Source organism: Pelodiscus sinensis, chromosome 1, assembly GCF_052426305.1.
Source record: "Pelodiscus sinensis isolate ZL-2025 chromosome 1, ASM5242630v1, whole genome shotgun sequence".
Lineage (NCBI taxonomy): Eukaryota > Metazoa > Chordata > Testudines > Trionychidae > Pelodiscus > Pelodiscus sinensis.
Window position 1 is genome coordinate 351,453,613 of NC_143052.1, and position 142,995 is coordinate 351,596,607.

At 46.2% G+C, this 142,995-nt stretch overlaps 10 protein-coding genes and 1 pseudogene across 10 annotated transcripts; 8 read left to right on the forward strand and 3 right to left on the reverse strand.

Moving 5' to 3' along the window:
• Positions 1–10,920: 10,920 nt before the first annotated feature.
• LOC112545260 (olfactory receptor 52N4-like) lies at positions 10,921–11,895 on the forward strand. Its single transcript, XM_025183016.3, has one exon. The coding sequence runs from the start codon at positions 10,957–10,959 to the stop codon at positions 11,893–11,895; it is 939 nt and encodes a 312-aa protein (XP_025038801.2). The 5' UTR covers positions 10,921–10,956.
• A 10,605-nt stretch (positions 11,896–22,500) lies between these two features.
• LOC112545252 (olfactory receptor 52D1-like) lies at positions 22,501–23,439 on the forward strand. Its single transcript, XM_025182978.3, has one exon. The coding sequence runs from the start codon at positions 22,501–22,503 to the stop codon at positions 23,437–23,439; it is 939 nt and encodes a 312-aa protein (XP_025038763.3).
• A 7,814-nt stretch (positions 23,440–31,253) lies between these two features.
• LOC149526028 (olfactory receptor 52P1-like) lies at positions 31,254–32,162 on the forward strand (annotated as a pseudogene).
• Positions 32,163–38,141: 5,979 nt separating this feature from the next.
• Positions 38,142–39,098, reverse strand: LOC102445448 (olfactory receptor 52P1-like). Its single transcript, XM_006110240.3, has one exon. The coding sequence runs from the start codon at positions 39,096–39,098 to the stop codon at positions 38,142–38,144; it is 957 nt and encodes a 318-aa protein (XP_006110302.3).
• A 19,597-nt stretch (positions 39,099–58,695) lies between these two features.
• On the forward strand, positions 58,696–59,652 carry LOC142827300 (olfactory receptor 52N4-like). The gene has a single exon (XM_075922027.2). It carries the CDS (start codon positions 58,696–58,698, stop codon positions 59,650–59,652), a length of 957 nt encoding a protein of 318 aa, XP_075778142.2.
• A 6,156-nt stretch (positions 59,653–65,808) lies between these two features.
• Positions 65,809–71,738, forward strand: LOC112545214 (olfactory receptor 52P1-like). Its single transcript, XM_025182886.3, has 2 exons — positions 65,809–66,351; positions 69,709–71,738. Exon 2 carries the CDS (start codon positions 69,753–69,755, stop codon positions 70,689–70,691), a length of 939 nt encoding a protein of 312 aa, XP_025038671.2. The 5' UTR covers positions 65,809–66,351; positions 69,709–69,752; the 3' UTR covers positions 70,692–71,738.
• Positions 71,739–79,579: 7,841 nt separating this feature from the next.
• LOC112545202 (olfactory receptor 52D1-like) lies at positions 79,580–80,933 on the forward strand. Its single transcript, XM_025182853.3, has one exon. The coding sequence runs from the start codon at positions 79,580–79,582 to the stop codon at positions 80,516–80,518; it is 939 nt and encodes a 312-aa protein (XP_025038638.3). The 3' UTR covers positions 80,519–80,933.
• A 6,915-nt stretch (positions 80,934–87,848) lies between these two features.
• On the reverse strand, positions 87,849–88,793 carry LOC102444702 (olfactory receptor 52P1-like). The gene has a single exon (XM_006110237.3). The coding sequence runs from the start codon at positions 88,785–88,787 to the stop codon at positions 87,849–87,851; it is 939 nt and encodes a 312-aa protein (XP_006110299.2). The 5' UTR covers positions 88,788–88,793.
• An 18,753-nt stretch (positions 88,794–107,546) lies between these two features.
• LOC102445685 (olfactory receptor 52N4-like) lies at positions 107,547–108,518 on the forward strand. Its single transcript, XM_006110241.3, has one exon. The coding sequence runs from the start codon at positions 107,547–107,549 to the stop codon at positions 108,516–108,518; it is 972 nt and encodes a 323-aa protein (XP_006110303.3).
• A 6,842-nt stretch (positions 108,519–115,360) lies between these two features.
• LOC149526029 (olfactory receptor 52P1-like) lies at positions 115,361–115,783 on the reverse strand. The gene has a single exon (XM_089780488.1). The coding sequence runs from the start codon at positions 115,781–115,783 to the stop codon at positions 115,361–115,363; it is 423 nt and encodes a 140-aa protein (XP_089636614.1).
• A 19,131-nt stretch (positions 115,784–134,914) lies between these two features.
• On the forward strand, positions 134,915–135,949 carry LOC102444246 (olfactory receptor 52D1-like). Its single transcript, XM_075922056.2, has one exon. The coding sequence runs from the start codon at positions 134,930–134,932 to the stop codon at positions 135,866–135,868; it is 939 nt and encodes a 312-aa protein (XP_075778171.1). The 5' UTR covers positions 134,915–134,929; the 3' UTR covers positions 135,869–135,949.
• The last annotated feature ends 7,046 nt before the right edge of the window (positions 135,950–142,995 follow it).

A 142,995-nucleotide genomic window follows, 5' to 3' on the forward strand; every position in this document is an offset into this window, starting at 1 on the left:
GGGATTGAGATTCCACAACTTCCTCAGGTAATTTATTGCAGTGCTTAATCACTCCGACAGGAAATATTTCCTAATGTCCAATCAAAACATCCCTTACTGCAATGTAAGCCCATTTCTTCTTGTCGTATCGTCTGAAGAGAAGGGGAATACGTTTTCTCCCTCCTTCTTGTAACAACCTTTTAGGTACCCGAAAGCTATTATCATGTGCCCTTTCAGTCTTCTCTTTTCCCAACTATCTATCTAAGGCTACATCTACACTGCAGGGTTTTTGTGCAAAAACAGCTGTTTTTTTGCAAAAACTCGTGGAGCATCCACACTACAAGTGCGTTTTTGTGCAAGAAAAAGTACAGTAGATCGTCAGAAGGCAGGGCTTTTTGTGCAAGAGTTAGTCCTCTTTCTGTGAGAAATAAGCCTTTTTGTGCAAGAGCACCTATCAGAAAAAGCACTGTGAATGGCACTCAGAGCTTTCTTGCACAAGAGAGTCCATGGCAGTGTGAACTCTCTCTTGCACAAAAGCACATCTCTTGTGCAAAAGCACATGGCAGTGTGGACACACTCCTGCGCAAGAACGTTTTGCAGAAGATCTCTTCCACAAAAAGTTCTTGTGCAACAAGCCTGCAGTGTAGACATAGCTTTAGAGTACGTCTGTCTATCTGTCTGACTGTCTGTTCAAGAATTCCTCCTAAACAGTAAGGCTACATCTACACGGAAGGCTTCTTGCGCAAGAACTGTTTTGTGCAGGAGTTCTTGCACAAAAGGCCTTGCACAAGAGTGCATCCACACTGCCATGTGCTTTTGCACAAGAGATGTGCTTTTGTGCAAGAGCGTCCATGGCATTGTTGATGCTCTCTTGTACAAGAAAGCTCTGATGGCCGTTTTAGCCACAGGGGTTTCTTGCGCAAGAAACCCTGTTGTCCATCTATGCTGCCTTCTTGTGCAATAGCTCTTGCCCAAGAGGGCTTATTCCTCATGGGGAGAGGAATAACTCTTGCACAAGAAGCCCTCTGTCCTAATGCTTTACTGTAAATTTACTTGCACAGGAACGCGCGTGCAGTGTAGACACTCCGCAAGTTTTTGCACAAGAACGGCCATTCTAGCTCAAGAAGCCTGCAGTGTAGACGTAGCCTAAATATTAGGGCCACCAAATTTGGTACACAGCTTCCTCTTACCCTAACTTAAAGCAAGGTCTGGCCTGGTTGTGCCAGGAAAATGGGAAGTGCTGGGAATGTGACTGTTTTCCAGAACATGGAAAGGGAGGGAGCCGCTGTTTGTAGGAATGTGATACTGCAGGGTGACCACTGTGGTGCAGTAGCAACCTGCCCCAAACCTTCCCCCCTACCCCCCGGTCCTGGGCTACAACATAGGGGTGGGGGAGGAAAGCCCTGCTGGCTGGGAGTGGTGGGGAGAAAGGCCCCTGTTGGCTGGCAGGGCTGGGGGTCTAGCAGGAGGGTTGGGGAAGAGAGAAGGCCCCTGCCAGATAGTGGAGCTAAGAGGAGAGAGAAGGCCCCTTCCAGCCAGGGAGACTGTGGGGAGAGAAAAGGCCTCTATAAGTGGAGCGGGACTGGAGGAGGGAAGCCCCCTAAGCAGAGGAACTAGAGGGGGTAGAGAAGGCCCCTGCAGACCACAGAGAAAAGGCATCCTGGCCATGGGGGAGAAACAACCTCACCCTAAGCCCTTCCTCACCCTGGGTATGTCTACACTACAAAGTTAATTCGAACTAACAGCCGTTAGTGCCAGCCACCTGCTGCCACCCAGCCCTCCCCCTCTTCCCAAGACCAGGCTGGCGGCTCCCAGGAGGCGGGCGCCCACTTAGTCTAGTGCGGAGATCGTGGACCTCACCAATGTTTGGGGGGAGGCCTCCAACGTCCGTGATCTCCACACTAGGCACAGTCAACCGGATTTACGGCTTGCTGGCAGCATTTACTATCATTGGCTCAGACCTGATGCTCATTGCCCTGTCCTACAGTCTGATCCTCAGGGCCGTCCTCAGAATCTCCTCCAAGAAAGCCCACCAGAAAGCCCTCAACACCTGCACTGCCCACCTCTGTGTGATGCTGAGGTCTTATCCTCCCTCTTCTTCTCCACTCTGACATACTGATTTGGTCAGAGCATCGCTCCCCACATTCATATCATCTTGGCCAACATCTATCTCCTTGTGCCTCCTATGCTTTTACTAATGAATTTCTCCAACGTCCGTGATCTCCACACTAGGCACAGTCAACCGGATTTACGGCTTGCTGGCAGCATTTACTATCATTGGCTCAGACCTGATGCTCATTGCCCTGTCCTACAGTCTGATCCTCAGGGCCGTCCTCAGAATCTCCTCCAAGAAAGCCCACCAGAAAGCCATCAACACCTGCACTGCCCACCTCTGTGTGATGCTGAGGTCTTATCCTCCCTCTTCTTCTCCACTCTGACATACTGATTTGGTCAGAGCATCGCTCCCCACATTCATATCATCTTGGCCAACATCTATCTCCTTGTGCCTCCTATGCTTTTACTAATGAATTTCCATGAGGTAATGCAGAAGCCAAGACATTCCCCACTTAAACGAGGGATGTGGGAGAAACTGATGGGTTGGATTTTAGTAACATGCACAGGGATGTGTAAATTGTGAATGCTTCATATACACGTCAAAAGAGGCAATGGGTAACGTTAGGGTGCACAATTTCTACATAAGGTGAGTGCAACATCATTGATTGAGAAGACTTTCCAGAGACTGTTATTTCCTAACAAATGAAAACTTGGTCAAGCAGTTGACTACACAACTGATCAATCATAGAATCATAGAATCATAGAATAATAGGACTGGAAGGGACCTCGAGAGGTCATCGAGTCCAGCCCCCCGCCCTCAAGGCAGGACCAAGCTCCACCTACACCATCCCTGACAGATGTCTATCTAACCTGTTCTTAAATATCTCCAGAGAGGGAGATTCCACCACCTCCCTTGGCAATTTATTCCAATATTTGACCACCCTGACAGTTAGGAATTTTTTCCTAATGTCCAATCTAAACCTCCCCTGCTGCACTTTAAGCCCATTACTCCTTGTCCTGTCCTCAGAAACCAAGAGGAACAAATTTTCGCCTTCCTCCTTGTGACACCCTTTTAGATATTTGAAAACCGCTATCATGTCCCCCCTTAATCTTCTTTTTTCCAAACTAAACAAGCCCAGTTCATGAAGCCTGGCTTCATAGGTCATGTTCTCTAGACCTTTAATCATTCTTGTCGCTCTTCTCTGTACCCTTTCCAATTTCTCCACATCTTTCTTGAAATGTGGCGCCCAGAACTGGACACAGTACTCCAGCTGAGGCCTAACTAGTGCAGAGTAGAGCGGCAGAATGACTTCACGAGTTTTGCTTACAACACACCTGTTGATACAACCTAGAATCATATTTGCTTTTTTTGCAACAGCATCACACTGTTGACTCATATTCAACTTGTGGTCCACTATGACCCCTAGATCCCTTTCCGCCATGCTCCTTCCTAGACAGTCGCTTCCCATCTTGTATGTATGGAACTGATTGTTCCTTCCTAAGTGGAGCACTTTGCATTTCTCTTTATTAAACCTCATCCTGTTTACCTCTGACCATTTCTCTAACTTGCTAAGGTCATTTTGAATTATGTCCCTATCCTCCAAAGAAGTCGCAACCCCACCCAGTTTGGTATCATCTGCAAACTTAATAAGAGTACTCTCTATCCCAATATCTACATCATTGATGAAGATATTGAATAGTACGGGTCCCAAAACAGACCCTTGAGGAACTCCAATAACCAGTATGAATCACTCCTCCCTCTGAGATGTGCTATGTCGACACAATGAAGGCACCCTCTAGCATAAGTCCCCTGAGCAAAAATGCTGATGAATTTTAGTTTGCCTTCCTCACCATGCTTCAAAGAACTCTCCCAGAAATGGTACATGCTTTTTCAAAACTGTTAGGAGTTAAGAGAAGCCAAATGTTCACCAAATAAATTATCAGGGAAATGGGGTGGACAAAGAAAGTCTGAAGAGAAGTGCCTGTGAAAGGCAAAAAGGCAGGGAAGTAACTTATGTTGTGACAGACCATGGAGGAGAATGAACCTGCTACCTGCAGCTCCGGGGAGATGAGCTGAGGGAAGGCAAAATCTCCCCCTCGGCAACTGCCCATAGGTTCTTCCCAGAAGGAAAAAAGGGCCTAGGGGAGGAGGGGGGGGGGCAGAAAGGGGAGGGCAACCTGAAAGGGAAGCATTCCTGATTCCTATGAATGATCCCCTTTATTTGCTTACTTCATCGGGGAGAGCCCTTGCCCTGAGCTGGCCCTGGGAGGCTGGGCCATACCACAGGAAGAGGTAGTTGACACATGTGCAGAAAGAAACCCACTACATGCTGCCTGCAGAAGGTGCCATGGGGTGAGCAACACCCTTCGTACTGCCATACTCCTGTACGTACTGCCATACCCTTCTGTGGTAATCCTGGTCATCTATGGCAGAGGAAATGTCAGTATATGGCCTGGGACCAGGCTTCTTCTTGCCCCCTTGCAGTGGCTGCTAGAGGGTTGGGGGGACCCAGGCCCACCAACTCCTCTGGGTCCCAGCCCAGGGACCCTATAAGTAGCAGGTATCTGCTACAAGTCTCCGTTGTCTGCTCCTTCCTTGTTCCCTGGGCTAGTTCCCCAGGATGCTGCTCTGTCTGGTCATCTCAGGGTTTGTGGCTGGGTTCTCAATAGACCCTGGCCAGGGTGCTATTAACTCTTCTAGTTGGCTTATGGCTAGTCTTCGGTCACTAGGCCTGGGCCTTACCCAGGCCTAAAGTCCAGTTTGCTCTCAGTGCTGTCCACGGTGCTGCTGTTCTCCCAGTCAGTCCATCAGTCCATCTGGGTTGAGCTCCTGTGAGGAACTGCCAGGCCCTAGCCCAACAGTTTCTTTTATACTGCTCTGCTGGGCCCTGATTGGCTGCCACGGAGGCAGCCACTCTGTTCTGCCTGGAGGACCTCTCTTCTGCTCCTCTGGCTGGGTTGGGGTATGGTAAGGCCTCCAGGCTCCTGTGAGGGGTGTTGGGGCTTAGTCCACCCCATCACAGAGACCATGTGACAATGCCAGGTAAGTGGGCCCAGAGCATCCATCTTACATAGGTGGTGGGTATAATAAGCCTGGGGAGGTTCAAGCTCTCCTGTAATGCAGTCATCAATCTGCTGCCTTTAAGAGAATTGCCACCTGGGCTTTGCTCCTCCTTGGGTGCACCCTCCCATTCCCCTCACCCTCACGGCTTTACCCATGAGCCATCTCTTCCTGTCCCTACTCTACTCCTAAACCGAGGCCTCTGGGTGCTTTGGAGACAACTCTTTTCCTTATTTGAAAAAATGCCAAAGTTGAGAATGCTGTTTGGGTGGAGCAGAGTGTGTATGTTTCCGAAGCTGTCTTTTTCCAGTCTCTTACCCCATTTTTGATGAATGCAGTCCACTGGAGAAACATCTGCAATGAAAGCAGAAAACCACACGTGCTTGCTCAGTATACTGTAAAAATGAAAATGTCTTGTAGTGCTCCAGTGTAAATGGGAAAGACTGAGGGTATAGCTATACTTGCCCCCTAGTTCGGACTAGGGAGGCAAATGAAGCATACCAAAGTTGCTAATGAAGTGCAGGATTTAAATATTCCACGCTTGATTAGCATATTCGTGGCCGGTTGCCATTTTAAAATGCCAGTTGCCCAATTTAACTTACTGCATGTAGACGCGGTAGTCCAATCCAAAACCCTTCCCTCGAATGAACAGTTACTCCTCATTGCATGAGGAGTCTACACTGCAGGACTTTTGTGCAAGAAGCTTTTTGCGGAAGAGATCTTCACACCTCAAAAGCGCATCGCAAAAGCAATGCGATGTGCTTTTGTGCAAGAGAGCGTCCACACTTCATGGGCGCTCTTGTGCAAGAAAATTCTGATTGCCATTCATAGATTGCTTTTTCCAATAGGCTCTTTTTGGCAAGAATCCCCTGTGGAGTGGCCACACCTGCCTTTTTGTGCAAGAGTTGTAGCTCAAAAAGGAGTTATTCCTCATGGGGAGAGAAATAAGTCTACCGGCAAAAGCCCTCTGTCCTGTTGATTTACTGTAAATTTTTTTGCGCAAAAATGCACTTCAGGTGTGGACGCTCTGCTGTTTTTGCACAAAAACGGCCATTTTTGTGTAAAAATCTGGTAGTATAGACATAGCCACAGTATTGAGATGGGTTGCTTCCCTGTTGCACCGAGTGGACCAACTATTACAACAGTTGGAAGTTTTTGTGCAAAAACCAGCGGCGCGTCCACACCTCAAGCGCATTTTTGCACAAGAAAATCTACAGTCAATCGACAGAACAGAGGGCTTTTTTAAGTATAGGTAAAACTCCTTCTACGAGGCATAACTCCTTAACATGTGTGTGGATGCTCAACAGGGGTTTCTTGTGCAAAAAGAGCTTATCACAAAAAGCACAGGTGCTCTGATGGCCATTCTGTGGCCATTAGAACTTTCTTGTGCAGTGTCCATGCAGTGTGGATGCTCTCTTGCACAAAAGCACATCGCATTTGCAATGAGCTTTGAGGTGTGGATGAGATTTTGTGCAAGAAGGTTTTGTGGAAGATCTCTTCTGGAAAAAGCTTCTTACACAAAAAGCCTGCAGTGTAGACAAAGCCTTGATGTCAGAATGCTGGAAGAAGAAAGCTTTTCCCATGACCTTTGGATTGCATGATTTCTGGATTGTATCCTCTGGCCTCCACAGAGAGGAAGTGCCATTTTAGGGGTTAATAAAGTGGATATGTCAACTGCAGGGCAGTATACACATCAACAATCAATTGAAAATGATTTTGGTTTCTGTATCCCGTAACAGCATTCCCACACATAATGCAAATGTTAATACGTTGCACACTGAAGAAAAAGTCTGTTAGACTAAATCATCTACAAGACTCTTTGCCATGAAAATCCAAATCCCTGTTATCAGTAAATAAATTTTTCACTCCTGGGGGATGTTCTCGAGCTGAAATTCTCCAGGGTCTACCTTCTGTACTTACCACCGCTCATGGAACCCAGGGAATTGTCCATGAATCTTGGCTAAACTGAGAATCTGTAGGGACCGTTCAGGGAAATTATAAAGGTTGGTGTCCAGCAAGCTAAGTGTCAGACATAGGTGACTCATACACTAAATCTCAGGGCTCTGCCTTCCTGTCTCAGAAAGGAAATTTTCTCTCTCTGCTGAGTGGCATTGTGGTGAGTTGCCACTTTCTGCATAACATTTAAAGATAAGGGCAAAGGAAGATTTCCAGAGTTCAAGTCAAGAGACCTTTGGGCATGCATTCACCAGCCCAGTAGCTTGAATTGTTCGGTATTGTATTCTTGTTATTTGCTAGATAGTCTGCTTTGATTTGTCTGCTGTCCTTGTAATCACCTACAATCTTTTATTGTTAATCATTCGTTTTTATGTTGTAATCCAAACTGAGTATGCCTTTAAGTGAAGTGGTTGGGAGAAAAAGCTCGGTGATCACAGTGTGCATTTTGCACAGTGTGCATTTTGCTCCCCACATTGAGGGAGGAACAAACTGATTAGTGGTTGGACCAGGGCAAGTTGGAACAGCTCTTGGGTTAGGGAGCCAGTGGTTATTTTAGCTGCAGCCTTTCTCCGTGGTTGGTTCATGCAGCAGCGGCTCAGAAAGCCCCATGTCACTGCAGGCTGAGTGCATCCCTGTCTGTGTGAACGCTCATGTAGGTGTAGGACTGGGAGTGGGCTTGCAGCTGTCTCCTTCATGCTCCCTAGTCATCCGTGGCTCCCAGAACCTCTGATGCCCCTAACTTCCCCACTGCTCTTTCTCTGCAGGGAGTGACGTGCCATCCCCAACTCCTGCTCTTTTTGGTGAGGGTTAATCAGTGACTGTGTGTCATCATGAGAAATCTTACCCACACGTTAAAAATGCCAGGGCACCTGAGTGCCTTCTCTTGTTACACTCACCTACACGGTTGTGGTGCTTCATGGAATGCTACACAGGGAGAGCTCACAAGCCGAGTGGGTCACACATTCTGTGATGAAAGCAGGCAACTGTGGGACTTGTGAGGACCTAGGAAAATACAGCAGTTACATACAGGAACCACTGACTGAAAGAGAGGACCACCGGGACATAGGTATTTCTTAGCTTGCTCTGGGACCATTTGTTAGCCTCCTCTGTTAATCGTTAATGGCTAGGGCTGTATGAGGTTTTATGGGTTCATGTCATTATTTTGCTCCCTTAAAACATTCGTTCATATCAAACTTCATGAGATCAAGCAGCCTCATGAAACGCACACTTAATGTAGACTTCCCAAGCGCCGTAGTCTCATGAGGTCATGAGGTGCCTTCCATAATCTCAGGCAACAAGTTTTCATGCAAAATGCCTCCAGCTGACTTTTGTAGTTATGCACCTAGATTGCCAAAACTGTAAGGGATGATTTTGATCATCTGCTCTGAATTCTTGTACAGCCCATGCCTGAGAATCCCCCAAACCCTTCCCGGAGAAGATCTTTTACAGATACATTCAACCTCCATGTAGAAATTCTCCATGTTGAAGAATCTGCCATGAGAATTGGCAATGCAATGTGTTCCAAAGGTTGTTATAACTTTTTTTAAAAGTGCACCTCAATTCCAGTCAGAATTTATCTTCAATTTCCAGCCATTTGATCATGTTACGTCTCTGTATGCTAAGCTGAAAAGCTTAATATTAAATATTGTTCCCCATGGCGATTCTTACAGAAAATTATCAATAACCTCTTTGTTGAATTAAACACATTGAACAGTCTTCGTTGAATTAAATACATTGAGCTCTTTGAGCCTATCATTATAAGGCGGGTTTTGGAGCCTTTACTAATTCTTCTGACTCTTCTATGAACCTTCTTCAGTGTTTAAAAAGTTTGTGGATGCCAGAACTGAGCATTGGATTCCAGCCACAGCTGAATCTGTGCCAAACAGAGGTAAAATGACTTCTCTGCCTTTCCTTGAGATTCCCCTGGTTATTATTCCAGGATCACATTGGCTCTTTTGGCTGCATTGTGAGCATTTTTGAGCTGGTTATTTCTTCATGCCCCCAAATCTTTCAGAGTCATTACACTTCCTACAATAGTCCTGCATCATGTAAGCATCACCTACATTCTTTGTTCTTAGATGTGCGTATCTATATAGTGATATTACAACAAATTGTTTGCTTTGACCCAATTTAACAACCAGTCCAGATGGCTCTGAATCAGTGACCATTGTTTACCATCCCCTAATTTTTCTGTCATCTGCAAACTTCAGACAGGAGAAGGTTTTCTTGCTGGCATGTTTCTCTGTATAAATTTCTCATATAACACCTGTAAGTTGTGTCTCAGACTTAGGCTATGTCTACATTACAATGATCTATTGGTAAAAGGTATGCAAATTGAACTCCGCAATTTGCATACCCTTTTCCAATAGTTTTTTCTGAAGAGACTTTTCTGAAATTTGGCCCATCTACACTGGGTCAAATTTCAGAAAAGTCTCCTCTTTGGGAAGAGCCCTTCTTCCTCGTGGGAGGAGGAAGACAGAGCTTCTGAAAGAACACATCTGCTCTTCTGCAAAAAAAAAAGCAGAAGAGCAGATGCATTACCTGCACACAGCGGAGTTTTTCTGGGACACCTCCGTTATCCCGGAACAACCCTGTAGTGTAGACATAACCAAAGATGGGTGCCTGCAAGAAAGTGTCTCACCAAAAGAAACAGGGGAAGTAACAGAGGTGTAGGCCTATAGCCCCAAATACCAAGAGCCTTGTGCCTTTCAAGCCCATTCTGTTGAGAAAACTCATAACCCAGCACAATATCTGTTTCCATGGGGGAAACTTGTAGACATTGCGGTAAGAGACAGGGCACATTCTTGACCTCCTGTCTACCAGTAAGATTTTCACAGACTTTAATCCCCTCCTATTAACTCTCTTCATGAGATAAAACTCACATTCTTTTTCATCTCTCTATACATAATAGTTTCCCTGGGCCCTTGATCATTTTCATGGCCCTTTCCCAACCTCCACTAATTTTGAAATATCGTGTGCAAGGTGAGTGCCCAATATTACAGAGAGGAATACAGAAGAATGTGAAATATCAACTGACTGATTTCCTATTACAAATATATTCTGTATAATTTCCCAGTCCACTCCTCCTGGATACCAATATTTTGCTTGTTTTCTGTTCAGAATCTGGGGTTTCACTGAACTAGGACTATGTCTAGACTGCAAGCCTCTTTCGAAAGAGGCTCTTTCGAAAGATATTTTCGAAAGAGCCTCTTTCAAAAGAGAGCATCTAGACTGCACGTTGAACTTTCGAAAAAGCGGCTTGCTTTTTCGAAAGAAAGCATCCAGTGAGTCTGGATGCTCTCTTTCGAAGAAGCTCTATTTACATTGAAGAACGCCTTCTTTCGAAAGAGGAACTTTCGAAAGAAGGCGTTCTTCCTCGTGAAATGAGGTTTACCGCCATCGAAAGAAAAGCCGCGTTCTTTCGATTTAATTTCGAAAGAACGCGGCGTGAGTCTGGACGCAGGGGAAGTTTTTTCGGAAAAAGGCTACTTTTCCCGAAAAAACCCCTGAGTCTGGACACAGCCTAGGTGTCATGACATCCAGTCCCTGTCTTGTGTTCATAGAGTTCTTCGAACCTTATGAGTTGTTTCAAGAGCTCAAAGTTTTCCCTTCAAAAGGCAGACTTTGAAATAGTTGACAAGGAAATGTATCTGTTAATACACTGACCATTCACCTGGCTTGGTCAGTTCCCTTTGAGGAGGTCTCTGGAACTTGACTATGACCTAAATAATCCGGTGCCATCTATAAATATCGCACCTCACTGCTCACTTTCATTTCAGATTGTTCATAACAATAAAATATTTACCATAATATTTGGAATAAACCGTGGAAAGCTGTTTCTTTTCTTTTCTCATTTCGCAGGCACCTTGAACATTTCTGAGCCCAACTGATGATTTGATCCTCTCATGGCAGCTTTCAACCTCACCCCCTCTGGCTCTTCAACATTCATTCTAACAGGCATTATTGGCCTGGAAACTGCCCACATTTGGATTTCCATCCCATTCTTTGTGTGCTACATTATTGGACTAATGGGAAATGTCATGCTTCTGTTAGCTGTAGGCAAAGAGGAGACCTTGCACAAGCCGATGTACCTGCTGCTCTGTATGCTGGCGCTCACCGACATCGTCACTTCCTCGTCCATCGTGCCGAGGGCCCTGTGTATATTTTGGTTCAATTTGAAAGGCATTTCTGTGGATGGCTGCCTCACCCAGATGTTCTTTCTTCATGCCGTGTCTGTGATGCAGTCAGCCATTCTTGTGACAATGGCCTTTGATCGCTACGTTGCCATATGTATCCCTCTGAGATACACCACCATCCTCAGCAACTCCCGAATAGCTAAGCTAGGGATTGTAGGTTTGGTAAGAGCGATTCTCTTCATTCTGCCCCTACCCCTGCTCCTGAACAGGCTGCCGTTCTGTGACAACCACATTATCCCCCACATATATTGCGACCACATGGCTGTGGCGAAGCTGTCCTGTGGGGACATCACATTCAACAGGACGTACGGCTTAGTGATAGCATTTGTAGTTATTGGGTTAGATCTGATGCTTGTCGTCCTGTCCTACGGTCTGATCATCAGGGCCATCCTCAGACTCTCCTCTAGAAATGCCTACCAGAAAGCCGTCAACACCTGCACAACTCACTTGTGTGTGATGCTGATGTCCTGTGTTCTCTTGCTCTTCTCCTCAATGACACATCGGTTTGGTCAGAATACAGCTCCGCACATCCACATCATCCTGGCCACCCTCTACTTCCTTGTTCCCCCCATGTTCAACCCAATAATTTATGGGGTCAAAACCAAAGAGCTTCGTGACAAAGTGGGCAAATACATGTGTAGAGGGTGATTATGGGGGTCCAGTTACTTTAAACCAGTATGAGAAGATGGCTAACGGGTATCTAATTGTTAAGCAAGGGTGCTGTGACCAAGCCAATGATAATCCTAACAGGGCATTTCAAGGAGGAGGGAGAAAAATTATTCTTTGTAACCTCTGATGATAGGACTAGAAGCAATGGGCTTAAATTGTAACAAGGGAGGTTTAGGTTGGACATTAGGAAAACACTTCCTAACTGTCAGAAAGGTTAAACACTGGAATAAATTGCCGAGAAAGGTTGTGAAATCTCCATCATTGGAGATACTTAAGAACAAGTTAGATAAACATCTATCAGTAATAATCTAGATGGTGCTTGGTCCTTCCATGAGCGCAGGGGACTGGACTTGATGACCTCTTAAGGTCCTGTCCAGTTCTAGCATTCTATGATTCCATGATTCTATGCATGGAGACACTATGAATTAATAAAATAGAACACCACATAGTTCAGGATTAATTAGAAAGCAGACTTTCAGATTTAAGGTCAAAATCTATCTGGCAATTTCTGGTAATCAGAGTGAAAGGAGGAGACAGACAAGTAAATAAATTGAGAATGAAAAAAGACAAGTGGATGAAAACTGTGAGTCTATATGCCTCGGATATTAGAATTTCATCGAATGTTATAAAAGTGATGGTCCAGTAGGAGTCATTTTGATCTACCTACGTGTTTGGAGAAGTTATCAAAGATTGACTAATACAGTATACCCTGGAGCAGTCCTCTGAAGCCATACTGAGATGCTATTCATACTACCCTTTTGCACTGGTGGGTGAGAAATTAGTCACTATGAATCTGCTATCAATTACTTATTCCTGTGTGTGCTTAAATTTAAAACACTGCAGTGTTAAACAAGATTATGCTTACTCAGATTTAGTCCTTGACCAGACAGAATTGCTGTTTTCCTACTGATTATTCCTGACACTGCCTTGATTGCAATAGTTAAGTAATCATTAATGGGGGGCCTGAAAAAGCCAGTAAGACACTGTTGTGTTAAACTACAGGGTGTCCACGCTATACATCCAAGGAACATTAAAAAATGTGGATGTATAGCAAAAGGACATAAGTGGGGAATTTTTTCCCCCACGGATGACTTCTGTTTGTGCAAATTGATCTTCTTTTTTTTGTGTGCAACGCAAGAGCACGGAACGAGAGGGCTTAAAACAGAACAGTTCCCACAAGCATCAACACTGCTTGTGCGGAACCAAAGTATACTGCAGTGACTTATAGCAGGGATGCCTGAACAACATCACCTTGAAGATCAATAATTTAATTCTTTGAACTGTTGACTTGGCAGTCATTTTCAGATGAAACTTTCAAAATACACACTATCTATTCCCGTTGTCAAAGACATCCGATGTGATCAAAGAGATTTCATAATTTAGTTTATAAAACAAATGAAAACAGAGATTACCACAAAATGTCCAGGGGATGGAATCACATTCAGTACTAAGTCCTTCACAACCTAGATTGGCTAATATCTCATTTTTGCCATTGTTTTCTGGAGTCCTCAGACTGTTGAAGCATAAGTGGAGAGTTTTGCTTATGTTTTGCTTCACTGGCCTCTTACTTAGAGAAACCAAGGAGAGCATTTTTGCGTTGAAAGTCTCAAACACACAGATGCTGCAGGGGACAAAGATTTTAGTGAATTTGAATTGTTTGTATGTTCTCTATGAGGTCAAACTCCTGGGCTACGTCTAAACTACATCCCTTTTTCGGAAAAGGGATGTAAATTAGACGTATCGTCATTGCTAATGAAGCGGCGATTTAAATGTCCCGCAATTTAAATCTCAGCTGCTTCATTAGCATAAAAATGGCTGCCGCTTTTTTTCGGCACGGAGCTTTATCGGAGAAAATCGCCAGTCTAGATGCTGATCTTTCAAAAAATAAAGCCCTTTCTGAAAGATCTCTTATCCCTCATGAAACAGGGTGTCCACGCCATGCATCCAAGGAACATTAAAAAACATGGGGACATATAGTAAAAGGACATAAAGTGGGGAATTTATGAAATAAGGGATAAGGGATCTTTCGGAAAAGGCTTTATTTTTCGAAAGATCAGCGTCTAGACTGGCGCTTTTCTCCGACAAAGCTCCGTACCGAAAAAAAGCAGCAGCCATTTTTATGCTAATGAAGCGCGGGAGATTTAAATCCCCGCTTCATTAGCAATTGCGATATGTCTAATTTACATCCCTTTTCCAAAAAAGGGACGTAGTCTAGACGTAGCTTTGGAGAAGAAATGGAGATTCAGATGAGAACATAGGAATGGCCCTACTGGGTCAGACAAATGATCCATCTAGTCCAGTATCCTCTCTTCAGATAGGGCCAATGCCAGGTGCTTCAGACTGAAAGACCAGAACAGGGCTATAACTGAGGGATCCATCTCCTATCATCCCGTCCCTTCATCAGGTATTCAAAGGCTAGGCACAACCAGAATATGAGGCTGCATCCCTGAACATCTTGGTGAACAGCCATTGATCTAATTATCCTCTATGAGCGTATGTAGTTCTTCTTGAACACCATTATACTTTGGGCCTTCAAACATCCCTGAAAATGTGATCCCCAGGTTGACTATTTTTCCTTTATCTAAACCAGTGAGTGAAGTGTCGGGGGGAATCTCAGCTGTGGCATAAGGAAAGTTCACAGTCTGTTCCTCACACGTCCCATGCCTCTTGACCAAGCCCTGCTTGTACGGCGATACCACGGGTCAGACAATTGCATTGGCTCCGGCATTGGCACCTGTGCTCAGTCTCTTAGCAGCAGGACCTCCCCCCCTCAGCATCTGCCCGTCCATCAGATTCACATCCTGCCTACTGAGTCTTGCCTCCAAGCTCTTCCTTTCTGGTTCTGTCTCCCTGTGTTGTTCGCTGCCGATCCAGAGCCGGGTTCTGGGCCAGCAGAGACAAGCTGAGCCCAAGAGGATCTGGGGCAGAGGGACAAAGCCAGGCTGGTGGACAGCGGCCATGACACAATTCACATGGCAGCCAAACATGATGAGCTGCTGGGACCATGAGAGGAGGGCCCAGCATAGTTAGACATCACTTGAGAGGAGGGCCTTGAAGACTGCACTCAGAGGTGAAGGGCATGAACTCAATGGTAGGGCCAATGCTGGGAAGAAGAGTCCCATCAGCCAGACCAGTCAAGCTTAAACTTGGGTCCTTCCTCTCCAGCATTGTGTCATAAGAACATAAATATGGCCGTACTGGGTCACACCAAAGGTCCATCTAGCCCAGTATCCTGTCTGCCGACAGTGGCCAACACCAGGTGCCCCAGAGGAGGTGGACCAAAGACAATGATCAAGTGATTTGTCTCCTGCCATCCCTCTCCAGCCTCTGACAAACAGAGGCCAAGGACAAACAGTGTCTCTGACAAACAGTGTCTCTCCCACCTGGCTGGCCTTTTGGCTCCACTGCCCCTGTATATGGCTTGGGTGCAACTCACAGTAGCATGTGGCTGACTTCACTGCACAAACACCTTCCCCACCATCATAAACAGTGGAATAGTTCTCCAGGCCATTGTCTGAATGATCATCACTCAGCTTCCGTGTAACGCTTCATTGGGTGCCCAGGGCACAGCAATTGTCTCAAGCAAACAATTGACGGCCATATGCAGAACGGAGATTAGTAGTGTATGTGCATTAGGCGCTGGTCAGTCAAGATAAAATGCTTAGAATCATAGAATCCTAAGGCTGGAAGAGATCTCCAAAGTCATTGAGTCCAGTCCCCTGCCCAAATCAGGACCAATCCCAACTAAACCATCCCAGCCAGGGCTTTGTCAAGCCGGGACTTAAAAACCTCAAGGGATGGAGATTCCACCATCTCCTTAAGTAACTCATTTTAGTGCTTCACCATGCTCCTAGGGAAATAGTTTTCCCTAATATCCAACCTAGACCTTCCCCACAGCAACTTGAGACCGTTGCTCCTTGTTCTGCCATCTGCCACCACTGAGAAGAGCCTCTCTCCATCCTCTTTGGAACCCCCTTCAGGAAGTTGAAGGCTGCTATCAAATCCCCCCTCACTCTTCTCTTCTGCAGACTAAATAAGCCCAAATCCCTCAGCCTCTTCTCGTAGGTCATGTGCTCCAGCCCCCTAATCATTTCAGTTACCCTCTGCTGGACTTTCTCCAATATGTCCGCATCTCTTCTGTAATGGGGGCCCCAGAATTGGATGCAATAGTCTAGATGTGCTCTCACCACTACTGAGAAATAATCCCTTCCCTAGATGTGCTGGCAATGCTCCTCCAAAGGCATGCTAAAATGCCATTAACCTTCTTGGCTACAAGGACACACTGTTGACTCATATCCAGCTTCTCATCCACTGTCATCCCCAGGTCCTTTTCTGCTGAACTGCTGCTTAGTCAGTCGGTCTCCAGCCTGTAACAATGCTTGGGATTCTTCTGTCCAAAGTGCAGGACTCTGCACTTGTCTTTGTTGAATCTCATCAGATTTCTTTGTTTCAACCCATTCTACATAGCTCATGATGGGGGAAGTTCCTTTGCAAAGTGAAGCACCAAATAGCTTACAAGATTGTTTGTTTAATTTTTGAGGGAAGTGTCTGGGGAAAATCTCCATTTGGTTAACGCAGGCTTGTTGCAGGCCCTTCCCACAGGGAAGGGTGGGTGAATTCTCCAAATCGGTTTACACTATGTATATCCTTGAGCAGTACAAGACAGTATAAAACTGGGTCTATACTCCAGGGAGTGATGTGAGCCTGGGACCTAGGAAATTGGCTGGTGTTAGGAGTATAATAGAATCCTAGGGCTAGAAGAGACCTCAGGAGGTCATTGAAGCAGGCCCAATCCCAACTAAATCAACCCAGCCAGGGCTGTGTCAAGCCAGGACTTAAAAATCACTAGGGATTCCACCAACTCCCTAGGGAACCCATTCTAGTGCCTTACCACCCTCCTACAGAAATAGCTTTTCCTACTCGTACTAGTGATAGTCCCAAACATAGCACAGAGGAAGGTGCATTACAAATAGAACAGAGCCATCCTCAATGGATAGGATGAACTGGTTTTCAGATACGGTTTGTCCTCACAAACTGAGCCTCTCTTATTGGCAAATAGTTTCTTAACCCCCCTTTTCCCAAGGAGACTGACGCTAAAGTGCCTCAGGGTTTATTTTCTGCTTGCAGAGTTCAGGTAATTGGTAGTCAGGCCAACTTGAAGGTCTTCAGGGAATGTTCAGGAAAGACTTAAACATCACCTTCCAGCATGTCAAGTGCCAGACATGAGAATCTTAAGATCAGGGCTCTGCCTTCATGTCTCAGTAAGGAAACTGAGCAGGATCTGGGTGAGTTGCTTTTTACTGCATTACAGTTAGTGCCAAGGAAGGTCAATTAATGAGCCATCTGGACAGGAATTTACCAGCACAACAACTTGAAATATTTCATATTGTTCGAAACACCAGGGTATTTTCCTGGTGAAATTTGGAACTATAAACATACGGGGGAAAGTCTGGACAAATATTTGCGTTTTCAGATTAATTCCTTGTCTCTTATTGTGTCCTTCTGTCTGTGTCAGTGTAGTAAGTTGAGGGTCAGTAACATGGAGTCAGCAGGTCTAAATAGAGGCCTGTAACATGAAAACAGCAATAGGCTTGCAATCTAGTGAGCAAAACTTTGGTTCAGTAACACAGGAGCCAAGAAAGAGGCCCTACTGATAACTGTGTGATTGTGTAAGTTAGGTAGAGCATGGAAGGACACAGGGAGGCACTGGGTACAAACTGTAAGCCAAAGAAGAGTAACGGAACATCTTAATAAGAAATGTCTTGGTACAAAGACTCCCTAAAAACTAATGCACATACCGACCTAGGTTCAGGACCAGGTCAGAATTGACAGCATGAAGGATAGTAAGTAAGCCCCCCTTCCATAAGGTGAGGGGTGGTAACTAGGCAACAGAGGGTGGCAACCCAGTACGTAAATAAGTGATGTAAGTTGTTTGTATCTGTCTATAAAAGGACACCGCAAAAGGTGCTCTCCGGCCGACCTTGGCAGGTGTCATTGCCTGAACTTACAGAATGCACAGTAGCTTACCTTTGACTAACTGCTGTTAATATCTGTTCTATGGCAATAGGCCTGCCTGGTGTTGGTACCTTGTCAACGCGGGCCATAGTGCCCAGTGGTGTAGCATTGTACTGATCTCTGTTACCAACTGGTAGAGCTTCGCATTTGACAATAAACCTGCTCGATTGATTTCAAACCTTGCCTGCATCTGTCGTTTCTGGGGCCTCTCAGAGATCTCCTGTGTTGACCCAAGCGCATGGGGTCTAACACTCTAGATAAAGGGAGTACCAATTGTTACGCATGCAGCCGAAAATGTCTCATCACCAACGGAGTAGAGGGCCTGTCAGGTGTGCACCAGGACAACCCTGACCAAACGATGCTGACACTGACAGTTCAGACCACCAAAGGTACCGAGGTACAAGACACCGAGGTACAACAGTTAGTAGCTTCCTTTTTCTTTTTTTTTTGGAGTGGTAAGTTGTGTCTGCATTGGCGCGATCTAGTGCAAAAACTTGCTGTCTGTCTACACTGGTCGCGAGTTCTTGCGCAAGTAAACTGATGTTCTAAAGTACGAAATCAGTGTTTATTGTACAAGAACTCCGATGCTCCCACTCAGGAATAAGCTCTCTTACACAACTGCTCTTGCTCAAGAGGCCAGTGTAGACAGACAACATGAATTTCTTGTGCAAGAAAGCCCTATGGTTAAAATGGCCATCAGAGCTTTCTTGCTCAAGAGAGCGTCTACACTGGCATGGATGCTCTTGCGCAAAAGCACATCTCTTGTGCAAACGCCCATGCCAGTGTAGATGCTCTCTTCTGGAAGAGTTTTTGCACAGGGAAGGGTGGGTGAATTCTATAAGTTCTTGCACAAGATCATGCCAGTGTAGCTGTAAGGTTTTTCCTCTGGTTCACCAAACTTTTCTGATTCAGCAACTTCACTGTGCTGTTAGGTCTTACAATCAAAGCTTCTGCAGTGGGTCTCTGTGGGTATGCTTGAATTAGCAGGAGATATGCAAATTCAAACTGAGACGGGCACTCCCGTCGATGCCGGTAGTTCTGCTTCTATAAGGAGGAAGGGAAGTCAAAGGGAGAGTGTGTTCCCTTCGACTTCCTGAAGTGTGGATGGCACCAAAAGTCAAGTTAAGACACTTCGTCTTACGCTACACAATTAACGTAGCTAAAGTTACGTATCTTAATTCGAACATCTCCCCAAGTATAGACCTACCCTGAGTGACCAGAGGTTTTACAACAAGAATGAACATAAGAACATAAGAACGGCCATACTGGGTCAGACCAAAGGTCCTTCTAGCCCAGTATCCTGTCTGCCGACAGTGGCCAGCACCAGGTGGAACGAGGTGTACTGGTAGTTCGGAATAGGAAGCCTAATCCAAACTACCTAGTCCGTACCGCGTGTAGCCATGGGCACGGAGTCCGAACTAGCGGGGATTTAAAAATGGCGGCGCCCGGCAAGATGCAAATGAAGCCCAGGAAATTCAAATCCCGGGCTTCATTTGCAACTTCGGTTGCCTACATTAACCACCCTAGTTTGGACTAGGGTGGTAGTGTAGACATACCCTATTATAGTCGTAGCCTTCACAGCCTCCTCTGGCAAGGAGTTCCCCAGGTTGACTACATGCTGTGTGAAGGAGACCTTTCTTTTATTAGTTTTAAACCTGCTACCCATTAATTTCATTTGGTGTCCTCTAGTTCTTCTATTTAAGGAACTAATAAATAACTTTTCTTTATTGGCCCTCTCCACACCACTCCTGCCTCTCTCTCTCTCTTTCTCTTCTCCTCCCGTTCCTGCCTCTCACTTGGGGGACCACGGAGCCCAAATGGCCGTTTGGGCACCTCACTCCCCATGCTGCATGAGGGGTGTGAAGCCCAAACGGTCACTTGTGCCACTTGCTCCTACATGGCGGCCTGGCTAAGTGGCACAGAAGTCAGCCGAGCGCCACGGCGGGAGGTGAAGGGGGGCGGGGCAGTGATGTTCACGGCCAGGGGGCAGGGCCTGGAGCCGCTGTCACGCCGCACGTCACCGCCCAGTCCCCCTTCGCCTCCCTCCGTGGCTCTCGGCTGACTTCCGTGCCGCTCAGCCGGGCCGCCCCAGGAGAGCAAGCAGTGCAAGCAGCCGTTTGGGCCCCGCACTCTCCATGCAGCACGGGCCGCCCAAAGGGAGTAGACAGCATTTCAGCAACAGCACCGCCCAGAGGGAACAGCCTGCATTTCAAGCAACAGCGCCCCCAGGAGTGAACAGCCAGCATTTCAGCGTTACAGACTCACAGACATTGGGTACTATTTTATTTCAAAATAACTGCCTAATGTAGACCAGGGCATAGAAAACAACAACAACAATGGATAGTATCACGCGATTTTGAGTGTAAAACCCACTTCGTCAGATGAGCATATCTGATGAAGTGGGTTTTACCCACGAAAACTCATGATATTATATATTTTTGCTAGTCTCTAAGGTTCCACTGGACTTCTTATTGTTTCTCCTTCTCTGCTGGAGAGCCCTCATTGTTATCATCCTAGGATTACATTCAGGGGTCGATGACCATTTTGTGGGGCCCCAGGGCAGCACAATTTTGCAGGGCCCCTCTTTGCCATGGCGCATGCATGAGGCTTCTTGAAGCACGAGGTCTGGGGCGGCCGCCCCGCTCGCCCTGCCCTATATCTGCCCCTGATTACATTGGCACTTTGGGCCACAGGGTCATAATCTAAGTTCTCACTAAAATGCATAGCTGTGAGGCTGCACAGACATACCTATTAAACCCAGTAGAGGAGCTCAGGGTTGGAGGAGGGCGGGAAGATACCTCTCCACAAGATCCAGATCTTCCAGATCTGCCATGATAGGGGAGAGGCATATCTCCCTACTAGACCCATCCTAGAGCTGCCATGAGGAAAGAGGTGCCCCTTCCTGGGATTCCACCCAGCCTAGCCCTCATCCTCCAAGCTGGGGACAGGTGCTCCTCCCCTGGCCCAGCCTGCTGGAGGTACAATAGCCATAAACCAGCCCTTTCCTTTGCTCCTTTCCAATATAGGAACTGCATTGTGGATGAGACCGATGGTCCATCAAGTCCACGTTCATTTCTCTGACAGTGGCAGCCCCATATCCTCCAGAAGAAGGTATAAGCATGCCGCCAATAGATGGATGTAGGACATTTGACTTGATGGTGATGAAGGTGTCACCCTAACACCAAACAGCTGGAGACTGCCTTTTGCCCTGTAACACATGGGCTACATCTACACTGGCCCCTCTTCCGGAAGGGGCATGTAAATTTCACGAGTCGTCGTAGGGAAATCCGCGGGGGATTTAAATATCCCCTGCGGCATTTAAATAAAAATGTCCGCCGCTTTTTTCCGGCTTTTAAAAAAGCCGGAAAAGAGCGTCTAGACTGGCCCCGATCCTCCGGAAAAAGTGCCTTTGAAGTAGGAATAAGACCCTCCGGAAAAGGGCACTTTTTCCGGAGGATCGGGGCCAGTCTAGACGCTCTTTTCCGGCTTTTTTAAAAGCCGGAAAAAAGCGGCGGACATTTTTATTTAAATGCCGCAGGGGATATTTAAATCCCCCGCGGATTTCCCTACGACGACTCGTGAAATTTACATGCCCCTTCCGGAAGAGGGGCCAGTGTAGACGTAGCCATGGTGTGTACAGGCTTTCCATAATACGGATTTAGCTGTCGCTATTGTTACTGGATGTTCTCACTTTCTATGTAAATGTCAAAGCCTTCCTGATTCTTGTATAGGTCATAGCTTCAAGTACCTGTGCTGGGAATGACTTCTTCAGTCTCATTAGGCATCAAGGGAAGAAAGCATTTGTTTTCTATTTTCAATTTTCCACATTTGACTTGAATTGAATATCTTCTTGATCTTGCGTTATGAGACTGGAAGAACTCATCCTCAATCTACTCTCTGCCAGTCTGAATATTACAGAATTTTCTCATCTCCCCTCTGATTAATGTCCTTTGTAAGGTAACAATCCCAAGATTTTCAACCTCTCTCTATATGGGGTTTTCCCACATTCTTGACCTTTCCTGGACTCTTGTATCATGTGTGAAAAGGGTCCCAGCAGAACACAGAACCCAGACAAGCGTGAAATATTGATTGAACGCATGGCTTTAAATTTTCATGATCCCAATGTTTTGTACAGTTTCTCTGAGTGTTTGTAGTGTCAGCAGGGTTTCACAGATCTGGGTAGCATGATGGTCAGATCCCTATCCTGAGATCATACAGTTAAATTAGAACCTTGGTAGGATTTGGTGGAGTTCAAACTTTTCCATCTGATGGATGTACACTTTGGAATTGTTGACATAGAAGTTCATCTGACATCATGGTATCTGTTCACCATGGTTAGTACCTTCTGAGAACTTCTTTGGATTTGACCACGACTTCAATAGTGCCATCAGTGGTGCCATCTGTAATCTTTGCCATCTCGCTTCACGTCCTCCTTTCTAGATTTTTTAGATATGGAATATTTACTGCACAAAATGCAGTGTAAATGTGTAAACATCCTTGCTGTTCTCTCTCTCTTCCTTCACAGGCACCTTGAGAATCTCTGGGCCCGATCAACACATGAAACAGCTCATGGCATCTTTCAACCTCACCACCTCTGACCCATCAGTGTTCATCCTAATGGGCATCCCTGGCCAGGAATCTGCTCACATCTGGATTGCCATCCCTTTCTGTATCTCCTACATTGTCTGCCTGTTGGGAAATTTGGCAATTGTGTTTCTTGTAGGCAAAGATCAGACCCTGCACAAGCCGATGTACCTGTTGATCTGCATGCTGGCGCTCACAGACATTTGCATAACAAACTTCTTCATGCCAAAGGCACTGTGCATATTTTGGTTCAATTGGAAGGGTATCACAATGAGTGGCTGCCTAACTCAGATGTTCTTCCTTCACACGCTTGCTTTTACGCAGTCAGCCATCTTTGTGACGATGGCCTTTGATCGCTACATTGCCATATGTAACCCTCTGAGATACACCATCATCCTCAGCAATGCACGAGTAGCTAAGCTGGGCCTGGTGGGCTTGTTGAGGTCAGCTCTCATAATGTTGCCTCTGCCCATGTTACTGAGTAGGCAGCCATTCTGTGCCAACCGCACGATCGCCCACACGTACTGTGAGCACATGGCTGTGGCAAAGCTGTCCTGTGGGGATATTACAGTCAGTGGGACATACAGCTTGGTGATAACAGTACTAGTAGTTGGGTTAGACCGGATTCTCATTGTTGTCTCCTTTAGTCTTATCATTAAGGCTATTCACAGAATCTCCTCAAAGAAACCCTCTTGGAAAGCCCTCAACACCTGCACTTCCCACATCTGTGTGATGCTGGCCAGTTACATTCCCGGCTTCTTCACCAGCTTGACACACCGGTTCGGTCAGGGTATCTCTCCCCATATTCACATCATCTTGGCCTGTCTCTATCTCCTTGTCCCCCCCATGCTCAACCCCATCATTTATGGGGTCATAAATAAAGAGCTGCATGGGAAAGTGGGCAAACACATCCACAGAAAGTAATCACAAGGACACAGTGTTGTGTGAGAAGATGGGAAAAAGAATAATTTCCCTGTTAATCAAGGATTTGGCTGAGCTCAGCATTGTGGAAGTACAGAGACCAAGGAGATCCTCGCACCTAGGCTGTGTCTAGACTGGCCACTTTTTCCAGAAAAGCAGCTGCTTTTCCAGAAAAACTTGCCAGCTTTCTACACTGGCCGCTTGAATTTCTGGAAAAGCACTGACGATCTCATGTAAGATTGTCAGTGCTTTTGCGGAAATACTGTGCTGCTCCCATTCGGGCAAAAGTCTTTTTCCGAAAAACTTTTGTGCAAAAGGGCCAGTGTAGACAGCAGAGATTTGTTTTCTGCAAAAAAGCCCCGATCGCGAAAATGGCGATCGGGGCTTTTTTGCAGAAAAGCGCATCTAGATTGGCCACGGACGCTTTTCCGCAAAAAGTGTTTTTGTGGAAAAGTGTCCTGCCAATCTAGACGCGCTTTTCCGAAAATGCTTTTAACGGAAAAATTTTCCGTTAAAAGCATTTCCGGAAAATCATGCCAGTGTAGACGTAGCCCTAATGTCTTGTCACTCTATCACCAAACCCTGCTCTCTCCATTACTCCCTCTCATTTCTCTGATCATCACGCGACTTCTTTCATTGTCATTCATCTGCTCCTATCCCCATAAACCTTGACGCTCATGTCTCTATAATTCCCCAACTTCCTGAAGTCACAGCAGCTTTCTCATCCAGTGTTGCTTTCCATTACTCCCTGGGGCTATGTCTACATGGCAGCATTATTCTGAAATAACTTAGTCCGTGTCTACGCAGGAAGCCGTTATTTCAATATAATGTTGAAATAAAGTCAAGGTAGAGGATTGCTTATTCTGACTCCTGTAACACTCATTTTACAAGAAGAAAGGGAAGTCAGAGGAGGAGTGCTCTAACTCGGACTTCCTGCTGCGTAGAGAACACCAAAAGCTAAAATAAACTATTTTGATTTACGCTATGCAATTGATGTAGCTCAAGCTGCATCGCTTATTTCGGCGTTAGCCCTGCTGTGTAGACATGCCCTGAGTGAACAAAGTTTGCATCCATTTGATAAACAGAAGCTTTCAAATAGCCAAAAGAAAAGTAAGAAATTAAACTGCTGCATTTATTTATCATATGCAGAGTGATCCCTTAAAAAAAGTTACCTGATTTTTTTTGTCCCATTTTTTTCAGGAAAGCCCAAGAGATAAACCAAATAAAGATTAACTTTTCCAAAGTAATTCAACAGAAAAAGTGCACATTAAATGCACTATCATCATTGAATGCAATTAGAAATAAATAATACAATATGTTGTTTTCACTGAATAGACTTTGGTCTACTTTGGGGCTATTTGTAATGCTGTCATTTGCCATTTTTAGTTTGAAAATGCCAACCCTCCACTTGCCAACACTCCATTGGGATAGAAGTACCAGTAGCGGGGATTTGATGTTGATTTTAATTATTATTTCATAGGCTTTTTGTTAATGTGGATTAAGTGCTGCTGGGGTTTATTGCCTTTTTTTTAACTCATATTTGTAGTAGGTATCTAAAGAAAACCACCATTTATTATTGGATGTATAGACTTATGTGTGAATAAAGACTCTCTCTGCTTCTGGAAACAACGTGTTCCAATTTAGGTTGATTTATAGTGAATTTGGGTTATTTGTGCAGTAGAATTTTAGAGAAAGTGAATAAGAAAAAGTTATTTACGTGTTCCCATTACATGAGAAGTAGGGTCACCACATGAAATTAATACATAGCAGGTTTAAAACAAAACAAAAGGGAGTTTTTCTTCATACAGTGCACAGTCAACCTGTGGAACTCCTTGCCAGAGGATGTGGTGAGGACTAGGAGTTTGACAGGGTTAAAAAAAGAACTAGATAAATTCATGGAGCCTCTGTTTGTCAGAGGCTGGGAATGGATGACAGGAGAGGGATCACTTGAATGATTCCCTGTTCTGTTCACTCCCTCTGGGACATCTGGTATTGACCACTGTTGGAAGACAGGACACTGGGCTAGTTGAACCTTTGGTATGACCCAGTCTGGCCATTCTTTCATTCTTATGTAACCCCCTTTTTCCTCCCCGGGTTACTGGGGAACAGGTCACACTCACAGGTGTGCCTGGGCGCCTGATGTTTTAATCCAAAAGAGATCCTGAGCACCCCAGTGGTGATGGGGTTTAGTTGGGGAAAGCCCTATCCCCCCCTTGCTGCAGTCCCTTGCTGGCAATTAATGTAAAATGGCGGTGCCTCCACCTGGCTGGCCTTGTACACACACTGGTGCCTTGAGAGCCTCCAGGAACATACTCATTCCAACATAAATCTGGATCTAATTCCAGAACAACTACAAATCATAGACATCTAATAGAATACTTTAAAATAAACAATCTGTACTTATCTTAACTAAACAGGGATTAACAGAATTAGAAGTGAATAGCATTTACAAAACACATATCAATAATTGAAGCTTATATAGCTAGACAGCAGGGACCCCACCCCAGAGTGTGCACACCCTTAGACTCAGTCCCAGACACTTGCTTGCATTGGCGCGCTGATGTTGCAGCTGTAGTGGGGATTTGGTCCAGGCTAAACGGCAGCTCTGTCCCAGGCTGCACTTTTCCAACAAGGCCCAAACTTACTGCCTCATGCTGTGCCTATAGGGAGCAGCCTGCTAACTCCCAGTTCCAACAGGCATCTAGTCCCAGTCTGTAGCTGCATCCAACAGCCCCTGCACTGGGTCAATGTCCTTGGCAGCAGCCTGGCTCCCCCTCTGGTCCCAAACTCCAAGGCAGAATCCCAGACTCCGAGGCCTCTTTCTTCAAGCACATGGAGAGAGCAGCCCTCTCTCTCCCCAGAGTCCTCCCTTCCTGTTTTTTCCCAAGGGCTCATGGGAATTGTAGTCTGGATTGTAGCACACAGGGTCTTTTCAGAATAAAACAGAGGCCCCTTTAGTAAGGGAGCTACACTTATCTTCAACCCCAGCCAGAACCAGAGGGAGTAGAGAAGACGCCCAGAAGGCAGAGATGGCCTGGAGGCAGAGCAGTAGCACAGAGGCAGAGTTGGGAAGTTGGAGGAGAACAGATCTGAGAGAAAGGAACCACAAACAAGTTGCAGCAACAGGGAGGCAAGGATAATTGCAATGGGGAGCTGCAAGGCTAGAGCCAGGATGGTGTATGCTTCCTGGGCCACAAGTGATGTGAGTGATGAGCAGTTGGGGAGAGTCAAGCAGGACTCCAATCCTAAGGCCCACAGCATGGAGATGTTACCAGAAAGGAGGGGCTTGAAGGCTGGACTCAGAGGGCAGGATGGGAAACTTGTGAGAGAGCAGATGCTGGGGCCCTGTTGCCTAGAGACGAGGGGAGTGTCTAGACTATATCCCTTTTCTCGAAAAAGGGATGTCAATTAGACACTTCGAAATTGCAAATGAAGCCGGGATTTAATTTTCCCATGCTTCATTTGCATAATGGCAGCAATGTTTCTTTTCGAAACAGGTCTTTTCGATAGAAAAACGGCAGTTTAGAGGGGGATTTTTTTGAAAATAAAACCCTTTTTTGAAAGATTCGGTACTGCTCAAAAAATGAGGTTTACAGGATCTTTCGAAAAAGCCTTCCGCATCTAGACCAGGGTTTTACTTTCAAAACAGCACTTTTTTGAAAGAGCGCCATAACATGATTATGCAAATGAAGCATGGGAAATTCAAATCCCAGCTTCATTTGCAATTTCAAAGTGCCTAATTTAGACGTATCCTAAGGGTGTGTACCCACCACTAGAGCAGGTGTCTGACCCTAGGCAGGGTCTGGGAGGGAGACCTGGGAGATGGAAGGAGCAGACTGTGAACTTTTCTCACACCTCAGAGGTATCTGAAACAAAAGACAGAACTATGTAGCACTTTAAAGACTAACAAGATGGTTTATTAGGTGATGAGCTTTCGTGGGCCAGACCTACTTCCTCAGATCAATATGTGGAAGAAAATCAGCACAACCATATATACCAAAGTGATACAATCAAAAAAATGAACGTGTGTGAAATTGACAAATCAAATTTTAGAACAGAGTGAGGGTGAGGGGGAAAGGTTAGTGTCTGTGAGGTAATGACATAGGGGTGATAATTGGGGAAGCTATCTTTGTAATGGGTGAGATAATTAGAGTCTTTGTTTAAACCCATACATAAAGGGTATGTCTAAACTACATGGCTCCGTTGATGGAGCCATGTAGATGAGGCTGATAGGCAGAGGGAAATGAAGCCGCGATTTAAATAATCATAGAGCTGGAAGAGACCTCAGGAGGTCATCAAGTCCAGCCCCCTGCTCAAGGCAGGATCAATCCCAACTAAATCAACCCAGCCAAGGCTTTGTCAGGCCGAGACTTAAAAACCTCTAGGGATGGAGATTCCACCCACTACCTAGGGAACCCATTCCAGTGCTTCACCACCCTTATAGTGAAATAGTTTTTCCTAATATCCAACCTGGACCTCTCCCACTGTGACTTGAGACCATTGCTCCTTGTTCTGCCATCCATCACTTCTGAGAACAGCCTTTCTCCATCCTCTTTGGAACCTCCCTTCAGGAAGTTGAAGGCTGCTCTCAAATCCCCCCTCACTCTTCTCTTCTGCATTTCACTGGTGGAAAGAACTATTTATCTTTGTGTGACGGAGCACCCCTTATTCTTTATATAGATGTCATTTTGATATCATAGAATCATAGAATCATAGGACTGGAAGGGACCTCGAGAGGTCATTGAGTCCAGCCCCCCGCCCTCAAGGCAGGACCAAGCTCCGTCTACACCATCCCTGACAGATGTCTATCTAACCTGTTCTTAAATATCTCCAGAGAGGGAGATTCCACCACCTCCCTTGGCAATTTATTCCAATATTTGACCACCCTGACAGTTAGGAATTTTTTCCTAATGTCCAATCTAAACCTCCCCTGCTGCACTTTAAGCCCATTACTCCTTGTCCTGTCCTCAGAAACCAAGAGGAACAAATTTTCTCCTTCCTCCTTGTGACACCCTTTTAGATATTTGAAAACCGCTATCATGTCCCCCCTTAATCTTCTTTTTTCCAAACTAAACAAGCCCAGTTCATGAAGCCTGGCTTCATAGGTCATGTTCTCTAAACCTTTAATCATTCTTGTCGCTCTTCTCTGTACCCTTTCCAATTTCTCCACATCTTTCTTGAAATGTGGCGCCCAGAACTGGACACAGTACTCCAGCTGAGGCCTAACTAGTACAGAGTAGAGCGGCAGAATGACTTCACGAGTTTTGCTTACAACACACCTGTTGATGCAACCTAGAATCCTTTTTGCTTTTTTTGCAACAGCATCACACTGTTGACTCATATTCAACTTGTGGTCCACTATGACCCCTAGATCCCTTTCCACCATGCTCCTTCCTAGACAGTCGCTTCCCATCTTGTATGTATGGAACTGATATGATTATAGCATATAAAATTTAGCATTCCATGAGGTTTATCTGGTAATTTGAAGTAAAGGGTTTATTTCAGAATCGTCCTTCTCTGCCATGTGTAGATGCGGGCAGTTCTTCCGTCCTAGTCAATTTCCAAAATGGCAGCCACCCAGGAACATGCTAATGAAGCACAGGATATTTAAATCCCACGCTTCATTTGCAATTTCGGTCGCCCTCATTAGTCTCCCTAGCTCGAACTAGAGGGCTGGTGTAGACATACCCTAACTTTAAAAAGATGCAGTCCTTGAGTGGAGAAAAAAATCATATATATCTATATAAACACCATGATGCCAGTCATGATTTTATAGACCTCTATTATAGCTCCCCTTAGTCATCTCTCTTCCAAGCTGAAAAGTCCTAATCTTATTAATCTTTCCTCAAACTAAAGCCATTCCATATCCCTTAATCATTTTTGTTGTCTTTTTTGGAACCTTTTCCAATTCCAGTATATTTTTTCAGATGTAGTGACCACATCTGCATACGATATTCAAGATATGGAAATACATGGACTTATACAAAGGCAATGAGATATTTTCTAGTGTTTTTCTTTCTTAATGATTCCCAGCATTCTGTTTGCTTTTTTTGACTGCCGCTGCAAACTGAGTGGATGTTGTCAGTGAATTCATATAAGGCGGGTATTGCAATCTTGTGATCATCTCTGAACCCCCTTCAGTTATAACAACCGTCTTTAATCATGGAAGTCAGAACTGGACACAGTGCCTATGCTAAACACAGAGATACAATATCTTCTGTACCTTTTCTTGAGGCTCTCCAAGGATCACCTCAGTTCCTTTGGCCACATCTTCTTCATTATTTATGATGCCCCAAACTTTGCACCATCTGCAGACTTGATCAATATTCAGGCACCTAAAATGCTGAGACATTTCTCTGATTACGCTTGTGTGTTAATACAGAATGCCTTTATCCCCAAATATGAAGTCTGTTGTGCCCTTCATGCTCATTTCTGTTGAGCACAAAGTCATGTCACAGCATTATAATGTCTGTTTCCATCAGGGAAAGTTGGTTGCATTCCAATCTAGGAATTGCATCATGGATTATACCTATGGTCCATCTATTCCAGTGTTCTCTCTCTCTAACAGTGACTGCCCCAGGTACTGCCTAAGAAAGTGTAAGAAACCCAGAATAAGAGGATGGGGGTGAGCTAATCATCTTGAGAGTGTCATCTTAATGACTAGCAGCTAGAGACTGGCCTTTCCCATGACATAGGTGGCTATGTATTTATTTAGCTAGTCGCACTATCCACGTAAATGATCAAATTCAACTTAATTCTTATTTGGCTCATGGCCCCAATTACCATTTATGTCAGTGAGTTCCTCATTTTAATTAGGTGAGGAGTGAAAAAAGCACAATTTGTTCATCTATTTTGAATTGGCCACGTTTCAGCTACATTGAATGTCCTCTTGGTTTTGTGTTATGAGACACCAGAGAAGATTGACCTCCAGAGCTAAATCAATCTTCTAGCATTCGATTTAGCAGGTTTAGTGTAGACTCTCAAATCAAACATGGAAGGCAGTCCCCCCCCATCATCCTACACTCTTCATTCTGTGAGATGTAAGGGAAACCGTGGAAGCTTGGCTTATGTATATCTGGATGGTGAACTTTAAGCCAACCTTCCTGGTCTAATATAGACCAGGGGTTACAGAATTTGTTTATATCCCCTCTTACACATATCCTTTGTAAGGTAACAGTCTTTTTTCAACCACTCGCTATATTGCCATTTCCCCAGGTACTTGGAAATTCTTGTTCCTCTTGCTCGAACACTTCTCCTTCTGCAATATCCTGTGTGAGAAGGGTACCTTGTATTACACATCAGAGTCCAGAGGAGAATGCCACATTGACATTTATCATGGTCTTATATTTACTCTATGGTCCTCAATCTCACTCCTCCAGAATCCCAGTGCTTTGCTTCATTTTTGTCCATGCTTTATCCATAAGCAGGATTACACAGAGCTCTCCAATGACACCTAAGTCACTTTTCTGAATTCAGTTAAATTAAAACTTTCCAAGGTGCTTGGGGACTTCTAGTTTTCCCAGTAGGACATCCACATTTCAGGTTTTGACATCAAAGTTCTCCTGCCATTCTCCTGATCATTCACCAGGCCTGGTTAGCTCCCTCTGAGGATTTCTCAGGGCTTGTCTATGACCTAAATAATTTGGTACCATCTGTAAATCTTTACACCCCCCTATTCATGACCTTTTCTAGATTGGTAATAATTATGAGATATTTACCTCAGTATTTGTTATAAAGTGTGTAGCCCTCCTTGCTGTGCTTCTCTCTTTCACAGGTGCCTTGAGAGTTTTGGGGCTTGACTGACAATTGACAACTTCATGGCAATTTTTAACTTCAGCATCTCTGACCCTTCAACGTTCACCCTAACAGGAATCCCTGGCTTGGAAGCTGCCCATGTCTGGATTTCCATCCCTTACTGTGCAATCTACATTATTGGCTTGTTGGGAAATGTCACACTTCTGTTTATTGTAAGCAAAGAGCAGCCCCTACACAAGCCAATGTTCCTGCTGCTCTGCATGCTGGCGCTCACAGACATCGGCACCACGACCTCCGTCGTACCAAAGGCCCTGTGTATATTTTGATTCAATTGGCAAGGCATTACTGTGGCTGGCTGCCTCACCCAGATGTTCTTCCTTCATACAGGCTCTATGATGCACTCAGCCGTCCTTGTGGCAATGGCCTTCGATCGCTACGTTGCCATATGTAACCCTCTGAGATATGCCACCATTCTAACTAATGCACTCATAGCTAAGCTTGGGCTAATGGGTTTGTTAATACCGACTGTCTTAATTCTTCCCTTGCCCCTGCTCCTGAATAGGCAGTCATTTTGTGCCAATGTTATCATCCCCCACACCTACTGTGACCACATGGCTGTAGCGAAGATGTCATGTGGAGACATCACTGTCAACAGCATATATGGCTTAGTGGTAGCATTTGTAGTTATTGGGTTAGACCTCATGCTCATTGCTCTGTCTTATGGTCTGATCATCAAAGATGTCCTCAAGATCTCCTCCAGGAAAGCCCATCAGAAAGCCCTCAACACCTGCACTGCCCACGTCTGTGTCATTCTGATGTCTTACCCTTCCTTCTTCTTCTCCACTCTCACGTACCGGTTTGGTCAGGGCATCGCTCCCCATGTTCACATCATCTTGGCCAACCTCTATTTGCTTCTTCCTCCCATGTTTGACCCCATCATTTATGGGGTCAAAACCAAAGAGCTCTTGTGAGAAAGTGGGCAAATGCACCTGCAGAATGATCTCCTGGAGCCACTGACATTAAACTTGTGTGACCAGAGAGGGAAAGGAGACTTCCTTGTGAATCAAGGGAACTTTCTCCAGGTTTGGCTGAGCTCAGAGAAGTGATTGTTCCCCTTTATTCAGCATGGATGAGGCGTCTTCTAGAGTGCTGTGTCCAATTCTGGGCCCCCATTACAGAAAAGATGTGGACACATTGGAAAGAGTCCAGCGGAAGGCAAAAAATGATGAGGGGGCTGGAACACATGACCCACGAAGACAGGCTGAGGGATTTGGGCTTATTTAGTCTACAGAAGAGAAGAGTGAAGGGGGATTTGATAGCAACCTCTACCTACCTGAAGAGGAGTTCCAAAGAAGCTGGAGAGAGGCTGACCTCAGTGGTGACAGATGACAGAACGAGGAGCAATGGTCTCAAGTTGCAGTGGGGAGGTCTAGGTTGGATATTAGGAAAATCTATTTTGCCAGGAGGCTGGAGAAGCACTGGGATGGGTTCCCAAGGGAGGTGGTGGAATCTCCATCCCTAGAGGCTTTTAAGACCTGGCTTGACAAAGCCCTGGCTGGGATGATTTAGTTGGGGTTAGTCCTAATTTTAGGACTCAATGAGCTCCTGAGGTCTCTTCCAAACCCAGGATTAATGCCAGAGAAGCAGGCCAGAAAGCCGAGCTGGGTGGGAGACATAGAGGGCCAGGGCTGGGCTGAAGGCAAAGTTTCTGTGCTGAGGCAGAGCTGGGGAGCTGCAGCCGGAGCAGAGCAGAAATGGGAGTTGGGACCATAGAGACCAACAGGAGAAGGTTTTAGCTACTGCAGGGAGCGAGCCAGCATAGGGGATGCTGGACATGCCAGAAGCAGCACAGCAGCTGAGCACAATGAGCAGCTGGATGCTGCAAGGTGGGGTCCTGGGCAAAGGGCTCAGCACAGGGAGATGTCACCAGACAACAGGGCCTGGAAGGCTGGACTCATAATGAGGGGGGCATGAACCTAATGGGAAAGCAGATGCAGGGGAGAAGGGTCCTGACAGCTAGTGCCTGAGGGCGTGTGGGGAACAGGCTGTGGATCCAGACCTGTCCCCTTGCATTGAGATCGGTGCGACAACAGTTCAGTAGGGCCCTCAGCCCTTTGTCAACCCCCAACCCTCACTCTCACACTCCCCACGTCCTGAGGCCCCTGTCCTGAAACCCTCCTCCACACCCCCACCTTTACTCCTGCATCCCCATCCCCTCCATCCTCCTGCCTGAGCCCCCCACATTCCCAAGGTCCTGCTCTGACTGCTGCACCCCCCACCCCATTTTATTAATTCATTTTCTGCTGTAAACTTCGATTTTTGAGGAATAAGGGATCTTGGGAAAGACTTTTTTCCCTACAAATAGCCCTGTCTACATGGGGCTTTTTATTGGCAAAACCTCTTCTGCAAAAAGAATGGGAAGAAGATATGCAAATGCGAGCATGATTTGCATATCCCTTTCTGCAAAAAAATGGCAGTGTAGCCGTAGCCACAGTGTTGTTCAAAAGTGGGATCGTATCCCAAGGTGATGCTCCTTTCTATCTTGTCAACACCATGCTCACATATGTCCTTTGGATCTGGAAGTACTGGTTTCTCACAACGGCTACGTCTACACTGGCCCCTTTTCCGGAAGGGGCATGTAAATTTCAGCAGTCATCGTAGGGAAATCCGCGGGGGATTTAAATATCCCCCACGGCATTTAAATAAAAATGTCCGCCGCTTTTTTCCGGCTTTTAAAAAAGCCGGAAAAGAGCGTCTACACTGGCCCCGATCCTCCGGAAAAAGTGCCCTTTTCCGGAGGGTCTTATTCCTACTTCCTACTTCCACCTTTGAAGTAGGAATAAGACCCTCCGGAAAAGGGCACTTTTTCCGGAGGATCGGGGCCAGTGTAGACGCTCTTTTCCGGCTTTTTTAAAAGCCGGAAAAAAGCGGCGGACATTTTTATTTAAATGCCGCAGGGGATATTTAAATCCCCCGCGGATTTCCCTACGACGACTGCTGAAATTTACATGCCCCTTCCGGAAAAGGGGCCAGTGTAGACGTAGCCAACATGTTGTGTTGCTTATCAGCAAGCACAGAAAAAAGCCACAATAGCCTTAAGAACACAAGAACATAAGAACGGCCATACTGGGTCAGACCAAAGATCTATCTAGCCCAGTCTCCTGTCTTCCAACAGAGGCCCATGCCAGATGCCCCAGAGGGAGTGAACACAACAGGGAATTATCACGTGATCTCTCTCCTGTCACCTATTTCCAGCCCCTGACAAACAGAGGCTAAGGAAGCCATTTCTACATATTCTGGCTAATAAATATTGATGGACCTAACCTCCATGAAATTATCTAGTTCTTTTTTGAACCCTGTCAAAGTCCTAGTCCTCACCACATCCTCTGGCAAGGAGTTCCATAGGTCGACTGTGCACTGCATGAAGAAAAACTTCCTTTTGTTTGTTTTAAACCTACTAGCTATCAATTTCATTTGGTGACCCCCTAGTTCTTATGTTATGGGAACAAGTAAATAACTTTTCCTTATCCTCATTCTCCATACCTGTCATGATTTTATAGACCTCTATCATATCCCCCCATTAGTCTCCTCTTTTCTAAGCTGAAAAGTCCCAGTCTTGTTAATCTCTCTTCATATGGCAGCTGTTCCAAACCCCTCATCATTCCTGCTGCATGAACAGCTCTGTATACTTCAGTAGCATTTATTTGTCCTGTTAACTCATTGAGCTTCCTTTGAATCAACTTCTTGGGTTTATTCCTCAGTGGGTTTCCGACCCGTTTGTGCATATCCACATGCCTCAACTTCATACGCATCCAAGAAATGTTTCACATCACATCTCCTCCTTTGTGAGGCTGATTCTCACTACCCTTAGAACTGCCTTCTAGGGGTGGGGTGGACTGTCCCTCTTCCGTAGTCATCTGATCTACAGGCACTTTCATTCAAATTCAGTGGCTAGTTGCTCACTCACTATGGAGAAAGGGTGTCAGGAAAACAAGATGGCTTTAGACCGCTGATCCAAACTTCACTGTGTTAGCTAGTATTTTAACTTCCACAAAATACAAAGGTCATAGCGATCCCTACTGTCATCATTTTCCCTATGTTTTAATGCATCTTTAATATCAGAAGCATTTATACTTCTGGAGGAAGAAACAGCAACAGGAATCTTGGAAATGGCAGAGATGCTCAATGACTTCTTTGTTTTGGTCTTCACCGAGAAGTCTGAAGGAACGCCTAACATAATGAATGCTAGTGGGGAGGGGTAGTTTTAGAAGGTAAAATACAAAAAGAACAAGTTAAAAATCACCTAGAAAAGTTAGATGCCTGCAAATCACCAGGGCCTGTTTAAATGCATCCTAGAATACTCAAGGACCTGATAGAGGAGGTATCTGAGCATTTAGCTATCATCTTTGGAAGATCATGGGAGAGAGGAGAGGTTCCAGAAGACTGGAAAAGGGTAAATATAGTGCCCATCTATAAAATGGGAAATAAGAACAACCCAGGAAACTACAGACCAGTTAACTTCTGTGCCAGGGAAGATAATGGAGTAAGTAATTAAGGAAATCATCTGTAAACACTTGGAAAGTAGCAAGCCTGCATGGATTTGTAAAGAACAAATCATGTCAAACCAATCGGATAGCTTTCTTTGATAGGATAACGAGTCTTGTGGATAAGGGAGAAGCAGTGGATATGGTATATCTAGACTTTAATATGGCGTTTGATATGGTCTTACATGATATTCTTATCAATAAACTAGGTAAATACAACTTAGATGGGTCTACTATAAGGTGAGTGCATAAGTGGCTGGATAACCGTACTCAGAGAGTAGTTATTAATGGTTCACAATCCTGCTGGAAAGGCATAACAAGTGGGGTTCCACAGGGGTCTGTTTTGGGACCGGCTCTGTTCAATATCTTCATCAACGATTTAGATATTGGTATAGAAAGTACGCTTATTAAGTTTACAGAAGATACCAAGCTCGGAGGGGTTGCGACTAATCTGGAGAATAGGGTCATAATTCAAAATGATCTGTTCAAATTGGAGAAATGGTCTGAGGTAAATAGGATGAAGTTTAATATAGACAAATGCAAAGTGCTCCACTTAGGAAGGAACAATCAGTTTCAAACATACAGAATGGGAAGTGACTGTCTAGGAAGGAGTATGGCAGAAAGGGATCTAGGGGTTATAGTGGACCACAAGTTGAATATGAGTCAGCAGTGTGATGATGTTGCAAAGAAAGCAAACATGATTCTGGGATGCATTTATAGGTGTGTTGTGAGGAAGACACGAGAAGTCATTTTTCCGCTCTACTCTGCTCTGGTTAGGCCTCAATTGGAGTATTGTGTTCAGTTCTGGGCACTGCATTTCAAGAAAGTTGTGGAGAAATTGGAGAGGGTCCAGAGAAGAGCAACGAGAATGATTAAAGGGCTAGAGAACATGACCTATGAGGAAAGGCTGAAGGAATTAGGTTTGTTTAGTTTAGAAAAGAGAAGATTGAAGGGGGACATGATAGCAGTTTTCAGATATCTAAAAGGGTGTCATAAGGAGAAGAGAGAAAACTTGTTCATCTTGGCCTCTGAGGATAGAACAAGAAGCAATGGGCTTAAACTGCAGCAAGGGAAGTTTAGGTTGGACATTAGGAAAAAGTTCCTAACTGTCAGGGTAGTCAAACACTGGAATAAATTGCCCAGGGAGGTTGTGGAATCTTCATCTGTGGAGATATTTAAGAGTAGGCTAGATACATGTCTATCAGGGATGGTCTAGACAGTATTTGGTCCTGCCATGAGGGCAGGGACTGGAATCGATGATTGGCTGTTCTTGCACAAAAACTTGTTGAGCGTCAACACTGCACACGTGTTCTTGTGCAAGTAAATTCACAGTTGATCATCAGAAGGGAGGGCTTCTTGCGCAAGAGTTATTCCTCTCCCCACAAGGAATAAGCCCTCTTGCGCAAGAGCTCTTGCACAAGAAGGCAGTGTAGATGGGTAACAGGAGTTTCTTGAGCAAGAAACCCCCATTGGTAAAATGGCTATCAGAGCTTTCTTGTGCAAGAAAGCATCCACAATGTCATGGACACTCTTGAGCAAAAGCACATGGCAGTGTGGATGCGCTCTTGCGCAAAACAGTTCTTGCGCAAGAAGTCTTCAGTGTAGAAGTAGCCAGAAGGTTTTAATTAATTTATTTTCTTTCATTCTCGTGTAGTTCTTTGTCTGCCCCTCCTCCCATTGTGATTGACAGAATCTGTAAGCTAGATTTTGATTTTTCTTCTAAAATGCTGCTTTCCAATGAAACCTTTATTATGTGGCATTCATTTTATTAATTCATAATGGGCCGAGTGCTTGATTGCTTGATCACATTCTCGGACACTCTGTTCTCCCAAAACCAGGGTAACGCAGTTCAGCTCTCAAAAGCATACCATTTCACAAGTCTCACCTGTGAATTCTAGTGGAATGTCTTCAGTTTTGCTCTAGTAACACTTTCCAATGACAATTTTTGGTTTTACCCCCCAAGCTTCCTGCAGTATTAGACATGAGAATCCCAAGTATATTTTAGATAAAGGATCATTACACATAACATTAAAGAAGTTCAGCCCTATTGTTTCTTTCTTTTGCATTGGTTATCTGAAAGCTTGGCTTTAGTTCATCAAACTGATGGAGAACCATGTTCACACATGGACTAATGGAAGGCCATCTTATCTCAGAAAGCTGCAGTATTTCTCTTGGTGTGGAAGTCATGGAAAAGCTGATTCATAAGGTGTAGGGGATGGGGTCTGAAAGGTTACACTGAAAGCAATCAAGTTATGATGAGGGACAGGGAATCCAACAACAGAGAGACCCATGCTTGGAGATGGAGGCATGAATTATTAGGTGTGAGAACGTCTCAGACTATGAAATTCCACAGCATTGAACTCAGCCAAACTGGGGTAGATCACCATTACTTAACGAATCACACAGTCAGTGACCCCTCAGTGACCAACTTCTGCAGGTGTATTTCCCAATTCCATCACGAAGCTCTTTGGTTTTGACCCCATAAATGATGGGGTTGAGCATGGGGGGAAGGAGGAAATGGAGGTTGGCCAAGATGATGTGAACATACGGAGCAATGTCCTGACCAAACCGGTGTGTAATTGTGGAAAAGAGGAAGAGACTACAAGATATCAGCATCACACAGATGTGGGCAGTGCAGGTGTTGAGGGCTTTCTGGTGGGCTTTCTTAGAGGAGATTCTGAGGATGGCCCTGGCAATCAGACCATAGGACAAGGCAACGAGCATCACATCTAACCCTAAGACAACAAACACCGCCACCAAGCCGTACATCCTGTTGACAGTGATGTCCCCACAGGAAAGCTTCGCCACAGCCATGTGGTCACAGTACGTGTGGGAGATAGTGTGGCTGGCACAGAATGGCTGCCTGCTCAGAAGCACGGACACGGGTAGAACAAGGAGGGTAGCTCTTATCAAACCTAATAGCCCCAGCTTCGCGATGCGTGCGTTGGTGAGGATGGTGACGTATCTCAGGGGGTTGCATATGGCCACATAGCGATCGAAGGCCATAGTCACAAGAATGGCTGATTGCATCACAGAAACTGCATGAAGGAAGAACATCTGGGTGAGGCAGCCAACCAGAGTAATGTCTTTCAAATTGAACCAAAATATACACAGGGCCTTTGGCACGACGGAGGTAGACGTGACGATGTCTGTGAGGGCCAGCATGCAGATCAGCAGGTACATCGGCTGGTGCAGGGTCTGCTCTTTGCCAACACCCAGCAGAATGGCGACATTTCCCAGCAGGCCAATAATGTAGGACACAGAGAAAGGGATGGAAATCAAGATGTGGGCAGCTTCCAGTCCGGTGATTCCCATAAGGATGAATGTTGAAGGGGTAGAGGCAGTGAGGTTCGATGCTTCCATGAGGTAGTTGATGCATTGAACAGACTCCAAAACATTGAAGGTGCCTGTGAAGGATGAAAATCATAGTGAGAGCCTTTAAACACTTGATAGAAAATATTACAATGAAAATTGTAGAATTATTAACAATCTAGAAAGGAGGATGAGCAGTGATGTGTAAACAGTTACAGATAGGGCTAGATTATTTACATCCTAGTGAAGTGGAATTACAGTGGATGGTAAACTGGATATAAGTCAACAATATGCCCTCGTAGCCAAGAAGGCTAATGGCATATTAGGTTGCATTAGGATAAGCATTGCCAGCCTATCCAGAGAAGTGATTATTCCCCTTTATTTGGCTCTGGTATGGCCACATCTGGAATGTTGTGTACAGTTCTGGGCCCCCCACTATGTAAAGGATGTGGACGCATTGGAGAGTGTCCAGCGGAAGACAACCAAAATGATGAGGGGGCTGGAACACATGATCCACGAAGACAGGCTGAGGGATTTGGGCTTATTTAGTCAGCAGAAGAGAAGAGTGAGGGGGGATTTAATAGCAGCCTTCAACTTCCTGAAGGGAGATTCCAAAGTGGATGGAGAGGGGCTGTTCTCAGTAGTGATGGATGGCAAAATGAGGAGTAATGGTCTCATGTTGCAGTGGGATAGTCTAGGTTGGACATTAGGAAAAACTATTTCCCTAGGAGGGTGGGGAAGCACTGGGATGGGTTCCCTAGGGAGGTGGTGGAATCTCCATCCCTAGAGGTTTTGAAGTCCCAGCTTTACCAAGCCCTGGCTGGGATGATTTAGCTGGATTTGGTCCTGCTTTGGGAAGGAAGCTGGACTTGATGACTCCCAAGGACTCTTCCAACTCTACGATTCTATGAAAATCCAGAGAATTCCACAGAGCGAACTAACCATGCCAGATGAATGGGTGTAATGAATGTTATTATCTCCATGTTATTAATTGCAATGTATACACCCTTTGAATGGAAAAACTTATTCTGGAATAACTCCCCAAGTTCAAATTTATAAGTGATGCATCCACACAACTAAGCCAGTTATTTTTAAATAACAGGCGACGGAATTCGAACTCTGTACTCCTGCTTTTCACAATTCTGAAATACTAATTTAGAAATAACGGTAATGTGGAAGCTCTGGTGCCACTAATTCAAACTTATTGTGCTCTGGGAGGCCTCCCGCATCTCCCCAAAGTACTTTCTGGGTCTCTAAGTCTGAGGTAGTGTGTCCATATTAATGGAGCCTTCCTCAGACTAAGTTTGATGCATCCCCATAGTGAGGACATGAATTTGTGAAATTGGGAGTTCTTAAATCCAATTTAGTTATGTCAAAATAGTGTAGACATGGCTTGAGAGTAACCACAGGAAAAATATACTAAGGGTGTTAGTGGATTGTCTACCACTGAGAATTTGAAATCAAGGTTGGATGAAATATCTGCTCTAGGAATAACATTGGGGAAATTCTGTAGCATGTTATACAGGACGTCGGACAATATGATCACAATGGTCCCTTTTGACCTGGGTATCTATGGAAATGTCAGCTAGATGCATTTTACCTGAAACCTTATGGCTCAGGAAATGGATCACATTTTTTCTGCCTATGACATTTGAATTGAGCCCTCTGGCGAGAAATTATTGTAGGTGAAAAATAAGGACTTGACTCCATGAAATATCCACACTGAAGAATGTGTGTACAACCCTCACCATTAATGACTAATAGAGCTGGCTAGCAAATGATCCCAGAGCATCCGTGGTTTAATGTCTGTATCCCAGTGGCCCACAGTTTCAAGCACAGTCCAGTTTCTCCTTCACATGGACACTGTGTTGATCTAGGACCTGATACATCCCAGAGTTCCCTGCTCTCATTCTATAGTGTCCATAATTCTTAGCTTACCAGCTCCTCCTGTGTAGTAGTCACTGAAGGACCATTCGGAGTATTTGAGTGTAACAAGAGAAGCTGCACAGGTACCTGACTTGGAATTTGTCACTCATGTGTGAGATTTTGCACTGACGAGACACGAAGTCACTGATTACCCCTCATCAAGGAGCAGGTGTCATGGAGGCATCTCCCCCCAAGTAGGGGAAGAGCTGTGGGGAGTGTGAAGTGGCTTGGAAATTGTGGGAGCAAGAGATGACTGGGTAGAGATGCTGGTGACCAATGTGCGGTTGGGAGAAGGAGAGCAGAGTATTGTGGGAGTCTGAAGCAGCTGACGAGCAAATTGTGATGGGGTTCCTCCAGGGTGATACCTCAAAATTGGTTTAAACTGAGCCCTCTCACTCACCTGTCTGGGCTCAGTCTTTCAATGTGCATCTAGGAGAAGCTGCAGACCTGTCCCAGTCCTACACCTCCACAAGCATTCCCATAAGCAGGGACATAAACAGCTGCACTTACATGCAGGCTCACCAACCAGCCACTGCATGAACCAACCATAATAACCACCAGCTCCCTAGCCTAGGACCACAGAGTTGTACTGTTCTTTGCTGGCCTATACTCCAACCCATATGAATTTATTTCCCATTGTTCCCTTTCCTCAATGTGGGGAGTAAAATGCACGCACGTGGTAACCAAGCTGATGTTTCTCCCCAACAGGGCATACTGGGCTTAGATTAAAACACAAAACAAGTTCATTAATTACAACAGATAGATGTTATATGATTAAAAGGGATAGCAAACAGATCCAAGTAGATTGCCTAGCGGATAAACAAAAATGCAAACAAAGCTTAACTCATTAGTTAGATGGACCATAAAGTAGCATTTTCTCACCCTGCTTGATGCTACAAGCCATCTGGTGGATTCTCATGACAGAAGCTGCATTTGCTTTGCAGCTTGGGTTTCTCAGGTTTGCAGACACAGGGTTTTTTCCCCTTCAGGTGGAGAGTGAAGAGACACTGACGAGATCACTGCTGCCTTCTAGTGTTTCCACCTATGGCGGGAACGTTTCATTTTAGAGGAAAGTACAGGTGCCCCAAGATGGAGTACAGAATTATGTGACCTGGCCACATGCCTCTCATGAGATCAATATGCTACCCTGCCTTTCAAAATGAGCCCAAGCTGTCCTAAGCAAGGGATTTCCCTCTTGGTTGAGCCAGACAGTGTCAGCCGACGGTCAGGGCAGTGTGTGTGTGTGTGTGTGTGTGTTTCCGAGAAAAGGTTTAACGTCTGTGTCTTTACTGCTAGGACCGGGGTCCCATCGCAGAGGGTAACCAGCAGGCCAACAGACGCCCCGTTATATAGGAAGAGCTTATTATACCTTAGATTTTAGCTGCTAGAACACAGGGGTTCCTTCGCAGAGGGCAGCCTAGGAAAGGCTGAAAAGGTGCCCCAACGGATCTTGTCACCTGGGAGTGACACAGATCCAAATGCCCAAGCTCTCCCTATGTCTGTCCTTTTATGACTGGCTGAAGTTCTTTTAAATTGTGCTTGGTTCTGTTACAGCAACTGGAGGAGTCAGGTTAAAGCTTAAACAGTTACAGGTTTATTAAAAGACTTATAAAAGCATATGGTTACAATGGCTAATGCTCTATTTCTTAAATGCTAGCAAATATATATATATAGGTCTTAAAAATGATCACAGGAAAAAGGTAAAGATAGAAATAATGGTACCAAGTGACAGCTTAATCTTTAAAGAGCTCTAACACTATGTATATATATACTTAAGCAAAGGACCACATCCAGGTACAATTTTTACCCCTTTCTGTGCCTCTTGACTCCAACGTGTCAGGCCAGGGCCAGTCTCTCAATTCCTAGGAAAGACGATTACAAGGTGGGCGTCCCCTCTGGAACCTCAGGAGATTAAACACCTAACCTGACAAGCAGATAGATGGTAGATTGACACTCAGAGAAAATATGCTGCTGGACCCATCTTTATACCCCTGGGGGCCCGTATCCTCTTTCTTATCTAAGATGCCGAATTGTACTGGTCCGTTTTGTGGCGCCAGTTCTTACAAGCAAGTTTCAACTTAATTTACACTTGCAGGAGAGATACCTAAATTGTGAGTACTAGACATTTTTTTACTGGGCGAGAGATTCCTCCCCCCGCGGATGGATGTGTGTTCGTATCAATATGGGTTTGAGTCAAGGGCACTCCTTGGCAGCCTCTTGGTCAGCAATTGGCGTATCTCTGTTTACAGCCATTCACGGTCACACAGCCTGGGCCTTCTGCTCTGTGTGCCCTGGATGCTCCAAGCAAGCAAAAATTGATGTTACAAGGGGGGGTTCCTGTCTGGCTACAGACAGTGCAACCGCTGATGGGAGATACAGCCTTAACAGCACCAAACCCCCCAAAGACCCACCCCCAGAAATGTCCCACAAGTCACTAACAACAGTGGTGCCACACTACTCCACTCCCTCCCACAGTCCCATGGAGCCCCTCCCGCACAGGCAGTGGTATAAGAGGCAAAGGAAGGCCCTGCCTCCACCAGGTCTTAGAGCCCAATCCTCACTTCTTCCTAACTCTAATCCAGTGGTCACCAACCCGTCGATCGGGATTGACTGGTAGATCTTGGAGCCTCTGGCCGGTGATCCTGACTGGTTTGGCCAAAAGGCTATTGTCAAGCCCAGCACTTCAACTGCCCCTCCCCCCACTGCTATGCATCTCCTTTGAAGCTCGCCCCTCCCCTCCCCCAAACAGCCTCCTGAGTGCAGTGCAGAGCAGGGAAGGGAGAGGAGGGGGCACTGCTGTCAGGGTGCCCCCCTCCCATCCTGTATTCTCTCTCCACAGAATGGAAGGGGTACAACAGGCCCTGGGAGGGAAGGATTTGCTGGCTGTTTTTGAGAGTGGTGCAGGGCCAGGGCATGGGTGAGTCTGCCTTAGCCCCCCTGCACCACCACCTAGGAGCCACCGGAGATAAGCAGTGTCCAGCTGGAACCACCTCTGAACCACTGCTCCTGTCATGAACCCCCTCCTGCACCCCAAGCCCGTGACCCAGCCCTGAGCCCCCTGAACCCAAACTCCCTCCCAGAGCCTGTACCCTGAACCCTCTCCTGCACCCCAACTCCCTGACCTGGGCTCATCTCAGGGCCCTTCTCACACTCCAAATTCTTTAGCCCAAGACCAGAGCCTGCACCCCAACTCTCTGTCCCAGCCTGGTGAAAGGGAGAGAGAATGGGGCGGGGGGGAGGGAGGATGGAGTAAGCAGGGACAGGGCCTCAGAGAAGGGACATGAAGGAAGTGAGGCAGGGGTATTTGGGTTTGAGGTAGAACTTACATTGCACTTAAATTCAAAAAGTGATTTTGTGATTAAAAAGGTTGAAGGCCACTGCTCTAATCGGACTCTTCCTTCAGGCTCCCTTTTGCAGCCTGTTGTGTCTTCCTCCACAGGGGAGCTAGTAATTTAGCAATGAATAATCCTTCCAGAGCTATTAGCATGACAGTGAAAATATTGAAGAGCCATTGTCATGGTGATGAAGCCTTCACCAGGTAGTTGCCAAGTGCCAGGGGTATATTGTCTGGTTCTGAATTCACTGACAAAAGCAGTTGGGCATTACTGTCATGTTTACTCAGAACATGATTGTCCAAAGAACTTCCCTTAGTAAAGCACATATTAAAATAGACTGTTGCTGAAGATTATAAAATCAGATCACTAAAAATGTGTGCAAATAAGTTTGAGAGGCACAATCTGAATATACATTTTTAGCCTTAAATGATTGGACATGTTTTAAACTCTTCAGCAGGCCACCTTGATCTAAAATACACATTTTAATTTTAATATGAATTACTATAGGTCCTCCTCCACCAGTGAGACTTAACATCTCCCATTTTCTAATAAGCCAGAAACATGCTTTAGAGATGCAGACCCCGCTCTCCCTTAACAAAGATTTCTATCTGCTTCATTCATACCAAGATAGCTTCCCCAATTATCACCTCTAATACCATTAGCTCACAGACATCCCACTCTCCCCACCTCTAATATCATTAATTCACAGACACTTACCTTCCTTTCTCCCCCCCCCCCGCATCCCCCTCCTGTTCTGAAATGTGATTTGTCCTTTTCATATGTGTTCATTTTTTTTAATTGTATCCTTTGGTATATATGGTTGTGACTATTTTCTTCCACTATTTGATCTGAGGAAGTGGGTCTGGCCCACGAAAGCTCATCATCTAATAAACCATCTTGTTAGTCTTTAAAGTGCTACATTGTCCTGCATTTTGCTTCAACTACCCCAGACTAACACGGCTACATCTCTATCACTATCTGCTTCATTGTGAGCCTCTAGACCTGGGAGGTGGAGATTTCAGCAACTCTCCCCTCTTCTTTCATTCAAATGAGCTCACCCATCCTTAGAGGCTAGAGGACGATTCTAGCTAGTCACTAGAACAGGGGTGGGCAATAAAAAAAAATAGCAGCCCACCAAGGTGGGCTGCCACTGCTATGTTTACCTGTGCTTCTGCAGGAATCAGATGACCACGGATGATCATTGGCCACAGATGATCGTTGGCCACGGATCGCCATTCCCCGCCAATGGGAGCTTCCCAATTCCCAAGTCCACCTTCTAAGGGTTTTACCAATGTTCACTTACGTGCCTGAGTGGATCAGATTAGAGAAGCGCAGGTACACATAGAGGTGGGGTCCCGCCGGGGACTAACCCCGCAGACCGGATCCAGCCCGGGGGCTGGAATTTGCCCACCCCTGCACTAGAAACTTCTGAAATCAGGCCAGTGATTTCAGGCCCTGCATATGGAGTTAAGGTGAAATACTAGCCGCTTTGGGAGTTTTGCCATAGATCTCAGTGGAACCAGACTCACCGTTAGTGTTTAACTTTCAGCTCCAGGCTGTGAGACTCATAACTCCAGGTTCACCTATAGCCGCGGCCTCCCACCTTTTTAAGCATGAGATCATGTTTTGAATTTAAAATGCAATCCAGGATCCACCTCAAACCCAAACACCCGTGTCCCGCCTCCTTCCCATCCCTTCTCACTCCACCCTCCCTCCCTCCCTCCCCCATCCTCACTAACGTTTATCAGGCTGGGGGCAGAGGGCTGGGTGCCGGGGAGGAGGATGCAGACTCTGATCTTGGGTTAAAGGATTTGAAGTGTGGAAAGGGCTCTGAGCTGAACCTGGCACAGGGAGTTGAGGTGCAGGAGGAGGGTCAGGGGGCAGGCTCTGGGAGGGAGTTTGAACGCAGGGGGACTCAGGGCTAAGGCAGAGGTTTGGGGTGCAGGAGGGGTTCAGGACTGGGGCAGGAGTTTGGAATGCAGGCTGCAGCTGGGCACTGCTTACCACATGTTGCTTCCGGGTGGTGGTGCCGGGGACTAAGGCAGGCTCACCCATCCCTTGGCCATGCACTCCTCCCAAAAGCAGCCAGCAAACTCTCTTCATCCCTGCCCCATCTCTGTTCTGTGGAGATGTGGTACAGGGTGGAAGGAGGGGCATGCTGACATCAGCACCCCCCTTCTTCCTGTGGCCTGCAGAGCGAACAAGAGGCTCCCAGGGCTGGGGGGCAGCTCCAAGATGAGGGGCAGAAGCAGCACGGCAATGTTTAGAGGAGCAGATGAAGTGCCGGTACTTGACAGCCTCCTGGCCAAACCTGTCAGGATCCCCTGTCAAAGGCTCCAGGATCTACCAGGAGATCCAGATCTACGGCTTGGTGACCACTGATCTATAGAAAGCGCTAATCTCTCATGACTCTTCTCTAAACTCTTTCCAAAATATGTGTAGTTCCAATTTCACCAGGTAACTCCCTTGGTCTTTCTGGTAATACTAAACATTTCCACTTGTCTTGATGGTGAATTCCTGCCCAGACGCCCAGGAGACCCTCTTAAGTGCCTAACACTGGCTTTATTGCAGAAAGGGGCAACTCACCGAAATCCCACTTGGCTGAGAGAGGAAATCTCCTTTCTGCGACAGGAAGGCAGAGCCCTGTGAAACAGTGCATGAATCTTACATGTCTGACCCTCTCTGTGCAACCTTAATGATCCCCCCGTATCGTCCCTGTTGTCTCCCAGATTAGATGAAACTCAGAGACACTTCCCTCAGCTCCACCAAGAATCTGCAGTTATGAATGTTTCTCCTTTTATTAGCTTTTGTTTGGGTATTTAACTGTTCCCACCAGATATTCACTTTAATTATTGAATAGGATTTGTAGGAGAGGTTGATACTGTTTTCCTCCGAGACACACTTAGGGTCCCACAGGGCTGGTGATGCTATTTTCAGCTGTTCACCTCTAAGGCACTGATGCAAATTGGTCTCAGGGGCATAAGGACTGCAACTGCTTATGGACAACTTACCCCCGCCCAGAGAACATTTTCCACCTTCCAAGGGTTTTACCAATGTTCACTTGCATGCCCAAGAGGATCAGATCAGAGTCCATCTAGCCCAGTCACCGGTCTCTCAGTGAACAGTACCAGATGCTTCTGAGTTTTCACATGCTGTCTTCTAAGCTCTATGGGCTCTGCTGCTGCTCTGTGGGGCTTGTGAGATGCTTGCAGGAGCTTGTGGACAGAGCTGGATCGAGACATGCTGAGGCCCTAAGCCAGTGGTCCCCAACCATTTGGGGTTGCCGGGCACCCGGGGGGGGGGGCCGGGCCCCCCCCATAGCCGCATTCCGGGGGCCAGCGCTCTCTCCCCCCTCCCTCCCCCAAGCGCCACGAGCCCGGGGCCGGCGCTCTCTCTCCCCTCCCTCCCCCATGCGCTGCGGGGGGTGAATCCGTGGCGCCCCCGGGGCCGGCGCTCACCGTGCGCCACACGCCCGGGGCCAGGCCAGCCCTGAGCACTTGGCGGGCGCAGACAAATGCCCCCGCGGGCACCGTGTTGGGGACCACGGCCCTAATCTATGTCACATTTAAGCACTCCTCGCATTACCCGAAAATGTGTACAGGAAACTCCCAACTTCCGCCCGCCCAAGTTACAACCTCCCCTCCCCCACTTACAACCAATTTTGTAAGTGCAGAAGGGGCCAAAAAAACCCACTTACATCCTCGGCTCACATTTATGACAGCGCACAGTGCCTATCATCACTGAGGGTTTGAGTTACAACGCCCCCAACTTGCGACTCTTCCCTGGGAACTAATAGCGTCACAAGTCAGGGGCCGCCTGTATTGTTCTAACAGAAAGGACAATGAAAATAGGAATAATACAATTTTACAGTTACATATATACTAGTACTTAGGTAAGGATGCAACTATAAACTAGTCATTGTTTTGTATTTAGAGCCCCCTCCTAATTTGAGGCCCTAAACTATCCCTTACTTAGCTTGTGCATAAATCCGGCACTCCTTGTAGATATTGGCAATCCACAAACTGCCCCTCACGTTTTCAACAGTGGAATAATTCACAAAGTCACTGTGGGTATGTCTAGACAACATGCCTCTGGCGACAGAGGCATGTAGATTAGGCTATCTGGCATATGAAAATGAAGCGGCGATTTAAATAATCGCCGCTTCATTTAAATGTAAATGGCTGCCGCATTGAGCTGATCAGCTGTTTGTCAGCTCAGCATGCTAGTCTGGACGCTCCGTGGTCGACATCAAAACCCTTTGTCGACCTCCCAGTTATGCCTCCTGGGATGAGGTTTACCTGGGAGGTCAACAAATGCCTTTGATGTCGACCGCGGAGCATCCATACTACCATGCTGAGCCAACAAACAGCTGATCGGCTCAGCGTGGCAGCCATTTAAATTTATTTAAATCGCCGCTTCATGTTCCTATGCCGGGTAGCCTAATCTACATGCCTCTGTCACCAGAGGCATGTAGTCTAGACGTACCCTGTGTCAGAGACCATTCCTGGGCTTCTGTGGTAGCACCCCAAAAGGACACACAGGGATCCAGTGACTGTGTCAAGATGCCCACTAACATCTAGAGCCTTTGGTCAGTCAAAGTATAACACTACACCTTGGCTCATGATGGGGAAAGCCCCTTTACAAAGAGGCTTCCCACTGGTAATTCACTTCTCCTGTTGTCATCATCAAGTCTGGTCAAGACACAACCGGCATCAGTCTGCAGGAGGGCAGGGTGGTAGAGGAGGAGGAGGAGGAGGAGGAGGCTAGCCATGTGACCATGGCTTCTATCCAGGAGTTGCTCCTGACCTTGGAGCCAGTCACCCACTCCCAGGACATCTCCCAGGCTTCCAGCTTAGGCAGAGCCAGACCATCAAAGAAGCACCAGTTAAAACATGGGAGAGAGCTGGAAAAGGGTGTTTCTATCTGCAGATCCCACTCAGTTGGGTAGATGGAGAGGGAGGTGGAGGATGCATCAAGCTCACAGCTGTCTCAGCTGTGAAGAAAAGATCAAAGGCCAGTCATCTGAGGAGACACTGTGTATGAAGCAGAGCCGACCTCCAAGCCGACACAGAAGGTCTCAATCCAGACGATGGCGATGTGCTTCGAGCAAGGCCACATGTTGCCTAGACAGCAGGCACTTTCCAGCAAAGGCACAGATGTCCCAGGGGAGCACTGCAACACCCACAGTCTGGGGACTAGCTGGCATGGGAAGGTTCCAGCTAGGTCAAGAGCTTGTGGATGGGAACGGGGATAGGGCGGTTCAGTTTCCTTCTGTGTCCCACACACTCTGGGTCTGGCAATAGCAGCATCCCACAGAGAGAGAACTTCTATCCCTGCCCACTGGTGGAGGTGGGGGGAGGAGGGAAGAAGGGAGGGATAGGGGAAGTGTAAGTGAAAGGAAGATGCTGGTTGAAAGAGAGAATGCTAATGGGTTCTTCTCCTCTTCCTCCTCGCAGCAGGTTCCCATGCATGAGATCAGTCTCTTCCATGTCATAGTGCTTGATCAGGAGCTGTCATAACCAGGAGAACTGACCAGCACCAGGGGCTAAGGGATTAACTAATGTCTTCAGCATGTAGGCAGGTATTGGGTGGTCAGCCAATAACAATGCAGGTGAGAATTTCATACCGGGGTAGGAGTTTTTATCTTCCCCTCCTTTGTCTGAAAAGCTGAGCAGTTCCTTCCAATGGCTGATCTCCCCACGCCGAACTGGCTCCCCACGGATTGGTAGCTATCAGGCGTGGAGAGTTTCTAGAGGGCGATGGTGACAGGCTTCTGGAGGGGGATGGTGGGCTTCCTGTGCAGGTCCCGTCACCTCAGAGCAGGGGTGAGCCACTCACATGGCTCGAGGAATGTGTCCTTTTTCATTCAAAAGTTCTGGAGCCATTGTTGGCCTCCCCAGTGCTCCAGAACGATGTGGTCCTACCAGTCTGCACTGGTGTCCAGATACCAGATGCGGTTGGGCACTGCATGTAGGCCAGGGGGGCAGCCTCCATCTGTTGGAGCTGCATCCCCACATACCAGAGGAGGGTCTGTCACAAGGGCTGGGGGTTGGATTCCTGCAGAGCCTGAGAAGCAGCCTGCAGAAAGACTTGCAGCAAGAGCTCCAAGAGCTGAAGACGGCCCAGAGGCAGTGCTTATAGTGCTGGGGTGTTCTGAAACAGGGCAACCAGAGCAAGAAGAGAAAATTCTTTGCTGTTCCTCAGACAGGTAGGTAAGCAAGCAAGGAAACCTGAGAAATGGTTGTCCAGGGGGGTCCATATAAGCATGAGCCTCAGATAGCCTCAAGCAGCAACCACATGAAGTAGCTACTGACCTGATGCCCTCCATGAACTGGTTATGGGTGGCCTTAAATGATATTCAGCATCCAATCAGTGTGGACGCTCTATTTCGTAATAGCTAAGCACTATTTCGATATGCATTTTGTGTGTAGACGTACTATTTCGAAATAAGCTATTTCAGAAAATCTCTTCGGCTGTGTCTACACTGGACCCCTTTTCCGGAAAAGGGATGCAGATGAGACAAGTCAGAATTGCAAATGCAGCGGGGATTTAAATTTTCCCCGCTTCATTAGTATAAACATGGCTGTCGCTTTTTCCGGCTCGGGGCTTTGCTGGAAAAAAGCGCCAGTCTAGACGGGGATCTTTCGGAAAATAAAGCCTTTTCCAAAAGGTCCCTTATTCCTCTTAAAATCATGCGATGGATGTGGCATACCTAGACTTTAGTAAGGCGTTTGATATGGTGTTGCATGCTATTCTTATCAATAAACTAGGTAAATACAACTTAGATGGGGCTACTATAAGGTGAGTGCATAACTGGCTGGATAACCGTACTCAGAGAGTAGTTAGTAATGGTTCACAATCCTGCTGGAAAGGCATAACAAGTGGGGTTCCGCAGGGGTCTGTTTTAGGACCAGCTCTGGTCAATATCTTCACGATTTAGATATTGGTATAGAAAGTACGCTTATTAAGTTTGCGGATGTTACCAAGCTGGGAGGGATTGCGACTAATCTGGAGAATAGGGTCATAATTCAAAATGATCTGGACAAATTGGAGAAATGGTCAGAGGTAAATAGGATGAAGTTTAATAAAGACAAATGCAAAGTGCTCCACTTAGGAAGGAACAATCAGTTTCACACATACAGAATGGGAAGCGACTGTCTAGGAAGGAGTACGGCAGAAAGGGATCTAGGGGTTATAGTGGACCACAAGCTAAATATGAGTCAGCAGTGTGATGCTGTTGCAAAGAAAGCAAACATGATTCTGGGATGCATTAACAAGTGTGTTGTGAGCAAGGCAAGAGAAGTCATTCTTCCCCTCTACTCAGTGCTGGTTAGGCCTCAGTTGGAGTATTGTGTTCAGTTCTAGGTACTGCATTTCAAGAAGGATGTGGAGAAATTAGAGAGGGTCCAGAGAAGATCAACGAGAATGATTAAAGGTCTAGAGAACATGACCTATGAGGGAAGGGTGAAGGAATTGGATTTGTTTAGTTTAGAAAAGAGAAGTTTGAGGGGGGACATGATAACAGTTTTCAGGCATCTAAAAGGGTGTCATAAGGAGGAGGGAGAAAACTTGTTCATCTTGGCCTCTGAGGACAGAACAAGAAGCAATGGGCTTAAACTGCAGCAAGGGAGGTTTAGGTTGGACATTAGGAAAAAGTTCCTAACTGTCAGGGTGGTCAGACACTGGAATAAATTGCCCAGGGAGGTTGTGGAATCCCCATCTCTGGAGATATTTAAGAGTATGTTAGATAAATGTCTATCTGGGATGATCTAGACAGTATTTGGTCCTGCCGTGAGGGCAGGGGACTGGACTCGATGACCTCTCGATTTCCCTTCCAGTCCTAGTATTCTATGATTCTATGCTACACCTGGTCAGCCTTCCTGAGACTGTTCCAGAGATGGGTAATGGCTTGTATGATTCAGCATATTGGAGTCCATTTTAGGTACCTTGTACTTTTCCAGAAACTGGACAATGAACTTCTTTTAGAACAAAGAATTCCCACTATAGGTTAAATATATATAAGGTGGCATGTGACATCATTTAACTGGGGGTAAGTGTAGGTCCCATGTTGAAATGATTTCTAGCATGTGTATGGAAACCTGGTGAACTGCTTGTATACCTAGCTTGGAGGAGTAATTGCTAATTCCTATCAAATCAATCTAGGATTTTATGCTTAATTTGTGGCTTTGTTTATTTGCTAGGTAATCTGCTTTCATCTCATTGTTCTCATAACAGTCTGAAAGCTATCTTCTCTTGAGAGTGTACATGATAGCAGTTTTCAAGTACCTAAAAGGATGTTCAAGGAGAAGGGAGAAAAATTGGCCTCTGATGATAGGAGAAGAATGGGCTTAAATTGCAGTGAGGAAGGTTTAGGTTGGTTAAACACTGGAATAAATTGCCGAGTGGGTGTGGCGTAGTGGGGGTGCTGTCTGCTCTGTATCCCGGGGTCCCCCTGTGCTGTGATGTGAGATTCTCACTGACTCTCCCAAATGTGTATTAACCCAGACACCTAGGCTCAGCCTCCCAGGGAGAGAGACAAAGGGAGGAACGCGGAGACCAGCACCTGGCTGGGGGGCAGGCCTGGGAGGAAGGGCCAGTTGCTGTTGGGGAAGCATGAAGAAAAGAGGCTAAGCTGGGGACCTAGGGGCGATGGACCCTTACTCCTAGGGTCTGAGGCATCCTGGCCCTGGGCCCTGTAGCCACATCACATATGTGTTGTGCTGTATCCTGAAGGAACAATAAACCCCTCTCTATTCTATGACTGGCGGAGTCTGTTCTTGCTGCTACCGGGGTGCAGGAACGGTTGTGGAATCTCCATCACTGGAGATATTTAAGAGCAGGTTACATAGACACCTGTGAGGGACAGTCTACACAGTGCTTGGTCCTGCCGTGAGGGCAGGGGACTGGACTCGATGACCTCTCAAGGTCCCTTCCAGTTCCAGTGTTCTATGATTCTATGATATAATTAAACTTTCTATTTTGTTTTATCAAAACTGGTGGGCCTTTGAGTGAAGTATCTGGGAAAAATCTTGGCTTGGTTAACACAGGCTTGTTGCCTATCGCTCCTACATCGATGGGAGGGTGAACTCTGTTAATGCATTTACATTGTACAGAGCCATGTACCGTACCAGAGAGTATAATTTAGGATTTATAGTTTAGTGGGGGGGGTGAGTCTGGGGAGCTGGGACATTGGTGAGGTCTGCTATTTTGTGCTTGGGTGGTTTCGGTATGCCCTCGGAAAGCTCAGTTTGGGGGTATGGCACTGTGACGGAGCGGAGCATCTCTGCCCCGCCGAGGTGAACCCGCCCCGCACTTAGCCGGCGGTAGCGCTGGCGCTGCTTAGCGCTGCCGGGGAGAAGCGGCGGGTTTGCACGGCTTGTACGGCCGCCGCTGGGCAAGGCGCCGCCAGGCGCAGCAGTAGCCCCGACGCCCGATGTGATGACGTCAGGGAGGAGTCGCGAGGGATGCACAAAGGGGGAGGGGCAGTGTGGAAGGATGGCGTAGGGGGGCGGCGGGGAGTTTAAAAGGATGGCGGGAAGCCGCAGAAGGGGGCCGAGAGATAAGAGAGAGCGGGAGATGGCGGCAGAGGCGGATGCCATGGCAGCGGTGGCTGCAGCAGGAGGGGAGTAAGAAGCAGCCCAGGGCAGGGGCTGGAGTCGTCTCGGCCAACCGGAGGGTTTCGGGGTTGATTCCCCCGCCGGCTGAGTAGGTCTGGCCGGACCTGCTCTTAGGGCCCTGGGCTGGGGCCCGTGAGTGAGGGTGGGCCCGGGCCCCCCTACTCCCTCCCTGGGCAGAACCCACAGCCAGCTCCCGGAACGTGGCCGCAGCAAAAGCGCGTGCCACGCTCACCAAGTGGCATGGTCCGCCATTTAAGACCCTGATGCATCGGGCGCGAGGGGGAACCTCTACGCCATCATAGACTGGATTCTAGCAAAAAGGGGGGGTGTACCCCAACAACCGGACCTTGGGGGGTCCTCCCCTCTACAGGCACCATCTGCTGTCATGTTGGGCCTGGTGAGGCTGAATCACCAGCAAAGCACACGTTGAACCTCTCTAGTCCGACACCCTAAGGAGCTGACTGGTTCCAAACCAGAGAATTTCCCAGACCACGAGAGCTCAATATTGTCTAGCAGCAACACTTCCACTGCTTACTGGGCTCTTAGAAGACATTGAGGGGTAAATTAGAGCTAAATAACTGCACAGAGCACTGAGATCCGGGACTGGGGGCTATAAACAAACTTTATGGGACAGTGGGAAACTTGGACACACCCATGAAAAGTGGACATCTGGCTCACTAAAATCATGCCATACCACGGATGTTGCTGGACCAGAGAGTGCCGGACTAGAGAGGTTCAACCTTAAGGGTACGTCTAGACTACCGCGTTTTGTCGATGGAAGTTTTGTCGACAGTATCTGTCGACAAAACTTCCGTCGACAAAGAGTGTCCAGACACATTGAGTTCTGTCGACAAAGCAAGGTGCTTTGTCGACAGAACCCCGTAGTCTGGACGCAACCTACAGGCAATAACACCTTCTGTCGACAGAACTCTGTCGACAGAAGGTGTTATGCCTCGTAAAATGAGGTATACCAGCGTCGACAAAACTGCTGAGTTCTGTCGACGTTATGTCGACAGAACTCAGCGGTAGTGTAGACGCTGGTATAGTTTTGTCGACAAAAGTCCACTTCTGTCGACAAAACTCGGTAGTCTAGACACACCCTTAGAGTGAAAAGGGGCCAGCCTGGCTGGGTAGTTAGATGGGCACAACAGTTCCCACAGCTCCCAGACTGCATCCTGGATGTGACAATCCATCACACCCAGACCCTGTGGATTCTAAAATAAGTCACCAGGCACCTGCTAGGTCACAGAAAAGATCCAGATGTAACCGTTCTTGGATTCCTTCCACTAGGTTCTAATCCAAGAAGGGCACAGCTACCAAAATACCACCATGCTGACATTTGGATTAGGGAATGTCCATGTTGGTTCCATCAAAAAATGGGGGATACCTTGTGAGATGAACGGACATGTAGTTTGAGTTGCTAGATACAGAAGCACTGCAGACCTTCCATAGGGATACTGGGAAATACCTTCAATGTCAGAATCCTGGAAGAAGAAAACCTTTCCCTCACCTTTTGGCTTTCAACCTTTCAGGTTCACCTGAATTGGTCTCCACAGAGTGGCAGGTGAGTTTAGAGGTTAAAGGTATGGGTATTACAATGGCGTGGGTGGTAGGCAGTCATACACTGCTCAGATGAATGAAGATGGTTTGGGTCCTCTATCCCATGGTTCCATTGTCAGACATAGTGCCGATGGCAGTGCATTACATTCAGAAAGAAAGCCATCATCAACTGTTAGGCTGGATAGTGTTCAAGACTCAGTTTGGCCTGACTATCTGCATTTCTGTTATTTGCGAATCATTTCTTTGCTCTGGGGGTAGGCTCTCACGCTGAAGTTCTCCAGGGTCTATTTTCTATTCTTGCCTCCGCTCACAAACAGAAGGGAATTGGCGATGAATCCTACCCAATCTGAGAGTCCACAGGGACACGACAGGGAAGTCATAAATATCCTCATCCAGCACACTGAATTTCAGACATGTAAGATCCAAAGGCTGATTGTCACGGCTCTGCCTTCCACTTGAAGGAAGGAGATTTCCTCTCTCTGCTGAGCAGGAGTTTGGGTGAGTTGTTTTGGTTTTGCATTTCAATTAGTGCTTAAGTGCTTAGGAAGAGTCTCACGGTTCTTCTCAAGCCAGGAAATCAGCAGCAGGGTGAAATGAAACACCATGGGATTTGCCTGGTAAAACTGGAACTAATATGTACTAGAAAGAGTTTAGACCAATGTTAGTTTTTAAGATCAGTCTCTCATGTCTTAATGTGTCCTTCTATATGTTTCAATCGTTTCCTTTCTTTGGGCTGTTTGGTTTTTCCTCTGGTTCACTCCAATTTTCCAGCTCAGCAGCTTCACCACCCTGTGAGGGAGTACAGAGTCTTTTTGGTGCATATCTGTGTTAGCAGAGAGTTCACAACTAGAGTGGGCTAATTCTGCTCTGACATTCTGCCTTCAATGGGTCACTCTAGATTGACACAGGCTTCTCTGAAGTCAAAATCAGGACCCGCATGTTTTGAAATCCCCATTTTTCATGCCTGGTCTCACGACACATCAACCGTGGGGTTGCTGTGGACTCTTTCACCATCCTAAGAGAATAGCATCCTCTGTAGCCAGGACCTGGAGCTGTGATTTTCAGTTTGGAGCCAAATGAGATCTGATCCAAATGAGATCAACAGCAAAACTGCAAAACTGAGACGGGGAGAATGCACTCTCCATCTCCATTGTCATGGCTCCTTCCCCACTCTGGCATGATAAATGCAGAAGTGGGGGCCAGCAAGTGTACCCCAAAGCCTTATCTACCAGGCTTTGGCCTAAAACTTCCCCCAAGATCTTAAAACCCTAGATCTTGGGAATAAAACTTCCGCTGCCACCACCCAAATGTTGCTGAAGAAACCAGGGGAAAGATCATTTGGGAAATCTCACCCCTCAAATAAAAATCAGGACACACTATTAACCACTGCCAGGTTAATAAAAGAAAAGAAAGAACTTTTTATTATTACAACAATATTCCTGTTGCAACATAATGACTAGATAGGGAGGTAACAAAATATACTCATGGAGAAACTCCATGGGCCTAGAACTTAGTTACAAAGAAAAGCCAAAACATCTTTTAAGCAGTGCCAGATCTCAGATCCCATACCCAATCCTTAAAACAATAAAACCTAACGAGACTACCTAAACTTTACCCTACTTACAGAAAATGAAGAATGGTGTCTTGGAGAGAGAGAGACATGCTTGTCCCTCTCTGTAGCTGCAGAGACCTCTCTCAGGCTATGTCTAGACTGCAGGCTTCTTTCGAAAGAGGCTCTTTCAAAAGATCGCGTCTAGACTGCAGGCGGATCTTTCGAAAGAGAAATCCGCTTTTTCAAAAGAGAGCACCCAGCGAGTCTGGATGCTCTCTTTCGAAGACGGCCTCTTTACATTGAAGAACGCCTTCTTTCGAAAGAGGAACTTTCGAAAGAAGGCGTTCTTCCTTGTAAATTGAGGTTTACCGCCATCGAAAGAAAAGCCGCGTTCTTTCAAAATAATTTCGAAAGAACGTGGCTTGAGTCTGGACGCAGGGGAAGTTTTTTCGGGAAAAGGCTACTTTTCCCGAAAAAACCCCTGAGTCTGGACACAGCCTTTGAGAGACAAAAGGGAGAAAAAAAAGAAAAAACCCAAATTCCTTTGTCCCAGTTTGAAAAGTCCCACCTACATTCCTATTGGTCACTCCACCTGGCTAGGTGTAGTTAACCCCTTAATCCCCAGGCTGCTGGCTAACCCTCATAATCATGACATCCATCTCCATCTCAGTCTGTATTAAATAGATTTTCCTCATGTGCCCTCTTATTCATCTGCTTTGAAAGGTAACACTCAGTCTTTTCAACCTCTCTGAATATGAGAGGTTCTCCAGCCACTTCATAATTCTCATTTCCCTTGGCTCAACTGCATTAGTTCTGCTATCAATCACAGGCATTCTGCACGTACGCACAGTGTAGACTTCCGAGGGAGGTGAAACACTTAATGAGTGATCTCATAGCATTGTATTTTCCATATAATGTCCCCTCCCGCTCCTCCAGGATTCCAATGTTTTTCTTAGTTTCTATCTGTGCTCGCACTGGGTATGTCTACACAGCAGGGCAAATGTTGAGTTAAGATACACAACTTAGGCTACATCAATTGCATAGCTGGAGTTGAAATAGCTTACGTTGGCTTTTGGTGCTCTACACAGCAGAAAGTCGAAGGAAGAACATTCTTCCTTCGACTTCCCTTACTCCTCGTGAAATGAGGGTTTCAGAAGTCAGAGTAAGAAGTCTTGAAATAATGGCTTGCTGTGTAGATGCTCATGTTAGTTATTGCGAAATAATGCTGCAGTGTAGATGTAGCCACTGTGAGCAGGGTTTCACAGAGCTGTATCATGACACTCAGGTTCCTGTTCTGAGTTCATTCAATTCAATTAGAACCTTGTTAGGAGTTTGAGGAGTTCAAATTTTTTCCCTCTTATATGAAGACACTTTTTCACTTTCGGACCTCAAAGTTCATCTGCCATCATGCCGCCCATAAGCATGGCTTGGGACAATCCCTCTGAGGACTTTTCTGGACTTGATTATGACCTTAGATAGTTAGGTGCCATCAGCAAATGTTACAACCTCACTGTTCATCCCCCTTTCTAGATTATGAATAATTATAAAATAGTTCCATACTATTTGTTATAAAGCAAATAATCGTTCTTGCTGTATTTCTCTCACTTCACAGGTACATAGAGTATTTTTCTAAGTCCATTCAACAAATTAACGACTTCATGGAAAGTTTCAACCTCACCCTTTCTGACCCTTCAACATTCATTCTAACGGGCATTCCTGGCCTGGAAGATGCCCATGTCTGGATTTCCATCCCTCTCTCTACATTCTACATCATTGGCCTGTTGGGAAATTTCACAGTTCTGTTTTCTGTAGGGAAAGAGCAAACCCTGCACCAGCCAATGTACCTGCTTCTCTGCATGCTGGCACTCACTGAAATTGGCACATCTACATCTGTGATGCCAAAGGCCCTGTGTATATTTTGGTTCAATTTGAAAGTCGTTAGTGTTCCTGGCTGCCTCACACAGATGTTCTTCCTTCATGCAGGTTCTGTGATGCACTCAGCCGTCCTCGTGACCATGGCCTTTGATCGCTACGTTGCCATATGCAACCCTCTGAGATACACCACCATCCTCAGCAATGCACGAATAGCTAAACTAGGACTAGCGGGTTTGTTAAGAGCTGTTCTCGTTGTTTTGCCCCTGCCCTTGCTTCTGAGTAAACAGCCGTTCTGTGCCAGCCGCATTATTCCCCATACGTACTGTGACCACATGTCTGTGGCAAAGCTGTCATGTGGGGATATCACTGTTAACAGGATGTATGGCTTGGTGGTACCATTTGTCATCAACTTCGTAGACCTGACACTCATTGCCCTGTCCTACAGTCTGATCATCCAGGCTGTCCTCAAAATCTCCTCCAAGAAAGCCCACCTGAAAGCCCTCAACACGTGCACCACCCACATCTGTGTGATGCTCACGTCTTATCCTTCCTTCTTCTTCTCTACTCTGACACACCGGTTTGGTCAGGGCATTGCTCCCTATGTTCACATCATCTTGGCCAACCTCTATTTCCTCCTCCCCACCATGCTCAACCCCATCATTTATGGGGTGAAAAACAAAGAGCTTCGGGACAAAGTGAGCAAACATGCCTGTAGAATTTGCATGCCTGAGGGTCATTGATTTTATACCTGTGGGACAATGGATATTTGAACATTAATAAGGGGTTCTCTGTCCCAATTTGGCTAACCTCAGCATTGTGGGAGTTCAGAGTCTAGGTAGCTCGTCATCCTTTCATTTACTTTCAGACCACCAGAAGATACTGGTGGCAAATTGGATTTCTCTTAGACCCTGTGTGATAAACGTTCTTGATCAATTTGATAAAGAGAAGGTACACTTTTTTGTTAGGAAAAAAATAAAGAAATTGCAATGCTTAGCTTCTTCATCCAATATACAGTGATCTGGTGAGGAAAATTTACCTAATTTGTCTACATCCAAACCTATAGGAAGCCTGGTGTTTAAACAAAATAGTATAGGTGGAAAGTGCTAATACAGCTGCTGCATGAACTGAGGACTTTCTACTAGAGTTTATCGGAGAGAGTCATCAAACTGTATTTTTGAGAACTGGAATGTGTTACTCTGGATTTGAGGGAAGAGGACCCCAATTAGTGGTCAACCCAATTGCCTCCATCTGATGTGCATTCAGCTACTGTGAATTAATAAACTAGAACACCAAGTACTTGAGGGGCAATTGGAAAGGGAAGTGAAAATGTAGTTGACAGTTTCTGTTAATGAGAATGGGAGGAGGGGACCAGCAAGTAAATAAATGAGAATGAACAAGGATAAATGCATAAAAACCTTAAGTCTAGTTTCCTTTGGGAAGTTTATCAAAAGTTAGGAAAAATAATGATCTGGTATGATCACTATGACCTATCTGTTTTGTAGAAATTAGAAAAGATTCACCATTACAGTATGCTGTGGAGCAAATCTTGGAAGCCATCCCGATGACTCTTTCCCCACAAAGAGCGGCCACTGTGAACCTGATGTTAATTACCTAATACTGTTCCACACATTAAGTAAATATCTGGGGTCTTCTAAACTTATTGCTCATGTCCATGGATGCTTAAATCAAACAAACTTCAGTGTTAGACAAGAGGTGTGGGCAATCATTTTTTGGGGGGGGGGGCACGCCAAGATTTTGGTAAGTGGCCAAGGGCTGCACTCTTCTGTGGAAGAAATGTGGGGTCTAGGTTGGAGGGCAGAAGGGCACACGGGGTAAGGGACTGGGGTGCAGGAGATGGTGTGAGGTCTGAGAGGGAGTTAGGGTGAAGGAGGGGGTTGTGACCTGGGTCAGGGGGTTGGGATGTAGGGTCAGGGAGGGAGTGTGACCTGGGGCAGGTGTGGAGGAGGGGGCACAGGGTCTGGGAGGGAGTTGTCACCTGGGTCAGGGGGTGCAGAGGATTTGGATGGTAACTTGGGGGAGGGAGTTGGGGTACAGGAGGGGTTGGGGTGCCACAGGCAGGCACTGGCTGGGAGGAGTTTATCTAGGTGTCTCCTGGCCAGCAGGTTGCAGCACCCCCAAGGCAGGCTGTGCTCCCTGTCTGCTGCAGCCCCAGCCCACCTGAAAATGTAGGCTGCTTCCAGCACATGGCTCTTCACTTGGGGTGGGAGAAGAGACTTGTGCTGCCTCAGTCTCTCAGGTCAATCTCTCTGCTCCGATTGGCTGGCTGTTTCCAGTGAGTAGGAGCTGAGAGATTGGCAGAGGTCAGTACTTATTGGCTGATTGTTTCTGGCCAATCGGAGCTGAGGATTGGGCTGGGGGTGGGGAGATCACACAAAGGCTCCCCCACCCCACAGAGACCCATAGGGACTGTGTTTTAAACTGCAGCAGCTACATGTGCCTGAGGGTCCCAGCAGGGTGGTTCATGGGCCAGATCCAGTGGGTTGGCAGGCCGGATGCGGCACCCAGGCCGTATTTTGCCCAGCCCTGGACAAGAGCATGCTTGATTGCATTTAAATCTTGATCAGACAGAATGGCTCTATTCCCGTTGATTAATTCCTGACAGTGCCTGGAGTGAAATTGCTAAGTGACTCCTATAGGGGGTTCTAAAATACACAGGAAATACACTGCAGAGTCCAATAACTTTCTGCTTTGTGCAGTCGATTTTGGTGTCGCTTTCAGCTGGAACACCCAAAACATGCACTAACCCTTCCCGTTGTCCAAGACATCAGAAGTGGGTGCTGAGATTTCTTCTTGGAGTCTGTGATACAGACAACACTGAGATTTCCACCAAATATCAAGAGGATGAAACTGCTCGCAAAACAAAGTCCTTCACAATGTTGTTTGCCTGATATTGCACTGTAGCTATTGTTTTGCCGAGACGTTGGAAAGTGAGAGCAGCAGTGGTGAGTTTTGCTCATGGTTCACTAGCCTCATACTCATAACAACCAAGTAGAACCGTTTGGAGTTGAAGGATGAAAACACATGGATGATTTTGGAGACAAAGCCTTTAGTGAACTTGGCTTCTTTCCTCTATCATTTGTTGTGGCTACCTTTTAGCAATGCTACATTTGTAAGACTAATTTCTCACATGGAATTGATAAGAACATAAGCATGGCCATGCTGGGTCAGACCAAAGGTCCATCTAGCCCAGTATCCTGTCTGACAACAGTGGCCAATATCTCGAGGTAGATATCTATACAGCTATATTAGAACACACATTGTTTTCTTTGACATAGATTGCCAGCCAATCTGGATTTCTCTGAGTCAATGACCCATCATAAGAATGGCCATACTGGCTCAGACCAAAGGTCCATCTAGCCCAGTAGCCTGTCTATCAACAGTGGCCAATACCAGATGCCCCAGAGGGAGGGAACACAACACATAATCCTCACATAATCGCTCTCTTTTCATCCATTTCCAGACCAACAGAGGCTAGGGATCCCATTCCTACCATTCTGGCTAATAGCCATTGATGGACCTAACTTCCATGAATCTATCTAGCTCTTTTTTGAACCTTGTTAAAGTCCAGGTCTTCACCACATCCTATGACAAGGAGCTCCAGGGGTTGACTGTGCAACTGTGATAAAAGCAGCACCAGAAGGTGCAAAAGGAACATTAGGAAAACATTCTTCAGTTTAGGTTGTACACTCAATGACACATTTGGGTTCATTTTTCAATCATTTTGGGCTCTTCACTCAATACAAATCTGCCATCCCAGAGCAGCACCTCAAGCTGAGATGGAGGCAGAGCAGAAACAGAGCTGGAATGGAGCCTGAGGGGGCCAGAGATGGGGTGCAGGTGGAGAAGCAGTGCTAAGGCAGAGCTGGGAAGCTGCAGCAGAAGACCAGAGCTAGGAGCTGGATCTGTACAGACCAGCTCCATGAAGGGTAGTCAGGTCTCAGGTAGAGTAGGGAGAGCTGTGAGGTAGAGCTATTATAATCCATGCATCTAAAAGAGCAGGGGTGGCTAACCTATGGCTCACAAGCCACATGTAGCTCTTCTCCCCTTAAAGTGACACTCGTGATACCTCCCCCACAGCTCATGAAGCTGCCCCTGCACCCCTAAAAACAGTATCCGGCCCCCGGCTCCTTGTGCTCACCTGGGCAGGGGAGCCTTCTGTTGCGGCAATCCAAAATGGCATCACCAAGATGGAGGTGGCAGACGGGAGCCTGATGTGGCCAAAAGCCTTGTATTTTAAAGGGGCAGCATCCTTTTTTTCCCTGCTCAACAGCACTGGGGGGGGGGGGGGATGGTGGGGCGCTCTTCCTTTTTCTTTTCCTCAACAAAAATTGCTCAAAAAAAATTCTGGTGCAGCTCTTCACAATTTTTTCCGCCGCTGTTTCGGCTCTCTTTGTTTAATGGGTTGGCCACCTGTAGCCAGACAGGGACCCCCCCTTGTAACATCCATTTTTGCTTGCCTGGATATGCAGGCTCAGTGACCGTGAATGGCTGTAAACAGAGATATGCCAATTGCTGACCAAGAGGCTGCCGAGGAATGCCCTTGACTAAAACCCATATTGATACGAACACACAGCCGTCCACGGGGGGAGGAATCTCTCGCCCAGTAAAAAAATGTCTAGTACTCACAATTTAGTTATCTCTCTCGCAAGTGTAAATTATTTGAAACTTGCTTGTAAGAACTGGCGCCACAAAACGGACCAGTACAATTTGGCATCTTAGATAAGAAAGAGGATACAGGCCCCCAGGGGTATAAAGATGGGTCCAGCAGCACATTTACTCTGAGTGTCAATCTACCATCTATCTGCTGGTCAGGTTAGGTGTTTGACCTCCCAAGGTTCCACAGGGACACCCACCTCGTATTCGTCTTTCCTAGGAATTGAGGGACCGGCCCTGGCTTAACCCGCTGGAGTTGAGAGGCACAGAAGGGAGTAAAAATTGTACCTGGATGTGGTCCTTTGTCTTAAGTGTATACATAGACTTAGAGCTCTTTAAAGATTAAGCTGTCACTTGGTACCATTATTTCTATTTTCTATCTTTATTTTCTTTGTAACCATTTTTAAGATCTATATTTGCTAGGAGTTAAGAAAAAGAGCAATAGCCATTGTAACCACATGCTTTATAAGTCTTTTTAATAAACCTGTAACTGTTTAAGTTTTTAACCTGACTCCTTCAGTTGCTGTAACAGAATCAAGCATAATTTAAAAGAACTTCAGCCGGTCATAAGGGACAGGTATAGGGAGAGCTTGGACATTTTGGATCGTGTCACTCCCAGGTGACAGATCCGTTGGGGCATCTCTCAGTCTTCCCTAGACTGCCCACTGCTCAGGGATCCTCTATCCTAGCAGCTGAAATCTGAGATGTAAGAAGCTCTTCATATAAACTCTGGGGCATCTGTCAGCCTGTTGGCTGCCCTCCGCGATTGGTCCCCAGTCCTAGCGGTAAAGACACGGACGTTAAACCTTTTCTCAGTAACACACACACCGCCCTGACCGTCAGCTGACAGAATTGGCGTAGTCGTCAGGATTGTGTTATTGGTTCAAATACAGCAACGTGAAGCCAGTCACGATTGACATGGATTTCAGCTGTATGGAGAAAGAGTTTGCCCGAGAGGGATGGGGCAACCCTAAGTGGTATAAAGAGATGTTAGGAAAAGATTGGGAAGAACCACAGGAAATCTGGCAGGAGTCCTGTAACTGGGGAGCTGCCTGCAAAAGGGAAAGGGCTTGCATCTGGCTGTTAAAGGGTGTGTGGCAAGCAGCCTGTATTAGCTACTGGAACTTAGAAATAGAGCTGATAAGAGTGCAGAGAGAGAGATACGAACTCTGGGTATGTCTACACTACCACCCTAGTTCGAACTAGGGTGATTAATGTAGTCAATCAAAGTTGCAAATGAAGCCCGGGATTTAAATATCCCGGGCTTCATTTACATCTTGCCGGGCGCCACCATTTTTAAATCCCCGGTAGTTCGGACTCCGTGCCCGCGGCTACACGTGGCACGGAGTAGGTAATTCGAACTACCTACTCCGTGCCCCGTGTAGCCGCGGGCACGGAGTCCGAACTACCGGAGATTTAAAAATGGTGGCGCCCGGCAAGATGCAAATGAAGCCCGGGATATTTAAATCCGGGGCTTCATTTGCAACTTCGATTGACTACATTAACCACCCTAGTTTGAACTAAGGTGGTAGTGCAGACATACCATCAGGGAACAATGCCAGAACCTAGATACCCGGGTGCGAACCCTAAATAAGGACATGGAGCACCTACTGGAACGGCTCCTCCCGAGGCTAGAGAGGCAAAGGAGAAAGTAATTAATGGAGAAAAATGAGCTTTTGGAGCCGGCTTTAAGAACTTTGATAGCTCAAGCCCCTGATCTCCCGCCTTCCACTATAACCAAGATAAAACAGTACAGCATTCCAGCCGAAGTTATGGCTCCAGTCTGTGAACTAATTAAAGATCTGGAAAACGGGGAATCGTAATTCGTACCTACTCCCTGTATAATTTGCTCAGGAAGCATGCTCGCTGGGAATGAGCCCCCACCCACGAGGAAGTTCTGAGACAGCTGATAACGAAATACCCTCTACTGGGGGTCATGGACAAAGCTAATTATAGCCAGGGAAACTGGGAGGGAAAATACCTTCTTCTGTGTTAATGGTCTGCTTTGAATACTGTTTTGATTTTTAGCCAAACTGTTCTAGTTACTTTCTCAGCTAAGCATGATTCTTTAGCTCTTAAAATGTGGTAATGGGGAAAGAGCCATTTCTGTTTTGTTATTCTCTGGCGTTGGCTTTTTTGTTGTATTTTCTTGTAACAGGATTGTCTTTAAATTTGTTCACTTGTGAGTTAACTGGTTAATCAGTAGCTTCAGGGGGTATCCAAGTTCAATGTGTACAAATGCAAAGTACTCCACTTTGCAATTTTTCCTGGCAACCTGAGCTAATGGTGTTGGTGGATCGTTTCTTCACTCCCGAGGGAGGCTCCTAAATTGCAGTTCTCTGGAGTCTATTTTCTCCTCTACCTGAGGGAATTTGTGGAGTTCTGGCGAACAGGAGAGTCTGCAGGGACACTTCAGGGGATCATAAAGCTTGTGCTGCAGGCATGTTAATTGTCAGGCACATTGAAATTCATACACTGATTCTCAGGCCTCTGCCTTTCTGTCATAGGAAGGAGATTTCCATGAGCTGTAAAATGGGATTTCAGTGAGTTGACTATGTCTGCAATATGGAACAAAATACAGGACTATGTAGCACTTTAAAGACTAACAAGATGGTTAGTTCTGAGGGCTCAGGAAAGTTTCCTGAGTTTAAGTCAAGAATAATTTAGGCAGGAATTCACCAGCATCACAACTTGAACTGTTGAGTGTTGTTAGAGACACCAGGGAATTTATCTGATAAAGGAGGAGCAAATACAGGACCCTGGAGGTAAGTGGCTGTCTGTAGTGTGTGTTTGTGTGTTTGGGGGTTACGTGCTGTGTGCTGAGCTTGTGTTTGTCTATTTGTTTGTTTTGTTTGTTTGTTTGGTTTTTTGTTTGTTTGTTTGAAGGAGCATGTGCTGTGGCCGGCAGTTGGAAGCGCTGAGCTACTAAAGGTTTGAAATCTAGAAGTCTCTGTTAATTGGCTTAGTCAGGGGGCGGGGCTATCAGGCAGGCAGGGCTTTATAAAGCAGTGAGTCAGTGACCAGGGAGCTTTACGAAGAGGAGCAGCAAACAGGGACTTTTGAGAGGGAGTTGGGAAGGGGAATGGGAAGGGGCCAAGGTACACTTGCCATTCTTTATAGTTTAGTTTAAAGATTTTAAATCAGAAGTTTTGATTAAATAGAAACCCTATCAAGTATCTAGGTAGCAGTAGGAGAGAAAGCAGGCAGAAGCCCAGCAGCAGAGTGGGGGCTATCCTGTTTATTGCACTCAGCGTAGCATGTATGATTACCTGCCCTGTGGGCAGGTGGCATACATGTGCATTTGGTGCAAGGAGCTCCTTGCTCTCAGAGACCGTTTATGGGCTTTGGAGGCTAGAGTGGCTGAACTGGAGGAGCTGAGGAAGGCAGAGAGGTACATAGATGAGGCTTTCCAGGACACTGTAGAATTGTCCCACCTCTGGTCAGACAGCCCCTGTGCTGTTAAGGAGGATGAAAGGCTCAGGGAAGGAGAAAAGTAAACGGGAGCAGAAGGAAACCTTCCCATAGTCGGGATCCTCCTTCCACATGTTGCGGTATCCTCTCACACTGAGGTTACGTCTCCAGGGGAGGGAACTCCAGTTAGTAGGAAAAGGCAGTTGTTAGTAATGGGAGATTCGATCTCATCCTACGAGGCATAACAGGAAGGTCGATAAAGGGCTTTCATGTCGGCGCAGAAGCGTCCAGACTAGCGTGCTGAGCCGACAGACAGCTGATTAGCTGTTTGTCGGCTCAGCATGGCAGCCATTTAAATTTAAATGAAGCCGCAATTATTTAAATCGTGGCTTCATTTCCCTTTGCCGATCAGCCTAATCTACACGGCTCCATTGATGGAGCCATGTAGTTTAGTCACACCCTGAAGAACGTGAAAAAGATCTCACCAAACTAAGAAAAGGCATGCAGTAAATAGGATGAAGTTCAATAAGGACAAAGGCGAAGTACTCCACTTTGCAATTTTTCTGGCAACCTGAGCTAATGGTGTAGGTGGATCGTTTCTTAACTCCCGAGAAAGGCTCCTAAATTGCAGCTCTTTTTCACACAGCGCAAAGTCAATCTGTGGAACTCCTTGCTTGAGGAGGTAGTGAAGGCTAGGACTATAACAGGGTTTAAAAGAGAACTAGATAAATTCATGGAGGTTAAGTCCATAAATGGCTATTAGCCAGTGCGAGTAAGGAATGGTGTCCCTAGCCTCTGTTTGTCAGAGGGTGGAGATGAATGGCAGGAGAGAGATCGCTTGATCATTACTGGTTCGATTCATGCATTGGCCACTGTTGGCAGACAAGATACTGGGCTGGATGGGCCTTTGGTCTGACCCAGTATGACCATTCTTATGTTCTTATGGTAAAACTGGACTTATATCGGTATTGTAAATAGTGCAGACAAATATTTGTGATCAGTCTCATTCTGTCTATCCCACCCATTACCAAGATAGTTTCCCCAATTATCACCTCTAATACCATTAACTCACAAACATCCCACTCTCCCTACCTCTAATATCATCAATTCACAGACACTTACCTTCCTTCCTTCCCCCCCCCCTGCACCCCCCTCGTGTTCTGCAATGTGATTTGTCCTTTTCATATTTGTTCATTTTTTTAATTGTATCCTTTGGTATATATGGTTGTGACTACTTTCTTCCACTATTTGATCTGAGGAAGTGGGTCTGGCCCACGAAAGCTCATCATCTAATAAACCATCTTGTTAGTCTTTAAAGTGCTACATTGTCCTGCATTTTGCTTCAACTACCCCAGACTAACACGGCTACATTTCTATCACTACTCTCATTCTTTGTCATCCTATCTGTTTCAGGAGCTTCCTTTTTTTTTCAGTATGTGGATTTTTTCCTCTTGCTTGATTAATTTTATCAATTAACCAACCAAGTTCATTGGCCTCTTAGAAAGTGCAGCCAAAGCTTCTGCAGTAGGTACTGAATTACCAAAGAGTTCACAGCAAGAATAGGTCACTCGTTGGCCAGAATCTCCACTTACGTCCTGGCTGTTGTGTGTTAGTGGCTTCCCTGTGAGGAAAATCAGAACAGAAGGATGGCCAGACTGGGTCAGACCAAAGCTTCATCTACACCAGTATCCTGTCTTCACAGAGTGACCAACGCCAGGTGTGCCAAAGCGAACACACAGAACAGGGAATTGTCAAATGATCCATCCCCTGTTGCCCATTCCCATCTTCTGACAAACAGAGGTTAAGGACACCATCTCCCTACAACTTGGCTTATACTCATTAATGGACCTATCTTCCAGAAATGTATCTAGATCTTCTTTGACCCCGTTACAGACTTGGCAGGGTGAACATTATGGGAAGAAATGCTTCCTTTTGCTTGTTTCAACCTGCTGCCTATTAATTTCATTGGATGATTCCTAGTTCTTATGTTATAAGAAGTCAGTAGCTGTTCCTTCTTTATTTTCTCTATACCAGTCATGGTTTTATAGACATCAATCATAATCCCGTCTTTGTCATCTCAGGCTGAAAAGTCCAGTTTTATGAATATCTCCTAATATAAAAGCCATTGAATAATGATCATATTTATTGCCCTTTTCTGGAGCTTTTCCTATTCATAGAATCATAAGGTATTTAAATCGCCGCTTCATTTTCCTATGCCGGGTAGTCTAATCTACATGCTTCTGTCGCCAGAGGCATGTAGTCTAGACGTACCCATAGAGCTTTCTCATACCTCTTGGATCCCAATGTTCTGCTTAGGTTCTGTCAGGGCTTGCACTGTGGGAAAGGTTTCACAGAGCAATGTATCACGAAGCCCAGGTCTCTGCCCGGAGTTCATGTAATTAAATTAGAGCCATGGGTAGGTGTATGTCGGTAGATGAACTCTGATTCCAAGAACTATAGCAAGTATGCCTATTGGTTGGGAAAGCTTGAATTCCTTATGCTGCCTATTCACCTGCCTTGCTTGGCTTCCTCGGAGGACTTCTCTGGTCTTGATTGTGACCTAAATAATCTGGTGTCATTTGAAAATATTACCATCTCACTGCTCATCCCCTTTTTAGAGTGTTAACAACAATGAAATATTTATTGTATTAACTCCACTAATTGTTGCAGAAAGTGTACAATGCCCTCACTGTAGCTCTTTCTCTTCATAGGCACCTTCAGCATTTCTGAGCACAGTCCATGCATTGAAGACTTCATGGGAGCTTTTAACCTCACTCCCTCTGATTCTTCAACATTCATCTTAATGGGTATAGCTGGTCTGGAAGCCGTCCATGTCTGGATTTCCATCCCTTTCTTGATGTCCTACATTGTCACCCTGTTGGGAAATCTCATTCTGCTGTTTGTGGTAGGCAAAGAGCAGACCCTGCACAAGCCAATGTATATGATGCTCTGCATGCTGGCACTCACGGACATTGTTACACCTTCCCTTGTCATACCAAAGGCACTGTGCATATTTTGGTTCAATTGGAAAGACATTACTATAAGTGGCTGTCTCACCCAGATGTTCTTTCTTCACACGCTTTCTTTCCTGCAGTCAGCCATCCTTGTGGCAATGGCCTTCGATCGCTACATTGCCATATGTGACCCTCTGAGATATGCCACCATCCTCAGCAATTCACGAATAGCAACACTAGGGCTAGTGGGTTTGATAAGATCTGGTCTTTTGATGCTACCACTGCCCCTGCTCCTCAGCAGGCTGCCATTCTGTTCCAGCCGAATTATCCCCCACACACACTGTGAGCACATGGCCATTGCCAAGTTGGCATGTGGGGACATCAGCGTGAACAGAACCTATAGCATGGTGGCAGCATTTGCGGTCAGTGGGATAGACCTGATACTCATTGCACTGTCCTATGGTAGGATCATCAGAGCCGTTTTCAGAATGTCCTCTACGGAAGCCCACCAGAAAGCCCTCAGCACCTGCACCTCCCACGTCTGTGTGATGATGACATCCTATATGCCCGGCCTCTTCACCAGTATGTCAAACCAGTTTGGTAAGACAATCGCTCCTCACATTCACATCATATTGTCCAACCTCTACCTCCTCGTTCCTCCCATGCTCAACCCCATCATTTATGGGGTCAAAACCAAGGAGATTCGTGACAAACTGGGCAAATACACCTGCAGAAGGTGATTACTGTGAGCCATCTGTCAGACAGAAAGGGAGCCTTAATCCAGGCTGCTCTGTACCAATTTGGCTTAGTTCAGCATTGTGGATGATCACCATCTCAGAATTTCTTCACAGATGATCTCGCTCCATTACCAAGCACTGCTCTCTCTGTTGCTGAGATCCCTCTCTCTGACCATCACTTGATCTCTTTAGGCATCACCCATCAGCCCAGCACATCGTTTGTCCATAACCCCTTCCGTTACTTACACACCAAAGGAAGATTCTGTAGTATCCTTCAATGTAAGGTGGCTTTCCTTTATATCCTGGGTGATCAGGAATCTTCATCAGTTTGGCAAATTAACGCTAACCTTTCTGATAGCCAAAGTAAAAAGAAAGGGACTACAACGCTACACTTTTTATCAGATGTGCATTGATTCAAAGAAGCATATACACTTCTAAAGATAAAGAGTTGAAAAAGTGTATTGACTACCAAAGTTACTAGTTCTAGTGATATTGAGTACAGTTGGTTGCTTGATACTTTCCAGATGTCAAGTTAATAACTGTGATATTCTAAACCTATTGCCCCACCTCTCTGTATGGATAAATGTAATAAAATACATTGTCAGACAAGAGTGTGCTGACATGGATTTAATCCTTGATCACACACAATTGTTATGTTCTCATTGATTCTTGACACTGCATGGAGTGAAAGAGTTGTCCATGAGGGGACTTCTCAGCTCCCCACGGGACAGACTAACCAACTGCATTTTCTTGTTGATTTTGGTCTCATTCAGCTAGAACTTTCAAAATACCCACCAGCTATTCTCATTGTCCAAGATATCAAGCATAGGCACTAAGTTGTCTTCCTGGGTTTTGTGAAACACATGAAACAGAGATCATCACAAAATGTTTAGGTGATGGAATCACATTTCTAAGTCCTTCATGACCTAGGTCAGCTGATTTCATATTTTGGCCATGGTTTTGTGGAGATCATGGACACTTGGTACAGGCATGGAGTTTTTAATTACACAGAACAACCAAATAGAGTATTTTGGGATTCAACGATTCCGATACAGGGATACAACTGGAGTAAAAGTCTTTAGTGAAGTTAGCTTCTTTGCACATTCATTTCTGTAGCTAACTTTTGGCAATGCTGCAATTGAAAGATTAACTTAATGAAAACAAAGTTGTACAACAACACGGACAAGGAAGTTTCAGAACACTGTTTGCATATTAGGGTTTACTCGCAGGAACACAACATCAGTTGTGAAGTTTCCACCAATGAAAGAAATGACTGCTCTGATCCTGCAGATACATATGTTCACCAGAAGAAGCATTTTCCTTCAAATGAAGACAGTGAGGATGAAATGTTTTTAGCCCTGGTCTACACTAAAGAGCTATTTTGAAACAATCCCTCTAATTTCAAAGTAAGCAGTGGAGCATTTACACTACCAAGCCTGTTATTTCAAAATACTTAATTTGGGATTGTTGTTTTGAATGTAGTGATTTTGAAATTATTTTCTTAGAGTAAGAGTAGCAAATTAATTCAATGAAAAATATGGATTTTGCCTACCATCAGTGAGTACAATTAGAAATAAGTAGCATAATAAATGTATTGCTCTTATACTGCATTTATTTTCGGCTCCTTCGAGGCTATTATTAATACTGTTAGGCTACGTCTACACTGGCATGATTTTGTGCAAATCTTTTAGCGCAAGAGTTTTTGCATTAAAGTATTTGCGCAAGAGAGCGTCTACACTGGCATGTGCCCTTGTGCAAGAGATGTGCTTTTGCGCAAAAGCATCTGTGCCAGTGTAGACACTCTCTTGCACAAGAAAGCTCCAATGGACATTTTAGCCATCGGGCTTTCTTGCGCAAGAAATTAACACTGCCTGTCTACACTGGCCTCTTGTGCAAGAACAGTTGGAAAGATAGAAAATATGGCAAAAGACCAGCTTGGCTTAACAAGGAGATCTTGCATGATCTCAAAATAAAAAAGGAGTCATATAAAAAATGGAAACTAGGACAGCTAACAAAGGATGAATATAGGCAAGCAACACGGGAATGCAGGGGCAAGATTAGAAAGGCAAAGGCACAAAATGAAATCAAACTATCTACAGGCATAAAGGGAAACAAGAAGACCTTTTATAAATACATTAAAAGCAAGAGGAAGACCAAGGACAGGGTAGGCCCACTGCTCAGTGAGGAGGGAGAAGCAGTAACAGGAAACTTGGAAATGGCAGAGATGCTCAATGACTTCTTTGTTTCGGTCTTCACCGAGAAGTCTGGAGGTGTGCCTAACGTAGTGAATACAAGCAGAGAGAGGGTAAGTTTAGAAGATAGGATACACAAAGAACAAGTTAAAAATCACTTAGGAAAGTTAGATGTCAGCAAGTCACCAGGTCCTGATGAAATGCATCCCAGGATACTCAAGGAGCTGATAGAGGAGGTATCTGAGCCTTTAGCTATGATCCTTGAAAAATCATGGAAGACAGGGGAGATTCCAGAAGACTGGAAAAGGGCAAATATTGTGCCCATCTATAAAAAGGGGAATAAGAACAACCCAGGAAACTACAGACCGGTCAGTTTAACGTCTGTCCCAGGGAAGATAATGGAGCAGGTAATTAAGGAAATCATATGCAAACATTTGGAAGGTAATAAAGTGATAGGGAATAGCCAGCATGGGTTTGTGAAGAACAAGTCATGCCAAACTAATCTGATAGCTTTCTTTGATAGGATAACGAGCCTTGTGGATAAGGGAGAAGCGGTGGATGTCATATACCTAGACTTTAGTAAGGCATTTGATACGGTCTCGCATGATATTCTTATTGATAAACTAGGCAAATATAACTTAGATAGGGCCACGATAAGGTGGGTGCATAATTGGCTGGATAGCCGTAGTCAGAGAGTTGTTGTTAACGGTGCTAAATTCTGCTGGAAAGGGATAACAAATGGAGTTCCGCAAGGGTCCGTTTTGGAACCCGTACTGTTCAATATCTTCATCAATGATGTAGATATTGGGATAGAGAGTACGCTTATTAAGTTTGCAGATGATACCAAGCTGGGTGGGGCTGCAACTTCTTTGGAGGATAGGGACATAAGTCAAAATGACCTTAGCAAGTTAGAGAAATGGTCAGAGAATGGTCCTTTTTGAGGCTTTATGTCACTGAAAGGTCCATGGCATTTGTCTTCCCCTGCTCTTTGATACCTGGCTCCTAGACTTGGCCCTGGGGTTGGATGTCTCCTGCTTCTGTGTATGATAAGGATGGAGCAATTCAGCTAAGGGGGCTAGAACAGGGGGTGGAGGGGCTGGAAGCCAAGGCGCACATTCAAAAGCTGGTTTTAGTGGCTAGGTAGAATCCCAGAATCGCAAGAGACCTCAGGAGTCATTGAGTCCTACCCCGTGCTCAAAGCAGGACCAACCCCAACTCAATCATCCCAGCCAGAGCTTGGTCTAGCTAGGACTTAAAAACTTCAAGGGATGGAGATTCCACCACCTCCCTAGGTAACCCATTCCAGTGCTTCACCACCCTCCTAGTAAAATAGTTTTTCCTAATATCCAACCTAGATCTCCCCCACTGCAACTTGAGACCATTGCTCCTTGTTCTGCCATCCGCCACCACTGAGAACAGCTTCTCTCCATCCTCTTTGGAACCTTCCTTCAGGTAGTGGGAGGCTGCTCTCAAATCCCCCCTCACTCTTCTCTTTTGCAGACTAAACAAGCCCAAATCCTTCAGCCTCTCCTCATCGGTCATGTGCTCCATCCCCCTCATCATTTTGGTTGCTCTCTGCTGGCCTTCTCCAATACATCCACATCTTTTCTATAGTGGGGGGCCCAGAACTGGATGCAATGCTCCAGATGTGGCCTCACCAGTGCTGAATAAAGGGGAATAATCACTTCTCTAGATCTGCTGGCAATGCTCCTCCTAACGCACCCTAACAAGTCATGGTTTCCTCAAGGCAGGAGAGGCAGGGAGAATGAAGGAACAGACTGTGCAAGCAGTGGACAAGAGGTTATGGGGGAGGGGTGTAAAGGGCGTGAGTGCTCAGACAGCTGTGGGTGGGGGAAGTGGAGGGAAGGAAGCAATTGGGGTTTAGTAAATGCTGCCACGATTGGGGGGACTGCTGGTGGTGGAGGGAAGAGGCTCTTTGAGTGGTGCATTGTGGGACAAAGTGGGAGAGGAAAATAGCTTGGATGCTACAACCCCGGGAGAAGAAAGGCTTTTCCATGCCCTTTGGTTTGCATCAATTCTGTATGGCATCTACAGGGTGGCAGTGACTTTTCAGAGGCTAATTGGCTGGATATTACAACTGTGTGGTTGGGGTGCAACAGCAGCTACTGTGAGGAAATAAAATGGGGTTTGGTTCCATATTCTGTGGCGGCACATGACAGCCTATTACAGAGAGAATAACAAGCCACCTTCAAATGTTGAGCTGAACATTCTACAAGATGCAATTTTTTTCCTGGCCACCTGAGCCGATGGTGTCAGTGGATCATTTCTTCACTCCCAAGGGAGGCTCCCAAATTGCACTTCTACAGAGTCTATTTTCTCCTCTTCCTGAGGGAATTTGTGGAGTCCCGGTGAGCCCGCCAATCTGCAGGGACTCAGAGGATCATAAAGCTTGTGCTGCAGCATGCCAATTGTCAAGCATATTGAGATTCATATGCTGATTGTGAGGGCTTTGCCTTTGTGTCACAGGAAGGCGATTTCCACAATCTGTTGAGTGGGATTTCGGTGAGTTGCCTCTTTCTGCATTATGGTTAGTCCTGAGGGCTCAGGAAAGGATCCAGGGTTTAAGTGCAGAATAATCTGGGCAAAAATTCACTAGCATCACAACTTGAACAGTTGAGTGTTGTTAGAAACACTAGGGAATTTATCTGGTAAAACTGGAACAACAAGTATTATAAATAGTGTAGAGAAATAGTTGTTTGTGATCAGTCTCTTACTGTGTTGTTCTATCTGTCCCCAGAGCTTCCATTTTTCAGGGTATGGAGTGCTTTCCTATGCTTCGCTTTGTTTTACCTATTAACCAACTTCTTAGACCTCTTAGGCTGTGTCTAGACTGCATGCCTCTGTTGGCAGAGGCATGTAGATTAGACACATAGGCAAAGGTAAATGAAGCCGCGATTTAAATGATTGCGGCTTCATTTACATTTACATGGCTGCCACGCTGAGCCCACAAACAGCTGATCAGCTGTTTGTCGGCTCTCGTGCTAGTCTGGACGTTCCCCCTGTCGACATCAAAGCCCTTTGTCGGCAGCCCCGGTATTCCTCGTGGAATGAGGTTTACCGGGGCTGCCGACAAAGGGCTTTGATGTCGACAGGGGGAACGTCCAGACTAGCGCGCGAGCCGACAAACAGCTGATCAGCTGTTTGTCGGCTCAGTGCGGCAGCCATGTAAATGTAAATGAAGCCGCGATCATTTAAATCGTGGCTTCATTTACCTTTTCCAAACAAACAAATCTACATGCCTCTGCCAACAGAGGCATGTAGTTTAGACGTACCCTTAGAAAGTGCAGAAAAAGCCTCCTCTGTGGCAAATTGTGTGACCAGAGGTATTACAATAAGCATGGGCCACACACTGGCCAGATTCTGCTCTCACATTCTGCCTGAAGTGGGCCACTCCAAGTTGAAACTGGCTCCCCGAGAGGAAAATCAAAGCAGAAGAACATAAGAAGGCCAACCTGGGTGCGGGAAAGCTTCATCTAACCCAGAATCCTGTCTGCTGACAGTGACCAAATGCCAGGTGTTCCAGAGGGAATGAGAAGAACAAGTTATCATCAAGTGATCCATTCCCTGTCGCTCATTCCCGGCTTCTGGCCAACAGAGGCTAGAGACGCCATCCCTGCCCCTCCTGGCTAACACTAACTAATGGACCTGTCCTCCAGGAATGGATCTAGTTCTTTTTCGAATTCTGTTATAACTTTGGCTTCACAACATCCTCTGGGCAGGAGAGCATTGCTTGAAGAAACACTTCCTTTTGGTTTGTTTTAAACCTGCTGCCTGTTCATTTCATTTGGTTGCCCCTAGGTCTTATGTTAAGAAAGGTCTTATGTTATCTGATTTAGAGCCCCAGGGGCACTGGGGAGGAATAACTTTAGAATGGCCCTGGTGAGGGGCTATTTCGACAGCAGTGGAGCATCCAAACACACCGTCTTCCAAAAAAGCTTTTTCAGAACAGGCGTTATTCCTCATAGAATGAGGTTTACCAGCGTCAGAAAAAGTCATCTGTTATTTTGATTTTCTTTTGAAATAACGCAATTGCTGTGTGGATGCAGATTTTTTTTTCCAGACTGTGGCTATTATTCCAGAAAATGGTGTAGTATAGACGCACCCCGAAAGAAAGTTCCTCAGCAAAAGAACAAGATGAGTAACAGAGGCGCAGGCCAGTAGCACTGAATACCAAGACACTTAGACCCCACATTCCCATTCTGCGAACATGAAGTTGTAGCCCAGCATGTTGTCTGTTTACAGGGAGGAAACATGGCTCCTTTCCAATATATGAATTGCATTTTGGACTGGACCAATGGTCCACCTAGTCCAGTGGCCTTTGTCTGACAATGACAGCTTCAAGTGCAGCAGAATGTGTAGAAAACCCATCAGTATCAGGGTGGGGAGGATGAATTGAGCATCAGAAGGGTGTCACCCTTATACCTAAAACCTAGAGTTTAGCTTTTGCTCTGAAACACACGTACATATTGGCTTTCTAAAATATTTATTTAACTTTAACTATTGCAACTGGATGATCTCCCTCTCCGTGTAAATGTCCACACCCTTCCTGATTCTTGCTTAAAAGAGAAGACTGAGAAGGGACATGATAGCTGTTCTCAAGTATCTAAAAGGGTGTTATATGGAGGAGGGAGAAAAATGTTCTCCTTCGCCTCTGATGATAGGACAAGAAGCAACAGGTTAAATTACAGCCAGGGAGGTTTATGTTGGACATTAGGAAAAAAGCCAAACCCTTCCTAACTGTCAGGGTGGTTAAACTCTGGAATAAGTTGCCTAGGGAGGTGGAATTGACATCACTGGAGATATTTAAGTGCAGGTTAGACTTACATCTATCTGGGATGATCTAAATGACGTTTGGTTCTGCGGTGGGCGCAGGGGACTGAACTCAATGATCTCTTGAGGTCCCATCCAATTCTTTGATTCTTTGATTAATTTGTGGCCTCTTTGTGCCAATGAGTTACTCAGTCCAGTTAGATATTGAGTAAAAAATACCCTTCTTGTGTCATTTTCACATTTCAAAATATCAGTTGATCTTTCTCGGTCTTTTGGTAGGAGACAGGGAGATCACCTGCTTGATCAGAAAGCCACCAGTCGATATCTCATAGACTTTTGCCATTTCCCCACTTGTTCATCTCCTCTGCAAGGTAACAATCACAGTCTTTTCAATCTCTCTCTGTAGAGGTCTTCCCCCAGGCCCTTGATCATTCTCATTTTCCTTACACGATCTAGGTATGCAATATCCTGTGTGACAAGAGTATACAGAGAGGAGTCTAGAGGTGGTTGACATATTGACAGATTCAGAGGGGTAGCCATGTTAGTCTGAATCTGCAAAAGCAGCGAGGAGTCCTGTGGCACCTTATAGACTACCTGAAGTGTTGGAGCATAAGCTTTCGTGGGCAAAGACCCTGTTCGTCAGATGCATGTAGTGTAAATTTCCAGAGGCAGGTATAAATATGCAGGCCAGAATCAGACTGGAGATGACGAGGTGGATCCAAACAGGGAGGATGAGGCCCACTTCTAGTAGCTGATCTGGAGGTGTGAATTCCAAGAGAGGAGAAGCTGCTTTTGTAGTTAGCAAGCCATTCACAGTCTTTGTTTAATCCAGAGTTGATTATGTCAAACTTGAAGATGAACTGTAGCTCAGCAGTTTCTCTTTGAAATCTGGTTCTGAAGTTTTTTTGCTGCAGGATGGCTACCTTTAGATTTGCAATTGTGTGTCCAGGGAGATTGAAGTGTTCCCCTACAGGTTTTTGTATGTTGCCATTCCTAATATGTGATTTGTGTCCACAGGACTCCTTGCTGATATTGACAGATTGATCCTGTAGCACTGAATTTTCTATACTGTTCCCCATCCCACATCTCTTAGGCCGTGTCCAGACTCAGGGTTTTTTTCGGGAAAAGAAGTCTTTTCCCGAAAAAACTTCCCCTGCGTCCAGACTCAAGCCGCGTTCTTTCGAAATTATTTCGAAAGAACGCGGCTTTTCTTTCGATGGCGGTAAACCTCGTTTCACGAGGAAGAACGCCTTCCTTCGAAAGTTCCTCTTTCGAAGGAAGGTGTTCTTCAATGTAAAGAGGCCGTCTTCGAAAGAGAGCATCCAGACTCGCTGGGTGCTCTCTTTCGAAAAAGCGGATTTCCTCTATCGAAAGATCCGTCTGCTGTCTAGACGCGATCTTTCGAAAGAGCCTCTTTCGAAAGAAGCCTGAAGTCTAGACATAGCCTTAGATTCCAGTGTTCTGGTTAGCTTCTGTCAGGGCTCACACCATGAGAAGGGTTTCACAGAGCCATGTATCACAATTCCAAGGTCTCTGCCCAGAGTTAATGTAGTTAAATTAGAACATTGGTAGGTGTTCGGGGGCAGATAAACTTTGATGCCAATAGCTATAGTCAGTATGCCCATTGGTGGGGAAAGCTTGAATTCCTTACTCTGCCTATTTACCTGGTTTGATTGGCTTCCTCAGAGGACTTCTCCGGTCTTGATTGTGACCTAAATAATCTGTGTAATTTGAAAATATTACCATCTCACTGCTCATCCCCTTTCTAGAGTGTTAACAACGATGAAATATTTATTGTATTAACTCCACTAATTGTTGCAGAAAGTGAACAATACCCTCTCACTGTACCTCTCTCTCTTCATAGGCACCTTCAGCATTTCTGAGCACAGTCCATGCATTGAAGACTTCATGGGAGCTTTTAACCTCACCCCCTCTGACTCTTCGACATTCATCTTAATGGGTATTGCTGGTCTAGAAGCTGCCCATGTCTGGATTTCCATCCCTTTCTTGATGTCCTACATTGTCACCCTGTTAGGAAATCTCATGCTGCTGTTTGTGGTAGGCAAAGAGCAGACCCTGCACAAGCCGATGTACATGATGCTCTGCATGCTGGCACTCACAGACATTGTCACACCTTCCCTCGTTGTGCCAAAGGCACTGTGCATGTTTTGGTTCAATTGGAAAGATATTACTGTGGGTGGCTGCCTCACCCAGATGTTCTTTCTCCACACAGTTGCTTTCATGCAATCAGCTATTCTGGTGACAATGGCCTATGATCGTTATGTTGCCATTTGTAACCCTCTGAGATACACCACCATCCTCAGCAACGCACGGATAGCTACACTAGGGCTAGTGGGCTTGATAAGATCTAGTCTTTTGATGCTACCACTACCCCTGCTCCTCAGCAGGCTGCCATTCTGTTCCAGCCGACTTATCCTTCACACACACTGTGAACACATGGCCATCGCGAAGTTGGCATGTGGGGACATCAGTGTGAACAGAACCTATAGCATGGCGGTAGCATTTGTGGTCAGCGGCATAGACCTGATGCTCATTGCACTGTCCTATGGTCGGATCATCAGGGCAGTTTTTACAAAAACCTCTAAGAAATCCCACCAGAAAGCCCTCAGCACCTGCACTGCCCACATTTGTGTGATGCTGATGTCCTATCTGCCTGGCCTCTTCACCAGCGTATCAAACCAGTTGGGTAAGGCAATCGCTTCTCACACTCACATCATCTTGGCCAGTCTCTACCTCCTCATTCCTCCCATGCTCAACCCCATCATTTATGGGGTCAAAACCAAGGAGATTCGTGACAAAATGTGCAAATACACGTGCAGAAGGTGATTGTTGTGGGCCATTGACTTGACATTTGTGTGACAAAAAAGGGAACCGACAATCATTCTCAATCCAGGGTGCCCAGTCCCAGTTTGCCTGAATTCAGCATTGTGGAAGTTCATCATCTCAGACTTTCTTCACACCCGATCTCACTCCATGACCAGGCACTTCTGTCTCTGTTGCTGAGATCCTCTCTAACTATCACGTGATGTCTTTCAGCATCACCCATCAGCCCAGCACATCGTTTATCGATTACCCCTTCTGTTCCTTACCCACCAAAGGAAGATTCTGCAATGACAATGTATTCTGATGGAAGGTGGCTTTCCTTTATATCCTGGGTGAACAGGAATCTTGATCAGTTTGACAAATTAACATTAAACTTCCTGCTATGCATATGATACATGCAGTGATCCAAGGACTAAAAATAACCTGCCATTTCTATGCCCTATCCTCCAGGCAGGTGCTAATGCAGGAAAGCTACTCTAGGAACTGACCACATTGTGCCCAAGCTTACTGGTGAGATTTGTGCTGCACTGAACTATTATTGTCTATCTGTCTGGTTTTTTTTGTCTGTGTGGAGATTCAATGGCTGAGCTGTTTGTTTGAAGGACCATGTGCTATGACTGGCAGTTGGAAGCTGTGAGCTTCTTAATTATTTTTTGAAATCTAGAACCCTCTATTCATTGGTCAAGCCTTAGCCAGGGGGCGGGGCTATCAGGAAGTCCAGGGATTTATAAAGCCCATGAGTAAGCGACCAGGGAGCTTTGCAACTAGGAGTAGCTAACAGGGAGTTCTGAAGGGGCGTGGGAAGGGGGTGAGGTACACTTGCCATGCTTGAAAACCTTTAAATTAAACTAAAAACAAAATTTCCTGATTTAAATAAAAGCCCTATCAATTATCGAGGTTGCTGTAGGGGAGAATGCGGGCAGAAGTCCAGAAGCAGAGTGGGGGCTATCCTTTGTATTGCACTTAATGTAGCATGAATGATTACCTGCCCTGTGAGCAGGTGGCATATGTGTGTATTCAGTGCAAGGGGCCGCTGGCCCTGAGAGACCACGTATGGGCTTTGGAGGCCAGGGTGGCTTAATTGGAGGAGCTAAGAGAGGTGAGACTTTCCAGGGCAATGTAGAACTGTCCTACTTCCACTCAGACAGCCCCTCTGCCATTAAGGAGGTTGAAAGGCTCAAGAAAAGAGAACATTCACCTGGAGCAGATGGAAATGATCGCATAGTTGGGACCCTCCTTCCAAAGGATGTTATGGTATCCTCTCGCACTGAGGATACATCTCTGGGGGAGGGAACTCCAGTCGTTAGGAAAAAGCAGGTGTTAGTAATGGAGGATTCGATCATTAGAACTGTAGATAGCTGGGTTTGTGATGACCGGGAGAACTGTATGGTGACTTGTCTGCCTGGTGCAAAGGTTGCAGATCTCTCAAGACATCTAGATAGACTTATGTGTAGTGTTGGGAAGGAGCCGGTGGTCATGGTACATATAGGTAACAATGACGTAGGGAAGGGTAGGAGAGAGGTTCTGGAAGCCAAATTTAGGCTGCTACGAAAGAGATTGAAATCCAGGACCTCTATGGTAGCATCCTCTAAAATGCTCCCAGTACCACACGCAGGACCAGGTAGTCAGGCAGAGCTTCAGAGTCTCAATGCGTGGATGAGACAATGGTGGAGAGAGGAGGGGGTTAGATTTATTAGGAACTGGGGAAACTTTTGGGATACAGAACCTGTACAAGAAGGATGGGCTCCACCTAAACCAAAATGGAACCAGACTGATGGCACTTAACATTAAAAAAGTTGTAGAGCAGTTTTTAAACTAAGCACTTGGGGAAAGCCGGCAGGTATGGAGGAGTTCATGGATTGGACAGAGACATCTATTAGGGGAGGTTCTATTAATAGAGATGCTCTGTGTTCTAGTCAGGAAGAGAAGATGTAAGTATGGGTCGGGTCAAATGAGACACAATCAAATGAAATAAAGTCTAACACATTAGGAAATGGCAGACAGATAAATAGTGACAAATAATTAAAGTGCTTATACACAAATGCTAGAAGTCTAAATAGTAGAATGGGCGAACTAGAGTGCCTCGTTTTAAAGGAGGATATTGGTATAATAGGCATCATGGAAACATGTTAGAATGAGGGAAATCAATGGGACACTATCATACCAGGGTACAAAATATATTGGAAGGACAGAACAGGTCATGCTGGTGGAGGAATGGCACTATATATGAAAGAAAATGTAGAAGGAAATGAAGTAAAAATCTTAACTGGGCCAAAATGTTCCATAGAATCTCTGTGGATAGTAATTCCATGTTCCAATAATAAGAATATAGCAGTAGGGATATATTATCGACTACCTGATCAGGACAGTAATAGTGACTATGAAATGCTAGGGGAGGTCAGAGAGGCTATCAAATTAAAAAACTCAAAAATAGTGGGGGATTTCAGCTATCCCCATATTGATACAATCCAAGAAAGGACCTTCCCTCTTATCCCATGGCCATGTAATTTACACACGAGCCTTTGGTGAGGGCCCTTGTCAAAGGCTTTCTGAAAATCTAAGTATACTATATTTACTGGATCCCCCTTGTCCGCATGTTTGTTAACCCCTTCAAAGAACTCTTTAGATTAGTAAGACAGGATTTCCCTTTACAGAAACCATGTTGACTTTTGTCCAACAAATTATGTTGTTCTACATGCTTCACAATTTTATTCTTTACTATTGTTTCGACCAATTTGCCAGGTACTGAAGTTAGACTTACCGATCTGTAATTGCCAGGATCGCCTCTAGAGCCCTTTTTAAATATTGGTGTCACATTGGCTACCTTCCAGTCATTAGGTACAGAAGCCGATTTAAGGGATAGGTTACAAACCACAGTAATAGCTCAGCAATTTCCCATTTGAATTCTTTTAGAACCCTTGGATGAATGCCATCCGGTCCCGGAGATTTGTTAACATTAAGTTTTTCTATTTGTTCCAAAACTTCCTCTAATGACACTTCAATCCGGGACAGTTCCTCCAATTCATCACCCATAAAGGACGGTGCAGATTTGGGAATCTCCCCAACATCCTCAGCCATGAAGACTGAAGCAAAGAAATCATTTAGTTTCTCCACAATGACTTTATCACCCTTGATTGCTCCTTTTATAGCTCGATCACCTAGGGGACCCACAGGTTTTTTAGCAGGCTTCCTGCTTCTAATGTACTTAAAAAACATTTTGTTATTTCTTTTTGAGTTTTTGGCTAGCTGTTCCTCAAAATCTTTTTTTGCTTTTCTTATTACATTTTTACGCTTGATTTGATAGTGTTTATGTTCCTTTCTATTTATCTCACTAGGATTGGACTTCCATTTCTTAAAAGATACCTTTTTTCCCTCACTGCTTCTTTTACATGGTAGTAAAGCCACAGTGACTCTTTTTTAGGTCTCTTGCTATGTTTTTTTTAATTTGGGGTATACATTTAAGTTTGGTCTCTATTATGGTGTCTTTAAAAATTTTCCATGCAGCTTTCAGGGATTTGGCTCTAGTCACTGTGCCTTTTAATTTCTGTTTAACTCACCTCCTCTTTTTTGTGTAATTCCCCTTTTTGAAATTAAATGCCAGGGTGCTAGACTGCTGAGGTGTTCTTCCCACCACAGGAATGTTGAATGTTATTATATTATATATAATTCAAAATAGTGTTTTGCTACTTCGAAATAGCATGTCCATACTGATTGGATGCTGGATTGCGTTTAAGGGCAGCTGAAATCGGTTCCAGCAGGGCAGTAGTTACTTTCTGAAGCTCGTGCTTAAAGAGACCCTCCTGGACAGCCGGGTCTCAGCTTTCCCACTTGCTTGCCCACCTCGCTGATGGACAACAAAACGTTTTCCTCTCTGCCTGCTTTGGTTGCTCTCCTTTGGAACACCGCAGCACTCGGCACCATGGAGCCAGAGCTGCCCCATGCACTCTGGTGCTCATGTTAAACGTCTTGCTGCAAGCCTGGCAGCAATTCCTGGAGGCTGCCTGGCACCTTCTGTTGCAGGCCAGCCCCCCTAGTCCTCCACCTGCCCCTCGTCCCCCAGGGCCCTGGAGGAATGGCACCTGGATGCCAGCATGCCAGGGCAACAAAGCCAGATGCTAGACACACCAGTCAAATATCTCCTCAGACTACGTTAAGCTCAATGTCTGCATGCACTAGGGAAAAGGGGGAGATTGGCCTGACCTGACTTTCTCGGAGGAAGGGAAACCCAGCAACAGCTCAGCCTTTTCAGGGAAGGAGAGAGGGACAGGCTTGGTGAGAGGGAGAGAGGACATGCCGACTAAAAGGAGCCAGCATGAATAACTCTTCATCAAATTGACACAGAATTGCAGCCCCTTGGAAATCTGGTCTCTCAGTACTTTCCTGAGGCTTCTTTTCTTTGTTGGCAGTTACTGATAGAGTCACCAGGCTGTATATTAGTTGTTCAGGGGAGGATAGAGATGGGGGATGGTGTCAGAGAAAACCTGGGTGGTGTCCAGATGAGGGATAGTGTCAGAGAAAATCTGCTTCAGTGTGGTTCCTTTACCATCTGATGCATACCCCCACCCAGCCCGGAACATTTCATAGCATCCTAGGGCTGGGAGAGACCTCAGAAGGTTACAGAAGGTTATCCCCTGCCCAAGGCAAGACCCAACTAAATCATCATACCCAGGGCTTTGTCAAGTCAGGACTTGAAAACCTCTAGGGATGGTGATTCCACCCCCTCCCTAGGGAACCCATCCCAGTGCCTCACTGCCCTCCCAGTGAAATAGCTTTTCCTAATATCCACCTAGACCTCCCCCACTGCAACTTGAGACCATTGCTCCTTGCTCTGCCATCCGTCACTACTGAGAACAGCCTCTCTCCATCCTCTTTGGGACCTCCCTTCAGGAAGTTGAAGGCTGCTATCAAATCCCCCCTCACTCTTCGCTTATACAGACTAAATAAGCCCAGATCCTTCATCCTCTCCTCGTTGATCAGGTGTTCCAGTCCCCTGATCGGCTGGCAATCCTCCTCCTAATACACCCTAATATGCCATTAGCCTTCTTGTATAAAAGGGCACACTGTTGACTCATATCCAGCTTCTCATCCATTGTAATCTCCAGCTCCTTTTCTGCTGAACTTCTACTTACCCAGTAGATAATTGGCTGTAACAATGTAACAATTACAGCCTGTAACTATGCTTGGGATTCTTCTGTCCCAAGTGCAGGACTCTGCACTTGTCCTTGTTGAACCTCATCAGTTTTCTTTTGGCCCAGTCCTCCAATTTGTCTAGGTCACTCTGAACCCTATCCCTACCCTCCAATGTATCTACCTCTTCTCCTAGCTTAATATCATCCACAAACTTGCTGAGGATGCAATCCATCCCCTCATCCAGGTCATTAATAAATATGCTGAACAAAATTGGTCCTAGAACCGATCCTTGGGGCACTCCACATGAAACAGACTACCAACCAGACATCGAACCATTGTTCACTACCTGTGGATCCTTACAGTCTAGCCAGCTTTCTATCCATCTTACAGTTTATTTATCCAATCCATACTTCCTTAACTTGCTGGCAATAATATTGTGGGAGACCATATCAAAAGCTTTGCTAAAGTCAAGGTATATCTCTTCCACTAACTTCCCCGTGTCCACAGAGCCAGTTACTCTATCCTAGAAGCTAATCAGGTTGGTCAGGCATGACTTGACCTTCGTGAATCCATGTTGACTATTCCTGATCACTTTCCTCTTTTCCAAGTGCTTCAGAATTGATTCCTTGAGGATCCCCTATTTGAGCTATGCAAATTACATAGCTTATTTTGAGCCAATTTCTAAATAGCTTATTCATAATTTGGCACTGTTTACCCAGCACCAAATTTTGAAATAACCCACTATTCCAAAACATCCCTTACTCCTCATGGAATTAGGTTTACGGTGACATCAAAATAGCGAGCCTGTTATATTTTGAAATTACGGGCTTTCTGTTAAGATATGGGATAGCTATTTCAGGAGACTGGCGGTATCCCAACATAGTGCTGCAATGTAGGCATAAGCCTAGGGTACTGAAAATGTCTAACAGACATCCCCAGTTATTGAGTTGTTCTGAGATCGGGTATCAAAGATGGAGATTTGAAAACACATGCAGATCTATTCTTGTTTGGAACTCCTTGGTAACATAGGCAGACTGATGCTGCACCAAAGGAGGCTAGTGTCTATCCGGAGTGGCCCAATGAAGGCAAAATGTGGTAACAGTATCTGACCAGTGCGTGACCTATTCTTGTTTGGAACTACTTGGTAACATTGACAGCCACTGAGAAGCCATTGGCTGCACTTCCTAACAGGAGAGAGGGTGTCAGGAAAAGCTTCCCTCAAGATGGCTTCCTAGGACTGCTCCAAAGTACACCGCATTAGCTAAACTTTGACAATGTCTTCAAAGTGTGTAGGTCATTTCTCTTATACTTTAATAAATCTCTTCTATACTAGGCAAATAGGCACATGATTTTCATCTGCTTATCCTTTCATTCTCACTCATATATGTGTCTGTCCCCTCCTCCCATTCTGATGAGCAGAAACTGCTAGCTAGATTTTAACCCTGAATTTAAAAGCCTTCACTCCAATTAACCTTTAAATATATGGTGTTTCATCTCATTAAGGCATATTGACTGAGTGTACATCATACACTTGTCATTGGCTTGATCACATTCTGAGATACATAGCCTTCAAATTGAGGGTAACACAATCCAGTTCTCAAAAACACACCTTTTCGCAAGTCTTACCTATAAGCGCTATCAGAATTTCCTCAATTCCAACAGCTGCTTTCTTATATTAGCACATTTCAAAGGAAACATTGGGTTTATCTTACAGGTTTCCTGAAGCATTCGCAGTGAAACACCCAGATGAATTTTAGTCTCTACATCACTGAACATGTGATGAAGACTTTCAGCCATTCAGTTTCTTTCTTTGTCCTTGTCTTTCAGAAAGCATGGCTTTAGTTTGGTGACCTGGTCAAGAACCATGTTTGCTCAGGACCTAATGCAAAGCCACTTTATGCCACGAAGTTGCAGTATCTGCTTTTGGTGTGGAAGTTCCGTAAAGACTAAGTGAAACGATATGCGGTGGGTGAAGTCTGAAGGGTGACCCTGGAAGAGATCAAATGATGGTGGGGGACAGGGAACTCAGAAACAGATCACGGTGCTTTATGATGAAGTGATCCGTCACTTGGTGGGAGCAACTTCTCCGACAACGAAATTCCACAATGTTGAGCTCAGCCAAACTGGAACAGAGCATCCTTTCTGCACAAGATGTCCTTTCTTCATCTTGGCATGCAGGGTTAAAGGCAGTGGCCCACAGCAATCACATTCGGCAGATGTATTTGCCCACTTCACCACGAAGCTCTTTGGTTTTAACCCCATAGATGATAGGATTGAGCATGGGAGGGACGAGGAAGTGGAGGATGGCCAAGATGATGTGAATGTGGGGAGAGATGCCCTGACCGAAGCGATGCGTGATGGTGGAGAAGAGGAACAAACTACAAGATAAGAGCATCACACAGATGTGGGCGGTGCAGGTGTTGAGGGCTTTCTGGTGGGCTTCCTTGGAGGAGATTCTGAGGATGGCCCTGGCGATCAGACCATACGACAAGGCAACGAGCATGAGGTCAAATCCTAAGATTACAATTGCTATTGCCAAGCCATACACCCTGTTCACTGTGGTGTCCCCGCAGGAGATCTTCGCCACTGCCATGTGCTCGCAGTACGTGTGGGGGATAAGGCGGTTGGCACAGAACGGCAGCCTGCTCAGGAGCAGGGGTAGGGGCAGCATGAAGAGAACAGCTCTTGTCAAACCCACCAGCCCTAGCTTAGCAATGCGGGCGTTGGTGAGAATGGTGGTGTATCTCAGAGGGTTACATATGGCGACGTAGCGATCGAAGGCCATAGTCATGAGAACAGCTGACTGCATCACAGAAACTGCATGAAGGAAGAAGGTTTGGGTGAGGCAGCCCCCCAGAGTAATTTCTTTCAAATTGAACCAAAATATACATAAGGCCTTTGGCATAACGGAGGTAGATGTGGCGATGTCAGTGAACGCCAACATGCAAATTAGCACGTACATCGGCTTGTGCAGGGTCTGCCCTTTTCCTACCACAAACAGAAGAGTGAAATTTCCCAACAGGCCAATCATGTAGCATGTAGCTAAAGGGATGGAAATCCAGGCGTGAGCAGCTTCCAGGCCAGGGATTCCCACGAGGATGAATGTTGACGGGCCAGAAGGAGTAAGATTAAGAGCTGTCATGAGGCACTCGATGTGTCAGTAAAGTTCAGACTTTGAAGAAAGAGCCTGTGAAGGGAGAAGAACACAGTGAGGGGCATTACGCACCTTCTAAAATATCCCTAGGAATATTTTAGAGTTATCACCAATCTAGAACAGGGATTAAGCAGGGAGGTGGCAACATTTACAGATGGCACCAGATTCTTGAGGTCAACAGTGAAGTCCAGAAAAGTCCTCGGAAAGCGTTTATCAAGCCAGATGAATCAGCCACATGATGTCAGATGAATTTCATTGTCAGAAACTACTATCTGTATGCCAGCCGGAGGGAAAAAGCTTGACCTCCAACACATAACAAGATTCAAATGTAAATGTACAAATTCAGAAGAGAGACGGGGTATCATGCCACACAGCACTGTGAAACCCTGCTCACAGTACGAGCCTGGACAGAAACTCAGCAAAATATTTGCATCCAGAGTGGGATAGGAAAGCAAACAGAAACTACAAAGCCATGAGATCTGTCAGTAACATGTTTCACCCACCTCTGGACTCTTCCGTGTAGTACCTGGGATCTTTCTCATGCAGAGAATTGCAAAATTAGAAGGGTACAAACAAAGATAATGAGACTGATCAAAGGTCCCGGGAAACTCTCATAAGAAGAGAGAAGTTGAAAAAAATGGGATTGTTACCTTACGAAGGAATTCAATTAGAAGGGACATAAAAAGGTCTACCAAATACTGACTGAGGGAGAGTGTAGATTGTTCTCCCTGTCTCATAACACACGATCAAGAGAGAATTTCTTTAGCTGAAAGGGAGCAAATTTGAAACAGAAATAAAAAGGCTTTCTTCACCCAAGAATTAGACTCAATTAGACTGGGGAAGTCTTTGTTACAAGATGTAGTTGAGGACATCAAGACATGTTTATTTATTTATTTTATTGAAATATGTTTCCTCATCTCTCTATTTAAATATTGGAGCTGGCTTACATTTTTTTTTAAACACAATAAATAGATATATAAAGGTTTGGACATATCCATAGATAGTGATTCTATATAGCTTCAATAACTACAGCAGAATAAATATTTTGGAAACCTTTTGTTTCAGGGCATCAGCCACTGTCTCTCTTTTAGTCATAAGAACATAAGAATGTAAGAACAGCCATACTGGGTCAGACCACTGATCCATCCAGCCCAGTAGCCTGTCTGCTGACAGCGGCCAATACCAGATATCCCAGAGGAAGGGGATACAACAGGTAATGCTCATGTGATCCCTCCCCTGTCACACACCTCCAGAGAAATGGATGCTAGGGACACCATTCCTACTAATCCTGGATAATAGCCATTGATGGACCTAACCTCCATGAATTTATCTAGCTCTTTTTTGAACCCTGTTAAAGTCCTAACCTTCACCACATCTTCTGGCAAGGAGTTCTAGAGGTTGACTGTGCACTGAGTGAAGAAGAACTTCCTTTTATTTGTTTTAAACCTACTGCCTATTAATTTCATTTGGTGACCCCTAGTTCTTATATTGTGGCAATATGTAAATAACTTTTCCTTATTCACTTTTTTCACACTCGCCATGATTTTATAGACTCTATCATATCCCCCCCTTAGTCTCCTCTTTTCTAAGCTGAAAAGTCCAAGTCCTTTTAATCTTTCTTCATATGGGACCCATTTCAAATCCCTAATCATTTTTGTTGCCATTTTCTAAACCTTTTCCAATGCCAGTATATCTTTTTTGGGATGAGGTGACCACATCTCTATGCAGCAAGATGTGGGTGTACCATGGTTTTATATAGAGTCAATAGGATATTCCCTGTCTTATTCTCGATCCCTTTTTAAATGATTCCTAATATTCTATTTGCTTTTTTTTTTGCCTGCTGCTGGCCACTGAATGGGTATTTTCAGAGAACTATCCACAATGACTCCATGATCTCTCTCTTGAGTGGTTGTAGCCAAATTATTGTTGTATGTAAATTAGTCCCCATTATATTGTATTATATTGCAGTCATTAGAGTGACACCCTCTGGACTGCCAAATAACCACCCCACACATTCACTTACTGCTGGGTTTCTTACTTCTTCTACAGGGCCTAGGGCTGCCACTGTCAAAGAGAGGATACTGAATGAGCTGGACTCATGAGTCTGATGCATAATGAAATTCCTATATTGAAAAGGAGCCAAGTTTCCCCCATGGAAACAGATATGGTCGTGCATGCCTATAACAGGGTGCTCACCAGAATGGGCATGAAAGCCAAAAGGGTCTTGGTATTTAGGGCTACAGGGCCTCACATTTTCTACTTTCCATATTTGTTTTGGGTAGACACTTTCTTGCAGACACCCAGCTTTCTCTGACACGTGAGTTACAGGTGTGAACTGATACGAGTAAGCAGAGAGATGTGCCAATAACTCAGCTGGTTACCCTTCCCATGACTGAGGCTTGCAGATGACACAAAAGTAGGGGGATCATAAATAACAACGTGTACATGTTACTGATTCAGAGCCATCTGGACGGGTGGGTTATCTGGGTGAAAGCAAGCAACATGTGTTCTATATAGATAGCTACCACTAGGAACAGAGAATGCAGGCGATGTTTGCATGATGGAGGATTCTAGTTGAAGCACAATGATTCTAAACAAGATTTGGGGACACAAAGGGATAATTAGCTAAACATGAGCTCCCAATGTGAACATAGAATCATAGAATCATAGGACTGGAAGGGACCTCAAGAGGTCATCGAGTCCAGCCCCCCGCCCTCAAGGCAGGACCAAGCTCCGTCTACACCATCCCTGACAGATGTCTATCTAACCTGTTCTTAACATGTGGCAGGCAAAAGAGCCAATGTTGCCCTTGGGTGATAACTAGAATCATAGAATCCCAGGACAGGCAGAGACCTCAGGAGGTTACCGAGCCGAGCCCCCTGCCCAAAGCAGGACCAATCCCAACTAAATCATTCCAGCCAGGGCTTTGTCAAGCCGAGACTTAAAAATCTCTAGGGATGGAGATTGCACCCCCTCCCTAGGGAACCCATCCCAATGCTTCACCACCCTCCTAGAGAAATAGTTTTTCCTAATATACAACCTAGACTTCCCCACTATAACTTGAGACCATTGCTCCTTGTTCTGTCATCCATCACTACTGAGAACAGCCTCTCTCCATCCTCTTTATCACCTCCCTTCAGGTAGTCGAAGGCTTCTATCAAATCCCCCCTCACTCTTCTCTACTGCAGACTAAACAAACCCAAATCCCTCAGCCTCTCCTCATAGGTAATGCGCTCCAGCCCCCTCATCATTTTGGTCTCCCTCTGCTGGACCTTCTCCAATATGTCCACATCCTTTCTATAGTGGGGGGCCCAGTCTTGGACTCAATACTCCAGATGTGGCTTCACCAGAGCTGAATAAAGGGGAATAATCACTTCTCTAGATCTACTGGCAGTGCTCCTCCTAATGCACACTCCTTGCCAGAGGAGGCTGTGAAGGCTAGGACTATAACAGAGTTTAAGAGAAGCTAGATAATTTCAGGAGGTTAGGTCCATAAAAGGCTATTAGCCAGGGGATAAAATGGTGTCCCTGGCCCCTGTTTGTCAGAGGCTGGAGAGGGATGGCATGAGACAAATCGCTTGATCATTGTTTTCGGTCCACCCCCTCTGGGGCACCTGGCGCTGGCCACTGTTGGCAGACAGGATACTGGGCTAGATGGACTTTTGGTCTGACGCAGTACGACTGTTCTTATGTTCTCATGTTCTTATGCTCTCTAACACATCCACATCCTTTCTGTAGTGGGGGGCCCAGAACTGGATGCAATACTCCAGATGTGGCCTGACCAGTGCTGAATAAAGAGGAATAATCACTTCTCTAGATCTCCTGACAATGCTTCTCCTAATACACCCTAATATGCCATTCACTTTCTTGGCTACAAGGGCATACTCTTGACTCATATCCAGCTTCTCATCCACTGTAATCCCCAGGTTCTTTTCTGTTGAACTGCTACTTATCCAGTTGGTTCCCATCCTGTAACAATACTTGGGATTCTTTCTTCCCAAATGCAGGACTCTGCATGTGTCCTTACTGAACGAGCGGAATTTCAAGGAGAGGTAGAAAAATGATTGTGCCTCTGTGTTTGGCATTGGTGTGGTGGATGTTGTAATCCCGTGTTGAATCCTGATGTCCATATTCAAGGTGGATGTTGCCAGACTGAAGAGGATTCAGAGAAGAGTCACAAGAATTATCTAATGATTAGAAAACATGCCCTATACTCACAGACTCCAAGAGTTCAGCCATCTTTGTTAAACTAAATAGATTAAGAGTCTCAGAGGGAAGCCATGTTAGTCTGTAACTAAAAACAATGAGTAGTTCTGTGGCACCTTAGAGATCAACAAATATGTATAGTATCATGAGCTTTTGTGGGCAAAACCCACTTCTTCAGATGAGATGATCTTAAGAAGTTTAAGTGGAGACTTATTAACAGTCTGTGAGTATCTGCATGAGAACAAATGTTTAACACCTCATTTACATCAAAAGCTAAGTAGGGGACACTTGCAGCTCAATCAATTAGCCTCATTAGCACTGGTACTATGTTGACAAATAAGAGTTCCCCCTATAAAATCTAGGTTCCTGTTTTATCCACTCCATCCTATCTGAAGAAGTGGGTTTTGTCCACAAAAGCTCATGAAACTATTTATATTTTTGTTACTCGCTAAGGTGCCAGAAGACAACTAATTGTTTTTTCAAATTTCAGACTAACACAGCTACCCCTATGAGCAGAGCTCGCTGAACCGTGGTGAGCCCCACTTGCCAGCCGCACTGTCCGGCATTTTGCGCATGCGCAGATCACCTGAAACCGGCTCTTCCAGGTTGCAATCTACTCGCCACGGGTGAGTAGATTGTATTATTTGTCGAGCCCTGTCTATGAGAATATTTAATAACAGGTTTTTCAGCTTAGTATGCAGAGGTGTCTATCTAATGGCTGGACATCACAGTTAAAGAAATTCAGACTGGAAATATCGTGTATGTTTCTTAAACAATTACTCACAGGTCTTGGTGGATTCTCAGTCACTGGCAATTTTGAAATAAAATTTAGATGTTTGTCTACAGTGTCTGCTCTGTGTGTGTGTGTCTATGAGTGAGAGGCTGTGTGGGGTTGCTTGTGGGGGAAATTTTAGGTTAAAAAGTGCACTGCCTCTTTAAGAAAGGGACTCACACCATTCAGAGTAGATAACAAATCAAATCCTGAGCCAGACTCTGTCTGGATTAGAGGGGCAGGGAGACATCCTGACATCTGCATTCCCCCATTCTCCTTCCCCCCCTGCACAGCTAGGAGGAGGGTGCTAAGACAGCTGCAGGAAGGAGCAAGTTTTCAGCATGGAAGAGAGCTTTAGTCTCTCTCCTGCCCTGAACATAGACCTCAGGGCTGCCCACCTCCCTGCGCACACCTCCCTCCTTGCCCTCACAATCCCTAGCACTACCCACTTGCATGGGTACATACCACTCCCTGCCCAACGACCTCCACTGCTGGCCTCTTCTCCAACCCCACCATTTCCAGCCCTCCCCAAGGTCCCCCTCATCCAGGGACAAAGCCATCAGCCAGACCCCACAGTGACAGCTACCAGAAATATCTCCTCAGACTAGGTTAAACCCAATGTCTCTCTGCACTGGGGAAAAGAGGGAGATCAGCCTGAACTGCCTTTCCGGGGGTGAAGGGAACCCCAGCAGCAGCTCAGCCTGTGCAGGGAAGGAGAAAGGGACAGATCTGGTGGGAGGGAGAAAGGACGTGGAAAATAAAGGGAGCCAGCATGAATTATTCTTCCTCAAAATGCCATAAAGCTTGAATGTTTTGCTGCTTGTGAGAAACCCAGAAACACCTTCCCAAGGCTGCTTTTCCGTGTTTGCATTTGTGGATATAACCACCAGCCTGCAGATAGAGTGCTCATGAGAAGAGGGATGGTCCAGATGGGGGAAGGTGTCAGACACAATGTGTGGCTATGCATCAATGTTATGTTACAGTCTGAGACCCCTCCTGACCCAGGAGGCCTCCTTTCTCCTCATTGGTCTGTGTATCAGGCAAGCTGTCCATTCCTTATTACTTGGTTTCAGTCCTCTGCATCCCCCGCCACACACACACACACACAATCACACAGTGCATTATTGAACTACCCAAAATGAGTTCCCACACCGCCTGGTTCCTGCTAAAAGTCAGAAATATTCATTTATTTTTAAAATATCCACTTATCTTATTGCCGCTTGGTGCTTCTTGTTCTCTCCAGAACCAGTGACACAGGGCAACAGAGAGAGCAGAGCTCTCTCCGATGCTGCAAAATGATTGTCATCTTCAGTATTTTGAGCCTCTGAGTTTGAATTTCAGCAACTCTCCTGTCAGTTCTGCTTTGGTCCAAACACATTAACTCGTCCTTGGAAGTCACAGGACGATTCTAGGTGAAGACACTAAAGATTTGTGGAAAATCATGCCAGTCTAGACATAGCCAGTGAGTATTTAACTCTCTGTGCCTACCTGTGAAAATCATGGCTTTGAGTGCAGCTACAGAACGTGCGATCATGTTAGGGCACTGAAAGCATGGGAAAGAAGCCTCTCCCACTTTATGTGACATTCTCAGACCAGGCACAAAAGATGGGGATTCTAAACTAAACGGGCCCAGATTTTGTTCTCAGGGATTTTAGGGTCTATCTGCGATGACCCATCGATGGCAAAAAAACGAGAGTGTAATCTGGCCAGCGTGTGACCCATTCTTGTTGTGAGACCTGTGAAAACACAGACAGCCACTGAAGAGGCTCCGGCTGCATTTCCATACAGGGAAGCGAATATGGGGAACTGGAAAACTTCAGAGAACAAAAAGAAAATCCATCTTTCTCCCCACCAAAAAAAAAAAAGGAAGCTACTGACACAAATAGAGGGACACAGTGAGAGATGAGGAACTGTTCTTAAAAACAAATTTTTAAATTAATGGAGATTGCCTATCTCCTAGAACTGGAAAGGACCTTGAAAGGTCATCAAGTCCAGTCTCCTGCCTTCATAGCAGGACCAAATAGCATCCCTGACAAATTTTTCCCCAAATGGCCTCCACAAGGATTGAACTCACAACTTTGGTTTTAACAGGACAATGCTCAAACCACTTAGCTATCCCTCCCACCGATAGCTTTTGTCTAAACGATTCCCAACACATCTGTAGTTCCAATTTGATCAGCTAAATCCCTTAGTCTCTTTGATAGTATTACACATTTGAAGTCGTCATGCTGGTGATCCTGACAAGGTGACTCTTGAATTGGACCATGGATCTCTTCTTGACCCTCTACTGCTAACTTTCATGCAGAAACAGGTGACTCACCACTATCCCGCTCAGCAGAGAGAGGAACTCTCCTTCCTGTGACAGGAGGCAGAACCCTGAGAATCAGTTTATAAAACACACTCCCTGTTTGGCACAACCTTTATGATTCCCCTGGGTTGCCCCGTGGACTCTCAGGTGAGCCAGGACTCCCAGACAATTCCTACGGCTCAATCAGCAATGGGTAGATCAGAAAAGAGACCCTGGAGACCTTCAGTTTCAGAGCCTCCCCTAGGAGTGAAGAAAGGACTCACACATACCAGGGGCTCAGACTGTTAGGGGAAAATGAGTCTCGTGGACAGTTCAGCTGAGCACTTAATGATGGCTTTTTTTTTTCAGTGTAAAGCATGGTGCCATCGGCACTCTGCGTGTCAATGTAGCTTCAGTAAGACGAAGGCCTAAAACAAAAGTCCACATAGCACGGGCCTGGTCTGATGACTGAGGCCTCGCTAACAATGATCAAGACTTTGTTAGTATAAAGCCGAGCTAAGCTGTGGGCAAAAGACAGGCCCCTGCTCACAGAACTTGGCTTGAACAGGGCTGAGAGTGTAAAACTCAAACTGGTAGGCTGTGTCTAGACTGCACCCCTTTTCCGCAAAAGGGGTGCAGTCTAGACACAGCCGTAATGGATCCAGGTGTAGAACAGTAAATGGTACTAGGTACTGGCAGTCAGACAGTAACTGGTACCGGCCATAAGTTGCAAGCACATTCCAAAAGGATGGTACCACCAGCTTATTAAAAAGGACCCTCGGACCCGTACTCCCCACAGATACTGACCCCGGTTCAGGAAAGGGGCTAAAATGACAGCATGATAGAGATGTTTTAATTGAACCACGAGGTGCAGGGTGATGGCTGGTATTTAAATAACTTCAGAAGGTGGCAACCTGACATCACTAGAGGTTGGCAATCTGACAGATCAGGAGAGATGTGCAACTTGTTTGTACCTGTGTATAAAGTGGTGTTTTGAAAGGGCTGTCTTTGCCCAGCCTCAGGGGCAGTGGGACCTCCTGCTGACAAAGCCAGTCCGTTGTCAGGGGGCACAGATGCATAGTGATGTGGTAGTCCATTGACAACTATTAGGCTATGTCTACATTGGCACCCTTTTCCGGAAATACTTAAAACGGAACAGGTTTCCGTTATAAGTATTTCCGGAAAAAGTGCGTCTACATTGGCAGGATGCTTTTCCGGAAAAGCCCTTTTTCCGAAAAAGCGTCCGTGCCAATGTAGACACGCTTTTCCGCAAAAAAGCCCCGATTGTCATTTTTGCGATCGGGGCTTTTTTGCGGAAAAGATTACTGGGCTGTCTACACTGGCCCTTTCCTGGAACAGTTTTTCTGGAAAAGGACTTTTGCCCGAATGGGAGCAGCATAGTTTTTCCGGAAAAACAATGACGATTTTACATTAGATCGTCATTGCTTTTCCGGAAAAGCAAGCGGCCAGTGTAGACAGCTGGCAAGTTATTCTGGAAAAGCAGCTGCTTTTCCGGAATAAGTGGCCAGTGTAGACACAGCCTTACTGTACTTCATTTGACAATAAACCTGGCCAGGTGCCTTCGATCCTGATATGATTTTGTGGGTTTGGTGCGGGGGGCTCTCTCAGCATCTGCTGAGGTGGCTATTTGCACAAGCCCACACCCCACACATGTCTGAGCACACATGCATGCAGCTGCATGGTTATCAACATGGAAGGAGCAGAAAACCTGTCAGGACACCACACCAGTAAATGCTGACTGACTGCCACATGGAGACACAAAAGTTGCACAACCAAAAAATGTTTTCTAGCTAGCCCTTTTTCACCTTGATTAGCTGGTGATTTAGCATCCCCACACTCTGTGCTCACCCAGCTTGGCAGCAGATGGCACCACACACCCAAAGGAGCCAACTGAAGGCGTACCTAAACCACCCACATGCAAACAACAGAGATCAGCCAATTTCTCTGCTCCCTGGATTCTCACACACTACTGCAATATAAATCCAACGTTATATTGTCTTGTGTTGCAGAGAGATCTAAACGATGGAAGTTGATTAAGAGAGTTCACCCTCCCCTCGATGTGGGAAGAAAATGGAACTAGCCTGTTTTAACCAAGCTGAGACACTTGTCTCAAAGAAAAAAACTTAAAAAAACCAACAACAAATGGTCCTACAGCACCTTAGAGACTAACAAAGAATGTCGATGGTATCATGAGCATTTGTGGGCACAACTCACTTCTTCAGGTGATTGGAGCACGGAGTCCAGAGGTATAAATAAATAGAAGAAAAAAAGAGCGGATATGGGGAAGGAAAGGGGAAAAAAAACCATTGTCAACTAAAGAGTCCATCCTAAATGAGGCTAACAGAATGGTCTCTAAATGCCAGATACAGTAAAACCTGTGTTATCTGGCACACTTGGAGATTAGGGCATTCCGGTTATCTAAAAATTCCGGTTATCTGAGGGTCCCATCAACCTAGGAAAAACCAATGGACAATAATAGTAACACTCAAGTTTTTAATATTAGTAGTTTTATAGTGTGAGGCAGTTGGTCTCACCTTTCTATTTTGAGTTAAATATGATTAAATAAAAAATTGTTAAGCCAATCATGGTAAACCAAGCCAGGCCTGTGTGCTTGAAGATGGGACAGTATTGTGGCTGGGGGCAATGCCAGTTAACAAAGTTTTCTGGTTAACAGAGTGACAGATAACAAAGCTTTCACTATACTTAACTTTTGATGTCATTTGGGTGTTGAGTATAACGGCCCATCCAGTTCATGTCTTTGTTCAAACCTTGGTTAAATGTGTCAAGTTTGCATATGAAGGCAAATGCCTCAGTTTCTCTCTCTAGCTGGTTTCTGAAATTGTTTTGTAAGAGGACAGTCACTTTGAGATCCATTAATGAGTGCCCCGGGGTAGTTAAAATGTTCCCCAACAGGTTTCTGTGTGTTGTCAAAAGCTGTGACCACTTATCATAGAATCATAGAATCATAGGACTGGAAGGGATCTCGAGAGGTCATCAAGTCCAGCCCCCCGCCCTCAAGGGGGAGAGAACAAGGGAGAACTTACAGGAGAGAACAAGGGAGCTGTACAGCCTAAACTGAGAAGCAGCTGGCATTATAGCTCAAGCTGTAGAGGCTCTTCCACAAAGCTCCAGAGGTCTTAAATTCAAGTCTGTTGGGTGGTGGTTATAGAGGCATTGTAATAAATTGGTTTAGGGTTTTTCCTAAGCCCAAACCTTTTAAACTTTTCAGGTACCCCATAAGTTGGAACTTGGAATGATCCAAAATAGCTATTTAGAACAGAAATAATTAATGTGTTATGTAAACAGAAAAGGGCCATAGTAATCAATAGATGTATATGATAAGCTGAGATCATTGTTATACTAACCTATAGGAGAAAAAAGACACTCCAACATTAGTAAGGTGAGGAAATACAAATAAGGGAAAATCCCCTACCAAATATGCGGCAAACTTAACAGTGTCAGTGCAGCATACAGTAAAAGTATGTATGTAAAAGGAACAATCTTTTTCCACAAACCCTAACTTTTCCATATGACACCTGACAAGATCTATCTTGTACAAATGAACAAAAGCAGCAGACTAGGCACATCGGGAAAAGAGATGTAGTTCTTGCATACTGGCCGCTAGTAATAATGGGGAAGGTGATGGTAATAAGGAAAATAATGGCTAACATTTCAAGTTATTTCTACAGATGATCAAAGAACCAGACAGAACCCATACAAATAAACAATAGAGACGAGGGGACCATAATGACAAAAGAGTAAAGACACGAGGATTTTACAGTCCCAAGTATTGATAAGTGGGTCTTTGCCAGATAGAAAGCTACCAATGTACATTTTCTTTAAATCTTCTAGACTCTTCCATTTATTTAGAGGCAACAGATTAGATCACTTCTCTATCACCTAGTCTGCACTAGAGGGGAAAGTTGACTTAATATATGTGACTCCAACTAGATTAATTACCTACCTAGAGTCAAAATATCTTAAATTGGGTTTTCGTGCCGTCTACACAGCAGGAGGTCGATAGGAGCATATGCTCCCATCGGCTTTCCTTACTCCTCCTGAGGAGCAGGACTACCGGCACCAATGGGAGAGCCCTCTCAGTTTGGATTAGTGGGTCTTCACTAGACCAACTAATTTGAATTCTGAAAGATCGACTGCAGTAGCTTTGATCTTCTCCGTAGTGTAGACAAGTCCTAACAGCCCCAAATTTTCAATGTATAAACACCTGACTGTGCATTTCCCAGCTTATGGATGCCTCTCCATAAGGCCTTAGCTTCAAAACAAGGCCTCCAACTATATACAGATAGACTGTGATTTTAATTCTTTGTCTTTGTACCTCCATAAGTAGCTAAGTGGCAAGAAGACCTAAATTCTGAACATAGTGGCCTTTCCAGGCAGGCCTGACTATCTATATCTGAACACTCCAGCATGTTTTTTCTTTTGGGATCCTCCTGCCCGGGTGTCCCAGGAAAATCATAGGACATATGACACCACATTTCTTTATAGGGTCAAACATCAAAGTGGAAGGCGTCTATACGCCATCTGTCCTACTGTCCCTTGTGTGGTACAGTGACCGTCACCTTTTCTCACACGGACATACTACTCTATTCCACTCTGGCCAGTGTTCTCTGTTAACGTGAGGATCAGGGAAGTGGGAGGGTGAAGGGTTAAACAGCCAGTTGGGGAGCATTTCCAGTTCCAGGCTGTGACCAATTAAAATAAGATTTTTTTGTCCAGGTGGGACTCCATAATCCATGTAGGGCTACGTTCTGCTGAGTGGTTAACCTGTCGCATACCCAGCATGCCAGGGGAGATTTTATGCCCAGTGTAATGTGAACCTAAGATCTGCCTCTCCAGGGATTGTCCTCCATGGAGGTAACATTATGAACACCTATGGTAACATCACAGCCTAATGGTGGGACACCATATCCCACAGATTATTCATAGGTTCTGGGACACCATAGGGTTATGGGTTTTTTACCTCTCCGTGACAGTCCATATGTCTGGATGACTGGGTTTCCCTCTGTCGTTGATCATGGCAGATCATAGGGCCATGGTGTCCAACCAGTCCAGCTACGGTGGTGGCTGCTAGAGCAAACCATCCACATTATTCAGGAAATGTAAATAATTTTGTCAGCCAGTTAGCCACACTCAACCGGCCCAATAGCTGCATGTGGCTAGTGGCTAGTGTGTTGGACACCACAGCTTTCAGGAATGCCATGTACTATTTCCTGATAAAATTGATATTTTCCTCCAAGTCTTATGTTCCTTCCAATTTGTACACCACATACTGAAACAAACAAATTCCCAGAGGAATGGTCCAATTTTCTGTGGGTGGATCCTTAAAGTCCTCATCTGCCTATTACCAAAACTTTGGGTCTAGCAGTTCCCATATGGCGGTGTGTGTTTTTTTCCTTTAGCCACCACAAAACAAAGATCTATTTGCCAGACAATAAGGGTATGTCTAGACTGCATCCCTCTGTCGGCAGAGGGATGCAGATTAGGCAGGCTGACATTGCAAATGAAGTGGGGATTTAAATATCCCGTGCCTAATTTGCATAAAAATGCCAGCCATTTTTGCCGACTCAGCACTTTGCCGGCAAAAAGCGGCAGTCTCGGAGGCATAAGGGATCTGTCGAAAAAGGCTTTCTTTCTCAACAGATCCCCCTCTAGACTGCCACTTTTTGCCAACAAAGTGCTGAGTCGGCAAAAATAGCGGCCATTTTTATGCAAATTAAGCACGGGATATTTAAATCCCCGCTTCATTTGCAATGTCGACCTGCCTGATCTGTGTCCCTCTGCTGACAGAGGGATGCAGTCTAGACATACCCTAAGGAATGCCTTCACCAGAGCCTGCAACTATCCCCATGAGAGCCTGCCATACGCTGTCCAAGCAGCTGTGTCGACTATCGAGGAGGGAGATATACCCGACTAATACTCACTTGTCCAATGTGCTGCTCCTGAGCCATGGAAGGAAGCTGTGCAGCTGGCATCAATTCAGGATCATGTCATTTCTCCTTCACAGAATGACAGTGACTTTTCAGAGACCAATAGACTCAGCAAATATAGCAAATAGTGTGCTATATTCACACACTGCTACAATCAGTTGGAAATGGTTTCTATTCCTATGTGTTGTGGCAGCATTAGAACATAAGAGAAGAACATACTGGGTCAGACCAAAGAACGTCCATCTAGCGCAGTGTCCTGTGTGTTGACAGTGGCCAGTGGCAGATGCCCCAGAGGGAGGGAACACGACAGGTAATCATCATGTGATCCCTCTTCTGTCATCCATTTGAAGACAAACTGAGGTTAAGGACTCCATTCCTACACATCCTGACTAATGGCCGTTGATGGACCTAACCTTCAGGAATTTATCTAGCTCTTCTTTGAACCTAGTTAAAGCCCTAGTCTTCACAACATCCTCCGGCAAGGAGTTCCACAGGTTGACTGTGCACTGCGTGATATGTGCTATATTCACACATGTAATGCAGATGGCAGCACATTACACTGAGAGAAAAACAAACAAACATCATCAATGGCTAGACTGAACAGCCTGCAAGACTCCGTTTGCCCAGAAAATCAGAGCCCCTGGAATCGATTAATCTTCATCCCTGAGGGAGGCTTTTGAGTTGAAGTTCTTCAAGGTCTATTTTCTGCTCTTCCCTCTGCTCCTGGAGCCTGGGGAATTGTTTGGGAATTCTGCCTACCTCCGAGTCTGCAGGGACTGTACAGGGGACTGATAAATATTGCTGCCCGGCACAAAGAGAGTGAGGTTCATGTGAGATGCAGATGCTGATTTTCCTGCCGCAGGAAGATATCCTCTCTCTGGCTAACGGGATTTCGGTGAGTTCCCAGTTTCTGCATTAACATTAGCGCTAAGGGCTCAGGGTGGGAGCCAGGGTTCAAGTCGAGAACTATGTAGGCAAGAATTCCCCACAAAATCTTGAACTGGTGGGTGTTGTGAGAAACACACAGGAGTGCACCTGGTCACTTCGGGAGCACAAATGTATTGGAAACAGTTCAAACAAATATTTGTGTTTCAGATCAGTTCCTTGTCTCTGACCGTGTCCTTCTGTCTGTCTGAATTGTTTCCTTTGGGAGGTGGGGGAGCCGTGACTTTTTCCTCTGGTTCTCGTTTTTTTTTTCCAAGTCAGCAACTCCACTGCCCTGTTAGGAAATGCGGCCAAAGCCTCTGTAGTCAGTGTCTGTGTGACCAGAGGGCTCACAACAAGAAGGAGCCTCACACAGATCAGATTCTGCTCCCCCATGTTGACTTCGGTGAGAGCAAACTCAGAGTCCATGTGTTCTGAAATCCCTGTCTTTAGTGCCTGTCTCAGAACTCCCTCTATATTTAGGGCTTGCCTCAGACTTTTTCACCCCCCTAACAGAATAGCACTTCCTGAGGAGGGGGAGAAGCCTTGATTTTTGCAGCTCGGAGCTGAAAGTTTAACAGGAATTGTGAAATCTTGGTTCCATTGAGATAAATAGCAAAACTCCCCACATGGCCAGGAATTCACCCTAAATCCACACGAGGGGGTGAGAATAAATAGTCCTGCTGTCCACTAATCATGAACCTCCTGTGATTTCAGCTGGAGTTTTCCTCTGAACCCTAATGATGAGTGAATTCGTTTGGAGCACACAAGGACTGGGAGGAGACGAGAGTTTCTCAAATCTCCAATTCACAGGCTGGGGGTTCAGAAAAATTAGCATAGCTTTTTTATGGGGAGGGGGAAGGAGAGGTCTGTTGTTCTCCTTCCCCTGCATCTCTGGTTCTGGAGAGGAAGACAAACACCAAATGGCAGGAAAACGTATTTCTGGTGTAGAGGAAAGCCGGGGGCCTTGGTGTGTCTGTGGGGGGAAAAGAGGGTGGGAGGTGGAGTGTCCGGATTGCAGCGGTGTGGAGTCTGGAATGGGTGAAATAGGGAATGGACAGCCTGCCTCAGGCACTAACCAGAGAGGCATTAGGAGGCTTTCTTTGGCAGGCTGTCTCAGTGTGTTCTACGCACCATGCAGTAAGAGAGTATCTCTGACACCGTCCCCTGACCATCCCTCTCTCCATGAGTAACCTCACTTCAGCCTCCCGGCAACGTCAGGAAAAGCAGCCTCAGGAAGGTGTATCTGGGTTCCCAACAGGCTGCCGCACATTAAGGCTTCGTAGCCTTTTCAGGAAAGGTGGCTGACAGTGGCACGTTTTAGTCTCTTCCCTCTTTCTCCATCCTGCTGGGCTGGTTCCTCTCTCCTTCCCTTCACAGACTGAGCAGCTGCTGGAGTTCCCTTCATTGCTGACATCCTCCTATTCCTGGGTGCAGGCAGACACTGAGTTTAGCCTACTCTGAGGAGGTGTTTCTGTGAGCTCTCCCTGTGGGGTCTGGCACCTGGTTTTGCTCCAGTGGCACGGATGGAAATTCTGAGGGGGAATGGGAACCTCTATGACCAAGTGGCCAGCATTGCAGGTTGTAGGGCAGGCTGGCAGCATGGAAGGACATGGGATAGGGAATGGGCTGCACATGGTCAGGTGGGCAGAGCTGGTGGTTGTGGGTGCATAGAGTAGTAAACCCAGAGACTAGCAATAATTTTAGGGACATTTTTCATTCTGATTATTGATCCAAGCAGGGCCGGATTATGGTTGGCCTAGGCCCTCTCATAAATGTAGCCTTTAAATAGGATTATATATAAATATATAGGGGAGAAATGCCTCATCACCTATATGCTTTATAGCAAATTGTATAAACTTAAACAACAACAAATGGTCTGGTAGCACTTTATAGACTAACAAAACATGTAGATGGGACGTAGTGGGCACAGCCCACTTCTTCAGATGACTAAAGTGTTGGATGTCCAGAACTTTAAAATAAATAGGGGAGAAAGGGAGGGGAAGGGAGGGAAAAAATGGGAGGCAGATAAAAACCATTAGTGAGCAATTAGAGAGGAAGAGTACTAACCTGAAACAATACTACACCCCTGAAACAGTTAAACAGTTAAATTGTATGTTATACCTGTATGTTGTTCGTTGACTAAAGCTGGCAAATTACTAAGTTTTCTTTTCTTATTTTCTAGTCAATTGTGAATTTTGTAGGCCCTGAATTTTTTTGTAGGCCTGAGGCACGGTGCTGATTGTGCCTATTGAATGATCTGTCTCTTTGTCCAAGACCGGTGCTAGCCCTAAATGAGGACGGGTCAAACCCGGTGACAAATTCATACTGGAGCTTGGGTTAGGGCAGAATGGTACTGTCTGGGTTCCAAGGCTAAGGAGCTGGTGGTTCCTTTGTCTGTAATCTCTCTATGGCTGGTCCATGCAGCGGCTGGTCAGTGAGCTTGCATGTAACTGCCTGTGTCAATGCTGGTGGAGGTTCAGGACCGGGAGTAGGTCTGCAGCATGTCCCAGCAGCCCATGGAGAGAGGGAGCCCAGGCTCATAGACTCATAGACTTTAAGGTCAGAAGGGACCATTATGATCATCTAGTCTGACCCCCTGCACAGTGCAAGCCACAGAATCTCACCCAGCCACTCCTGGAATAATCCTCTCACCTATATCTCAGATACTGAAGCCTTCAAATACTTTGAAGGCCCCAAGATGCAGAGAATCCTCCAGCTGTGATCTGCACCCCATGCTACAGAGGAAGGTGAAAAACCTCCAGGGCCTCTGCCAATCTACCCTGGAGGAAAATTCCTTCCCGACCCCAAATATGGCGATCAGCTAAACCCTGAGCATGTGGGCAAGACTCACCAGCAAGACACCCAGAAAGTTCTCTATAGTAACTCGTATCATCCCTCCCTTGACCTATTTCCCACTGATAATGAATGGTCAATTAGTTACCAAGATCATGTTATCTCATCAAACCATCCCCTTATCATAGAATCATAGAACTGGAAGAGATCTCAGAAGGTCATCAAGTCCAGCCCCCTGCTCTAGGCAGGACCAATGTGTTGACCAAGGCTGCAGGATCAAGGCTGTTGAGTCAGAGTTTCAGAGGTACCCCAGTTAGCAGTGTCACACCAGGGGACCTCAGCAAACTATGCTCCTTAGTTACCACAGCCTCCAGTCGCATTCTGACCCCCAGAACCATACTCTCCTTCCTCATCTCAGGATGCCTGGATTGCAGCAGCATGCTGGTCACCGGTGTCTTCTCCATGCTCCCTAGTCATCTCTGGCTCCCACAACGTCTGAGCTGCCCTGCGCTCCCCACAATGCTTCCTTGCAAGAAGGTGAGGTGCTTGCCTCACATCACATCTGCTTCCCTGGCCCGGGAGGCAGCGGGAGGCGGGTACGTTTATCAGTGACTGTGTCTCACTGATAACAAGGGAGAAATCTGTCCGGCTTCACTTGTTACACCCATTCACACCGTGTAGAGCATCAGGGAGTGCTGTGGGGGAGCTCTGGGACCATTCAATCACCAGCTCTGACAGGATGTGTCTACAGCACAGTTATTTCAGAATAACTTATTCTGAAGTAACTGTTCAGTGCAGACGTAGCCTTAGTGATTAAAAGAGAGGGTTGAACGGTCATCTTCAGTGCAGAGATTTTATGGGCTCAGGTTATTATTTTTATCACCTAAAACATTTATCCATGCATGAGTTCCTTCAGCCTGGTGTAACGAGGAATAACGGGGCTGCCGACAAAGGGCTTTGATGTCGGCAGGGGAGCGTCCAGAATAGCGCATTGATCAGCTGTTTGTCGGCTCAGCGCGGCAGCCATGTAAATTTAATTTAATTCCTACTTGAAATCAGGAATAAGGGATCTTCTGGAAAAGGGTTTATTTTCCAAAAGAGCCCTGTCTAGACTGTCGCTTTTCTCCGGCAAAGCCCCGAGCCGTAAAAAAGTGGCAGCCATGTTCATGCAAATGCCGCGGGGAAAATTTAAATCCACGCTGCATTTGCAATTCTGAAGTGTCTCATTAGCATCCCTTTTCCAGAAAAGGGTGCCAATGTAGACACAGCCTGTGTGAGAAAGGTGCCAAGTACAAAGAGGAGTTGAGAGGAGGGTAAAATGTCGACTGATCTCATGGCACTGAATTTTCCATAGCATTCCCCCATTCCTCTCTTCCTGAATCCCATTGTTTTACTCGGTCTCTCTTCATGCTTGTGCTGTGAGCAGGCCATGATGTACAGGCCATGATGTACAGGCCATTCATGCACACAAATGAAAACCTTGGAAGGTGTTTGAGACATTCGAGATTTTCCCTCCAATGGACACCACACACTGGAGTTATTGACATCAAAACTCATCTTCCATCATACTGCCCATTCACCTGGATTGGTTAGCTCCCTCTGAGGACCTCTTGAGACTTGAATATGACCTACATAATCTGGTGACATCTGCAAATGTGAGCACCTCACTGCTCAGCTCCCTTTCTAGATTGGTAATAACTACAAAATATTTGCTGTACTATTTGTTATAAAGTGTGCAACCCATCTCACTGTGCTTCTGTTCCTTCTCAGGCACCATGAGCATTTCTGAGCCCATGGCAGTTTTCAACCTCACCCCCTCTGGCCCTGCAACGTTCACCCTTATGGGCATCCCTGGCCTAGAAGCTGCCCATGTCTGGATTTCTATCCCTTTCTCCTCGTTCTACATTATTGGCCTGTTGGCAAATTCCTTGATTCTATTTGTTGTAGGCAAAGAGGAAACCCTACACAAGCCGATGTACCTGCTGATCTTCATGTTGGCTCTTACAGACATTGTCATGTCCACTTCTGTTGTGCCAAAGGCCCTGTGTATATTTTGGTTCAATCTGAAAGACATTACTATGGGTGGCTGCCTCACCCAGGTGTTCTTCCTTCATGCAGTTTCTGTGATGCAGTCAGCTGTTCTTATGACAATGGCCTTTGACCGCTATGTGGCCATTTGCAACCCTCTGAGATATACCACCATTTTCACCAATGCAACAGTAGCGAAACTCGGGCAAATGGCGCTGCTAAGAGCTGTTCTCTTCATTCTTCCCATGCCCCTGTTCCTGAGCAGGCTACCATTCTGTGCCAACCACATTATCCCCCACTTGTACTGTGAGCACATGTCAGTGGCAAAGATTTCATGTGGGGACATCACAGTCAACAGGACATACGGCTTGGTGATAATGTTTGTAGTCACTGGGTTTGACCTGACACTCATTGCCCTGTCGTATGGTCTGATCATCTCAACCGTCCTCAGAATCTCCTCCAAGAAAGCCCACCAGAAAGCCCTCAACACCTGCACAACCCACATCTGTGTGATGCTGACATCCTATACTTCCTGCCTCTTCTCCTTCCTGACACTTCGGTTCGGTCAAGGCATCGCTCCCCATGTTCACATCATCTTGGCCAACCTCTATCTCCTTGTCCCCCCTATGCTCAATCCCATCATTTATGGGGTCAAAACCAAAGAGCTCCGAGGCAAAGTGGGCAAGTTCACCTGCAGAATGTATTCGCCTGGGACCACTGACTTCATATCTGTGTGAGAAAAAGGGGAAAGGACATCTCCTCATTCACTGAGGGTCTTCACCCCAGTTCAGCTGAGCCAGCATTGTGGAGATTCACAATCCAAGAAGTTCCATACAGTGAGAATCATTCCATCACCAAGTACCACTCTCACCATTGCTCAATTCCCCCCTCTCTGACCATCCCCATGCCTATTGTCACCCGTCAGCCCTCCAACCAACAGCAAGGTGAAGACCTTGGACAAATGAAGCACCAAGGGAGAGTTTTGCCCTGTGGTTCATTGGCCTCAGACTCAGGGCAAATGAGTTGAGCTGTTTGGGTTGAAGTTCTTTAAAACACAGATGCCGCAGTGGACAAAAAATTCAATGAAGATGGTCGTTTTCTCTTGCATTGTTGTGACTAGCTTTTAGCATTGCTACAGATGAAAGATTGTTTTCTCAGATCATAGTATCATAGAATCCTAGGGCTGAAAGAGACCTCAGGAGGTCATCGAGACCAGCCCCCAATGCACTCAATAGTAACAAAACTGAGAAACAAGATGCAAGAGGCTGGGGGACCCAGGCTAGTAGACTTTGTGTGCTCCAGCCCCGTGGTAGGGAGACGGGAGACTGGAGCCCCAGTGCAGCCCCACTCCCCCAAAATGCTGGGGGTTGGGACAGAGGGGAACTATGAGTCTCAGAAGCTGGATCCAGGCAAGTCAGAGAGGGGGCACATCTGGCCCTCAGGTCTTAGATTCTCCACCCCTGCTATCAAGACACCTGTGAAACGTGTGGAGAATAACAACAGTCTGAGGGTATGACTACACTGCGACGCTATTTTGAAAAAATTAGCGCTATTCCAAAATAACTTATTTTGAAATAGTGTCAAAATACTGCCAAGCTGGAGTCTTCCGACTATGACTCCCGTAACCCTCATTGTACGAGGAGTGAGGGAAGTGGGAGGAGGAGTGCTCTATTTCAAAATCAGTGCTGTGTAGACGCTCCCTATTTTGAAATAAGCTACCCAATTGATGGAGCTCAATTTGCATCACTTATTTCAAGTTAAACCCTGCAGTGCTGACACACTCCAGCTGAATCTAGACTGGCATGTTTTTCCGCAAAAGCAGCTGCTTTTCCACAAAAGCAGTGGTCTACACTGGCCACTTGAATTTCCGCAAGAACACTGACGATCTCATGTAAGATTGTCAGTGTTCTTGTGGAAATACTATGCTGCTCCTGTTCGGGCAAAAGCCCTCTTGTGCAAATGTTTTTGTGCAAGAGGGCCAGTGTAGACAACGCAGTATTGTTTTGTGCAAAAAAGCCCCGATCGCGAAAATGGCGATCGGGGCTTTCTTGCGCAAAACTGCATCTAGATTGGCACGGACACTTTTCCGCAAAAAGTGCTTTTGCGGAAAAGTGTCCGTGCCAATCTAGATTCTCTTTTCCGCAAATGCTTTTAACGGAAAAACTTTTCCATTAAAAGCATTTGCGGAAAACGATGCCAGTCTAGACGTAGCCTCTGGGTATGTCTACGCTAGCCCCCTAGTTCGAACTATGGAGGCTAATGTAAGCATTTGAAGTTGCAAATGAAGCCCGGGATTTCAATATCCTGGGCTTCATTTGCAACTTCGAATGCCTATATTAGCCTCCCTAGTTCGAACTAGAGGGCTAGTGTAGACATACCCTCTGAGTCAGCAAGTCTGTCATCTGAGGATAATCATTGCTTAGGGTTGTCTGTCAGGTAGAGTCACTTGGACCTCAGGACTGAGGCCTGTGATGTGCAGAGCAGTCGATGGTTGGGCAGGCGACTCCCTCCCCCTCCACCAGACTTTAACCCCCGCTCTTTGCAGTTTATTAGGGCTCTGACAGGCAGGGATGACTAAGAGGCACAAGCGGCATGTGGATCCAGCATATGGGGAGGCCAGAATATCCCTGCACCCACACAGTGGTCCACTGCCTGATCCATCCCCCTTCCTCCACGTTCCCACCATCCACCACTAGTTGAGTCCCTCCTCTTCTCCATGCTCTTCCCCATGGCACGCCCACCATCTCTTGCTGAAAATCTACAACCTCCTTCTCCAGCATCCCCATAGCCTCCTGCTCATCATGTCCCTCCAATCCAAAGTCCCTCCCTGTGGCCCCCACCTGCAGTTCCCCAAGTCCCTCCATCTATCCTCCTCCAAGACCCCCTCCGCCTTCCACTTATTAGGTCTCTGCATCGTTGTGTGAGCAAGTGTTGAACTGGTCAAAAGGGCACTTCCATATTTACTGTGCACTCTGTTACTGCCCTCTGGACCACAAGTCAGTCCTGTATCTGCACTTCTAGCTATGTCTGTTTGTTGGGATAGATAGATAGATAGATAGATAGATAGATAGATAGATAGATAGATAGATAGATAGATAGATAGATAGATAGATAGATAGATAGATAGATAGATAGGGTGTGTGGGGGAAAAGAGAGAGAGAGAGCAAGAGTGAGAGAGAAAGAGAGAGATGTGGTGTGGGGGATAGATAGATAGATAGATAGATAGATAGATAGATAGATAGATAGATAGATAGATAGATAGATAGATAGATAGATAGATAGATAGATAGATAGTGCTCCACTTCCATGACCTGCCATGACAGGTGTTCCCTCATAATCCTGCTACAACCAGAAAATTGGCACTCCCTGATAGTGTTCCTGGATCCTGCAAGCTGGATACTTTTGTGGGTTCTCAGAAGAGATTCAAATGTTGCCCAGCTGAATTGCATAGCTAAGGGGTTGTTTTTCTTTCTGCTGGGGGTGCACATTCACACAGACCTTGGTGCACATAATACATTTATTCCACACATGGGTGGAAGAGATTCGAGGGCCCATTGGTCCCTGATGCTTGTAAGAAATGTTTACTATTGTGTTAGATGAAAAAGGTAAGAACATAAAAATGGCCATACTGGGTAAGACCAAAGGTTCATCTAGCTCAGTATCCTGTCTGCCGACAGTGGCCAATACAGCTGCTTCAGAGGGAGGGAACACAACAGGTAACCCTCATGTGACCCCTCTCCTGTCACCCAATTCCATGCAAGCTGGCGTCCCCTCTCTCAGGGCAGTCAAAAGCATAGAAATTGTTCCTTTATTTCCAGGTTTCTGGTGTCTCTCAAGCACACTGCCATTTCTCCTTTAAGAATGTGCTTTGTCAACCAGAAGAATAGAAAACCTTTTCATCTCAACGTTCAGTATTATTGTGCTTTTCACAGTTCAAGTGCAAGGGCATGTGTTGTATTGAGTGGCTTGTGAGACTGCAAGAAGCACTTTTTTCCTGAAGGCTTCATCATACCATGAAAATAAATTGTATCATTCCAGAAAGTTGCTCCATTGTGGATTCTTTTCTCTTATGCTGCTGAGGGGGAAATCTCGCTCCCCGGGTGTACAGAGCCCCCAGAAGGGTCCGAGGCCGGAGGTCAAATCAGTGAGGCAGGAGAGAAATCTAGAAGGAAAAACTTTATGATGCATGCATGCAGGCTGTCACACCAAGAGTGAAAGCAGCCCTGAGTTACAGGTTTTTGGATCCTTTATACTGAATGCTTAGACAGTTCAGTTGTGGATTGTTTTTCTTTAACATATCAAAGTCTCAGCAGAAGTACTCTGAGACTTCTGTTCACCCCAGGAGTGCTAGAAGTAAGTTTTACAAAACAAAGGCACATGAGAATGTGAAGTGGAGAAGTCTAAAAGGCAAACTGTGACAAAGATAAGGGTTTACATGACAAATTGTGACAGACTAGGAGTATCCATGAAGTTGAGATAGGCATTGTAAGGGTCTTGATTAGAGCTAATTTGATTTCTCTCTGTTACAGGGAGAGAGGCCTGGAAAACTTTTTAACCCTTAGAGCAGTTTTCTTTTAGAAAGTTTTGATTTCCTGCACAGTCCCCCCTTTAGACACAATTGGAGTTATTTGATTTTTCTCCCACTCTGCCCCCTCACTCAATTCCTTGGCCAGCCGGATAAAGCAGGACACTGTGGATTCTTGCATCCTAGTCTCTGCTTTCACACAATGCCATCCTGTGAGAATTTGACCCCTGGGCCTTTACACAGCCCACTCCTTTTGGCGTTGGGAATAAAATGTCTCCTTTCAGAGCACTGCTTGGGGGTGGCAGATTGCGCATGTTTTGGAATGGTTTTTATTCTTGGTATTTTCCTGTTTCTTATTCTGCTTGTGGTTAAGGGAGCGTGAATATGAGGGGGATCCTTTTAAATGTGGTTTTTCACGTGGAGAAGCTGGTGGTTGGGACCTTGGGAGATGGGGAAAAGAGGGTACCGAGGGCAGGACTCAGCAAGCTGTGGGTCGTGGGACTATGGAGGAGGGGGTCCGGATACAGCAAATGCCACAACAGCCAGGGGAATACAGACAGGAAGGGAAAAACTCAGTGAAAGGTGTGCTTGAGGGGGGCTCTTGGGAGAGGATAGTAAGGATTTAGAGGGGGTCTCAGTGGATGGGCGGAGCCTAGGCAGGAAGAGGTGGAACTCAGTTGGGGTGAAGGGGGAAAAGTGGGAGGGGACATCGGGGTGGAGCAAAAATGGAGCCACTATGGCCCATGCTCTCAAAGGCAGAAGGTTGGCATCTGCACCACGGGGAAGCATGATCCTCCCCTGACCTAATATACTTGATGCCTGGGCCTCCCTGGGCCACTTCCTACCATCTCTCCGTGGCTGTCCCAGGTCTCTGTGTTGGGTACAGGAGCGCGAAGGGCGTCTGCTCACCCCAAGGCACCTTCCGGTGGCCACACGTAGCAAGGTCAATCTCCTTTCCTCTCAGGCAGAAACTGCCTCTCCCTGTGGTACGGCCCAGCTTCCCTGGGCCAGCGCAGTCCAGGGGCTCCCCCTGCTGGGGCAGTCCAAAAGCAAATAGAGGGGGATCTATGAAGTCCAACTTTATTGTTAGAGATGAAGGTTACTCTCGTGGTTCTTTTCTGCTCCATCTGCAACTTGGTGATACTGCTCTACCTCTTGCCTGACTCTGGTTTGTCTTGCTCAGATTAAATCTATCTCATAGAAATGGAAGGGACCTTGAGAGGTCATTGAGTCAAGTCCAGTCCCCTACTATTGGGACAGGACTAAGTACTATCCCTGAGAGATGTGCCCCAGATCCCTAAGGATATATCTACACTAGTTCCCAGTTTGAACTAAGGAGGCTAATGAGGGAGACTGAAATTGCAAATGAAGCACAGGATTTAAATATCCCGCACTTCATTAGCATGTTCCCGGGCAGTCACCATTTTGGAAATTGACTAGCCTGAAATAACTGCCCGTGTCTACACACTGCAGTGAAATGGGTATTCGAAGTGAAGCCCTAACTTGAATTAGCTGTTATTCCTCCTGGAATGAGGTTTAAGAGCTAATTCGAATTAAGGGCTTTACTTTGAACTCCCATTTCACTGCCATGTGTAGATGCTGGCCGTTATTTCGAGCTAGTCAATTTCCAAAATGGCGACCACCTGGGATCATGCTAATGAAGCATGGGATATTTAAATCCTGTGCTTCATTTGCAATTTCAGTCTCCCTCATTAGCCTCCCTAGTTCGAACTAGGGGGCTAGTGTAGACATACCCTCAAAGATTGGGCTCACAATCCTGGGTTTAGCAGACCAATGCTCAAACCACCGAGCTATCCCTCCTGCCATAACCAGCATGTATCCCAATCTATTCCTTAAAATGAAGGGTTTTTTTAATTCACTTAAGGCACGTTTACACAGCAGGGCAAAACACGAATTAAGCTACTCAACTTCAGCTACGTCAATTGCGTAGCTGAAGTCTAAATAGCGTAATTTGCCTTTTGGCGCTGTCTGCACAGCAGGAAGTCGAAGGAAGAACACTCTTCCTTCGCCTTCCCTTACTCCTCGTGAAAGGAGGTTTACCAAGAATTGGAGTAAGAAATCCTCCAGCTCAACATTATTTTGAAATAAAGTCTTATAGAGTAGACATGCACTAATTTATTTTAGAATAACATACCCACACAGACATAAGCAGTAGGTTTAAAACATTGGAAAGATCAGGAATGGTATTGAGTAACTGATAGTGGATTCACACTGTCCAATTGCTCACCTTCTACGGAGAAAGGGTGTTAGGAAAAACATTTCTCAAGATAATGTCTGGGAACTGCTGCAAAGTACATTCTTTTAGCTGATCTTTAATAACATCATCAGAACACATCAGTCATAAAGGTCACTCATGTGTCATCAATGTTCTTACTTTTCAATCAACGCTTCTTGTCAGTGACATTAGACTCAAGGTTTTAATCCATTTATCTTCTTTCAGTCTCCTTGCCAATAAATCCTTGGCTGTGTCTACACTGGCACCCTTTTCTGGAAAAGGGATGCAGATGAGCCAAGTCGGAATTGCAAATGCAGCATGGATTTACATTTTCCCCGCTGCATTTGCATGAACATGGCTGCCACTTTTTTCCAGCTCGGGGCTTTGCCGGAAAAAAGCGCCAGTCTAGACAGGGCTCTTTTGGAAAATAAAGCTTTTTCCGGAAGATCCCTTATTCCTCTTAAAATCAGGAATAAGGGATCTTCTGGAAAAGGCTTTATTTTCCGAAAGAGCCCTGTCTAGACTAGTGCTTTTTTCCAGCAAAGCCCCGAGACGGAAAAAAGCGGCAGCCATATTCATGCAAATGGAGCGGGGAAAATGTAAATCCCCACTGCATTTGCAAATCCGACTTGGCTCATCTGCGTCCCTTTTCCGGAAAAGGGTGCCAGTGTAGATGTAGCCCTTCAGTATTTGGTCCATCTGCTTAATTCATAGAGTTGGAGTGCCCAGCATATGGTTGCATTTGGCGTGATCGCATTCTAAGGTGCACAGCCCTCAAATTCAAGATAATATAGTCCAGTTGTCTCCATTTTGTTGTATCATGCAGATTTAAAGTCAGTGGCCATAAGTGAGCACGTTCTAATGATGTATTTTCCAAGTTTGTCACGAAGCTCTTTGCTTTTGACCCCATAAATGACAGGGTTGAACATGGGAGGGAAGAGGAAATAGAGGTTGGCCAAGAGTACATGAACATGTAGAGAGATGTCATGACCAAACCGGTGCGTCAGAGAGGAAAAGAGTCCAACAGAATAAGCCATCATCATCACACAGACATGGGCTGTGCAGGTATCGAGGACTTTCTGGTGGGCTTTCTTGGAGTTGATTCTGAGGACAGCCCTGATGATCACAGAATAAGATAGGACAATGACCGTCAGGTCAAACCCAATGACTACAACTGCCATCCCCAAGCCATACAATGTGTTTGCTGTGATGTCCCCACATGACATTTTTGCCACTGCCATGTGGTCGCAGTGCGTGTGGGGGATAAAGCGGTTGGCACAGAATGGCAGCCTGCTCAGGAGGAGGGGCAGTGGCAGAACTAAAAGAATAGCTCTTATCAAACCCACTAGCCCCAGCTTAGCTATTCGTGCCGGCAGCTGGCGCCCTAGGCGAAATGCACGATTGGTGCCCCCGTCTCTATAGGCCTCAATGGCGTGACATCACCATTGGGCGCCCTGTTGAACGCGGCACCCTAGGCGACTGCCAAGGTTGCCTGCATCCATGGGACTCCCCTGCCTGGAACCATTATCCTTTTCCTATCCTATATATATATAAACCACTGCCCATGATTATGTACAGGTTGAACCTCTCTAATCTGGTATTCTATGGTTTAGCAACATCCATTGACCGGCATGATTTTGGTTAGGTGGACATCCACTTATCATGGGTATGGCTAAGTTTCCCGTGGTCCCCTACAGTTAGTTTACAACCACCAATTCTGACTCTCAGGCTATGTCTAGACTGCAGGCTTCTTTCGAAAGAGGCTCTTTCGAAAGCATCTTTCGAAAGAGCCTCTTTCAAAAGATCGCGTCTAGACTGCAGGCAGATCTTTCGAAAGAGAAATCCGCTTTTTCGAAAGAGAGCACCCAGCAAGTCTGGATGCTCTCTTTCGAAGACGGCCTCTTTACATTGAAGAACGCCTTCTTTCGAAAGAGGAACTTTCGAAAGAAGGCGTTCTTCCTCGTAAATTGAGGTTTACCGCCATCGAAAGAAAAGCCGCGTTCTTTCGAAATAATTTCGAAAGAACGCGGCTTGAGTCTGGACGCAGGGGAAGTTTTTTCGGGAAAAGGCTACTTTTCCCGAAAAAACCCCTGAGTCTGGACACGGCCTCAGTGCTCTGTGCTCTTATTTGGCTCTAATTTACCCCTAAATGTCTTCTAGGGGTAGTCTACACTAGCCCCCTAGTTCAAACTAGGGAGGCTAATGTAGGCATTCAAATTTGCAAATGAAGCCTGGGATTTAACTATCCTGGGCTTTATCTGCATCTTCCCATCCAGGCGCCATTTTTAAATCCCCTTAGTCCGAACTAACTGCCCGCGGCTACACGCGACAGTCAAACATTAATCTGAACTAAGTCCTTAGTTCGAGTTAACTGTTACACCTTGTGGAATGAGGTGTAACAGTTAACTCAAACTAAGGGCTTAGTATGAGTTAACGTTTGACTGCCGCGTGTAGCCGCGGGCAGTTAGTTCAGACTAAGGGGATTTAAAAATGGCGCTCGGACGGGAAGATGCAAATAAAGCCCGGGATATTTAAATCCCAGACTTCATTTGCAATTTCGAATGCCTGCATTAGCCTCCCTAGTTCGAACTAGGGGGCTAGTGTAGACATACCCTAAGAGCCCAATGAGCTGTGGAAGTGTTAGTCATGCTGCTAGACAATATCGACTTCCCATGGTTCAGCAAGTTCTCAGGTTTGGCAACAGGCAGGACCTGAGAGTGCTGGACTAGGGAGGTTCAACCTGTAGAGTGTTTTGATGCCTAGACCCAACATCTGCCTCAGTTGCAATGGAACCTCTTCTCCTGATGGGTCATGCTGGCAGCTCTGATGGTCTCTAGCATTCCAGACTCTCAGCTACCATAATTATTTGGGAACCCATATCAACTCAAGCTTCAAAGTTGTGAAATCCATCTCCCTCTCTCTCTCTCTCTCTCTCTCTCTCTCTCTCTCCTCTGTTTCTCTCTGGGTAGCCTTCTGTTATTGACTAGTGTGATCAGTCATAGTTTGTTAAACCTGACTGTTGTAATCAAATTTAATTTAGATTTATTATTATCTCTGGTTTTTTTATTCCTTTGTTAAACTACTCTCTCTCTCTCTCTCTCTCTCTCTCTCTCTTTCTCTTTCCCCTGTGGGTGTTTTTCTCTTTCCCATTTGCTCTGGAGCAATGCTTCTAGTACCTTAGCTAAAGATCCCTATAGTGCCCAACATCCTGTGTGGTTTGCTAATCAATTGACTTCCTACCAGAATAGCTTTTCCACCCGAGTCATTCTCCTGCTCTACTCTATGCTGATTAGGCCAGTTGGAGTATTGTGTCTAGTTCTGGGCACTGCATTTTAAGAAAGACGTGGAGAAACTGGAGAGGGTGCAGAGAAGAGCAACAGAAATTATTAAAGGTCTAGAAAACATGGCCTATGAGGGAAGACTGAAAGAATTGGGCTTGCTTAGTTTAGGAAAGAGAAAACTGAGAGGGGACATGATAGCAGTTTTTAAGTATCTAAAAGGGTGTTGCCAAAGGAGCAGGGAGACAAATTGTTCTCCTTGGCCTCTGAGGATAGGACAAGAAAAAGTGGTCTTAAATTGCAGCAAGGGAGGTTTAGATTGAACATTAGGAAAAACTTCCTACCTGTCAAGGTGGTTAAACACTGGAATAAATTCCCTAGGGAGGTTGTGGAATCTCCATCACTGGAGATATTGAAGAGCCGGTTGGACAGAGAAACTGCCAGGGATGGTTTAGAGGGTGCTTGGTCCTGCCATGAAGGCAGGGGGCTGGACTCCACGACCTCTTGAGGTCCCTTCCAGTTCTAGTGTTCTATGATTCTGTGGTTCTAACTGAAACATGAAAGTGAGGATAGGGATATGTTGAACCTGGGGTTCCACTGAGTCCTTGAGCTCACCAACCTGGGCTCCTTCTCTCATTCTGCTGCTGTGACAAGCTGGAGAAATTCTCCTGGTCCTCCACCTCTACCAGCATTCACATAGGCAGGGACTCACCCAGCTGCAGTTACGTGCAGGATTTCTGGCCAGCCACTGCATGAAACAGCAATAGAGAGGTTACAGACAAAATAACCACAAGATCCCTAGCCTAAGAGCCCAGAGCTACAGCATCTTTTTGGGGCGCAAATGCCCTCTAGTATGAATTTGTTACCCCGTTCAACCCTCCCTCAATGTGGAGTGGAGAATAACCAACATGATTAGATAAACACACTGAGATAAAACAAGTTCATTACTTCATCTAGGGTTTCTCAGGTGTATTAACAGGTGTATTGTGAGAAAGACACGAGAAGTCATTCTTCCGCTCTACTCTGCGCAGGTTGGGCCTCAGTTGGAGTGTTGTGTTCAGTTTTGGGCACCACATTTCAGGAAAGATGTGGAGAAATTGAAGAGGGTCCAGAGAAGAGCAACAAGAATGATTAAAGGTCTAGAGAACATGACCTATGAGGGAAGGCTGAAAGAATTGGGTTTGTTTAGTATAGAAAAGAGAAGACTGAGGGGGGGACATGATAGCCGTTTTCAGGTATCTAAAAGGAGAAGGGAGAAAACTTGTTCATTTTGGCCTCTGAGGACAGAACAAGAAGCAATGGGCTTAAACTGCAGCAAGGGAGGTTTAGGTTGGACACGAGGAAAAAGTTCCTAACTGTCAGGGTAGTCATTAATTCCAGAGTACTCTCTGGAATAAGTTGCCCTGGGAGGTTGTGGAATCTCCATCACTGGAGATATTTAAGAGCAGGTTGGACAGACAAACTGCCAGGGATGGTCTAGAGGGTTCTTGGTCCTGCCATGAGGGCAGGGGATTGGACTCGATGACCTCTTGAGGTCCCTTCCCGTCCTAGTATTCTATGATTCTATGATTCTCAGGTTTCTATAAGCAAACTAGAATTGCTTTAGCCTTGGTCCAGCACATCCCGCCATCCAGTCTTTTTTTTCTTTTTTAAAGTGTTTCCAGGAGTTTTCTTCTGGCGGGAGTGAAAAGTCACCAGGGGTGTTACCTCTTGCCTTGCATAGACTTAGCACACAGCAGCAACATTTTGCTTCAAAGTCTGGTTCTCTCAACATTTTGTGAGAAATACAGGTAGCCCAAGATGACGTACAGAGTTATGTGACTAGGTCAAATGCCCTTTTAGTGTCAAAAATACCATTACTTATAGGCTCTGTGGAGAGTTCTCAGGATAGCTTACCAGGTTGAGATAAGTTTCTCCTAAGAACTGTTATTTTCCTTAATGGTTCATTGCCCTGAATAGGCCCTTCCCAGCCCTCTATGTACACTGAAAGCATCTTTCCTAGTGGGCGTTACCCAGATGTAACTACTTGTAGTCAATATTCAGAACTTCAGGTGAAAAATGATGCATGCCCACACATTGGATAACTCTATTAAACCAATGGCATCCTACATGATTTTTCTTGCCTAAAATGTATCATAGTTATGCTATAGTCCTGTCATAACCCCACCATGAAGATGGGTCCTGTATCACACAAAGATCAATGGTTCTTTCCACTAGTGAAATACCTGAAGTTACGTAACAACAAAAAACATTTGGAAACAAAACTGAGGAAAGGTTGGGACATCCAGGCTTGAATTCGATAACTTGCCAGGACAAAGAGACCCTGTGACTCCCTCATAGTCACTTAGGGTGTGTCTAGACTACATGGCTCCGTCGACGGAGCCATGTAGATGAGTTTACTCAGCAAAGGGAAACGAAGCGGTTATTTAAATAATCACTGCTTCATTTACTTTAAAATGGCTACCGTGCTGTGCCGATCAGCTGTTTGTCAAAGGGTTCTGGGGTCGGCAGATCCCCGTCTAGACTGCCGCAGTGTGCCGACAAATAGCTGATCGGCACAGTGCAGCGGCCATTTTGATGCAAATGAAGCAGTGATTATTTAAATCGTTGCTTCATTTCCCTTTGCCGAGTAAACTTATCTACATGGCTCCGTTGATGGAGCCATGTAGTCTAGACACACCCTCAGTGCCAGCAGAAGTCCCAGTGTTGGCCTTGGACCAACAATTACAAAGAAAATTAATTTCAACAGCTTTGCCCACCTGCCTGTCTACAGCCCTCACAAACATCTTCCTGTCAATAAACACCTCCTGCCTGCTACCAGAGCCCCAGCACTGCCTGCCATCAAGTGTACAACCAACGCCCTGGTCCACAACCCACATGCACAACCATGCTGGTGATTGTTCCATGTAGGTACCACACCCCATCCCTGACTGTAGGCCTGGACGATCCCCTCGCTAGCTGTGGCCAGACTCCTGTCTTCTCTGGCCTCTTCCCCAAAGCCGAATGCCTCCCTCCTGGCCATAGGCTCGAGCTCGGCACAGCTCTGGGGAGCTCAGAGAGTCAGAGCCAGTCTGGCAGAATGGTGTCCCGGGGAAGATCCGGATCCTTCCTGCTCCGTGCTGCTCAGTCCCCAACGGGGCCAGGCGGGGGACATGGTGAGTGAGACTTCCACACGTGGGAGGGGGGAGCTGGGCTGAGGCGGGGCAGGAATGGTGTGCCCACTGTCTCTCATACTTCCCTCACACACACACACACTGTGGCCGTGTCCAGACTCAGGGTTTTTTTCGGGAAAAGTAGCCTTTTCCCGAAAAAACTTCCCCTGCGTCCAGACTCAAGCCGAGTTCTTTCGAAATTATTTCGAAAGAACGCGGCTTTTTTTTCGATGGCGGTAAACCTCGTTTCACGAGGAAGAACGCCTTCTTTCGAAAGAAGGCGTTCTTCAATGTAAAGAGGCCGTCTTCGAAAGATAGCATCCAGACTCGCTGGGTGCTCTCTTTCGAAAAAGCGGATTTCTCTTTCGAAAGATCCGCCTGCAGTCTAGACGCGATCTTTTGAAAGAGGCTCTTTCGAAAGATGCTTTCGAAAGAGCCTCTTTCGAAAGAAGCCTGCAGTCTAGACATAGCCTGTATGTCTGACGCCAAAAAAAAAAACCCTGACACTCACGCACACTGGAGAGACCGGGGCTGCACTTCCTCACTGAGACATGAAGTTGCAGCTGTGCAATATTTGAATGAAGGAGAGGGAAAGCACACACCTCCCAAAGAAGGCAGCCTCTGAGACAGAGAGAAGGACAAGGAACTGATCTGAAAAACCAATATTGGTCTGAGCTATTTCCAATACATTTGGAGATCCGCCTTAACCAGCTAAATCCCGGGGTGTTTTGTTAAAAATTCCAAACAGTTCTAATCACTGTGCTGGTGAAAGCCGGAGCAAATGTTGCTGAAGTGCAACTAAGCCCTTAATACTTAGCATTAATGCAGAGCCAGGCAACTCACCAAAAGCCCACTGAGCAGAGAGAGAAAATCTCCGTACTGCGGCAGAGCCCTGGAATCAGCATTTGAGTCTTACACGTCTGACGCTGGCCGCGCTGGACAGCAACCTTTATAATTTCTCTCAGCAGAATCTCCGATTGGACAATTTCTCTGACAATTGCCTTGGGCCCTTGAGCATCAGGAAATGATAGGAGTCTCAGAACAATTAGAAGCTCACAGACTGTGCAGCCTAGCAATTGATGACGGCTTTATTTTCTTGTGTGCAGTGTATGACCATCTGCACTGTGCCTGGGAACGCTGCCACACTGTACAGAACCAAAACCAATATTCAGCCTGTGCAGCTTTAATATTCAGTGCCTTAACCTTGGAAATTCACTGCCACTTTTTGCAGCCACATGACACAATCCTGAATTTACACAACCTAACAAGGTGGGGGAAAGGCCTTCTTCTCCCAAGATCTTGGCTTCAAAGGTACTTGCCAGTATCCCTATGTGAGGACTAAACTGAATATTTATCTGGTTGCTCCCACTTATTGTTCATCTACTCTATGAGGGAACGGCCCAAGATCACCTTAAAAATGAACGTGCACCTGATCCACTGATTATATTGGTTGTAGGACACTAGTCATGATACTGCTCCTGCAGAACTAGATGTTGAAGCATACTAGTCTAGATAGTGAGAACCTTGCTGCTCAACAGGAAGGCCCTGGATCAAGTTTCTACCCAACCATCAGTAATTATTGTGCCATGAAGAACATTGCTGAGTTCCTCTGTGATCTATGGAACTCCCTGAAGGGGGTTTCCAAAGAGGATGGAGAGAGGCTGTTCCCAGTAGTGACAGATGGCAGAATGAGGAGCAACGGTCCCAAGTTTCAGTGGGGGAGGTCTAGGTTGGATATAGGGAAAAGCTATTTCCCTAGGAGGATGGTGAAGCACTGGGATGGGTTCTCTAGGGAGGTGGTGGAATCTCCATCCCTATACGTTTTTAAGTCCCAGCTTGACAAAGCCCTGGCTGAGATGATTTAGTTGGGGTTGGTCCTGCTTTTGGCAGGGGCCTGGACTCAATAAATGCGTCTAGACTACATGGCTCCGTCGACGGAGCCATACAAACTAGTTTACCCAACATAGTCAAAGAAGCGGGGATTTAAATAATCCCTGCTTTATTAAAATAAAAATGGCTGCTGCACTGTGCCGACAATCAGCTGACCTGGCACAGTGTGGGAGTCTAGAAGCGCCATGGTCGAAAAGGGAAGCCTTTGTCGACTGCTCCGGTAAATCTTGTTTCACGAGGCATAACGGAGCAGTCGACAAAGGATTCTCTTGTTGACCGTGGCGCGTCTAGACTGCCCCCCTGTGCCGGATCAGCTGATTGTTGGCACAGCGCAGCGGCCATTTTTACTTTAATGAAGCAGGGATTATTTAAATCCAAGCTTCTTTGACTGTGCCGAGTAAACTAGTTTGCATGGCTCCGTCGACGGAGCCATGCAGTCTAGATGCACCCAATGACTCCCGTGGCCTCTTCCAGCTGATTCCCAGGGCTCTGCCTCATTTAGTGTGCAGCTTCCGCTTACCCAAACTTAAAGCAAGGTCAGGGGTTGGTTGTGCCTGGAAAACGGGAGGTGCTGGGAATGGGACTGTGTTCCCAGAATTTGCAATGGGAAGGGCAGAGAGAGTGTGGCCAATAGGGACTCTGCAACAGATCAGGTAAAGGGAAAGCCTCTGTCCCATCCCTCGACCTCTATGCCTGGCCTACCGACCCCAGGACCCAGCCTCCAACCACTATGAGCACCCCCAGCCCTCTCCCCCTTTGAACTCCAACTCTCCCATCTCCCTGCCCCAAACCTCCACACACACCCAAGAGCCCCACCACCACCAATATAGGCCCGGACCTCCAGGCAGCGGAACGACTGCAGCAGCCTGGGGACAGACCCCAGAGCCTTCCCCCTCCACGATGAGCCTTCAGGAAGGCTGGGGGCAAGCCTGCAAGCTACGGTGTGGGGGATTGCCAGGCAAGGGGCAGCCTTCAGAGACTGCCCCACTCGCAGGGAGCCAGGGGCCAAAGCCTGCTCCCCCTCCCACCCCCATGACAAGCTTGCAGGCTGCAGGGGCCTGGGTGCCAGATTAGGGGCAGCCCCTGGAGCCCATCCCACCCAAAGACCCTGTAGGATGCATGGGAGTCTGTGGCAGGCAGGGAGCAGACCCTGGCGCCTACCCCACTCCTTGGTAAGCCTGGAAGTTGTGGGAAGCACCAGAACCTCCCTCCCCCAGGTAGGCTGTAGGCCAGGCAGGCATAGGTTACTGGAAAGGATCACCTCACCTTCCGCCCGCCCCCCGCCAACTGGACAGGCTGCAGGCCATTGGGGGAGGGGAGCTAGAACCCTGGGCTGGCCCCCAGAGCCTTGCACCCCAGGAAGGCTGCAGACCACAAGGGAGCTGCTGCACTCGTGCCCTGTCCCCCTTCCCGAACCCCAGCTACAGGCCAGCTGGGGGGAGGGGCCCTGGGTCCCTGGCCCTGCTGTAAGAGCCTTGACCACTGGCTGCTGCAGCTCAAGGGAAGCCTGGAGACTGCACCCCTAATAGCGACCCTGCAGGCTGCAAGGGGGTGCGCTGCAAGCGGAGGGCAGCCCCAGAGCCTGTCCCCCTTGTAGAGAACCTGCAGGCCATGGAGGCTGCTGCAGGCTGGGACAGCCCCTAGAGCTTGCCCTCCTCCCCCATGGAGACCCTGCAGACCACAGAGGGCCAATGCAGGTCAGGGGCAGTACTGAGTCCATCACCCACTCCACCCCTGCAGGCTGGGGGCGGGGTGTCTGGAGGCCGGGGCCAGCTCCTAGACCCTGCCACCCCAGATAGCCTGCCCTCCTTGGGGAGACCGCTGCAGGCCATGCTCCTCCCCACCTCCAGACAACCTGCACGCTGGGGCTGGTCTGTAGAACCTGCCTCCCTACCCCGGGAGGACTTTGCAGCCAGGGAGCACAGCCCTAGCCCAGGGGGAGGAACTTCCACCAGAGCAGCCCACCCTCACCAACACTGGCAACCCTGGTAAGCCCCCCTTCACTTCCCAGCCCTCCGCGATGGGTCCTGCACCTCCCACCTCCTGCTCTGCTCCCCACCGCCTCTCCTGAGCCCTCCCCGCACCCAGCCTTCTGCCTGATTCTACACCCCCACCGCCTGCACAGAGCCCCCACTCACCCAACTCTGAACCCTCCATCACCCAACATATGGGAAGTGCAGACTTGGACTCCAAGGGGGAGTCACTAGCAAGGCAGTGGGGTCTGCCTCCTCCCTGGGCCCCTGGGAGGAGCCGATACTGGTAAGTGCCCCTAATCTCCCAGCCCCCTGCCCTCAGCCCTCACCTATGACTTGAACTCCCAACTCCCTGCTCTGAGACCCTCCTCACTCCTAAATCCTCACTTCTGCAGCTCCACACCCTAGGCTGTGTCTAGACTAAATGGCTCCATTGATGGAGCCATGTAGATTAGGGTTGTAGGCAAAGGGAAATGAAGCCGTGATTTAAATAATTGCCTCTTCATTTAAATTTAAATGGCTGCCGTGCTGAGCCGACAAACAGCTGTTCAGCTGTTTGTCAGCTCAGTGAGCTAGTTTGGACGCTCCGCAATCGACATCAAAGCCCTTTGTCGACCACCCCTTTATTCCTCGTGGGATGAGGTTTACCGGGGCGGTCGACAAAGGGCTTTGATGTCGACCGTGGAGCGTCCAGACTAGCGCGCTGATCGGACAAACAGCTGATCAGCTGTTTGTCGGCTCAGTGCGGCAGCCATTTAAATTTAAATGAAGCTGCGATTATTTAAATCGCCGCTTCATTTCCCTTTGCCCAATAAACAAATCTACATGGCTCTGTTGACAGAGCCATGTAGTCTAGACATACCCCTATTGCCCCTGCCCAGTGCCCCTCCTCATCCCCAAACCCTCACTTCTCAATCCCCTGTGCCCCCAGCCACCTGCCCATAGCCCCTCCTGAGCAACAGTCCCATGCCTTGATTCCTACTCCCCCCACCTTCCCTGTGTCTGCCATCCCTGACCCTGACACGTAAATTAATGGAGATTACCGATCTCCTAGAACTGGAAGGGACCTTGAAAGGTCATCGAGTCCAGTCCCCTGCCTTCACAGCAGGACCAAGTACCATCCCTGACAAATTTTTGCCCCAAATCTCTAAATGGCCTCTACAAGGATTGAACTTACAACCCTGGGTTTAGCAGGCCAATGCTCAAACCACTGAGCTATCCCTCCCCCAAAATAGAGATTGCCTATCTCTGGAAGAGACCTTGAAAGGTCATTGAGACTGCTCCCCTGCCTTCACAGCAGGACCAAGTACCTGCACCCCTCTACCCTGATTCCTGCATCTCCAAACCTGCATCTCCTGCCCTCAGCCAGTCTAAACCTCCCAATCCCCTGTCAAGACTCCTTCACCCCCACATGCCCACCTCCTGCCCTGAGCCACCCCACAACTCCCAATCCCCTGCCCTGACTTCTGCTCCTTCCACACCATACCCTGACTCCTGCATCCCCCCCCCCCCCCAATAAGGAGTGGAACAGCACTCAGAACATCTTCTAGTCTTTTATATTTCTTCAAAACACATAGGTCATATTGATCAGTACCGGGTCACCACATTTCTTAGTCATCAGAGTCATTTAGACTCAAGATTTCCATCCTTTTCTCGTCTTTCATTCTCACTTGCATATTTGTCTCTCCACGCTCCCTCCATTTTGATTAGTGCAAAACACCAGCTAGATTTGGAGCTTGTCCTTTAAAAGCTTCCTTGCCAATAAAACATTGACTATGTAGGGTTCTAGTTAATTAACTCATAGTGACTGAGGGCACATCATATGGTTGATATGCTCAATAGGCCTGATCACATTCTGGCTAGGGCTGTCAAGCAATTGAAAAATGTAATCGTGATTACTCACGGCAGCGTTTCAACAGGGCAGCGCTGCATGGGGCCCAGGATCAGCTGGAGTCCACAACTGACCCTGGGGCTCCATGCAGCACCTCCCCTTGGAAATGCCATGGTGGCGTTTCCAAAGGGCAGCGCATTAGGAGCCTGGGATCAGCTGAGGACTCCAGTTGATCCCCAGCTCCACGTTGCAAAGCCCCTTTGAAGTGCTGGTCCAGAGCTTTGAAGGGGTTTTGCAACAGCAGAGCCAGGGATCAGCTGGGGACCTGTGCCGCCCCTTTGAAGCACCGGAGCAGCACTTCAAGGGGGCTGCACAGTATTAACGCCTGCGATTAACATGTTAAGAAAAATATCGCGTTAATCCTGTCGTGCATTAATCGCAGGCATTGATGCAGGTCAATTGAGAGCCCTAATTCTGGCCCTTCCAACTGTGAAGGTATACACCTTTCAAGTCTAGAGTAGCACTCAGTTGTCAAAGTCCTGTCTTCTCCAGCATGTTTAAAGCCAATGACCCCGAGCAAGCACATTTCCAAGATATAGTTTCCCATTTTATCACAAAGCTCTTTGGTTTTCACCCCATAAATGTTGTGGTTGAGCAAGGGGGGCACAAGGAAACAGAGGTCGGCCATGATGATGTGGACATCGGGAGTGATGCTCTGACTGAACCAACGAGTCAGAGTGGAGAAGAGGGAAAAAATGCTAGACGTCACCATCAAACAGACATGGGCGGTCAGGTGTCAAGGACTTTCTGGTGGGCATTTTTGGAAGAGAGTCTGAGGACAGCCTTGATGATCATGGCATAGGACAGGACAATGACAGTCACTTCTGCTTGCTGTGATGCCCCACATGACATCTTTGCAACAGCCATGTGGTCGCAATACGTGTGGGGGATAATGTGGTAGGTACAGAGTGACAACCTTCTCAGGAGCACAGGCAAGGGCAGAATTAAGATTATGGCTCTTATCAAACCCTCTAGCCCTAGTCTAGCTATTCATGCCTTGGTGAGGGTGGTGGCGTATCTCAGAGGGTTACATTTGGCAACGTAGCAATCAGCGGCCATTGTCTTGACAATGGCGGAGTGCAAATTGGAGCCTGCTTGAAGGAAGAACAGCTGGGTGAGGCAGGCACCTACAGTAATGTCTTTCAGATTGAATCAAAATATGCCCAGTAGTAGTGGTGATATTCGTCAGCACCAGCATACATTGGTTTCTGTAGCATCTGCTCTTTGCCTAGAACAAACAGAACCAAGACATTTCCCAACAGGCTGCCTATGTAGAACGTAGCAAACGGGATGGAAATCCAGATGTGGGCATCTTCCTGGCTGGGGATGCCCATGAGGATAAAAGTTGAAAGGCCTGAAGGGGTGAGGCTGAAAGCTGCCATAAAGTGATCCATGGATTTGTAGGGTTCCGAAATCCCAACATACCTGAGAAGGGAGGGAAGCAAAGTGAGGGAGGCTTACATACTTAATAACAAACAGAACAGTGAATCTCTCTCTCTATATATATATACAAAAACTTTTCCTGTGGGATGACAGAGTGATGTCATCATGTCACTCAGGGTACGTCTAGACTACAGGCTTTTGTTGACAGAAGTTTTGTTGACAGATACTGTCGACAAAGCTTCTGCCGACAAAGAGTGTCTAGATTACATCCAGTTCTGTCGACAAAGCAAGCTGCTTTCTTGACACGACAGTGTAGATGCAAAAGACAGTGTTGACAAAAGACGTTATTCCTCTTAGAATGAGGTTTACCGCCATCGACAAAACTGCTGAGTTCTGTCGACGTTATGTCGGTAGCAGTGTAGACGCAGGTATAGTTTTGTGGTCAAAAGTCCACTTGGCAGTTTTGTTGATGGCTGTAAACCTCATTCTGCGAGGAATAAAGTTCTGTCGACAGAAGGCATTATTGCATCTACACTGTCCTTTGTGTCTACACTGTCATGTCGACAAAGCGGCTTGCTTTGTCGACAGAACTGAATGTAGTCTAGACACTCTTTGTCGTCAGAAGCTTTGTTGACAGTTTCTGTCAACAAAACTTCTGTCAACAAAAGCCTGTAGTCTAGACGTGCCCTAGGTGACCCTGTGTCCCATACTCATAGTTGTATGATTATGATGTAATTATGCCATATAGGATACATTTTGTACCAAATCCGGCTTGTCAGGTATCACTGGAAAAGCTCTGATCTCTTTTGCATGTACCATTTTTGTCTTTGAAGTTATGAACATTGATTTCTGTATTTCAGATGTAGTTACAGCTGGTTGATCCCCTGCTGTGAAAAATATTACACAGTGTGTTGTGCCTCAGTGTATCTTGCCAGCGACTCTTTCTGACCAGCAGAAAGGAATAGCCTTAGTGCCATTGGTAAAGATTTATCAGGCAGGCTGCCTGTGTCTGTTATTGGGGTGAAAAGAGGAAGAGACAAGAAAAGTCCTAGTCAGTGATTATGGGCACCATATAGTAGAGGTTTTTTGCGGTATAAGTGATGGACTTTATAGAATTGTGTGATTTTGTAATTACAAACAGTTCTCTAGGTTGTCGTAAGAATGTTCTGATATGAATGCGGAATGTGGGTGTTAATTAGATAAGTTCAAAGGTCATTTCGAGGAACAGATGTACTAAAAGGATGGGGGCGGGGAGCCCGGATCTCAGAGGCACCGGGAGGTCACATAACTCTGCTTGTCATGACAAGAACAGATTGATGAACCTACAGGTGGAGGAAGAACCCCAACCCCTGGGAACAAAGAGATAAGCTGAAATCCATATGGGGCAAATATCTGAGAGTGCAAATGTTCAAAGAATAGAAAAACAACTTGAAGCTAAACACGTGTGTAAATATAATTGATTTCAACATAACACCATTAAACCCATAGACTCAAATGGGAGCCGAGGACTATAAGAATAGGCAACTTTGCAATGGTTCTCTGGATTTGACCTTCCGAGCAACAGGCTCAGAGCATTGGATTCATGGCTGACAGAATCCGTCTCCCCCACTCAAGCCCAATTTCTCTGGCCATTAGATTGGTCCGAGGCACAGACTGGTGGGACAACACTGGGGGGACAATGTGAGGGTGTGTGTGTATGCATATGTTGATTTCTGTATTATGTTCCCAATAAATGCTCTGTATTGCCTTTTTCCTGACAAAGATCCTGTGTGCTTCTTATAAGCCTCATACCATTCATGGAAAAAATGGCCTTCAGGAAGCTTATCCTCTATCTCGAGAACCTCTCTGAGAATGCTCCAGACAGCCTGTGGTAATGGCTAACTTCTTCACGCGGCACACAGTTAACCAATGGAACTCCTTGCCAGAGGAACTCCTTGCCAGAGGATGTGGTGAAGTTCAAAATAAAACTAGATGTATTCATGGAGATTAGATTAGGTCCATCGATGCTTATTAGCCAGGATGGGTAGCAATGGTGTCCCTCGCCTCTATGTGTCAGGGGCTGGAGATGGGTGACAGGAGAGGGATCACTTGATGATTCCCTGTTCTGTTCACTTCCTCGGGGGTATCTGGCATTGGCCACTGTTGGAAGACAGGACACTGGGCTAGATGGACCTTCGGTCTCACCCAATATGGCCGTTCTTATGTTCTTATATTCAGACAGTAGACAAACTAGTAGAACAATTTTAGCTGCCAGATATACATCCACTTTAGACCTTAAAAAGGGATACTGGCAAATACCATTGAGGCCAGAATCCTCAGGCCACAAAAGCCTTGTCCACACCCTTGAGTTTGCATTTGTCATTTGCCCTCCACAAGATAGCAGCGACTGATCAGAGGCTAATCAATTGGATATTGTAAAGCTAGGGGTGGTGCCCAGTGGCATCCTACAGTGACCCATGGGAACAGTTCTTGGGTCCCATATCTTGTGGCAGCATTCCCCAAAACCGTGGACATGTCAGCACATTGCGCCCAGAAAAGAAAGGCATCAGCAGTTGCTAGGCTGAACAGCTTGCCGGACTCATTCACCTTGGCTATCTCACCCCTGGGATCTGCAATTGATTTTTTCACACTGGAGTTCTCCAGGGTCTACTTGTTCTTCACTCTGCTCACAGAGCAGAGGGAATTGTCTGGGAGTCCTGGCCAACAGGAGAGTCCACAGGGACTGTGAAGGAGAGTCATAAAGGTTGCTCCCAGCACACTGAATGTCAGAGATGTGAGTCATACACTGATTCTCAGAGCTCTGTCTTTATTTCTCAGGAAGGGAATTTCCTCTCTCTACTGAGCAGCATTTCGGTGAGTTGCCTCTTTCTGCATTAATATTAGTGCTGAGGGCTCGGGAAAGTTTCAGTGTTAAGTCAAGAACCAACTGGGCAGGAATTCAGCAGTACGACAGCTTGCAAGGGTCAGTCTTGTCCGAAACACCAAAGCTACATCTAGACTGGCATGATTTTCCGGAAATGCTTTTAAAGGAAAAGTTTTCCATTAAAATCATTTTAGAAAAAGAGCGTCTAGATTGGCACAGACGCTTTTCCACAAAAGCACTTTTTTCGAAAAAGCGTCCATGCCAATCTAGACGCACTTTTGCGCAAAAAAGCCCCGATTGCCATTTTTGCGATCGGGGCTTTTTTGCGTAAAACAAATCTGAGCTGTCTACACTGGCCCTTTTCTGCAAAAGTTTTGCGCAAAAGAGACTTTTGCCCAAACGGGAGCAGCATAGTATTTTCGCAAGAAGCACTGATTTCTTACAGTAGGAAGTCAGTGCTTTTGCGGAAATTCAAGCGGCCAGTGTAGACACCTGGCAAGTTTTTCTGGAAAAGCGGCTGATTTTCCGGAAAAACTGGCCAGTCTAGACACAGCCCAAGGCTATGTCTACACTGGCATGTTCTTGCTCAAGAACATCTATCATGGTATTTCGAAAAAGGTCCCAGACGCGATGATGCAAATGAAACATGGGAAATTCAAATCTGTGCTTCATTTGCAATTTTGCCCTCCTGCATTTGCATTCCTCTCTCGAAAGGGGACTGCAGTGTAGACATACCCATAGTGACATGAAGCTCCCAGGCCAGACAAACAGGGAATAGACATCCTATCTAATACCCAGACTTTTGGGGTGATTCAGATTGTAACAACGTGGACCACACTTTATCAGAGTGGCTCTGGCATCATCCCTTCTCCTAGTGAGGGGAGGTCACTGTGTGGTGGTTTCTGGGGTTGTGTGAGGGGATACACGGGGACTGGAGAGCCGAGCTGGAGGTTGAGGGAGCAGTCAAGGTGTGTTCATAGAGAAGAAGAGAGCACTGCACTCTGAGATAGGTGTGTGTGTGGGGGGGGTAGACAGAGAAGTGATCGGCGGTGGGGGGCAGATTGGAGGGGATACTCAGAGAAGCAGGCAGTGCTGGGGCGGTTTGGGCATGCAGGGTATTTCACACAGAGACGTAGACAGTGCTGCATGGTGGGGTTAGCAGGGGCATGTGCACAGGGAGGCGGACAGTGCTCCCCATTGTGGGGAAGGAGGAGCAAGGTGTAAACAGACAGGAGTGCAGAGAGACTGAACTTTAATTTCCCTTTCTGACTGGCGGCGTTTCACCGGTGGAAACAACTCGTCCAATCTCCCATCCTGCTCTGATGCTCTGTGCGTACCAGGATCTTCTCCGTACTACCCAATCACCCCGGGTCCCCCTCTAAGCTGCCCTGTGCCCCCCACGACTCTTCCTCTGCCGAGGGAAACAGTGGTCGTAACAAAATGGCAGGGCTGGATCCATAAATACTAAGGCCTTGTGCCCTTTGTGCCCATTCTCTCATTCTCTTCAGCAAAAACTCATAGCCCAGCATGATAGGCTGTGTCTACACTGGCCAGTTATTCCGGAAAATCAGCCGCTTTTCCGGAATAACTTGCCAGCTGTCTACACTGGCTGCTTGAATTTTTGGAAAAGCACTAATGATCTCATGTAAAATCATCAGTGCTTTTCTGGAAAAACTATGCTGCTCCCATTCGGGCAAAAGTCTTTTTCTGGAAAACTGTTCCGGAAAAGGACCAGTGTAGACAGCAGAGATTTCTTTTCCGCATAAAATCCCCAATTGTGAAAATGACGATCGGGGCTGTTTTGCGGAAAAGCACATCTAGATTGGCACGGACGCTTTTCCACAAAAAGTACTTTTCCAGAAAAGCATCCTGCCAATCTAGATGCGCTTTTTCCGAAAATACTTTTAACGGAAAACTTTTCCGTTAAAAGCATTTCCAGAAAATCATGCCAGTGTAGATGTAGCCACAATGTTTGCTTCTGTGGAGGATACTTGGTTCCTTTCCTACATAGGCATTGCATCACAGAGCAGACCTCCAGTCCATCTAGTGCTCTGTCCCCTCTCAGACAGGGACAGCCTGAATGTTGTGAATGTATGTGTAAGGTACTGGAAATGTGATGATGGGTGTGATTTGACAATTGGAAGAGTGTCAGCTAGAAACTGGCTTGTGCCCTCGAAATATGTTGGCATAACGCCTTTCCAAAATACAGATGTAGCCATAGCAATGGTAGCAGGCTAGTCTCGTTATTCATGTAGTTGTCCAAACGCTTCTTAAATCTTGCTTAGCTTATTGTCTCAACTACCTCTTATTGCAACGAGTTTTGCAGACTAGTTGGGCATTGAGTGAAGAAGGCATTCTTTTTGTGTCTCCTTTGAATTTGACACATTTCAGTGTAATAGAAAAACTTCCAGATCTTGTGTTAGGACACATGAAGAACGCATTTTTGATCTACTCTCTGCCAGTTGGGGTTTTATACACTTTTCTCATATCCCCTCTTGTTCAATTCCTTTACGAGGGGATGCAGGAGTCCTGAGAAGACTGAAACATTGCGTGCCTGATCTCATGGCATTGCATTTTCTGCATGATTGCCCATCCCACTCCTCCTTGATGCCACAGCTGCAGGTTTTTTTACCCCACAGAGCTCTGTATTAGGTCTCAGTCCTGAGTTCATACAGTTGAATTAGAACCTTGTGAGGTGCCTGAGGAGCTCAGGTTTTCCATTCCAATGGGCAGACACATTGCAGTAACTGACATTGAATTTCACCTGCCAGCAAGCTGCAGGGAGAGATAAAAAGTAATCGTTTAAAAAGTGGAAGTCAGATCCTAGTGAGGAAAATGGAAAGGAGCATAAACTCTGTCACATGAAGTTAAAAATATAATTAGGAAAGCCAAAAAGGAGTTTAATGAACAGCTAGCCAAAAACTCAAAAAGTAATAGCAAAACATTCTTTAAGTACATCAGAGGCAAGAAGCTGACTCAACAACCAGTGGAGCGACTGGACAATCGAGATGCTAAAGGAGCGCTCAAAGACGGTAAGGTAATTGTGGAGAAACTAAATGAATGCTTTGCATCCATCTTCATGGCTGAGGATCTGAGGGAGATTCCCAAATCTGATTCATTCTTTTTAGGTGACAATCTGAGAAATTGTCCCAGATTGAGGTGTCATTAGAGGAGGTTTTGGAAGAAACAGATAAACTAAACAGCAACAAGTAACCAGGACCAGATGGCAATCACCCAAGAGTTCTGAAAAAACTCAGACATAAAATTGTGCAATTACTAACTGTGGTTTGTAACTATCCTTTAAAACATCTTCTGTACCAAATGACTGGGAGATAGCTAATATGAAACCCGTCTTTAAAAAGGGCTCCGGGGTGGTCCTGGCAATTACAGACTGGTAATTCTAAGGACAGTAGCGAACAAATTCGTTGTGGGGGAAAGTCAACACGGTTTTTGTAAAGAGAAATCATGCCTTACTAATCTACTAGAGTTCTTTGAGGGCATCAGCAAAGATGTGGATAAGGGGGATCCAGTAGATATAGTGTACTTAGATTTCCAGAAAGCCTTTGACAAGGTCGCTCACAGAGGCTCTTACATAAAGTAAGTTGACATGGGATAAGAGGGAACGACCTTCCATGGTTTGATAACTGATTAAAAGAGAGGAAACAAAGGGTAGGAAAAAAAGGAGAATTTTCAGAATGTTATGTTCTTATGTTCTTATTCACCTGGCTTGTCTAGCTCCCTGTGAAGACTTCTCTAGACTTGACTACAATCTAAATATTGTTGTACCATCTATAAATATTGCCATGTCTTGCTACCCCACTTTAGAAATTGATAATAATTTTATGATATTTACCCTATTATTCATCATAAAACATGTTTCTCCCCTCGCTATGCTTCTCTCCCTTCACAGGAGGGGTCTTGACTATTTCTGAGACTGATCATCATATTGACAATATCATGGCAGATTTCAACCTCACCTCCTCTGACCCTTCAACATTCATCCTAACAGGTGTCCCTGGTCTGGAAGCTGCTCACGCCTGGATTTCCATCCCTTTTTCTGTGTGCTACATGATCGGCCTGTTGGGAAATGTCACATTGCTGTTTGTGGTAGGCAAGGAGCAGACCTTGCACAAGCCGATGTACCTGCTACTCTGGATGCTGGCACTCGCAGACATAGGCACGTCTTCCTCCGTTGTGCCGAAGGCACTTTGCATATTTTGGTTCAATCTGAGAGGTATAACTGTGGATGGCTGCCTCACTCAGATGTTTTTCCTTCATATGCTTTCAGTTATGCACTCAGCCGTCCTCGTGACAATGGCCTTTGATCGCTATGTTGCCATATGCAACCCTCTGAGATACACCACCATCCTCACCAATGCACGCATTGCTAAGCTAGGGCTAGTAGGTTTGACAAGAGCTGTTCTCTTCATTTTGCCCATGCCTCTGCTCCTGAGCAGGCTGCCATTCTGTGCCAGCCGCCTCATCCCCCACACGCACTGCGAGCCTATAGCTGTGGCGAAACTGTCATGTGGGGACATCACAGTCAACAGGATGTATGGCCTGGTGATCGTGTTTGCAGTAATTGGGTTTGACCTGACACTGATCACTCTGTCCTATGGTCTGATCATCAGGGCCATCCTCAGAATCTCTTCCAAGACAGCCCACCAGAAAGCCCTCAGCACCTGCACCGCCCACGTCAGTGTGATGCTGACGTGTTATACATCTGGTCTTTTCTCTACTCTCACGCACCGGTTTGGTCAGGGAATTGCTCCTCATATTCACATCATCTTGGCTGACCTTTATCTCCTTGTGCCCCCCATGCTCAACCCAATCATTTATGGGGTCAAAACCAAAGAGCTTCGTGACATAGTAGGCCAATGCATCTGCAGGAGGTGATTCTGCAGGACACCGACTATAAGCCAATCTTACAAGGACAGTAAAAAAAAAATCTCATTAATCAGCAGTGCTCTCTCCCAGTTTGAGCACTGTGGACTTTCACATTCTGGGTATGTCTACACTACCCCGCTAGTTCGAACTAGCGGGATAATGTATGCATACCGCACTTGCTAATGAAGCCCGGGATTTGAATTTCCCGGGCTTCATTAGCATAAGCGGGGAGCCGCCATTTTTAAATCCCCGCTGCGTCGAACCCCGTGCAGCGCGGCTACACGGGGCTCGAACTAGGTAGTTCGGACTAGGTTCCTATTCCGAACTACCGTTACTCCTCGTGAAACGAGGTGTACCGGTAGTTCGGAATAGGCACCCTAGTCCGAACTACCTAGTTTGAGCCCCGTGTAGCCGCGCTGCACGGGGTTCGAAGCAGCGGGGATTTAAAAATGGCGGCTCCCCGCTTATGCTAATGAAGCCCAGGAAATTCAAATCGCGGGCTTCATTAGCAAGTGTGGTATGCATACATTACCCTCCTAGTTCGAACTAGGAGGGTAGTGTAGACATACCCTCTGAGAGGTTCCTCACTCCTAATGTCATACCGTACCATTGTCAGTCACTGCTCTCGCTCTTGCTGAGTTCTCTTTCTTTGATCATCACCTGACTTCTTGCAATGTCACCCATCAGGCCCAAACCCACACACCTTTTCACTCGGCCTTTACATAACTGCTAGGGTATGAGAAGATGCTCCGGATTTCTACTGAAGTGTGACTTTCCATTAGTCCCTATGGGAATAGAGTCCTAGATCAGTTTGACAAACAGAAGCTAGACTTTCCAACTTAAAAAGAGGATAGAATACATGGATGGACTTCTTTATCATACATGTAGGGTGTATCTAGACAACAGGTTTTTTTTTTGAAAAAATTAGTTTTTTTCTAAAAAACTTCAGCTGCATCCACACGGCAGCCTCATTCTTTCGAAAGTAAATCGAATGAAAGTGGCAGGTTTTTCGAACGCTGTAAACCTCATTTTATGAGGAATAACGCCTTTTTTCAAAAGTACTCTTGAAAAAAGGTGCTATTGAATGTAAATGTGTTTTTGAAAGAGAGCGTCTAGACTTTCTTTCGAAAAAGCAGCTTGCTTTTTCAAAAAATCTGCGTGTAGTCCAGATGCTCTCTTTCGAAAGAGGCTTTTTCAAAAGATTCTTTCGAAAAAGCCTCTTTTGAAAGAGGCTTGCAGTCTAGCCATAGCCATAGTGAATCAGCAAGTAAAATGTAGGTGTGCTTTACATCAGATCATTCAGGAAAGCTGGAGCGCAAGATAAAAGAAGACTAATAATAACAAAATAATTCAACATAAAATATGAATGTCGACTACCATCACTGAATCAAATTAGAAAGAAATAACATAATAAGGATATTCTTTCACTAAATATGGATACGTCTACATCACACTATTATTTTGAGATAAAGAGCGTTATTTCAAAGTAACGTGAGTAATGTGAGTGTCTATACAGCCATTCCATAATTTTGAAAGAATTTCAAAATAACAGACAGCTTATTCTGAAATCTGTAACCCTCATTCTACGAGGAATTCTGTTCTGAAATAGCTATGTTGAAATAAGGCGTGTGTAAATGCTCCACTGCTGCTATTTCCCAATAGCCTCTCAACAGGGCCATTCTAAATTATTCCTCCCCAGTGCCTCCTGGGGCTCTAAATCGAGATAGCACTGCCACATGAGGCAAGCCTGTCTCAGACTGATTTTGAGGCTGCCCTGCAGTGTAGCCATGCTAATTCTAAATAAGCTATTTCAGAATATTTTGAAATAGCCGTGCCGTGCAGACGTACCCTTAGTTTTGAGATACTTTGGGATTATTTTGAACGCTGTCATTGGCTATGATTTGTTTGAAACACCTGCCTATCCTCAATCAGGTTGCAAATATTAGTATTGGGGGGTTTATTTCAAATGGGATTGTCTCCTCGTAGCTTTGTTGCTAATGTGGATGAACTGCTGACACGTGTAGCTTTTAAAAAAATGAATCTGGATTAGGTATCTAACGGTTATTCATCCGTTTAGTTGTTTCATTTGTTATTTTATGTATAGACAAATGTGTGAGGAGAAAAAAAAACTTTGTTTCATGGCATAGATTGGGCTACTAATTGGTGACTTTTTAAGTGACTTTTTGGCTGAAGAAATCTGGTAGAAACCAGAGGAGCCAGTGAAGCCTCCCAGAAGGCAGAGTAGGGCCAGAGGCACAGTGGTAGTTCTTGGGCAGAGCTTGGAAGCTGGAGCAGACCAGAGCTTGGATATGGGTTTGCACAAACCAGCTGCGCCTATGTGGAGCCAGGTTGGGCAACAGTGGAGAGCTGTTGGAGAAGAGCCAGGATAGTGGATACCAGGCATGCCCCAAGTAACCCAGCAGCTGAGTGGGATGTGCAGCTGTGCAAAGCAAGATGGGTCCATGGGCAGAGGGCGCAGTGCAGGAAGACGTCACCTGACAGGCAGGCCTTGAATGTAGAACTAACAGCAAGGGGGACATGAACCCAATGGAAGAGTGGATTCTGGGAAAAAGGGCCCTGCTTGTAAAGTCTATAGGCTCCTCTGGCCCACTGTAGGCCTTGGGTGCCACTTGCAGAAGTGTGTGAATATATTTATAGAACAACCACTTCTCCCACCATCTTTAACTATGGAATAGTTCACAAAGTCAACGTTCATCCTTGAGCTACCTTGGTCACACCCTGATAGGACACAGGGCACACACCAGTTTTCTCAGATGGATTCAGAACGACTGAAGGCCCAATGCACAGATGATATAAAGAGTCAGATGTGTGCTAGGGGCTGGTCAACCAAGGGACAACGCTGCACCTGTTCTACTTGGCTCATGATGGGGAAAGTCCTTTTCTAAACACTTGACCCAGAGTGTGCTCTGGGGATGGAGATGAGGGGAGGGTACTTAACCAGGCCTCCTGGAGCATGGGATGTGTTTCAGACTGTAATGTCAGACTACTTTATAGGAGACTGTCTCTCAGCTTTCTCATTTTGCCCATCTTTTCTTCCATGAGTAAGCCACTGCAGCCCTGTGGTAACGTCAGCAATTGCGACATGGAATAAACAGCCTCCGGAAGGCACGGCTGGGTTTCTAATGGTCTGAAATACGTTTACGCTTTAGGTCATTTTGAGGAAGAGTGGCTCACTCTGGCTCCTTTTGTTCTTCATGTCCTCTCTCCCTCCCACCAGAGCTGTCCCATTCTCCTTCCCTGAACAGCCTGAGCTGTGGATGGGATCCGCCTCATGCCTAGAAAGGCAGTTCAGGCTGATCTCTCCATTTTCTCCGAGGCAGACAGAGACTGAGTTATCCCAGTCCGATGAGGTATTTCTGTAAATACAAATGAGAACAAGGTGGGAAATCCCCTACTAACCATTCACGAACCCTCAGGGTGTCAGTGTCACATATGACGAACGTGATGTTGCAACCTAGGGTTGGTAAGATAAAATTTAGTCCTTGCAAAGTGCCAAAATAATGGCCACTGGAAATGATGGGCTAGGGCATGGTACTAAAAATGGCTGACATTTCTGGTTGGTTTATGAAAATGGGTATTGGTATTTACATGGGCAAATGAGCCTTTTGTAGCGTCTCGATCTACGTTACTATGTTGGGGTGTTTGTACATTCCTTAATAAACTATACAGTGTAAATACAACAGTGTTTCTATAGTGCAGCGTGGGCTAACTATGGCCTGAAGGCCACATCCAGCCCATCCACAATTTCTATCCGGCCTGCCTCCCGCAGGAGAGGGTCACAGGCCATGCAGCTGATGAGCAGAGTGCGCAGAGCGAGCCCAACACGGTCAGAGGTCCATCTCCCCACTTTACTCCGCCCTGCAGCTGCTCCCAGACAGGACCCTCTCGCTAACTGTGCAGAGCTGGGCGTTGGGGGGGAGGAGGGAGTTGTAGTAATGTCAGGGTTCCCCCTCTTCAGCTGTATCCCATCTCTGAAGAACAGGGGTCAGGGAGAAGGGACACAGACTGGGTCAGGAAAATGCTCTCAGAGGTCTACGTAAAGAGGCAATGTACTGGGTCTGAGATTTCTCCAGCAACCAAATGAGCTCGCATGGTTTCTTTCTTTCTTTCTCACACTCACACGCATACTCGTACTCACACTCACACTCTTCCCCTAACCCCACTCACGTATCCCAGCTCCGAAACAGAGTGTGGGAGTTTCCACTGAGTGTTTTAAAGAGACAGCACGTGGAATCTCTCAGAAACTTCACCAGCAGCAGCCAGCACACACACACTCTCTGTGTGTCACACACGCACACTCCCAGTCTCTGTGTCGCACATACACAGACTGTCTCTGTCACATTGTGCCACACACACTGTGCCACACATAGTCATACACATACATCCAGTCTGTGTGTCTCTGTCTCACACGCACACACTCCCAGTCTCTGTCACACATACACAGACTGTGTGTCACATTGTGCCACACACACTATGCCACAAACAGTCATACACAAACACCCAGTTTGTGTCACAAACACACACACACACACACACACATACACACACACACAATCTCTTTCTCTGTGTCACACAGTCTCTATGTCACAGAGACACGGTTTCTCACAGACTCACACACATACTCCGGCTATGTCTACATTACAGGGCTTTATGGGAAAGAGGTACGCAAATTGCATTTTTTCAAAAGAGTCTTTTCCCAAATGTGGCCCATCTACACTGGGCCAAATTTCAGAAAAAATCTCTCTTTTGCAAGAGCCCTTCTTCCTTGTGGGAGGAGGAAGATGGGGCTTCCGAAAGAGCGCGTCTGCTCTTCCACAAAAAAAGCGGAAGAGCAGACGCGTTCCCTGGACACAACAAAGTTTTTCCGGGATACCATAGGTATCCCGGAAAAACCTCATAGTCTAGACATAGCCTCCCTATCTTGCTAGTCCCAGCCCTGCCCCTTCCTCCTGAGCCCACACCCCTTCCAGGGCCTAGAGCCCGCCACTGAGCAGTTACCAAATTTACCCTGCAAAAATCATTGCCCTCACCTGCTAGTGTAAGTGTTGTAACTTTGCAAACCGGAGTTCCCAGCTACAGAATAATTTAAATAATCCTGGGCCTCTAGAAACAAAGACATGTCAATCTTCAGCGTAATAACTGGGAATTCTTCAATAACTAATATAATTAATACATAATCTAAAAATCAGGCAACTGGAGCAGCTGCTCCCCCACCTCCTTTTTGTGCTCCTGTACAGTCTCTGCAGACTCTCAGGCTGGACTGAATTCATGGTGCTGGGCCTCCGAGTTTTCTCCAGAGAAACTGCTGTCTGGGAAGCAGCCTCGAGGCTCTTCACATCTTGTTAGAGAAACATGTAAAGACCCCAGGCAATAAATGTAGTCAATGTAGTAGAAAGGGGGCCTGAATTGCCAGGCCTTGTACTAGAGGCCTGGCAGGAAGCCGGGACTTAAAAACCGCTAGGGATGGAGATTCCACCCCCTCACTAGGGAACCCATCCCAGTGCTTCCCCATCCTCCTAGGGAAATAGTTTTTCCTAATGTCCAACCTAGATCTCCCCCACTGCAACTTGAGACCATTGCTCCTTGTTCTGCCATCCGTCACTACTGAGAACAGCCTCTCTCCATCCTCTTTGGAAACTCCCTTCAGGGAGTTGAAGGCTGCTGTCAAATCCCCCCTCACTCTTCTCTTCTGCAGACTAAACAAGCCCAAATCCCTCAACCTCTCCAGGACATTTTGGCTCTGGGAATTGTAAAGTTATCTCACAATGAGTGCAGAAATTCTAGCTCCAAAACAGTGTAGCAGAGGACAGTTTAGTTTCTATAACAAAAGGAAGTTTTTTTCTTCATGCAGCATACAGTCAACCTGTGGAACTCCTTTCCAGAGGATGTGGTGAAGACCAGGACTTTAACAGGATTCAAAAAAGAACTGGATAAATTCATGGAGGTTAGGTCCATCGATACTTATTAGCCAGAATGGATAGGAATGGTGTCCCTAGTCTATGTTTGTTAGGGACTGGAAATGGGTGACAGGAGAGGGATCACCTGTCTCACCCTTTGAGGCATCTGACATTGGCCACTGTTGGAAGACAGGGCAATGGGGTAGGTCGGTCTGACCCAGTATGGCTGTTCTTATGTTCTAAGAGCTCAACACAGTTTTGAAAATGGATTCTTCCCTGAGGCAAAGTGTACATGGACTCTAAGAACAGTTGGGAGCTGAGTTATGTATCGATTTTTGAAGTCACACATGCTGGCAATAACCTTTGATGCCAGAATGCTAGGAGAAGAAAACCTTTCCCATGCCCTTGGGCTTGCATCACTTCAGGATCATGTCGCTTGGCCTCCACCGGGACTTTTCAGAGGCTAATAGGCTGGCTTATCCAATGCATGGCTACTGCACTGATCAATTGAAAATCTTTTTTGGTCCCTGATCTTGTGTTTCCATTCCTCCCCATAGTGCAGAAGGGAGAACTTAACAGCCTGGTCAAAACAACCTTCAGCCATTGCTCGGCAAAACACCCTGCAAGATTCACTTTGCCCTCACAATCTGAGCCTCTGTTATCGATGAATCGTTTCCTCACTCTCGCTGGAGTCATTCAAGCTTAAACTCTCCAGGGTCTATTTTCTGCTCTTCCCACCGCTCATGGAACGGAGGGAATTGTCCATGGATGCCGGCCAACCTGAGAGTCCACAGAGACTGCACAGGGGAATCATAAAAGTCGGTGCCCAGGACACTGAATGCCAGATATGTGAGAGTCATGCAGGGCGTCTCAGAACTCTGCTTTCCTGACATTGGAAGGGCAATTCCTTTCTCCCCAGGGTGTCTGTTCAGTGTGTTGCCTCTTTCTGCAATACATTTTGTGCTAGGGCTGAGGAAGGATTCCAGGGGTCAAGACAGAAACCATCTCAGCAGGAATTCACCGACAAGGCAGCTTTCTCCGAGGGATTTTCCCGGTAAGACTGGAATTACAAATGTAATGGAAAGACTTTAGACACATATTTGATTTGAAGATCAGTTCTTTGTCTGTTGCTGTCCTTTTGTCTGGCTCACTAGAAAATCCAGGGAGAAAAAGGGCCAGCCCAATTGGGTGGTAAAAGCAGCATATCAGTTCCCACAG

What these genes read in the sequence shown, in the direction of transcription:
- LOC112545260 (XM_025183016.3), top strand. Translation starts at nt 10,957, where the DNA reads ATGGCAGCTTTCAACCTCACCCCCTCTGGCTCTTCAACATTCATTCTA.
- LOC112545252 (XM_025182978.3), top strand. Translation starts at nt 22,501, where the DNA reads ATGGCATCTTTCAACCTCACCACCTCTGACCCATCAGTGTTCATCCTA.
- LOC102445448 (XM_006110240.3), bottom strand. Translation starts at nt 39,098, where the DNA reads ATGGAAGCATCGAACCTCACTGCCTCTACCCCTTCAACATTCATCCTT.
- LOC142827300 (XM_075922027.2), top strand. Translation starts at nt 58,696, where the DNA reads ATGGAAAGTTTCAACCTCACCCTTTCTGACCCTTCAACATTCATTCTA.
- LOC112545214 (XM_025182886.3), top strand. Translation starts at nt 69,753, where the DNA reads ATGGGAGCTTTTAACCTCACTCCCTCTGATTCTTCAACATTCATCTTA.
- LOC112545202 (XM_025182853.3), top strand. Translation starts at nt 79,580, where the DNA reads ATGGGAGCTTTTAACCTCACCCCCTCTGACTCTTCGACATTCATCTTA.
- LOC102444702 (XM_006110237.3), bottom strand. Translation starts at nt 88,787, where the DNA reads ATGACAGCTCTTAATCTTACTCCTTCTGGCCCGTCAACATTCATCCTC.
- LOC102445685 (XM_006110241.3), top strand. Translation starts at nt 107,547, where the DNA reads ATGGCAGTTTTCAACCTCACCCCCTCTGGCCCTGCAACGTTCACCCTT.
- LOC149526029 (XM_089780488.1), bottom strand. Translation starts at nt 115,783, where the DNA reads ATGGCAGTGGCAAAAATGTCATGTGGGGACATCACAGCAAACACATTG.
- LOC102444246 (XM_075922056.2), top strand. Translation starts at nt 134,930, where the DNA reads ATGGCAGATTTCAACCTCACCTCCTCTGACCCTTCAACATTCATCCTA.